Raw genomic sequence first — 115,819 nt, forward strand, 5'->3', positions numbered from 1 at the left:
CGGTCTTTTCTTCTCCAAACTAAATCAGCCCAGTTCCCTCAGCCTCTCCTCACCAGTCCTGTCCCCCAGCCCCACAGCCAGTTTTGTTGGCCTCTGCTGGACTCTCTCCAATGTGTCCACATCCTTTCTGTAGTGGGGGGCCCCACAGCTGGACACAGGACTCCAGATGTGGCCTCCCCTGTGCCAAATACAGGGAAAGAATCACTTCCCATGACTGCTGGCGATGCTCCTACCAATGCAGCCCAGGATGCCATTAGCCTTCTTGCCAACAAGGGCACACGGCTGGCTCATATCCATGTTACTGCCCACTGTCACCCCCAGGTCCTTTTCTGCAGAGCTGCTGCCCAGCCCATCACCCCCAGCCTGTCCTGGTGCAGGGGATTGTTCCCTCCTAAGTGCAGGACTTTGCTTTGTCCTTGTTGAACCTCCTGAGATTTCTTTTGGCCCAATCCTTCAATTGTTTTAGGCCTCTCTGACAGTCATTGCTGAGGGAGCTGTCCTGGTGGTCAGCTGTCCTCCCCCACGCTAGCATCTTACACTTCCATGATCTACCAGTGCAGGGAAATGATTCTGCGTTTTAGACCTTCCTTTGCACGGTTGTGCCCAAACATGACTATGTTTGTAACTGCATCCACTGCTTTGTCTTGTAGCCCTACCCCAGCGAGTGCTGCGGCGAGAGCTCCTGCCCAGCTGCTGTACGTCTCATCGTGCTCGGTCCCTGGCTTCACTATGCCAAAGCAAAGCCACTTCCTAGTTCCGTTTTCTTGTGGTCACTTCTCCCCACAGAGCCTCTGCACTGAAGTTTCCCTTGCTCTAAGACACCATCACATCATGAGAGATGCCCAGCTTGGTGTAGCCTGAAGCGCCCGTCTGCTTAGTGAGAGGCAGGTTTCCAAATTTTGCTGGCTTCATCCACACTCTGAAGCAGCGCGCTGAGTCCTGAGTGTAAATGATTTGAGTCTCGCCTATGAGAAGGAGCCCCCAGCTCTGTTACCCTAAACTCAGGACTGTTTGGTCTTTAGAGAGACAAAACTACACATCCATGATGATTCAGGACCTTTTTTATAAGAGGTAGGACAGCTATCATTACTTGAATCCCCCAAATTCCTGTCCTCCTTGCATGTATTTATATGTGGCTTATTATAATAAATATTTTCTGATTGGGATTATTAAAATTTCTTGGTTGCACCGAGGCTTTGGGAACTTGACTGAACTGGTTTGTCTGTGGACCTAGAAGATGCCAATTAGTTGAGAACGACATCCTTGTATCAATTACAGTTCTGGAAGGGAGGATCTTTGATCTTTTGCTCCCTCCATCTAGGAATATACTACCTGCCACGTCCTGTTTCTTTCCCTTTGCCAGCCAGGCTAATTGTAATGTTTGCAAAGATTCACTCTGGAACAGGTTTTGGTGACTCCTGTCTCTAGCCGGTCTATGAAACACAGAGCGAATCGTGGCTGTTTTGGGAAGGCTTTATTGCAAGCAGCTGCTGCAAGGTTTCAGAAAAATGACACATCCCGGCAGAAGTGAAAGCCCAAGGGATTGTTCCTAGCACAGGAGCAGGCATCTCTTCTCCGCAAGGCTCGGTACCCAGCTCCAGTCGGCAAACCCCATTCTGTTCTACGGCCAGGAGCCCCGAATCGCTGTCCAGGGCGCTGACCGCTGGGCTGTGAACGTGGAGCCCAGGAGTCCTGCTGGAAGCCCTGTGCTTCAACCGGAAGAGCAAGCATATTCATCCCCACTGGCTGCGCAGCTTCCACCGCTGCATACTTGCTGCTATTTCTGCCATGGAGGGATCTGAAAAGGAAGCACGAGAAAAAACCCCACCGTGGGTATGACAGCCAGCGGTGGGCAATATCAGTTTCTAATGATAATGTCCTGTGTGAAAGTATTCCTCAGTCACACGCGTCTCCTTGCTACGTTGGGGTCATGATGTCCTTGTCCTGCTCGGTGCGCTGCTGTGACTCTCCTAGGCCGCGTCCTGCAGTTCTTCCTCACGTGGGCAGGCGCAGATCTCGTAGCTGGGGGGGATGATCCCAAATCCATTCATTTTTGGGGTGAGGTCGATCTCCTGCGGGGGTTTCAGCGATTTCAGGGTGAAGCGCTGCAAGACGGTGGTTAGGATCAGGAAGAGCTCCATGAGGGCCAGGCTCTTGCCCAGACACACCCTCTTGCCTGCGGAGAGAAACAGAGCCAACGGGTTAAAAAAACCCCAAAATGGAATTTGTGGGTTTACCAGTAAGAGCTGCCTGAGCTTTAAATCTGAGAGCTTTTATGGCTGCTGGTGTGAGAGGGGGCTGATTTTTGGTCCTATCTGCCAGCATGGTCTAAATACCTTTTTGTTCCAGATCTACATGGACATCTACAGCCTTATAGTCCCCAGGCAAGCAGCGTCTTGGTGAAGTGGGGTAAACCGAGTCATGGAACTGACTTCCAGCGTCTGATTTCTTGCTGATTTTAATGTTGGGGATAGAGCCCAGGAGGCCTGGGTCTAAACTCCTGCTGTCACCACATCCCAGCTGACGTCAGGGCTTTAAATATATGGTCAGCAGAGATGGCAGGAGAGAGATGAGATATTAACCCTCTGGTTGTAGAGGCTAATCCAAACTTTCCAGCTAAGAGGCTTAAGCCTTGGCTGGGATGCTGTAGTTGGGGCTGGTCCTGCTTGGAGCAGGGGGCTGCACTAGATGTGACCCCCTGAGGTCCCTTCCCACCCGAATTTTCTGTGATTCTTTGAGTACATCGCATGTACCTGCAGAAAATGGCAGGAAAGCATTGTTCTTCTTGAAGCGGCCTTCTTCATCCAGGAAATGCCCGGGGCTGAAGTTTTCTGGATCCTTGAAGTATTTGGGGTCTTGGAGAACAGTGCCTAAGGCAGCGCAAATATCCGTACCCTGGAGAAGAGCGAGGAGAACAAAGCAGAGCTAGACCTTCCCAACTGGAGCGTCTGTCGGCAGATGAAGCATGGGGAAATAGCTCCACCCAGTATTTCCCAGCACCTCTGGCTGAGCAGACATCAATTTTCCTGCTGATTTGCATCAGTGAAACCTTTTTTTTGTGGAGGGAAAAGGTCCCTCACTGCTAGCATCATGGGAGACCCCCAGGTGCTTGTTACTGTATGGAGTGCCTGCACCCATTCAGTCTGATGGGATCCACCAGGCTCTCCAAGAAGTTCCCAGCCCCTGCTTATCCCTGCCGAACAAATCCCCAGAATACACGCTCTGCGGTGGGACACGGTAAGGAGTGACGGGCACGGAGCTGGTGGGCCCTGGAGGCAGCACCTTGGGAAGGAAGTACCCGCGGAAGTGGACGTCGCAGGTCAGGGCGTGTGGAATTCCCACGGGGAGGATGTTGGCGAATCTCGTGACCTCATTGATCACGGCATTGGTGTACGGCATTTGGCCTCGGTGGTGCATGGCTGGGCTGCGGTTCTGGCCGACGACGCGGTCGATCTCCTCTTGCACCTTGCCTGCGGAGGCAGGATTTGAAGGGGTCAGCTTGGCTTGCAGCCCACAGGGCAAAGGCCACCAGCAAAGTAAGTTGTTAAAGGACAAGCTCAGCTTCGGTCATTGGGAGGGACCTCAATAGGTCATCGAGTCCAACCCCCTGCTCCGGACAGGAAAGAGTACTGGGTCAGACGACCCCAGCCAGGTGCTTGTCCGCTCTCCTCTTGAAGACCCCCGAGGTAGGGGAGGGCAACTGCTGATCAAACATGGGCCCGCTTTCTATAAAGAGCATGTCCCCAATAAGCCCGTTAGCTCCTGTTTCACATCCACGTTACCTTGCACCTCCGGGTATTTGACCAAGAGCAGGAATCCGTATCTCAAGGTGGAGGAAGTTGTCTCTGTCCCAGCACCAAATAGTTGCGTCACGCTATCCACCAGGTTTGCGGTGTTGAATTCACTCAGTGGGTTTTGCTTTTCCTTGAATGAAGGGAATGAGAAGAGCCCGTAGCAAAGACCGGCAGCACAGCATCGTAAATGAAATGGGATTTGAGTCGTGCCCGGAGAAAGGCCTCTGTCCACCAAGCCCTGGGTGACGCTCTGGAGGGGAGGGAGAGGCTTTGGGCCTGGTTATGTAGGTGGCTCTAGCTCCGCAGTTCCCCATCCGCGACCTCGTTGTGGCTGAAGAGCCTGCAGACCCTCTGTATAACCCCCGGTAGCAATGACAACCGCCCCCACTTACCTGTTCCATCCTGCTGAGGAAGGAGTCGATGTAGTCCCGAGGGCAGCTGGGGTCCAGGCTCTGCTGGTTCATCCTCACCCTCTCCAGGATAAACTCGTGTAGTGTCTTGTAGATGCGCGGCATCCGCTTGTGCGGCCCAGGTAGGAATTGCAGGATCCTTGGACAGATCTCGTAGAGCTGTGGGCAGATCAGAGGGGGGACGGTTCAGAGGGGCAGGGAGTTCTGCTCCAGCCGGGGCTGGGTCCCATTCTCACTTATTTTAGGGGGAGCAGGACCGGGCAGAGTGTGCACGGGTTGAGAAGGCAAGGGACTGTCCAAGCAGATGCTCTCCTGGCTCCAGGACAGCAGAGAGGAGCATTAAAACCAATGAGAATGATGGGCACTCTTCCTCTTGGAGAGTCTGAGGCCCAGCTGATGTGGGAGGTTTGGGCTTGTTGCAGTGTAGACCGGACTGGACCCCTTTACCCCATGAGCAATGACGGGAGCGTGTTGCAGAGGCCCCCCACCCCCTTCCTGGCCCAGAAACATCTCCTACCAGGCTCCAGTGGGTGCTTATTTCCAGAAACAAGTTGTTGATGATGCCCATCAAGTTCAGAAACTTTTTGTCCTCGTATTCGAAGCGGTTCCCAAAGGCAATGGCACAGATGACGTTGGAGACGGCGTAGTAGATGGGGAGGGTGGGGTCGAAGGGAGAACCTGGTCGGTAGGGGAGAGTTTGGGGTTGATGACCAGCCTCCTCATCATTGCTTGTGGTGTGTCCTGACACTGCGGGGGTTACATGTTATCGAGGGGTAGGGTCTTTAGTGGGGTTGGGTTGCAGCCCCTCATCTCTTGCAGGTGTCACCAGGCTCACTTTTAATTAGGTGGCGTGGGTCCGGCTCACCGTCATCAGTCGGCTTGGACGTGGGGTGTGAAACACCCCCTAGACTCCAGGGTTGTGTGCACACCACAAGCTAGTGCATAGCCCTGTCCTGCCCTTGGCGGTACTGCCTGGTGTACCTGCACTAGCGAGCTGGGCTGAACGTGTCTGCCCGCGCTGCTGGGAGCACTGGGGGAGCGCAGCGATGACGTGTGCTCCTGGAAAATAGTTACCCTACGCGGGAAGTGAGCATGATGCTCAGTGAGGATTCGGGCTCTGCAGTGTTGGCTGCCTGCTCTGGATTTTCAGAAGAATCTGTTACTTAAATGGTGCCTTCCTCGGGCTGGCGGAGAACTCGCCTTTCCTCTCTCTTGCCCTGCTGGTGTAATGGGAGCTGCTGGGCTCTGAGGACTTGTGCCAACTCTTTCCCGAGACCCCGAGATGGGAGTGGAGCCCCTTTGAAAACTGGTGCCTGGGTGATTTGTGTTACCAACGCCCGTTCTCTAGGAACGGACCAGAACCACTTGAGTTCGCGGCAGCTGCAGAGCAGTCTGCAAAACAGCTCATGCGCTAATACAATTGACACCGACCTTTGGTTTTCCTCATCTCCTCCACCAGGTACTGGGCTTCCTCCTGGATCCGCTCCTCAATGCTGCTACCCCCCACCCCAAAATTCCTCAGGATTTCAGAGGAAAATCGACGGAGCTTCTTCCACCGTTCCCCGTTAGCCGTAAAAACACCTAGGTGGACAAAGAACAAATAAAGATGGGTAAAGCCTAGAGAATGCAGTAGGAAGCCGGTGTCGATGTCCGGAGCCATGAGAGACTGTACAGAACTGTGGGTGTAGCGAGCAATGGAGCAGAGCCCTTCACCGATGGTCTGCTCGCTAAGGTCAGGACAAAGTTGTTGATCTCCACACACCCCTTTCGGACTCCCTGGCTGGAGAGGATGCCACAATGCTTTTGGAGTCCTCCAGCTGCAGGGCACGTCACGGGGGCTGTATGGGTGCTTGGACCTGAAACGGCAGTGCATTTGGACCGTTTCAGATGTTGCATCTCTTGGCACCTTGGGAGTTCATTCTAGTTCTACCAGGATACTTAATGACGGTGTCAGAAGCCCCAGACACTCGGCACGTTTGCACTGGTTTAGTGTCTTTGCTGGTGAAAGACTGGAGGGGTCAGAGACCCTCCAGCTCTGTTGATGCAACTCGTTTGCATCAGTACAGGGTGAACATGGGGAAAGACCAGCCTTAAAAAGGCAGAGCAAGGTCCCTTGCTGCAAACTGGAAGCTGAATGGCGACCAGTTCAAGTTAGACCTTGGTGGGGAAACATCAAGGCACAGTGATCAATCTTGGGAAAAAGAGTGAGGAGCTGTATAGGGTTGGGTTCTGCTTCAGGCGGGCTCTAGAAACCATGCGCTTTCTGCGAGCTCTGCTCCAGCTCAGCCAGGACTTGTGGTCCCGACACAGGAGTCTGCGGTGCGGGTCCATGGCTTGTTCTGGCAAGACTGAGACTGGACACTTAAACGCTTTTCATGTACCTCTTTGCTGCCACCACTAAGGAGCTGGTCTGCAGCAACACGGGTTCTTGGCCACGGTGGCTTGAATGAGGGTAAGTGAGTTAAATGACCTTTCCTCTGACATGAGATGCATATGTTGGGGCTTCTGCATTAGTTACGTGGCAAGTCTTTAAGAGGAGGCTAGATGAACACCTTGCTGGGGTCGTTTGACCCCAGTGCTCTTTCCTGCCCATGGCAGGGGGTCGGACTTGATGATCTGTTAAGGTCCCTTCCGACCCTAGAAACTATGAAACTATAAATAGTTTAGGGATTCCTGAGGGCCCAGGTATTTGAACTGCACCGTTGGCTCTGTGCTGGGGAGGGGGTATTCCCTGAGGTTGCTAGGCCGGGTGCCAGTCTGGGATCGTCTTCTGAGTAACAGCGTTGTGGCCCCTAGGTTTGCTCTGAGCTGAGACTATCGTCAAAGCCTCATCCTTGCTCTCACTCACCATAACCAGTGAAGAGTCTGTCCACTATGGCCATTTTAGCTCTGTCGCTGAACTCCTCTGCATGGTCCACCAGGGCTTCCTTCACCACGTCGTAGCCGCAGAGAACCACGACCCGCCGGAAGCCCATATACACCGTGAACACGGGGCCGTACTTCTCTTTGATCTGCGTTGGGTGTGAAGGGGAAAGCAGGGTGAGATGCTGCAGGGAGCAGGAGCCTCCCTCCACCCAGGCAAACGAGGGATGCGTAGCAACGGCCTGAGCGAGGTGAGTTTATAGCAAAGTGCTGACTTTGGTGGGGTGTTGCTACGTATGAGTGACGACAGCTGGCCTGAGTTACCTTACAGCAAACGTGTTTGCCAACACCTGCCTTGAATGTGGTGTTTTCAGTTCTACTGTTGCAAGAAAAGTGGGATGACCAGTGTGCAGGACGGGGCTCACCACTCTTGACTCTCACTCATGGTCCTGTAGACCGGTGAGCTAGCGTTCTCCTTTCGGCCATTTAAGGACCGGCAGGGAAGCAGCAGTTATCTGCTCAAAGCTGCCAGCCTTTAGCTACAGATTGAAACCCCCTTATTCTTGCTTACCGCTTGGGTCTTGTTACTGCTGCCCTGGCCAAGAGACAGGTGGGGCCAGGGATCAAGGCCTGGTTCTGTGATGGGTGCCAGTGAGCAGACCCTAGTTCACAGAGGAGAAAATGAACTGCTTTGCTGTCAGGCCTTGTAATGGCTGTGCTGTCTCGGGTGGGATGGCTGGTGGGGTCACAAATGTGAGAGGCTGACGTGCCCCGCGATGGGTGAGCCCTCCTTGTGTGGGAGTCAGCACTGGGCATAAGTGCTCTTTGGGTACCACATGCAGGCCAAAGAAGCACACCTCAGGGTTGAGTAGTCTTATGTACAGCTTATATTATGGCTATCTGCACTGGTTTGGATAGGGCTCAGGACTAGATGTCCTCTGGAGCTCTCTCCCAGCCTAACTTGGCTGTGACTCTAACTTACTGCATCTGCATGGTTTTTTTTCCCATTGGATCTGTCATTACAACGGATAGCCCCTCTCAGTCGTCTGCCACATCTTGGATGGAAAGTGGATGTTTAGGAGGATGAATGTTCTGTAATTTGGAGTGGGCGCACCCAGGTACCTGTCGTAAAGGTTGTGGGCCGTGCAGTTGGGCTGTTTCAATCTGATCCCTTTCTTGTCTGCCACATCCAAGCAGTTCTGCAAGTCTAGCGGCACCCAACCATTCAGCACCCCCTTCCTCTGCCCCCGTCTCCCAAGGGTGGCCCAGATTGCTAGGGTTAGCAGCGAGGGCCCTCTGAAGCGAGTCAGGGGAGCTGGGTGTTTCCAAAGAGCAATCTGTGCTCTTGGGTGCTGGGCAGGGAGCTCCCTAGAGGGCATGTCAACCTCTCAACAGGGCTCCTTCTCCAGCTGTGGGGCACGCGGTGGGGAGGTCCCCCCAAAACCCCCTGACAGCTCATGGTCTTTGCAGAGAGCAGTGGAGCAGAGCTTGTGATGCCTGAAATTCTTGTGGTCTGGGCACTCACCCAGGAAGAGGAAGACCTGGGTTCTGGGCTTCCCTGAGCCTCGAGGGACTCAAACATGCATCTCTCGCTGCCCAGAGGAATGCCGTATGCCCTTGGCTATAGCTTGGGCTTACGTGGATTTTCTCCAGGGCTCTGGATATGCTTGCCAAGGACAAATGAGCCCCAGGGCAGACAGAGGGCAAGTTATAGGCAGCCTGACTCTAGTCCACTAAGAAGACTGGTTCCTGCTGCCAGGGTTTATATCTTGTTCTAACCCATAGCTGCCAAGCGTGACATGCACAAATAATCCTGGGAGCAATCTTGGAGGTATGTGAATAGTCTCATGGATTTCCACTCGCGGGAGTAGGGTCTGTGGGTTAGAGCCAGCACTGAGCAACATTAGAAGCCATAGACCTTGTTGTGGGCAGTGGGGTGGCTGGGGGTAAAGAATGGGACCCTGGGACTCTAGCCAGAGCAGACAGGCTTCCCATGAAATGCTGCATTTCAGCCAATTTTGGCAAGGGAAGTTGAGGATGGATGTTAGGAAAACTTGCAAGGAAGGTAGTAAAGCACTGGAACAGGCTCCCCAGAGAGTTTATGGCATCTCCATCCTTGGAGTTTTTTAAGACCTGGGTAGACAAAGCCGTGGCTGGGATGATGGAGTTGGGGCTGGTCCTGCTTGGAGCAGGGGGTTGGACGAGATGCGACCTCCTGAGGGCCCTTCAACCTGAATTTTCTATGATTCTAAAATGTTTTGGGGGGTAAAAAGATTTCCTCCTCAGCCCCCATGTTGCAGCCGACTCTGGGAATGCTGGCCATACCAGTAATAGCTGTTGGACTTGTGGCTACCAGCCCCGATTCAGGAGAGCCCTTAAGCCCCTGCCTAACTGAGTATCTCATTTCCACAGCTGTGGAGCTGCCTGCATTGGGATGTTTCGCGAAAGGGGACCCCTCCCAGCTGTAATCGTGGTGTGGGGGTCATAGCTACCACCGAGGGGGCTGAGGAGAGTAATTTGGAGTCTCTTTCAACTTCTCGAGTTTGGAGCCCTGGACCTGTAGGCGGAACGCGTGCACGCACAAGTCCTGTCTGCCATGGCTGGAGGTTAGAGTAAAGGTGGGATTGCAGAGCCGGGAGTCGGGACTCCTGGTTTCTCTTGCTGGCTGAGTAGGGAAGAGGGATGTAGAGGCTGAAGCAAGGGGAAGCACATAGGAGCTTATGGTTTCTAACTCCAGCTGTGGAAGAGGCAGTGGCTGGGTAGTAGGGGCTAGGAGCCTCGACCCTAATGCTCTTCCCAGGTGTACGGCTGAGTCTGCGGAGCCTCACACATGACTGTTCTCCACTCTACACCTACATTTTCTCCTCTGTGAACTAGGGACCAAATTCCTCACCCAGCTTCCCAGGGGACTGTGAGGGATTAGTGAGACATGGATGAGACCCTGGGGTAGGGACTGGAAGATTTCCCGGTAATGCTAACACTAGGACCTAGACCTATGGGAAGAACATGACTCACCTTCATCAGTGGCTTGAGCAGCCCTGTCTTCCACGGATGCAGGAAATAGATCGGGTATTGCAGAGGTGTTGGCCCAGGGGGAAGTTTCCTCCTTTGATGCCACCATTTCCACTCCCAGTGGATAGCCAGGCCTGAGAGACAGACCGCCAGGAGGAGAGTCACGGCTTCTCCAAGCACCATTGCGCCAAAACCACTGGGAAACAGCAGCGCCGGCAGGGAGCTGACCTGATTAGGTTTTTATCCTCTGATGTCCTGTGTGTGCACATATATACTCTATCAAGTAGGCAGCAACCTAGAATTAGGAAGCCAGAAGTTGTTATGCTAGCACGAACACAAGGTGCAGTCATTTCTAACACCTGAAATGTCACTGGCGGTTGCGTCAGATCTCACATCAAAGGTGCTTGGTGATCGTTATCCATGGACCTGCTTTTGGTTGATCTGTGCAAAGGTCTGACTCATGTGAGACTGGGCGCTGCTGCTCAAGAGCAAGCCTTCCTGAGGATGGGCACACTTTGTGGCAGGACCCCACTGCTAGCCCCACAGTTCCCCGGGCCTTGTTGCACCTTTATCAGCTTAGTGTTGATGGGCCTAGTGGAGCACTCACACCTTAAGGTGAAAAATCTGCCTTGACTGCCCCTCACCTGCACAGCTGTGACTTGCCACTCAAGTCTTGGTGAGCCAGGGCAGGACCCGCTCTGCTTCCACTAGGCAGAGCAAGCAGAGCCGGTCTGTGGGATCAGAGTCAGTCCCTGTGGTGGTGGGGGGGGGCACCACATCTGCCAGGCACTCCGGGGCTGCAGTGCTCACTCTGCCTGATGTGCCTAGGGGTTGAAGCACTGTGCTTGGCAATGCTGCCAGCGCCCTGGCTTCCCCGCTTGCCTGAGAAGTCACTTATCCTGGGAGGCCGGAGGACTTCAACTTGGGCGGGAATAGCTGCCTGGAGTGGCCAGGAGCAACATTAGGTGGATTAGAGATAATCCTGCCCTAGAGTAGTGTAACGAAGTAGAAATACAAGTGCTTTATGCTGCTTAAGAGGCATTAACGTGCAGCTCATCAAGGGGTTAAGAGCTCCAGAAGCCACCTAAAATTACCATGCAACTAGACCCTTAGTCTAGAAACCCTTCTCTGACTGTCCCCCACCTGCACAGCTGTGACTTGCTACTAGAGGCCTGGTGGGCAGGGGCAGGACTAGGAGCTGTAGCTTGAGTTGCCACTATATGGCTGGTGAGCTAGGACAGACTTCTATCCCTGCTCTACAGGCAGCAGTGTATCTTGGGATATGGGAGGACTTCAATTTGGATGGCCCATCTTTGGGGAGTGGCCACACCTTAATGGAACAGGAATTGGGTAGCGCAGATCAGAGCTAATCCTGCCCTGCAGTGGTGTAACTTTAAGCCACATAATGAGTGCTTAAAACCATCTTAAGGTGTTAATGTGCACATAGTCCGTCGGGTCAAGAGCTGCAGGAGCTGCCCAAAATTACCATGTAACAAGGCCCCTTGGTTGTTGCCCTGAATTAAATGCGGAGCCTAATCCTGGACTTGGTCTGGGCTTGTTAATGCACGGAGCTGTTCAAGGATAGCAACCTGGAGAACTCCACAGGTGTGGGTGCACTTATCCCAGAGCAAAAGCACCTCATTTGTGTGTAGTCTGGTGTTCCTACACTGGTCTTCTGGGAAGGTGTTCCAGACTAGCCCCGCTGCTGTAGATTCAGGTGGTGTCTCACCCTAGAGTGATGTCCCCAGTAGAGAGGCTCTTTGCTTCAGCTTGGGGAATCAAGATCAAGTCCCTCAACAGGCTCCTTGCAGAGGTTAGGCTGAGGAGGGATTAATGTGGTCATTCCCCCTGGTTGCTGGGCAGAGGACAACCTGGAAATGCTTGTGTGAAGAAATCCCCCTGTCTCTCTAATCCGCCCTGGGACGTTCTGCACACCCCTCCTCTTTCATGTGTGCTTTAGGCCTGTGCGAATAGGGAACTATTCCATTTGGATGCCAGAGATTCGATTCGGAGATCCAAATCGTTTTTCCACTTGGATTTGGCTGAATCGCTTTAGAAGATTGGGAGCCAATTCGGAGATTCGGCCATAGAGTATAATGGGGAATCAATGGAATATCTATAACTTTGTTGTCTTTTGGATGAAGCTTGCAGGGATGGTAACCTCTTCTGAGAGCATGACACTTGCCAAGTTTCAAGGAGATAGGTGCTGGGGTTTCTGGGAAACTGCACCTCAAACTGCTGACAAGCCAAACTCATGACATAGGTGACAGTGTGTGTGTTAAGGCGCAGCAGGGTGAAAGCTGCAGGCCTGCCAGCCCCTGCTGAGGCCACGAAGCCTGCCAGCTGTCAAGGAGATCGGTGCGGGGGGGTCTGGGGCCCTGCACCCCTGGCTGCTGACGGACAAAACTCGTGACATGGGTGCTTGTGCAACTGAGTGTCTCTGTCTTGGAGCAGCAGCAGTTCCTGGCTCTGTATTGATTCTTTCCTCTCCTTAGTCTGTGGTTTGGTAGGTGTTGATCCTTGCTCAAGAACTCGTTGTCTGGTAGCTAGCTACTGTGTATTGAGCTGGTCCCTGAGCGAATCATGATTGAGTGGTAACAGCTTAGCAGCCAGGCCTGCAGTAGTTTTTCACCCCCCACCCCATGTGCCCCAAGACAGACAGCTGCACAAGCACCCACGTCATGAGTTTTGCTTGTCCGCAGCTTGAGGTGCAGTTCCCCCCAAGCCCCCGCACCTATCTCCTTGAAACGTGGCAGGCTTTGTGGCCTCCACAGGGGCTAGCATGCCTGCGGTTTTGACCCCGCTGTGGCTTCACACACGCACGTGACATGAGTTTTGCTTTCAGGACTTTGAGGTGCATTTCTCAGAACCCCCTTCTTGAAGCTTGGCATGCATCATGCTCTCAGCAGAGGCTACCATCCCGGCAAGTTTCATCTGAATCAGCCAAATGACAACAAAGCTATAGATATTTAATTGATTCCCCATTATACCCTACGGCCGAATCTCCAAATCACCGAATCTTTTCCGAATCGATTCGGAAAGCCTAAAGCTTCCAGCAGTTTGATTCAGATTTGTAGATTTGGCATCTGAATCATCTCTGAATCCGAATCGTGATCTGAAGCTTTCCGCAGCCCTAATGTGCTTTTTGGTTTTCACCTGGTTGCCTACGTGACCGGGCTGGAGAAATTCCTTGGGGCGGGGGGGTGAGGCTCTCTCTTCCTTTGTCTGGCAGCAGGCATTTTGGGAAGGAGAGTGCAATCGTTTTGAGACAAGATACTGAAGCCTCCAGCCTCCCGAACACTGTCATTCTCTGGATGCATATGTGAGTAACTTACCTGAAATGCAGCCAGGGTATTAGGGTTATGTATTTTAGACGCGTATTCGAAGGGTCCTCGAGCCCTTCTGGTTTGCTCAAGGTGTTTTCCTCTAAAATCTCGTTGCTCTAAGCCTTTTTGCCCTGTTTGCTTGGCCCAGCTGAAGGGAGTTTGGCTGTGTATTAATTAACACAGTCCTACCCGAATTTATCCTGGGTGGCTCCAGGCTGTAAGAAGTACCCAGAGATATTACTGGGGGCAAAGCATCCCCAAGGTCTGCCGGGTCTGTGTGCCCCGGGCTGCACAGAGCCCTGACTGAGACGAGCCCAGGTGGTGGCAGCGGTTACCCCAGTCTTACGAGTGCGCTTCAGGAAGGGGGTCGGCTGGGCGTAGGCACCCCAGGGGAGACACCTGAAGCGGGGTTTTGTCGGGCACAGCGAGGCGGGGGGCTCAGTGTAGTAGCACCCCCTTATTGTCCCGCCACAGCCTGCACCCAGGGCAGTTCTGGATGCGCAGAGAACTTGACTGGGACCGGGCTGCTGACACTCTCTACTGATTTGCTAAATAAGGTGGAAATATGTGGAAGGGACCGTGGTAATTGCTGTCGGAGGGCTCCTTTTTCTGAAGCCCAGCATGCCTTCATCCCGACGCCACACCTGCTAATGACAGAGATGGACTGAGGAGACCAGGCATTGTGTGCGTCAGGGGAAGGAGGCGAGGCTTGTCATGGCAGGAGATGAGTTAATGCTTTCCTCGACCTCAGTTGGCAGGTGAAATCCTCGAGCTGTTGAAAAGGAAGTCCTAGCTGCCTCCCAACAGGTGTACGAAATGGAGAGAACCAGCATCGCCTTTGGAAAGGTTTTATTGTCAGCAGCTGCTACCAAGTTTAACAGAAGGACAAATCCCAGCAGAAGGGAAAGCCCAAGTGATGGTTCCTGGCAGAGGAGCAGGAATTTCCTCTCGACTACGCTCAGCGCCCTGCTCCAATTACCAAACTGCACTCTCTAGCCAGGGGCCCCCAATCCCCGTCCAGTACCGTGACTGCTAGGCCACGCGTGCAGAGCTGCAGAAGACCCCAGAGTCCTGCCATAGCCCCTCTGCTCCCATCACTACAGCAAGCATTTTCTTCCCCGCAGACTACCTGCCTTCTACTGCTGCAAACTGCCTGCTGTTTGCAGAGTAGAGACATGAACAGTAAGCGCTAAAACACCACGGCTACGATGGCCAGCGACATGCAGTGCCACCTTCCACCGAAGAGGGGTCGCGTGGAACCTCTTCCTCCGTCAGAGTCGTGACTCCTTGCAGGCTGGGCGTCATAATGATCTTTCTCCTGGTGTCTCAGTCTGCTGTGGCCTTCCTAGGCCCTGTCCTGTAGCCCGTCCTCCCGTGGGAGGACATAGAGCTCGTAGCTGGGGGGAACGTTCACAAGTATGTTCACTTTTGGGGTGAGGTTGATTTCCTGCGGGGGTTTCGGCGATGTTAGAGTGAAGCGCTGCAGGATGGTGGTCAGCATCAGGAAGAGCTCCATGAGGGCCAGGCTCTTGCCCAGACACACCCTCTTGCCTGTGGAGAGATACAGAAGGTAAATATAAGGGCCTCACAGGTGTATTTTGGATACCTGTCTGAGCTTTGAACCCAAGAAGACCTGAGGCTGTGGAGGTGAGAGGGTGACGTTGTGCTCATCTGGATCCCGTGAAAGAATCCTTTTCCAGCCACCTGCTTTCAAGGGTTTTTTCCTTCTTTTCCCTTGTCTTGATCGTCTCACCGCTCTGCAGCCCAGTTGCAAGGCAGCCACCTGGTTGTCTAGAGGACCCCCTAGGGAGGAGAAATGTCTCCCTCCCCGCGCCAGGTCTGTTGCTAAACTTCCCACCTTTAGCCTAAGAGGGCAGTCCTAAGGCAGTGGCTTGAGCTCAGGTCAAGCTACGATGCGTTTCAAATTGGTTGGTCAGCCTCAGACAACACCTGCCTTCGCTGGGTCATGAAGGTGATGTCAAAAGGCCTATATGAGCCAGGACTGCCCAGAAGGAGGGGCGGTAGCCATGTTAAGTCTCCTGCAGCATCTGGAACATCTGCACCGCTCTCTCAGGATGCTGAGGATGTGGAAGTGAGTAAACTACCTGGAACTGATCTAGATATATAGCTTACTGTAATGTAGAAGTGTGACTAAAGGCTACCTACTTAGCCATACTGTTTGCCCTGGGTTATACTTCTCTATCTTGTGCCCTTCCCCAAGCCTACCCTCTGTAACCTAAAAAGCTCTCCACTATACAAGCGTGGTGGGCTGGCTGAGGGAGGGATTGGGTAGGCCAGCGTGCCCCCTTGGTTCGGCTGACTAAGGGAGGCTACTTTGTGTGCTGCAGGCTAAAGGAAGCACCCTAAGTCCTCGCAGTGGGTCAAGCACCCTCAAGGGGGAACAGGGCCCGGATATAGTCTAGACTCCTGGGTGGTGGCACAACCACCCTCCAGAAACGGGGTCAGCCTGACGTAAGGCGCCCGTGGGAGGCACTCGGAGCTCGGCAGGTGGTCAGGTGCGGTGAGCTGGGTGACTCGGTGCAGGAGCCCATCACAGATCCTACCGGCTCTCTTGATCGCTCTTTGCTCTTAATTTCTCCAGCCCCTTTGTGCAGTTGGGGAAAACTGGTTTGGGGAAAAGTGACCTGTGTCTTCCAGTGTGCATTTTCATGTTGGTTTTAGAGCTAGAGCTCTTCTGAGCATAAGTCTTTCCATGATTGTCCAGTGTGGGGAGACCCCGAAGTAGGAGGCTGGGGCGGGATCAGATGGACCCCTGGTCTGGCCCACCCACAGCAAGGGTCTTGAGAAGAGTGGAAAAGAATGAAGACCTTGGAGTCTAGATGGGATCTGATATCCAGAGGTGTTACAATTGCCTACCTTGGAAACCTTCAAGAGGAGACTGGATGGTCACCTTGCTGGGGTCACTTGACCCCAATCATCTCTCCTGCTTGTGCAAGGGGCTTCCAGCCTTACTGTCTATGACCTGGACGACTTTGAGGGGTAACGACAGAGTGAATGCTGACCCGTGGGTTCACACTCAGTTTAGGCCAGAAGAGGCTCTCTGCTCCTGTGACCAGGACTGTCGCACGTACCTGCGGAAAACGGCAGGAAGGCGTCATTCTGCTTGAAGCAGCCGTTTTCATCCAGGAAATGCCCAGGGTCGAAGCTTTCTGGGTCCTTGAAGTATTTGGGGTCATGGAGAACTGTACTTAAAGAGGTGCAAACAAGGGTATCCTGGGGAAGAGAGATGGGAATAATGTAGTGGTTTTCCACCACCAAATAAACCCCCTGCAGCTGGGAGTTGTGCCAGAAAAGTCTCACCTAGAGTCGGGGGATCCCCAACATGTGAGGCCAAGGAAATGCATCCAGCAGTGCTTAAAGAGGCTGGACGTGGTTTGAAAGAGAGAAGCCCCTTGTTTCTGGTGTGGTGAGAGACTGGAGCGGGGGCAAGAGGGGAGAAGGGCAGGCTAGTGCTGTGTTGGGATGGTGGGAGCTGAGGTCCGGTCAGCTCCTGAGTAAGCAGCTGAGCTGTGCAAGCTACAGCCCAGAGGAGCATGGAGGGGACCTTGGGGGGATAAAAGCTCAGCCCTGAGCCAGGTCAGGCAGTTGGGCCCTGCTCCCCAGATGGAGAGGTGCAGGGAAGCTGGCAGCATAGACGGGAGTTAGCAGCGTATAGACCCAGGTTGTTGGTGCCAGTTTACGTGGGGGATTACGTTTGCATGTTGTGTTGGGGTCCCCGGCGGCTCAAGTTGTGGAGGCCATGCTGCTGGCATGATGCTGAGCTCCTGCACTTCTCCCATTTACGCAAATCCACCAGGCTGCCAAAGAAGATCCCCAGCATCCCTGCTGAACGTGGGGCAGCCTCCAACCCCAAGCCAAATGCTGTCTGAGGGGGACGTGGGAAATGGCCAGGCACTTTGGGACCATTGCAGGCAGAACCTGGAGACAGCACCTTGGGGAGAAAGTACCCCCGGAAGTGGGTGTCGCAGGCTACTTTGTGCAGAAGCCCCAGGGGGAGGATGTTGGCGAATCTCTGGATCTCGTGGATCACGGCGTTGGTGTACGGCATCCGGCTCCGATGTTGCATGCCTGGGCCGTGGGTCTGCCCGATGACCCTGTCGATTTCCTCGTGCACCTTGTCTGCAGAGACAGGCCCCCGGGGCGCGCGTGGTCCTGAGCACCTGGTCCAGACGCTACCCGCGCGAGCCTTTGCTCAGGAGTCTCAACCTCCGCTGACACCGCCCACTTCCCAGCGCGACGCGGTACCTGAACAGAGCTGGCACGCTCTGCGTCAGGCTGCTGTTGATTTAGTTGTGGTGTCAGCACAGTATTACGCAGCCCCCCGCCAAACCCCTTCTCGGTTATGGACTCAAGGGAGGGATGGTTATTCTTCTCACCTTGAGTCTGGGAGGACTGAGCCCCTAAGAGATTTCCAGTGCCTTGTTTGAAGGGTTTGTGGGGTCTCTTGGGCAGAGCTGGGGGCAAAAGCCACATGCTCTAACCCCAGCTCTCATCTAAACACCATCTTTCCTCTCTGCAGATATAGAGTTTCCTCTGCTGAATTTATGTTCCAGCACCGGTTACAGCTTCACAGAAACAGCTAATTCCTGGTTTATTTGCCATTGCTGATCTAAGTGGGATTATGGACAGGGAAAGAGGATGGTAGGGGCACCTGATCTGCATTTCCAGTCCTTGCCATTGGCTCAACCTTTGCAAACTCCCAGGTGTGACTGGCTGCTTATCAAACTTGGGGCCACTTTCTATAAAAGGGTTTCTGTTGATCTCCCCAGCCCCCTTCTCTGTCGTGTCCCCCATAGGCCTGTTAGCTGCAGTCTCGTGTCCCCGTTACCTTGCACCTCCGGGTATTTGGCCAAGAGCAGGAATCCGTATCTCAAGGTGGAGGAAGTCGTTTCTGTCCCAGCAATAAATAATTGTATCACATTTTCCACCAGGCTTGTGGTGTGGAATTCGCTCAGTGGGTTTTGCTTTTCCTTGGACAAAAGGGGTGAGAAGAGCTTGTAGTGAATAATGGCAGCATAGCACTACAAATGAAATGGGATTTGGGCTCTGCCTGGAGAGGTCCTCTGTTCCCCAAGGCCTGGATGACGTTCTGAAGGGGAGGCTTTGGGCCCGGTTGCATGGTTGGCCCTAGCTTTGCACTTCCCTGTCCACGGCCTCACAGCTCAGTCGTGGCTGAAGAGCCTGTGGCCCCTCTGTATAGCCCATGGCGCCAGTGACGACCGCCCCCGCTTACCTGTTCCATCCTGATGAGGAAGGAGTCGATGTAGTCCCGAGGGCAGCTGGGGTCCAAACTCTGCTGGTTTATCCTCACCCTCTCCAGGATAAACTCGTGTAGTGTCTTGTAGATGCGCGGCATCCGCTTGTGCGGCCCAGGTAGGAATTGCAGGATCCTTGGACAGATCTCGTAGAGCTGTGGGCAGATCAGAGGGGGGACGGTTCAGAGGGGTGGAAAGTCTGTTCCAGCTAGGGCTTTTATCCTATAACCTTTGGCTTTGGAGGGAGCGGGTTGGGACCCCCCTGTGAAGGCACGGTTTAGGAAAGCAGATGCTCTCCTGGCCCCACGATGGTAGGGAGGAGCTTCCAAACCAAGGTGCTCTGCACCTTGGCCCCAGCTGATGAGGGGGTTTGGGGTTTGCTGCATTGCGGCCTTTTTACCCAACGAGCAGAGATGGGAGCACGCTACCAAGGCTCCTGCCTTTCTCCTGACCCAGACAAATCTCCTACCATGCTCCATTGGTTGCTCATTTCTAGAAAAAAGTTGTTCATGCTGCCCATCAAGTTCAGGAAGTTCTCGTCCTCGTAGTCGAAGCGGTTCCCAAAGACGATGGAGCAGGTGATGTTGGATACAGCATGAGTAGTGAGGAGGGCAGGGTTGAAGGGAGAGCCTGGTGGGAGAGAAGAGGTGGGAGATGAGGACCAGTTCTGGGCCCTGCTGCTTGTGGAGGGTCCTGACAGTGTGGGGTGTGGTGTCAACACAGGGCTGGACCTAAGCAGAGGGTTGGGACCCCTTATATGCAGATGCCCCCAGGTTCACTTTGTATTAGCTGGCTTGATTTCTGCTGCAGCCCTAGGCTGCAAAACAGCCAGGGATGCTCGAGGGCAGCGAGCTGGGCTAGAGCCCTGTCCTGCCCATTGGCATGCCCGTGCTGCAGCCAGTGTTGGGGCAGGCAGGCAGAGGTGTGCCCTCTGAGAGGGATGGTGCCTGCTGCTGTTATAAATTAGCTAAAGCATGAGATGGGCATGAAGTCCATGGAGAAAGCGGGCCCAGTAGCACTGGCCACCCAGTCCAGATCTCCCTGCCTTGTAAACAGTGCCCTCCCGAGGCCTGTCCGGCCCTGAGGTGATGGGAGCTGCTGGGTCCCGAGGGTTTATGAGATGTCTTTCTTGAGGCCCTCAGATGGGAGTGGAGCAACTTTGCAAACTGGTGCCTGAGCAGTTATGTTTCTGATGTGCCTTAACCCGAAGTGGAGCAGGCCACTCGAGTCGATCTGCAGAGCGATCTGGAAAGCAGTTTGTGTAGAAGCACTAGATCTGAAAACCTTTTTTTTCCCTGATCGCCTCTACCAGGTGCTGGGCTTCCACCTGGATCTGCTCCTCGATGCTTCTTTTCCCCATGCCGAAATTCTTCAGGGTTGAGCTGGAGAATCGCCGGAGCTGTTTCCACCGTTCACCATTAACCAGGATCACACCTGCATGGGGGGAAGACAGACAATGGAGCAGGAAGCAGGTGATGTGATGTCCAGAACAGTCAACGATGGTGTAAAGAAATGTGCAGGTAGCAAATATTGCAGCAAAACCTCCCTGAAAGTCTGCTCGCTAAGTGTGGGATGGAGCTGTTGTTCTCCACAGCCCCCTTCTCTGTTCCTTGGCTGAATAGGAAGGGCATGTGTTGTGTGACCCCAGCTCAAGCATCTGCATGTGGAAGAGATTGTTAATAGTGTTATGGCCCCTAGATTTGTCTGAGCGAAAACCATGTCAGAACCCAGTCCTTGCTGTCACTCACCATGACCTTTGAACAATCTCTCCAATGAGTACATTGCACCTCGGCTGCCAAACTCTACCGCGTGGTCCACCAGGGCTTCCTTCACGGCATCGTAGCTGCTGAGAACCACAAACCGCTGGAAGCGCATATACAGCATGAACACTGGCCCAAACTTCTCTTTCGCCTGCATTGGGTGTGAATGGGAACGAAGAAGGGTCAGGTGTTGCAGTGACCCGGGAGTCAGGCAACAAGGGGATGTGTGGCGACAGCCTAAGCAAGGTGAGTTCATGGTAGGGTACTGAATTTTGGTGGAGATGCACTGTGTTGTCTGGCCAATAAATCTCATGGCTGGGATACCTGGTTGGGCCACACATGTGAGGTTGAGTCAGAGCTGGCCTTAGGGGTGCGTGGTGTGGGTGCCCACCCAGGTTACACTAGTCAGGGGGGCGTGGGTGGTGTGGGGCAGCTCTGCAGGCAGAGCTGGGAGCTGGGTGGGTGTGTTGGAGCTCAGGCATTAACCGCTGGGGGGTGGGGAAGGGGGCAGTTGGATGGCAGTGAGAGTGGCAGGAGCAGGGCCAGAGCCCAGATGCTCCTTGGAAGGAAACAAAATGTTGTGAGTACCTCAGAGGAGGATGTCAGGGGCTCAGAACAGGAAATGAAAAGCTCAGTTAATGACGGCAATGAAAAAAGCAGGTGATTTAAATGAAAAAAATGCTAGAAATCTGTTAACAAGAACCTGCACACTAGTAACGAGATAGTCGCAGCAGAGACATTGGATGAAAAATGTGTAGATCTGCAATTCAACTTGCAAGATTCATCTCAAGAGAAAGAGAGAGACCCAAGCGACACTGAAATGCTTCATCCAGACCAGAATAGTGGCGATGCCACTAGTGATAGAAGCACAGACAGTGAGGGCGGGAAGGGACCTCAGGAGGTCACATCTAGTCCAGCCCCAACTCCATCATCCCAGCCGACACTTGTCTAGCTGGGTCTTCAAAACCTCCAAGGATGGAAATTCCCCAGCTGCTCTGGGAAGCCTGCTCCAGTGCCTTACTATCCTCCTCCTGAGAGAGATCTTCCTGATATCCCACCTCAACTTCCCTTGCTGCTGCCTGAGCCCATTGCTCCTTGTTCTGTCATCTCCCCCCACTGAGACCAGTCCAGCTCCATCCTTCATGGAGTTGAAGGCTGCTATTCAATCCCCGCTCGGTCTTTTCTTTTCCAAACTAAATAAGCCCAGTTCTCTCAGCCTCTGCTCGCAAGTCGTGTTCCCCAATCCCCCTAACTATTTTCTTGCCCTCTGCTGGACTCTCTCCAGTGAGAGAGATGAAACGATTCCCAGTACAGGTATTTGCAGCGCCATTTCTGATGCTTCTTTAAGGCCCAGTGTAACGCCCAAGATTAGAGATCCACTAGTGACCAACCGTCTGCCAAAAGTAAAGGGCATGGATTGTCCTCTGGATGGAAGATTATATGACCAGAATCGGTTCCTCGGTGCTTTTGTCTCGAACTGAATGTTACTACAAGAGTCTGTCCAGTGAGGGCATTGCACCGTGGCTGCCGGACTCTTCTGTGTGGCCCACCAGGGCTTCCTTCATAGTATCCTAGCTGTGGAGAAGCACAGCCCGCCGGGAGCCCATGTACCCCATGAACGCTGGCCCAAACTTCTCTCTCATCTGCATTGGGTGTGAACAGGAAGGAAGAAGGGTGAGATGTTGCTGGGACCCGAGAAGCAGGCAACAAAGGGACATGTGATGACCGCCTGCACAAGGTGAGTTCATGGCAAGGTACTGAATTCTGTTGGGGATACGTTGTGTTGTCTGGCCAACAAACATCACGACTGGGATAGCTGGTTGGCCCACGCATGCAAGGGGTTGAGTCACCATGGGTGAGCTTGAATGTTCATGGGTAGCGAGTCCTTGTCTGGTGCGGAGATCGTCGCTGGACCGGAGGTTTTTGAGCCCCAATTCTAGATGAGAAAAACACGATCGAGCGAATCTGCCTTGGTTTGTTTCCACCAAGTATGTCATCGCAGCATGTTGGCAATGTCAGTTCCTACTCCACAGTCCTATGAGCCAGTGGACGTTCGAATCTGGTTTTGTGCCCAGTGTAGCTGCTGGGCAAACTGGGTTTGAAGGCAGACGCCTCACTCCTGTCCCAGCTCCAGTGCGAGATGCATGGGTGTAAGCCCATGAGCCCAGGGACTCCAGGAGAGACCCCCAACAAGCCCCCACCCCGGCTCCTACTTGGCCCAGCCCCCCCCCAGGGAGCTGCGCGAACAGGCCACACAAACGCGTGCTCCTGGGCCTGGTGCACGAGTTAGCATGCGAGTTTGCGCAGGAGGGCCCGAGGCCCTGCCTGTGAGCCCCCCAGGGTAGACCGTCCCAGCCGCAACTGGCCTACTAGCGGCATGCCACGGATGGGCACGCGCTGCACCCCGAGGGTCCCCTCGGGGTCTGCCCCCACCCCCGGGGCCCGGGAGCATGGCCACCTCCCCTTGTGGGGTCCGCTCCCTACTGGGGTCTCTGGCACACCAGCTGGAGGAGCTCCAGGCTGCAGTCCAGAGACTGCGTGCCATCAGGGACTGCGAGCAGATCGACTCCTACTGCCAGGCCCTTCTCCCCTGGGAGGCGGAGGGTCGACTATGGTCTCCCTCCAGGACAAGGGAGGACTCGGGGACCTCCCGTACTGTCCAGCCAGGGGTTGGACCAAGGTGGTCAAGGGCCCCAAGGCCCCTGTCCCGCTGAAGCTCTTCAACAGGTATGAACCTCTTGCAGCCCCAGCAGAGCCTGCTAAGCTGCCAGCTCCTGCAGGCAGCACGGGCACTACCGTAGCTACCGCCTCCGCTCTCCCCACGACAAAACGCAAAGTCTGTCATGGGAGACTCCATGCTGAGGGGGACGGAGGGGGCAATCTGCCGCCCCGACCCCTCAGCCCGGGAAGTTTGCTGCTTCCCAGGATCCCGCATCCGAGACATTGCGGAGAAGATCCCTGAGCTCCCACAGACCACTATCCCATGCTCCTCATCCATGTGGGCACCAATGACACGGCTCGGAGCAATCCCAGCCGGGTCATGAGGCGCTACAGGGATTTGGGTGCGGGGCTAACGGATCTGGGACACAGGTGATGTTTTCTTCAATCCTCCCAGTCTCGGGCTACGGGCTGAGGAGGGAGAGGAGGATCCAGGTAGTGAACCAAAGACTGCGGCGCTGGTGTCAGCAGGAAGGCTTTGGCTTCCATGACCACAGTCGAGTCTTTGGTGAGAGAGGCAGCGAGCTGCTGGGAAGGGACAGCCTCCACCTCTCTCTGCTGGGGAGGAGGCTCTTCTCAGCCAGACGGGCTTAGCTGCTCCACTGGGCTTTAAACTAAGCCTGCCGGGGGACGGGGGAACTACCGCCACTGCTGGCCTGCTGAGCAATCCTTGCACAGCCAGCAGGACAAGGCACTTAAGGGAGCCCACCCCTGGTACAATCTGGGCAAGGTGAGAGCCCCCGAGGGGACACTTGTCTGCCTGTACACAAATGCTGGGAGCTTGGGGAATAAGCAGGACAAACTTGTCCTCCTGCTAAACTCAAATAATTACGATGTGATAGGGATAACGGAGACCTGGTGGGACTGCACCCATGACTGGGCCAGGGTATAGAGGGCTGTGCCCTGTACAGGAGGGATCGAGTACGCAAAAGGGGCGGGGGTGTAGCTCTCGTGTCAAGGAGAGCTACACATCCCTGCAAGCCAACACTGGTGCCCAGGGTGGGCGACTGGAGACCCTCTGGGTTACAAACCATGGGGGAAATGCTGGTGGGAGTCTACTACAGACCCCCTACCCAGGGTCAAGACCTTGACCAGGAGTTCGCCAGGGAGTTGGCTGAGGCCACGCGCTCCCGGTGCACGATTGTCATGGGAGACTTCAACTACCCGGACGTCTCGTGGGAGGAGCGCTCGGTCAAATCCGGGCGGTCGCAAAGCTTCCTCTCGCGCGTGGACGAGCTCTGTCTGATGCAAGAAGTCTATGGGCCGCCGAGAGGCAAAGCGCTGCTCGACCTGGTACTGGCAATGGGGGACGAGCTAATCAGTGACCTAACGATCGAAGGGAAGCTGGGTGACAGCAATCATGAGCTGATCACCTTCACTAAAGCTGGAAGTCAGTCAGCAGTACAGAAGTCCTGGACTTCAGGAAAGCCGACTCTGACAAGCTCGGGAGGCTCGTCGGGGAGGCCCTAAAGGGCCACAGCCCCAGGGGAGGGGAGTGCAGGACGGGTGGCTGCTCCTCAAGGGAGCGATCCTGGAAGTCCATCCCGTCTCGGAGGAAAGGCAGCGAGAGGGCACAGCAGCCCCTGGCTCTGCAGGGAACTAGCGGTCCTCCTGTGTCTAACAAGAGAAGCCTACAAAGGATGGAGGACGGGATCCACCTCCCAGGAGGAGTACTCTGCTCTGCACCGGCCCTGCAGGGAGCAAACCAGGACAGGCAAGGCTGCCACCGGACTCCAACTGGCTACAATAAAAAGTCCTTTTTCAGATACGTGGGGAGCCGGAGGAAAAGCAAGGGCAACGTTGGGCCCTGCTGAACCAGATGGGACAACCGACGACTGCCGCCCAGGAAAAAGCCAACCTATTAAATGGGTGCTTTGCGTCGGTCTTTCACCAGTCCCATGGGACGCCCCTGCCCATTGTGGGACAGGGAGGCCCGGGTGAGGGAGATCCCCTGCCCTCCATCGAAGCTGACCTCGTGAAGGAACACCTTGAGAGGCTCGACACCTTCAAGTCAGCTGGCCCGGATGGGTTACACCCCAGGGTGCTCAAGGAGCGGGCGAGCATCATAGCCCAGCCCTGGCACGGGTCTTCGAGAGCTCCTGGTGCTCTGGTGAAGTGCCCCAAGACTGGAAGAAGGGCAATGTGGTGCCTGTCTTCAGGAAAGGGAGGGAAGTGGATCCGGCAAACTGCCGGCCTGTCAGCCTGACCGCTATCCCGGGGAAGGTCTTGGAAAAGATTATCAAAGAGGCCGTTCTTAACAGACTGTCTGACGGCAACACCCTGAGGGATGGCCAGCACGGGCTCGTTGCAGGTAGGTCGTGCCTGACCAATCTCATTTCCTTCTGCGACCAGGCGACCGATCACCTGGACAAGGGGGAAGAGATCGATGTTGTAGATCTTGACTTTAAAAAAGCCTTCGATCTGGTTTCCCACGATTGTCTTATAGAAAAACTGGCCAACTGCGGCCTGGGCTGCATCACAGTGCAATGGCTGGGACCTGGCTCCGTGGTCGGACCGGGGGGGTTGACACAAGTCGCTCATCGTGGCGGGTGGTGACCAGTGGGGGCCCCCGAGGCTCTGTCCTCGGGCCTACACTATTTAACATCTTCATTAACGATGTGGACGTTGGTGTGAGAAGTGGGCTGGCCAAGTTCACCGATGACACCAAGCTTTGGGGCAAAGCGTCCACACATGAGGAGAGGAGGGCGATCCAGGCTGACCTGGACAGGCTCAGCAAGCGGGCGGACAAGAACCCGATGGTGTTTAACACTGAAGAATGCACGGTCCTCCACCTTGGGAGGAAAAACCCACAGCATGTCTATGGGCTGGACAGCGCTGCGCTGGCTAGCACTATGCACAACAGGGACCTGGGGGTCAGGACTGACCACAGGATGGACATGAGCCTGCAGTGCGATGCTGCGGCTAGTAAAGTGAGCAAAATGCTGGCTTGCATCCATAGATGCTTCTCAAGTAAATCCCGGGATGTCATTCTCCCGTTGTACTCAGCCGTGTTGAGGCCGCAGCTGGAGTACTGCGTCCAGTTTTGGGCCCCACAATTCAGGAAGGACGTGGAGAAGCTTGAGAGAGTCCAGAGAAGAGCCACGCGCATGGTCAGAGGTCAGGAAAACAGACCTTACGACGAGAGGCTGAGAGCCAGGGGACTCTTCAGCCTGGAAAAGTGCAGGCTCAGGGGTGATCTGGTGGCTGCCTACCAGTTTATCGGGGTGCTCACCAGGATCTGGGGGAACGTCTGTTCACCAGAGCGCCCCAAGGGATGACAAGGTCGAACGGTCACGAGCTCCTCCACGACCATTTCAGGCTGGACATAAGGAACAACTTCTTTACTGTCCGAGCCCCCAAGGCCTGGAACAGACTGCTGGTGGAGGTGGTTCAAGTGCCTACCTTGAATGCCTTCAAGACACATTTGGGTATTTATCTGGCTGGGATCCTATGACCCCTGCTGACTTCCTGCCCTGGGGCGGGGGGCTGGACTCTGATCTTCCGAGGTCTCTTCCAGCCCTAGCGTCCATGAATCTATGAGAATCCAGCCTCATTCAAAGGTATGAATCCTTGGTGTTACAGCAGCACCTAGGAATGGCAGCTAAGCTGGGTCCCTATTGTGCCAGCCCCTGTTCGGAGCAGAGGTAGCCCTGTGCCCAGGCTCTGACCATTGGAAGGGGTAGAGGAAAGGGAGGAAGACCCGTGCCCACTGTTGTCCTTGTGTAGAGCTAGGGAGCTAAAGTCAAGGCCCTGTCATCATAGCCCTGGATAAATAAGCCAAGCCCATGAGCAGTCTGGTTTCTGGGCAGGGAGCAAAGGGACCACACCTGATGGATGCTAGTCGTGTGTACCAGGAAAGTATGCGACTGGCAGCCTCCCTCTTCCTGGAATCTTTCCAGGAGCAGGTTATTCGTGCGCCCTGCAAAGATACGCATCTGGGCATGGTCGGAAGAGCCCGATCAGCCGGAGAACGTAACATTGCGTATAGGCTTGGCTGCCACTTGGGGCCGATGCTCCCAGACAGCTGCAAATAGTGAGCTGCTTTCATCCGCTCCCTTCCTTTTCTGCCAGATCAAAACAGTTCTTCAAGGGCAGAAGCCATTTGCTCTGGGACCACTGCGGTCATCTCCGAGGGCCCTGCAGCGAATATAATTTCTTGTAAAATTGCTATAATCTGTGATTCATCAAAAATAAGCAGTCAATTGACTGGTCCATTGAATATAGTTAACTGGTCAATTGACTGACTTTGGCCCTAGCTGGAGCACGGTCAGTTGAACGTGGCTAGCACCACTGGATGGCCTTCCCAGTGCTTGCGTGGGGGGGTGGTTGTTGAGCTGAAAGAGGGGCAGGCTGAGATGACAGTGTAGAACCACCTGCTCCTCCAGCAACTTGGGATTTCTGCCCACTTTAGGAAAATATTTGTCAGGGGGAGGAAATATGGTGGTGTCCCCCCCCCCCGCCCCCATGTTGCAGCCTGCTCTGGGAGTGCTGACCACGCGGAGTATATGACCGTGGCTCTTCTGGCTATTGGTCCCCATTCAGGTGAGCCCTTGAGCACGTACATCACTTGATGTCTGTCTTGCGCTGCCCGATTTCAGCAGTGCTGCCTGCATTGCGAGCTGTGCTCGGGCTGGGGCCTTTCTCAGCTGTAATCTCAGTGTAGGGCAGGGCAGGGCAGGGCTCATAAAGAGTAACTCAGTGCGGTTGAGGAGAGGGCATTTTGGAGAGAGTCTCAACTCTAGAAATTTTGGCGGAGCTCCCTTCTACAAAAGTTCCTTTTGCCTCTGCTGCAGGTTTAGAGTAAAATGGCAGACTTGTGGGCAGGGAGTCTGGACTCCTGGCTGCAGGGGAGGAAAGGGGCGTAGTGGTAAAAGCAAGGGGAAATGAGCTGTATTTGCAATGCAGGAATCCGGCCTGAGGAAGGGCAGTGGCAAGGGCTAGGAGCCCAGACCCCCAGGACCCTTCCCAGTTGTCCCAGTGACCCGCGTGGGGCTTCAGGCACAACAGTTCTCTTCTCTGCACCTCAGTTTTCTCCCCCATGACATAGGGGCCAAGTTCCTGACCCAGCTGCCCCGGGGAACAGACATGTCCAAGAGGCAAGAAGCGGAAGATTTCCCAGTTAGGCCAACATGAGCACCTGGGTCCATGGGAGGAACGTTACTCACCTCCATCAGTGGCTTGAGCATCCCTGACCTCCAAAACCGCCAGAAAAGGACCACATGTTGCAGAAGATTCACCACTGGGGGCAGTTTCCTCCTTCGGTGCCACCGTTCCCACTCCCGCTGGAAAGCCAGGGCTGAGACGCAGACTGCCAGGAAGAGAGTCACGGCTGCTTCAAGAACCATTGTGCTGAAACCACTGGGAGATGGAGCAAGGCTGGCAGATCGCTGACCTGCTTGACTGCATGCATCAGACACTGAAGGATGAAATTATATAGCCTACCTGGTAGGCAGCAACCTAGGATTAGAAAATCACATGCCATTCATCCACCAAGAACACGTGGTGCATGAGCTTGTCACCCGGGTTGCTTCTGGTGATTTCATCAGACCTTGAATCGAAGGTGCTCTGCCATCACTGTCCCCTTACCTGTTTTAGGTTGATCTGCCCAAACCCCTGACTCACGTGGGATGGGGTGCTGCTGCTGAGGCATAAGCCTTCGTGAAGACGGGCACGCTTTGCAGCAGGACCCAATGGCCAGCGCCACAGATCTATGTCATTGCCTTGCATGAAATGTGGAGCCTAGCTCTGGATCCTCTCCAGGCTTGTGTAGATGCTCCACCTGGCTAGATAATCTGGCCCCGAAATCTGGATCGAAAGCATCTCTTTTGGGTGTGGTCGGGAATTCCCCAGCTGGCCTGTATCCAGACCAACCCTGGCGCTGCAGATCGTCGTGGCATCTTACCCAGGAATGACGTCTCCTGAAGAGGAGCTCTTGGATTCGACCCTGGGCATTTAGATCAAGCCCCTGCAATGGCTCATTCATGGAGGGTTCACGTATGGAGAGACTGATTTGGTCGTCTCCTCTAGCTCCTGATGCCCCCTCGAAGGACTCAGAAGATTGAAGCAGGACTTCCCTTTACAAAAACCAGAAAAATGTGATTCGGCACGTCTCTGCGTGCCTTCGTTCCCCCTGAATTGCTGTTGAACCTCGAGGCCACGTTTGTTCCTACCCTCCCAACACTGTCCGTGCCAGCAGAACCATGCCACGTTTGTGTCTTGAATGGAGCTGCTGAGCAAATCGGGTGGCCTGGAGACTCTTCTGTTGTTCGTGGTGCTTATCCCCAGGTTGACGGCAGTGCCTAGACGTGACGGCTGAGTGGGAGCTCCATTGCACCAGCCCCTGTACTGAGCTGAGAGGCTGCACTGGCTGCAGGATCTGACCATCGAAAGGCATAGGGCAGTGGATGGAGCATGCCTTCTCGGTATCAGCTCCATTTACTGCTGTGGGACCCAGGAGCGCTCTAAGCCTCTGGCTGGCAAAGCCCTGACACACATGTTTAACCAGGTAAATGAGCCAAACCCATGGACGCCCACACCTGACTCATGTTAGGCTTGTGTGCCAGGAAAACATGCTACTGGCTTCCTCAGTGTCAGCCTCCCTCCTGATGGAGCCTTTCCAGGAGCGGGTTATTGGTGTGCCCTGCAAAGATACCCACCGGGGCACGGTCGGAAAATCCCAAGCAGCTCGAAAACACAGCGTGATGTATGAACCTGGCTGCCACGTGGGGCGGGTGTGCCCAGGCAGCTGTAACACAGATTGCGGGCTCTGCTGCTTCCCGTGGTCCTGTCGCAATTCCTCTTTTTGCAGAGCCAAGTGGTTTTCACAAGCGTTGCCACATCTAGATGTTTGGGTCCTTGCCCTGAGAGTGAGGTTCAGAGGCACCGAGGGTTCCCTGCAGTGAATGAGAGGAGCTGGGTGCCTCCAAAGAGCACCCCAGGGTGCTGGGGGCTGCCTGGAGCCAGTGGGAAAAGGCAGAGGGAGTCTGAATTTTCCCCATCTGGAAGGCTTAGGTGTTCTTCCTTTTGGATCCAGAGCACCCAGAGGAACGACCCCAAGTCCCCTTGAGAACGCGGGTACCCTACGGAGCACAGCTTTGGAGCTCGGCTCTCAGCGGCAGTGTCCAAAAGCCGTGGAGTTAGGGCACTTGTCCAGGGTTCGGGTAGGAGACCTCTTTCCGAGTCTCGAGATGTACTCAAATGTACATCTCCCGCTCCCCGGGCTATTGGCTGGGCCATGTGGGTTCTCCCCCACTGCCAGGAGAAGTGGCCACGGGCAGAGCGCCACGGGCTAGAAGGAGAGCAAGTTGAAGGGCTCCTGATTCTGCAGTCCAGCAAGGAGGGTGCCCCTGTGGAAGGGGCAGGGGGGAGACTCCTGCAGGGTTATACCCATGACTGCCCAGCGTAAGACGCAGAAACCATCCTAGGAGCTGATCTTGGGGGTATGTGAACAGCCCCAATGCTTTCCATCCAAGGTGCAGCTCTGTGGCTAGCTGAGCATCCTTAGGGCTTCTGGATGCTGTTCCCAGCTCTCGCAGGGAGGAGGCTGGTTGTCATTAAGAACACAGGAACTGCCGTCTACTGGGTCAGACCCTAGGTCCATCTTGCCTAGGCTCCCGTGTCACCGCAGCAGAGAGCAGAGGGTGGACCTGAGCAGGGTGTCATCCTCCCCCCGTTCCTCTCTCCTTTGCAGTCTCCAGAGTCAAGGACTTTCCAACTCGAAGGCTGTGCCCCTCACTCCCCTGCTCAATAGCTCCTGCTGTATCAATTTTTAATCAGTTTGTGGCAGTGACTCCCTTTGCCTCTGTGGGGTATGGCTGTTCTCCTGGCAATTCAGTTTTCTCCTCCATAAAATAGGGGCCAAGTTCTCTTGCAGGCCCTTGGGGAGCTGGGTCAGGTTGATTCAGGAATGGATGAGATCCTGGGGCAGGATCAGGTCAGACCAGGATTTGGATAGGGAATATGACTTGCTTTCACCACTAGCTTGAGCTGTCCTCAGCTGCAGCAAGCAGCCCAGTGTTTGCAGAGGTATTGGCCCTGGGGGAAGTTTGCTCCTTTGCTGCCTTTTCCATGCCTGGAGAATATTTGGGCATGAAAAGCAGGTTGCAAGGAAGAGAGTCGCTGCTTCTCCAAGCTCTATTTCCGAAACCACAGGGCAGCAGAGGGCAAAGCTAACAGGTGGCTGATCCGAGTCAGATACTGCTTGCTCGTGTATGTGTGTACGTACGTAAGTGCATCCATCCATCCGTACGTGTTTGTGTTTTCATGTGTGTATGTGTAAGTGTGTACATATGTACGTGCGTGCGTGTGTTTGTGTGTGTATTTACACATACACGCGCTCTGCTAGGTAGGCAGCAACTCGAAATTAAAGTGTCGGGGAACTCAGCTGGTACAGCCAGGAGGCAATGTTATTTCTAGCTCCTGGGTTGCTCTGGGTAATCTTATCTCAGGTCACTCACTTTGGCATCACCATTTGCATATATTTTCTCTTTATTTGTGCAACCATCCGACTTGTATTAGACTCTGTGCTCCCGCTCAGGGACAGGTCTGCCTAAAAACTGGCATGCTTCCTAGCAGGTCCCTAGCACTAACCCCCTAGATCTACATCGCTGTTACTTTGGAATAAACATGGACCTAATCCTAAACTCTGTTCTGGTCTGGTCAAGTCAAATCGGTCCTGAGGTTGCTGCAACCATTGGGGCACCTTTAGATGCTGTAACAATCCTCCTTATGAGGTTAGTTGGGTTGCTTTGCATCATTGATGGTTCTTCAGGCAAAGTTACTTGGTGGCACCCATCTCCTCTCCAAGTATGGATGGCTGTTGGCTGACAGGAAGCTCATCCTTCCTTTGACAGGTCTTGCTTTTAGTGCTGCTGGGTTTCCACACACCCTGCTCACCCAGGCTAGCCCATGTGGGGGTTTAGTCGCTGACAACCTGACCCTGGAACAGGCTGTACTGGTTTACATGGTACCAGACAGCAAACCAAGAAAGACCTGGCCTGACAGGATGACATATGGAGCTATTCAGTAATATGTATTTAGGGGATGCCATGTGTGTGGATGCTCCGAAAACAGATTGAAAGTGTCTTATTTGGGTGTAATTTGGAATTCATAGGCAGGGACATGCAGGGAATTACTCCAGAAAGCCCTAATGCAGCAAATTTGCATGGCGTCTTATCCCGGGATAACTTCTCCCTGCAGGCACGCTCTGTGATTCAACTCGGGGATTTTGGAGCAGGTCACTGAACGGGCTCATTTAGAGGTCAAGATCAGGAGAGGCCTTCGTGGTCATCTCCTCCGTTTGCAGCTACAGCACAAGGCAGAGAACGGCCAGGACTTCCCGCACCCGGCTCTGCAGAGAGCCGCACTGTGACCGCCTTAACTCTGCCCGTGGCTTGGAGAAACACTGAGGGAACTGCAGGCTCATTGTGCTTTTCAGGCACGCTGCTAGACTGGGAAGAACTGAAACTGGACAAGGGTTAAGGTATCTCTGCTCAGACCAGGCCTCCTGTACCGAATAAGGATGCTTTGGTCTTCAGGAGGGCTTGGGTACTTCTTGCTGCTGAAAACTGCAAGCACAGGTGTCTTCCCATAACCGTGCTGGCTCCAAGCCCCAAGGGGAGGGTTGGAATCTCCATTTCTTGGTATCTCCAATTCCAGACTGGAATTTTTTCTGGAAATCCTTTTAATCGGACCTCAATTTTCTGGGCTAGCTGGGTGAAATGATCTGGCTTCTGGTCTACGAGAGGTGAAACGAGAAGGTCTGCTGGTTCCTTCTGGCCTTGAACTGTGACACAGTCTTTCCAGCACAAGAAACAGAGCCCAGGAGTTGTAACCTCCAACCCTCCAGCTGAGCTATCACTCTCTCCGCCAGTGCTCTCCAGCCTTTGTGGGCCCGGGACAGCAAAGCTGGGCAAGGAGCATTTTGAAAGAAGAAACCAAGCTGTTCATCGCGTGGCATCCCATTGTTTGCCTTGTGAGTAGGCCTGTGTCCTGTTTCAGGGTCAAGGTTTCATCGCCTGGAAGAATGTGGATCCTTCACAAGTCCAGCATCCCTGGCCTCACCTGCTAATGACGGAGAGTTGGACTGGTGTTTAGGGTTGAAAGGATGAGAGAGATGAGGCCAATAATGCCAGAAGACCTAGTGCTTCCATGGTCTCAGGTCAGCAAGTGAAATCTCTGAGCTGGGGCTCAATCTAATACCTGTAAAGATTTAAGCCCCAGCTGCCTCCAGCCTATCTCCCAAACACAGAGAGAGAATCCATTGCTGTTCAGTGAAGGTTTTATTGCCAGCAGCATCTGTGGAATTTAGGAAAAGACAAATCCCAGAGGAGATAAAAGCCCAAGGGCAGGTGCAGGGATTTCTTGGTGATTCCCAGCCCTCTGCTCCAGCCAGGACGCCACAGTCCCTCCTGCAGCCAGAAAGCAACCCAGGAGTCCTGCTGCAGGCCCGGTGCTTCAGTCACAAAACCAAGCGTAGTCGTGGCCGCAAGCTTACCTGCCTTCTGCGCCGGACGCGGCTTGCTGCTATTTTCACTATGCAAAGATATTCAGAAGAAGCTTGGAAAACACCATGGGTACAATGGCCGGAGAGTGGTAGAATCGGCTCCTGAAGACGAGGTTGCATGTGACGGGCCTTCTTCAGTCACCCGTGCCTCGCTGCCTTGGGTTCATCATTTCCTCCATCTTGTTCCACGGTCTGCCATGGCTCTCCTATAGTGCTCTCCAGCCCTCCTTCCCTTGGGATGGCATAGAGCTTGTAGTCGGGAGGTGCGTTTAAAAACCCACTTGCTTTTGGGGTGAGGTCGATCTCTTGCGGAAGTTTTGGCGATTTCAGGGTGAAGCGCTGCAGGATGGTGGTTAGGATCAGGAAGAGCTCCATGAGGGCCAGGCTCTTTCCCAGACACACCCTCTTGCCTACAGAAAGAAAGAGAGCTGATGACATAAATAGAAAGAACATGTAGTGTCTTAGGATTAACAAGTAATACCTGTTTGGGCTTTAAATCTGCAAAGTCCTGTGGTTACTTATGTGTGGAAGGGTGGATTCTAGGCACGCCTGGGTCCCACGTTGCCTTGTAAACTTTTAAACCTTCTAGCTACAGAGCTCACTGCAGTCCAATCAGTAGCAGAATAGGCAAGTGGCCAAGTTTGGTGACTACACAAAATCATTTGTGGTGGTGGAAAGCAAAGCAGACTGCAAAGAACTACAAACCGTCTCGGAAAATTGAGCAAACGGCCAGCAAATAGCAGATGAATTTCATGGTTGGCAAGTGCAAATTGGTGCACGCAGGTGAGGGGAGGGAAACGACTCGAAACAACATCTAGGTAATGATGAGCTGCCCGGTAGCTGTTGCCGTGCAAGAGCGAGCTCTTAGTGAACTGTTTGCAGTGACCCCAAAATCGTCAGCACAGTGTTCAGCAGCACTGGGGAAAAGCAAGTAAAATGTTGGGAAGAGCTAAGAAAGGAGTTGTCAACGAAGCAGAAATCAGCCTTGTGCATGCAGTACTCCAGGTGCGGTCTCCCCACCTCAAAGGGATCCCGACAAACCCGACGAGGTACAGAGACAAGCAGTGAGGATGATGTGTGTGGAGGGGTGTCCATACAAGGACACAATAACTAGGCTAGATCTTCTCCGATTGGACTGAAGAATGTTTTTCCTGAGATTCATCTAATTTCCTACTTCACTTTGGTATTTAGATTTGGGACCCCAGGTGTCCAGATTCGAAATGTGTGCTGTAACCATATCTTGGGGTTACATTGGTAAGGGCCAAGATGAAACATATTTGCGAAGGAGAGGGGAAGATGGGATATAACTCCCTAGTTTTACGAATTCAGACAAACTAGCTAAGGAGACCCAAATGAGGCTTCCCCTGGGAGTAAATCACTCCATGATTGGCTGGAAGGGGCTCCCCGTTGAACCCCTCTGGGGCAGCGACCGGAGGAGGATCCCTAGGAGATCCCTGGCCCTTCTACAGCAAGAGCCTGGAAGTGAGGAGCTAGGATGTGATGTGACCTGGACCGCTTTGAAGTGTAATGAGAATTAATGCAGACCCACTGACGGTGCAGGAAAGGGAGAGCTTCTGGTCTCTTGAGTCGGGACCATTTTCCCTACCTGAGGAAAATGGTAGGAAGGCATCGTTCTTCTTGAAGCGGCCTTCCTCATCCAAGAAATGCCCGGGATGGAAGCTTTCTGGATCCTTGAAGTATTTGGGGTCCCAGAGAGCTGCGCCCAATACAGGGAAGACATCTGTACCCTGAAGAAGAAGGATGGGAACAAAGCATCATGGGGAGTTAGATCCTTCCTTGTTGGAGCTCCCAGCCGCAGATAAAACCCGTCTCAGCTGGGACTTGTAGGGGAGTAGCTCCACCTAGAGTCAAGGACTTTCCACCAACCTCTGGCTGAGCAGATGTTAATTCTCCTCCTTCCCGCAACTGTTAAAAGAGCCGTGAAAGCTTTTGAGAGGAGGAGGAGAGGGAGAGAGGCAGGCGGTGCCAGGCCTTGCCAGTGTTCTGGCAGGCTCGGTGATGCCAACGAGCATGTTACAATATTGGACGCCTGCATATGTTCAGTCTAATCCAGTCTACCAGATTTCCTAGTCCCTGCTGCTCCCTGCTGAAGGCAGACCAGGCTCCAACCCCAGAGCGCCAGGCCCTGTGGGGTGAAATTGTAAGGCACGAATGGAAAGTTCCAGGTAACCTCGAGGCAGCACCTTGGGGAGAAGGTACCCCTGGAAGTGGGTGTCGCAGGTCACTTTGTGTGGCACCCCCAAGGGGACGATGTTAGCGAATCTCTGGATCTCGTGGATCACGGCGTTGGTGTACGGCATCCGGCCTCGGTCGTTCATGGCTGGGCTGTGGTTCTGCCCGATGACGCGGTCGACTTCCTCCTGCACCTTCTCTGCAAAGACGAGATCCAAAGGGGGTGGGCTTGGGTCAGAGCCCCTTGCACAAATGCCACCAGCATCCTCAGCTGCCCTTGTTGCACGTTAATTTTAGGCGGCTCCTGGAGCTCTTAACCCCTGCATCTTTAAGTGGCTTAAAGGGCTCATTATGCAACTCAAAGTTACACCGCTCCAGGGCAGGATTGTCTTTTGATGTGTGTAACCTAGCTCCCGGTCCACATAAGCCTGCCACTCCCCACAGATGTGCTGCTCCAGTTGAAGATGTGACTGCAGGCTAGCACTAAGCTGATCAAGATTTGCAGCTCAGTGTAATGTGCAGCAAGACAGTTAAAGCTCTCCCTCCGCTTACCTGGGGCTTCTGCCCCCAGAGGTGCCCGCTTCCGTTCCCCCTTCCCTATCTCTGTCTGTCTCCTCTAGGCCTTCCAGCTCTTCGCCCAGTTCCCAGCTGGGTGATGCCACTGGTCTCTGAGCCCAGGCCACCATTGTGTTAATTATGGTATAGGCACACAATAACAGATTGTCCCCACCCACACCCCGCCTCATCTACAGGCACAAGGCGGGGAAGGATGATTATTCCTGCTCTCTCTGGAAAAGGTGCACTGAGGGTCCGAGAGGTTTCTGTGCTTTGTCCAAGGGTGCAAGAGGACTCTTCACCATAGCTGGGAATGAGATCCAGATCCTCCGAGTCCCAGCCCCCTTCTTAACATAATCTTCCCTGCTCTTCAGGGTTTATATTCCAGCCCTGGCTCCAAGCTCACTGGTGGAGATGGCTGACCGCCGTCCCGTTAAGCATTGTGCGAACAAATGGAAATATGGGCAGGGAAAGAGAATGGAAGGGGGCCTTGATGTAGACCTGTGGTCCATGTACCTGATTTGACCTGTGCAAGTCCCCGGTTCCCAGGTGACCATGTGATGACCCAACCGGTGATTGGTTTCTCAAGACCACTCTGCCCATTTCTAGACTAGTTTCAGTTTCACATTCACATTACCTTGTATTTCTGGGTATTTCACCAAGAGCAGGAATCCGTATCTCAAGGTGGAGCTCGTTGTCTCCGTCCCAGCAAAAAATAACTGTATTGTCGTCTCCACCAGGTTCCTGGTGCTGAATTCATTCTGCGGGTTTTGCTTTTCCTTGAAAGGAGGAAATAAGGAAAAAGACTTTGTGGCGAAGAGCAGCAGCATGGCATCACGCATGAAATTGGATTTGGCCTCTGACCAGAGAAGTCCTTTGCCCTCTCAGCTGTGATGGACTGTGGAAGAAAGATTTTGTTGGATCTGCTTGTGCCGTATCTCTAGCACTGCAATTCCCAGCTTGCTGCCTTGCAGCTCAGAGTTGTGGGCGAAGTGCCCTTGGAAAGCTTTGTGGACCTCTCAGACACGTTGCATTATGACAGCCCCTTCTTACCTCCTCCATTTTGATGAGGAAGGAGTCAATGAAGTCCCGAGGGCAGCTGGGGTCCAGTGTCTGCTGGTTTATCCTCAACCTCTCGGTGATGAAATCATGCAGCGCCTTGTAGTGGCCAAAGATCCGGTGATGTGGGCCGGGGATGTACCGCACGATGCTTGGAAATGTCTCGTAGAGCTGGGGATGGGCAGGAGGGGAAATGGCTCAGAGGACTGAGGACCGTGAATGTCACCATTTCCTAAGCATGACCTGCGGTGTCACAAACCAGGTTGGCCTGGTTTATAAAATCATAGAAAAGTAGGGTTGGAAGGGACTCGGGAGGTCACATTTAGTCCAACCTCCTGCCCAAAGCAGGACCAGCCCCAGCTAGATCATTCCAGGCAAATTTTGTCAAGCCAGGCCTTAAAAACCTCCAAGGATGGAGACTCTTCCACCTCTCTAGGTAACCCTTTCCAGTACTTTACTACCTTGTAGTGAGAGGGTTTGTCCTAATATCCAACCTCAACTTCCCTTGCTGCAACTGCAGCCCATTGCTCCTTGTCCTGTCGTGTGCCCCCACTGAGGACAGTCCAGCTCCATCCTTTGTCGACCCACCCTGCAAGGAGTTGAAGGCTGCTATTCAATCTCCCTCAGTCTTCTCCAGACTAAATAATCCCAGTTCTCTCAGCTTCTCCTTTGTTTGCGACTTGTGCCTTGAGCTCAAAGTTCCCAGCCCTCTCCATCCTCCTCTGTCTCAGATCCCATCCTAAGGCATGGTCTCTGCCTTGGATGCTTCAACTCTGGACCCTTGGAGGAGTTTCTCACCCCAGTCTTGGCTGCTGCCCTGACTTGCTCTAGTCATTACCTAAAACCCGGCTGTTACAAGCGTGCTATTCACTCCTGGAAGATGGGTGCTCAGCTCTCTGATGCTGCCCTAATGACATGTGCATAGGTAGGAAAAGAGTCCCAAACTCACTGACTTTGTTGGGAGGGGGTAGAGCCTCCCTGAGATGGCAGAACACGGGAAGTTTAAGGACCCAGGGGGTGTCTAGGCAGACTTCCTCCTGGCCCTGACGGTGGAGAGAAGCACTCGAGTCGCCTTGCACCTTGAAGACCTGAGCTTAAGTTTTGGGTTATCCACAATGTGGACAGGATCCTAGAAATGGGGCCCGTTTACCCCACTTGCACACAGAGGAGCATGTCTTAGAGCCCCTGCCCTCCTCCTGCCCCAGAGCTGTCTCCTACCATGGTCCAAACGCTGCTTAATTCCAGGAATGTGTCATTAATGATGCCCATCAAGTGCAGGAATTTCTGGTCCGTGTAGTCGAAGCGGCTCCCGAAGACAACGGAGCAGATGACGTTAGAGATTGCGTGGCTTATCACGAGCGTGGGGTCAAAGGGAGATCCTGCTTTGTGGAGACAGCGGAGTCGATGATCAGACGGTGACCAGCTTCCTTACAATCTTGGGAACTGCAGCTGCTTGTGCTACAGCGTGGGCAGGGAGTGGAAATTCGTGGCCGCGCTGGGTGAAATTTAATTACGGGGAGGACCAGGACCCAAAGCACGGGGCAGGGTTGTGACTCAAAGCACCAAATGAGCAAGAAGCTCATCAAGGAATACGGCCCTGGAGCGTAGGCTAGTTGGTCTAGTTTCGGGAAAAACCTGTCCCTTAAAGGAGAACTCCCCTCTTCTCTTACACCATTGGTGACGGGAGCTGCTGGGTTGTGAGGATCTGAGAGACCTTTCTTGAGACCCTGAGCTGGGAGTGGAGCTCCTTCAAAAACTGACCGACTTCTCTTGCTGATGTCCATTAACCACCCAGAAATGGACCAGAACTGCCTAAGTTCCCACCTTACACAGAGCAGTGTGGAAGGTGTTTCGTATAGCAGTACACTACACGCCAACCTTTAGTTTTCCTGATCTCCTCCACCAGGTACTGGGCCTCGTCCTGGATCCGCTCCTCAATGCTTCTTTTCCCCGTCCCAAAATTCCTCAGGGTTGAGGTGCAGAATCGCCGGAGCTGCTGCCACCGGTCCCCGTTGGCCATGACAACACCTGGTACAGAGAAACGTATGGAGAATGAAGCAGGGAATGGGTGATGTGATGCCCAGAACGGTTAAGCAGAATTTAAAGATGAGTCGATGCCTTCCTGAAGTGGATCTGAGAGATTAGGAAACAACTTCTTGCTCTGCAGCTGGGAATCTGTTATATAAACTATCAGCTGGTGACTGTTTGAGCAGGTAAGAACAGTCATTCACCTACATCACTGTCTGCAAATGGAAGGCAATGAAAATGCTTTGGGGGCTGGGTCATGTGGGTGATGAGGAGAGGCTGAGGCAACTGGGCTTACTTAGCCTGCAGAAGAGAAGACCGAGAGGGATTGAATAGCAGCCTCCACCTCCCTGCAGGGGGTTGAACAAGGATGGAGCTGGACTGTTCTCGGTGGGAGCAGATGACAGGACAAGGAGCAATGGGCTCAGGCTGCAGTGGGGAAGTTGAGGTTAGATATTCGGAAGAACTTTTTTTACTAGGAGAGTGGTGAAGCACTGGACCAGGTTACCCAGAGAGGTGGTGGAGTCTCCATCCTTGGCGGTTTTTAAGGCAAAACCTTGGCTGGGGTGATCTAGTTGAGGCTGGTCCTGCTTTGAGCAGGGGTTGGACTAGATGTGATCTCCTGAAGTCCCTTCAACCCTCATTTTCTATGATTTTATAGGCCCAACCCCGCTATGTTCTGTAGTTATTGAAACCCACTTAATATTTCCTTGGAAGTGCAAGAACTGTTTTCTTGCTTATTCACCCTGTTGCACAAGTTGCAGTGAATTGGCTGGGTCCTCCCATTGCCTGCCTCTTCTTGTTCTAGCCTCTCCCAAAGTGAGCAAAGGGAAGCCCTCTGTCCCCAGACTGGGACAAAGGGAGCTTTCTTTGTCAGCTGGGGCCGTGGCATGAAGAGAGGGTGTGCCTGTCTCTCCTCAAGGGCATCATGTTTTTGGAAAGCCAAACACAAGTGTAACTAGCATTCAGATCAGGCGATGGAAATCCAAAGGCATACTCAATACTCATGCCTGGGAGACGGGCGTAGGCCAGGCCTCGGGAACCCTGAGCTCCCGTTTAGGTCTTCTGACAGCTCAGGTCCACGATTCTCTACTTCCCACAGTTTTACAACCTTATTATGCAATTAATAATGACATGCTTCTATCTACAACCTAGTTGGGTATATATTAATGAAAGGGATTGTTCATGAAGACCTCCTCCTTGGCTAAGTGACACACTTATGATTTAATACCTAATGAGTGTTTTACTAGGATGGCCTCAGATGTTATCAGTTGGATCCGTCTCGGCAATGAGTGCAATTCGGTGTGGTAATGGGTTTCTATTGCTTTGTTTGTGTGAATCTGGAGTCTGGCTTTACAAGCCTGTTGCTCTGCAAGGTTACCCAAAGTTTGTTGTAACCTGGATGGACGATGTATACAGATGGGGGCAGTTGTGCCAGCGTGTCTCATGTGTTCCTTGCAGTGAATGGTGGAAGCTGTCTCTCTGGCACTGGAGTTTGGATGGGAATTGAGGAGGCTCTTCCAGCTTTGACTTCTACAGCTGCTTCCTGGGGGTGTGCGTGCGTGTGGGGGGCATGGCTTTACAAAACCTAGCTCGACACATCTTGGGCCTAGATTTTTTCGGAGGTGCTGAGCGCCCACCGTTGTTGTTGAAGGCCTGGCTGCTCAGCACTTGTGTGCGTCAGGCCCAGGATGTCTCATTTCGAAGACCCCGAAGCCAGTTGCCACTTGGGACATCGTGGGTCACTGATTCCAAGCTGCCTTGATTCCAGGGCTGGCTGAGCGGCTGGGATCCTGGTGTGATTTACTAGTGACTGCAGTCGGAGCCGAGTCCTTGCTTGCACTCACCATAACCATCGAAGAGCTTGTTCAGTGAGGTCACTACTCCTCGGCCACTGAACTCCTTGGCTTGATCTACCAGGGCTTCCTTCAAGGCCTCACAGCTGCAGATGAACACGACCTGTCGTGGGCCCAGGTGCAGTGTGAACACAGGGCCGTACCGCGCTCTCATCTGCGTTCAGAGTCAGTGAAAATGGAAAGAGAGAAGGGTCAGAAGCTGGAGTCATCAGCAAGGTGCAATTAGCCCCTGGCCTCAAGGTAAATGTCATGATAAGCAAGTCAAAGGGCGCGGATAGCGCCCGGCTGAGCAAGACGAGTTTCTTGCGCGCTGCTGACTATCAGCAGGTGTATGCTGTGTAGAAGCACTGGACATTGGCCTCGGTTCCCAACAGCAAGTTGTTTTGCCAGCCGATGCGCTGGAAATGTTTCAGTCTCTTGCAAGAGTGTAAAGGACAGGTGCTGACTAAGATGCGAGAGAGCGAGTCTGCAGCGGTGAGCTCCCTGGCATGCCTGCCGGCTGACTTGACTCTAAGGTCCTTCACTTCCATTGCTCCAGGCCACCTGTGAACCCAGTCCACTTCTTACAGGATTGGCAAGGAAGTGGCAGGGATTGCAGCCCCTGAGTTTGCCTTGGTCTTGGCACTTTGTCATGACCAAGAATCACCCAGAGCCTTGGGCAGAAGTGGCTGACATGAAGCACAGCTGCTGCCTTCCTACCAGGCTTTCAAATGGCTGAGCAGTTTCCTGGGTGGCCTTGCCAGTAGGGATCAAGTAGGGGCTAGCTGTTCTGTCCGTGAAGACGAGTTACCCCACTGCGTGAGAGGCCAGGTTCTCATGGGTATGTTGTCACTGGTGCAGTGACATGTAAGGGGCGTTGCGTGCTAGAGAAACTGGATCCAGTGGGTCTGTGTTGATTTATCTTCACTGAATTTACTGTCACCATAAACCGCATTCATTCCTAACCCAATTTCACCATTCATACCAGTGGGCTCAAGGGTCAGCTTATGTCCTGAATGTAGTTAGCAGGCAACCGTTGATCCTTCTGGGTCATGGTGTACACACGTGAGGTCACCCAGACCTTCGATGTGTATGCCTAGGCAGGATTTTTTGGAGGAGTGGAGGCTGCCCAGATTTCTGTTCCCCGAACCAAAACAGCAGGTGACCCTGAATGTAGCTGCTGAGCAAATTCGGCTTTACAGAGAGCAGCGCTGTTCGGAGATGCGTATCCTCATCGCGATGGCAGTGCCCAGAAATAACAGGGGACTTGGGGCTCTGTTGCACCAGACCCTGAACACAGCTGAGATGCAGCTCTGTCCCAGAGACCTGGGAATCGAAAGGGATGAGACGGAAGGGAAGGTGCCTGCCCCGTATCGGCTTCGTTTGCAGCTGAGACGGAGAGGGTTGGAGCCCTCGTTCAGCACAGCTCTGCTGTGTGGGTTTAATTTGGTAAGGAAGCCAAACACGCATGCAGGTTTGCTTCTGGGCAGACACAGCCGTGTCTCAAACTCTATGTGATGGATGCTAGTGTTGTCAATCTGACTGTGACTCATGTAAGCAGGGGATTGGCTAATTACAGAACCTTTTGAAAAACAGGTTATTCATTTGAAGGTGGGAAGATCCCAGTTGGAGCATATTATACAGATGGAGAGCAGCTAAAAACATTACCCTACGAGCACAGTACAGTAACACTCGGTAATTTGCAGCATACGTACCATGCGGCAGGAAGTCCAACCCAAAATACTGTGCAATGTGCAGCTGGGATGGGGCCTGTCGGTATCTAGTTATACTTTTTCTGCTCTCACAAGTGGCTCCAGTGAAGTACAGCAACACCCAGCTACATGGCCCTTTTGCTTGGAGTGGGCAGTCCAGATTGCCAGGGTCTCCCAACAGTGAATGAGAGCAGCTGGATGCCTCCCAAGAGTGATCTGTGGTCCTCTATGCTGACCAGGAAGCTGCCTAGATCTAGCACCTGAACTCCCATCACTCCAGGATCTGGCACCTCTCCTACAGATCTCAAGCACCCAGAGGGGAGGCTCCAGACACCCCCTGCCAATGCAAAACACAGCCCCCATACCTCGAGATCAGGATTGGTACCCAAAAGGTCCTGGGGGACCGAGAGGGCTGGGTTAGCCCTGGCAGCAGAAATTGGGAGGATGGCAGAAGAGCACAACTCACCTTCATCAGTGGCTTCAGCATCCCACTTGCCCTCAGCTGCAGCAGGTTGCCCAACAGTGGCAAAGGGATTGGCCCCGGGGGGAGCTTGCTCCTTGGCCGCCTTTGTTTCCTCTCCCAGAGGAGGATCAGGCACAAAATACAGGCTGTTAGGAAGAGAGTCGCTGCATCTCTGAGCTCCATCGCAGCACACAATGAGAGCAATGCCAAGAGGCAGCTGCTCTGATATATCCGACACTTGGGGGTGTGGGTATATGTACTGGCCTAGTTAGGCAGCAACTTGGTATTAGGAAGTCGCAGGACATGCAGCACCACATGTTAATTCTTGATTTGTGAATGATGAGTGCATGCAGCAGAGCATAGGGTGTGCTCTGTTACTAAGGTGGGTGTGAGCAGCAGCAAGACAGCCTATAGCTGGCTACAATCCCAATGAGGCACAACTGCCTGATTGGGGAACAGGCCCCAGCTGTCCCCTACAAGCAAGGCCAGCAGTCTGCTGCCAGCATGGAGGTACACGGGCAGGAGGAGGCTCCAGGTGCCAGCTTTTTGGAAAAAAAGCCCCGGCTCACGGGGTGCTGTGGGTGGCGGCGATCCCTGCTGCCCCCCATGCCCCACACCACGTGGTCCCCTCCCCTGCCCCCTACTTACCAGCTCCAAGTCCAGCTCCAGCTCTCTGCTGCAGCAGGTGGGGACTCCTGGAATCACCGAACCTCTGTGAATCTTTTCCGAAGATTTGGAGAACTTTGAATGGATTCAGACCTTTTTATTGGTCCCCTGATTCGATTTAGAGTTGGAGATTCGGCCACTGAATCGGGCCGAATCTCCTCCAAATCGAATCGGCACCCAAAGCTTCACACAACCCTACTTCGCAGCTGGATGGTGTCACTAACCCCTGGTCTGAGGATCCATTGTGTTAAATGCAGGACAGACCCACAGTAAGAGACATTCAGTGTCCTAAGCGCATCCCCATCGACAGGCACAAGGCAGAGAATGATATCCCTGCCGCCTTGAACTGGGACATTTCCAAAACCTGGTCCCAGGCTGCACAGGGCATTTTGGGCAGAGCTGGGAGTGAGATGCAGACCCTTGACATCCCACCCCCATCTAACCACCACCCTTGCTCTCCATGGATAACTGGTCTCTGTGCAGGTTTGGCAATTCAGCACCAGCTCCAGCCTCCCTGAAATATAAAGCTAATCACTGTCTTGTTAGCAATTGGCATCCTTAATGGGACGCTGGAGACAGAAAGCAGGAGCAGGGCTCTGTACCTCTGGTCTGTGTAGTTGGACTTTTGTGTGTAGATCTCCAATTGCCTGGTGATCAGCTGCTGACTGAGCAGGTGACCAGTCTCTGTTGAAATCAGGGCGTGCATAGGCATAATATTTTTATTTCATGTCCACCTTACCTTGGACCTCTGGGTATTTCACCAAGAGGAGGAATCCGAATCTCAAGGTGGAGCTCGTTGTCTCTGTCCCAGCAAAGAATAACTGGATTGTCGTCTCCACCAGGTTTCTGGTGTTGATGTCACTCTGTGGGTTTTGCTTCTCCTGGAAAGGAGGGAACGAAAGGACTCCCTGTGCAAAACGCCCGCCTGCCATATGGTATGCACCTGGATTTGACCCCTCAACAAAGAACGGCTTTGTTGCCCAGGCTTTGGGTGACTGTCCATACGGGAGGTTTTGTTGCATCTGCTTAAGTTGGTGATTCTAGCCCAGGGATGGGCAATTATTTTGGGCGGAGGACCGCTTACTGAGTTTTGGCAAGCCATCGAGGCCCACATGACAGGCAGCCAGGGGCAGATAAATATTAATTTTCTACATTTTGTAGGGGCCCCGCATCCGGTCCATGGGCCACATTTTGCCCACCCCTGTTCTAGCCCTGAGTTCCCTGCCTGCTGCTTCATAGATCAGCCATAGGTGAGCATGCATCGAAAAAATCACAGGCCACCCTAACATGTAGTGTCAGCAGAGGCGCGCTCTCTACCTCCTCCATCCTGATGAGGAAGGAGTTGAAAGTCCCGAGGGCATCTGGGGTCCAGGCTCTGCTGGTTTATCCTCACCTTCTCCAGGATGAAATTGTGTAAGGCCTTGTAGTGGCTATAAACCCAGTTGTGTGGGCCGGGTATGTATTTCATGATCCTTGGAAACATCTCATGGAACTGGATACGAGGAGAAGGGAGATAGTTCAGTGGACTGGAAACCTCTGCTCTCATTGGAGAATTAGGGGAGACCCTGTTGCGTGTCTGCTGCCTTTGCCCACAAGATATTGGCTTCATCCCCTGATGTGCTCTACTGGCACGGTGCAGGTACGAAGGTAACAGTGCAAGGTCCTCCATCCCTTATTCACTGACTTTTTTGTGGAGGAAGATGGGGCCTCTCTGAGAAGGCAGAATACACAAGGGTTGAGAAACCAGGGGCTTTTGTGACAGTCTCTTCCTGGATAAGGGGAGCATCCAGAGCAATGGGAGAGAGGCTCTCAGCCTGTTGGAGGCCCTGAATCCACACTCAGGATAGGGGTTTGGGATGGCTGCAATGTGGACAGGATTTAGGTCCCATTTTTCCATTGGCAGAGATGGGAGAGTCTTGCATATGCCCGATTCTCCTTCTGCCCCAGAAACATCACCTACCATAGTCGAGAACTTGCTCATATCCAAGAATGTGTTGTTGATGCTGCTCAGGAAGTTCTGGTCCTTGTAGTCGAAGCGGTTCCCAAAGACAATGGAGCAGATGACGTTGGCAATCGAGTGTGTGATGGCGAGGCTGGGGTCGAAGGGAGAACCTGGTGGTGGGGAGACAACAGGGTCAATGACCACCTTCCTTCCAATTTTAGGCCTGTCAAGCTATGCAGACTCTTGATACTGGGGGGTAAAGTTTTAATTATGAGTCTCCCAAACCTTGGAGGGAGGGAGTGACCTGGAAACTTCCGCAGATGTATGTAAGCTTGGGTTTAGCTGGCTCAGATCCAGCTCGCAGTCATGGGTGTTGTGATGGGGACCTTGGCACTGACTGCAAACATTTCAGAGGGTAACATGAGGGGCGAGGTGGCACGGAGCCCTGTCCTATGCACGGCTGTGCTGTTTGGCACACCTGAGAGAGGGAGCTGGGACTGGGGTGTGTCTTCCCATGCTGTCATTAGTGCTGGGTATGCGCTCAGAAAGGGAGATGTGAGCTGCTGGAAGAAGTTCCCCAGGGTCTGAAGGTCCTCAAGGACCAGGGCCCAGCAGTGCTGGGTGCCTGGTCTGGATTTTGAGAAGAACCTGGCATGTCCAGGGTGTCCTCTTGGAGAACTCCCCTGGCAGTGACGGGAGCTGCTGGGCTCTGAGGACTTGGACAAACCTAGACTCCTCCTTGAGACCTGGAGTCTCTGAAAGTGGTCTCTGAGGCATTTCGTTATCCATGTCCATTAACCAGAACCAGACAAGAAGCATTTGAGTTCACACCCCCAGAGCAGTGTAGAAAGCACCGACCTTTGTTTTTCCCCATCTCCTCTACCAGGTACTGAGATTCTTCCTGGATCCGCTCCTCAATGCTTTTTTTCCCCATCCCCAAATTCCTCAGGGTTGAAGCGGAGAATCGCCGGAGCTGCTTCCACCGTTCCCCGTTAGCCATGGCGACACCTGGATGGAGGGAAGTGTGTGGGTAACTGTGTGCGCCGGGTCTGACCCCGGGTCGCTTTCGTCGCTCTGCACGCGGGCTGTGGCCGGCAGCCCGGGCAGACCGGGTCGGAGAGGGCAGGCGCCAAGCTAGAATTAGGCACAGACACGTAACGGTTGATTTTAAGATTATTTTACTTACACCGAGATGGCCGTGGTGTAGGCTGAGAACTTGCTTGAGTTGCGGTCACAACAGAAAACACGAACACACGTGGAGGTTGCTAGGCTCCACGCAGACAAACTCCGGATGTCCAGGACAAGCGCGCATTAAACTCGTCGTTACGTCTTATAGTAGGCTTCGTTCGAAGACGGGAAGAGGTGGGCGGTGGATCAGGCCGCCAAACCCCTCTGAGCGACACACAGGGTTTCTATTACCCTGCCGCGTACACCCAGAGTCCCCACAAGATGGATGCGGAGTCCTCTTCGGCTTGGGCGGAAACTGCTCAAGCCTCTTATACGGCTAGCAGGCCAATCGCTAGCAGCCACGTGTGAATAATTTAGAACTAGCCAATTGCGGGGCACGAATTTGCATACAATGAGCGGGAACTCTGCACCGTGCATTTCTGTGTTGCAAAGGAAATGCACCCTGCAAAGACCGCTGCAAAGTGGTGGGAACACTCCCCTGCACGCGGGTTCTCTGCGCAGCCGAACTCCACCACGCAACGAAGCTGTATACCCGCGGGGATAATTCTTAGTGCCGAAGCGCACACAAAAAAAATCAGACCTTTGGGTCATGACACAAGTCATGTGATGTCCAGTACAAGGAACCATCTTTTAAAGAACAAAGTGCATATTAAATGATGCCCTTCTGAACTGGAGATGAAGATGCTTCTTCAAATCCACTTGCTTTTCAGCTGGGAATCCCTCTCCTAGGATGCCAACTGCCGTTTCTTCAAGAAAATAGGAAAAGTTCTTCACTCACATCACCGTCTCCAAACCTGGCCTCAATTTAATCATTTAAGTGGGTGTTGAAACCAACCTAAAGTGTTATGGTAAGTCCAATGACAGTTTTCTTGCATATTTATTTATGTTACCATGAAAGGGCTGGATTGAGCCTGAGCCCCACAGATCCCATCAACCTCTGTTTGCAGGTCTGGGTCCTTTGCACTTCTGTATATCAGGTTCAAATACAGGAAAGCCTCACTGTTGGCGGGTTTGGCATTCGTGGTTTCAAATATTCCCAGATGTCAAACCCGCCTTGTAATACATTTAAAAGATTTCCTCGGGAGCTCTGCGCTTGCTGCCACTGGGCTCCTGCCACTGCCGCTGGGGTCCTGCTGCCCCAGTGCAACTGTGCCCCCCTCTCCCTCCCGCCCCCCTTCCCCCCAGCTGCCGGGGGCACTGCATTCATGAACACAGAGCCTTATTCATGGATTTCCCCATTCGCGGGGGATACGTTCTCGTTGTCGGTAGTTGCTGTCCAGGTAAATTCTGACATGAAGGCTCTCGCTTGCTTCCACCCATGCCAACCAGTGAGGCTTGGGAAACTACACAGCAGTCTAGAAGTCCCCGTCATAAACCTGTACTAAGTGGATACCATTTTCTTTTTCTAATGCCTACTATTTTTGGTGACCATTACATTTGGAGCGGTCAAAAACAAGAGCGGTCTGGAAAGCAAAATACCCTGGGGGTTATTCCTAGAGTGTATGGTAATGCTTTCAAAGGATGTGTGATGACATCAAGCAATGATAGAAGTCAGTTAGATGAGAAATAAGATCTGTCATGGAGCCTTCATATAAGTAAAAGCGATGTGACATGTAGTCAACTTTGAACTGGGACTGCCATCAGAGCCCAGCCCTTGCTCTCGTGCACCGTGACCTTGGAATAATGTGTCCACTAACTCTGCTCTCGCTCTCCCACTGAACTCTTCTGCTTGGTCCACCAGGGCTTCCCTCACGGAGTCGGAGTCGCAGAGACACATTAACTGCCACATGCCCAAATTCACAGTGAACACGGGGCCGTACTTCTCTCTCACCTGTGCTGGGAGTTGGTACAAATGAGAAGCCAGGAGGGTCAGATGCTGCCATGACCACCAAGGTGCACTCAACCCAGGCACATGAGTGATACGTGGCCATAGCCAGAGCGATGGATGTTGGCCCGTGAAATCCCGGATCAATTTACATCCCACATGGAACTGCTGGGCCAGTTGGGCTCTACGGAGATCCCAGTGCGTCAGGGGGATTTCTCCTCACTCTGTTCCAGTAGTGCTCAGACGTGAAACGGGACGTGGGAGCCCCTGGTAGTAAGCTTTCAATGTACTGAGGTAGACCTGTCCCAAGGATTTGATGAGGCACAATATTCTGGCCCCATTGACCACTGAGGAGCTGAGCTGGAGGGGTGTGGGCCCTTGGTCACCAGAGCCTTCACACGCATGTTTAACTGGATGTATAAGCCAAAAAGACGTGTCAAAGAGGGAATGCAAGGAATGAAAACCCATGTGACAGCAGCCAGACCATGTCATTTAGGTGGTGACTCAAGAAAGGACGACGCTGGCTGCTTAATAAGCCTTCTCAATATGGGTTGTTACTATGCATTTCAACACATAGTTACGTGGCATTTAATAAGGATCTGGATTGGCTGGAGAATGTTATATCGTGCAGGAGCCTGGCTGTAATTGGTCACATACCCATCCAGGCATGTGTCGAGAAAAAGAGAGTGGCTTGTGTTGTGGGGTGCAGCCTTTGGCCATCTGGTTGCTTCCATTTCTTCCCGATTCAAATGACTCTCACAAGAACTTCTGGTCAAGCCTTGGACCTCTCAAGCGTCCTGTTCTTTTCCCTAGCATGTGATCCAGATTGCCAAGCTGAGCCCTGAGGATGCTGGTGGGTGCTGCATGCCACCAAAGAGCTGCCCGTGGTGCTGGGTGACAATCAGGGAGCTTCCTGGAGCATGGCACGAAGCATAGTGCAGAGCAGGGAGTCTGCCCGTCGCCAGCCCTCCACAGAGCTCAGCAGACCCGTCTCAGGATCTAGAGCACCCTGAGGGGAGGCCCTTGCCCCCCTCTGATAATGCAGTTACTTGCAGAGCATCCTGACTCCAGAGCAGAGCTGGTGCTGGCGGTAATGAAAAGCCTTGTGGGCACCCATGCAAGTAGATGACCAGGGCATGGGGCTCCTTTGAGCCTCGAGGAACCAAAATGTCTATCACTAGGGACATACCTAACTCGTGATGAGTGGAAGCAATTTTTGTGGCTTGGTCATGGCCTGAGAAGCCATTTTGTGGTCACTTCACTGTTGCCCAGCCCCTTGGTGCTGATTGATGGAGAAGCCCAGCCCTTTGCTCTGATTGGCAGGGAGGCCTCAGGAGGAGGAGGGGCAAGAGGGTGGCTGCCATGTTGACTGCTGCCCTTCGTGCCGCCCCACCAGCCAGCACCTTCCCGTCTCAGGAGGGCTGCAATTTCCTGGTTGATTTCCTGGGACATTATCCCTACTGCCATTTTTCAGAGAGATGGCTGGTTTTCCTGAAACCACGGTTTAAGTAGGTCCCTACCCATCACCCACAACCCCAGTGCCCAGCCTGGGGGCTGCATGACGGGGCTCTTTCCACACCTCCTGCTGAAGCCAACTCCCGGGCAACCAGGAATGGTCTAGTTGGGGTTGGCAAGCTAGAAGGAGCTTAACTGTAGCCCAGTGAAGATCATTCTTCAGTAGAAGGTGGGGTGGGTGTAGTCTGGGTCCAAGTCCCAGGCATCAGGACTGTATCTATTTCCAAGTGAGTGCACAGTGAGTCCTGGGAGCTGACCCTGCAGGTATGCACACAGTCCTGAGATAGTGGGGTCTGCGCTAGTGCAGGTGCTGAGCTTTGCTAGCACTCCTGGGTGCCATTGCCAGCCCTCTCTGGGGAGCAGGTGGTTGGGGGAAATGGCTCCCCAGGTAGACCAGGATGAAGGTGAGGGCTCTGGGGTGGAGATGACTTGCCTTCCACAGTATTTCAAGCATCCCCTTGTTCCTAGCCTGCAGCAGGTAGCCAGAGGGTTCGAGAAGTGTTGGCCCTGGGGGGAGTTTGCTTGTTCGTTGCTGCCGTTTCCACTCCCAGAAGATCATCAGGCAGGCAGCACAGGCTGCCAGGAGGAGAGTCGCCGCGTCTCCAAGCTCCATTTTGCCAAGAAGTTGGCAGACCGAGAGCAGTACCAAGAGCTGTCTGATGTGATGTACTTCATGCTCACCTGCCTGCGGGGGTGTGTGTGTGTGTGTGTGTGTGTGTGTGTGTGTGTGTGTGTGTGTGTGTATGTGTGTGTGTATATATATATATATGTGTATGTGTATATACACCATACCAGACGAGCAGGAACCCCTAATTAGACAGTCATGTGGGACTTGGCAGGCATGCCCATGAGGCATTGTTGTATCTTGCTCTTGAGTTGTCAGAGTTAAGTACGTCACGTCTAAGAGGCACTCTGGGATGGCTGCACATGCGTCTGCTTCCTGTTTGTCCAATCATGCGACTCTCATTAGACTCTGCTCTCCTGATCAGGAACAAGTCGAGACTGCAGTCGGAGCCCAATCCTCAATCACCACTTCCACGGAAGATCCTGTCTCCTGAGTCTACTCTGAACTTCTCCGCGTGGCCCTCCAGGCCTTCCTTCAAGGCTGCATAGCCATGGCTACAGTGCATATGGCTGGTTCTTCAGCTGCTAATGACCGAGTCTTTTCTGTTGCCTGTTTCCTCTAGACCTTCGAGCACTTCCTAGCGAAGCGGACACCTTCCCAGCTGGATTTGCTACCTGAAGGAGGCTGCCTGGCCCTGGTACCTCGGTGACTGTTTTGTTCATTTGCAAGGCAGACACAGTAATAGTCGGTCATTGCTTCAAAGCCCTTCCAATCTGCAGATGTACAGCGGGAAATGATGGGATACTCCTTCCATCATGGAAATGGATGCATTGAGGCTCTATTTCAAGTGACCTGCCCACTGACGGTCAAAAGGGCCCACTGCTGCCATGCTCTGGCTTGGCAAGTGAAACCCCTGAGCTGGGACTCAGCCCAACACTTTGGTGAATTAGCTCCTGCTGTCCCTAGTCCTCCTCCAGACATGAGAATCCATGCCTGCTTTGTGGAAGTTGTATTTGCAGCACCTGCCAGGACTCTTAAGGAAGAGACAAATCCCGAAGGAGGTGAAAGCCCAAGCAGTTGTTCCTATAGACATAAGAACAAGGAAAATGCCATGAGTACTTCAGCCAGAAAGGGGCAGAAGCAACTCCTAAAGGTAAAGTCGTGTGTGAAGGCTTCCTTCTTGACGTGCGTCCATGTGCTGCCTTAGTACAAGAGACATCCTGCCTGTGTACACGCTCTCCGAGGCTGTGTGCTGCAGCCCTTCCTCCTGCAGGAAGGTGCAGAGCTCATAGCTGGGAGAAACGATTCCAAGTCCGCTCTTTCTAGGAGCGAGATCAATTTCCTACGAGGGTCTTGGTGATTTCAGTGTGAACTGCTGCAGGATGGAGGTTAGAACGAGGAAGATCTCTGTGAGGGCCAGGCTCTTGCCCAGACATTCCCTCTTGGCTGCGGAGATGAGCAGAGCCAAGGGTGAATGAAGGCGCTCTGGTCAGCAAAGATTTAAGAATAAGGCCTGGCTGAGCTATACTCCTGGGAATTTGTCTGGCTACCAATAGACGGGGGGGCGGATACAGTTCTCATCTGCCTCTGATTTGGCCTCTTGACCTACAACCTCGTACCTATGGACTCCCTGGACCAACCCTGCCAATTTGGGATGAATTCAGGAGGGCTCTTCCAACCCTACTTTCCTATGAACCTCTGAACTCTGAAGAAGGTGCCTGAGATGGACCCCTGGTCTGGTCCTCCTATAGGAAGAGCCAGGTGCTGAGAAGCAGAGGAGGACCTCTGGGTCTGAACGTGCTGTGACCTGGATGGTTTTCAGTGTGATGACAGAGTATTGCAGGCCCATCGGTGCTCGCTGTGTTTAGGCCCGAAGAGGTTTTTGTGGTTGTTGATGGGAAAAGCTGGGCTGTCGCTCTGTGGAGCCAGGACACTCACCCATATCTGTGGAAAATGGCAGGAAGTCATTATTCTTCTTGAAGAAGCCTTCCTCATCCAGGAAATGCACTGGGTGGAAGTGTTCTGGATCCTTGAAGTATCTGGGATCTTGGAGAACCACGCTCAAACAGTGCAAATGTCTGTGTCCTGGAGCAGACAGATGGAAATATTAAACACTCTCCAATTGGAGCTTCTACCAGCAAAGAAACCCTCCTGCAGCTGGGAACTGTGGGGAAGTAGCTCTACCTAGAGTCAAGGGTTTCCCGACGTCTCGGGCCGAGCACATAAAATCTAACACTGGTTACAGAGCTGAGAAATCTCTTGGGCAAGGTAGAGAGAGGCCCCTCAGTGTCACTTAGGATTGCAGGGGACCCAGTCATGACAAAAGAGTGGCCTGCAGGTGTTCAGTCTACTTCATATGCTTGGCTGTCTAAGTTCCCACCAGTCTGGACTCATCTCCTTTTGAATGTAGAGCAGTGTCCTCTCCAGACCCCAGTGCTTCGTTGGGGGGGGGGGGAGGGTGTAATGTATGTATGGAAGGTGGTTGGTGGACCCCGGAGGTAGCACCTTGGGGAGAAGGTAACCCTGGAAGTGGGTGTCGCAGGTCACTGTGCGGAACCCCCATGGGGCGATGTTAGCGAATCTCTGGATCTTGTGGATCACGGCATTGGTGTACGGCATCCAGGCTCAGTCGTTCGTGGCTGGGCTGTGGGTCCGCCTTATGACAATTTTCTCGTGCACTTTCTCTGCAGAGACGGGGTGAGAAGGGGTGGGATTGGTGTTTGTGCCATGGGCTCTGATCCACCAGCAATGTCAGTTGTCTAAGGTCAGGCCTAGCCTTAGCCCACCTTGGGTGGCTACTGCTACCTCCAGAAGTGCCCCTTTCCCTGTTTCTTCTAAGCCTTCCAGCTCTTGCTAGGAAAGGAGACCCCTTCCCAGCGGGATGGTCTCGCTGGCCCTGGTCTGAGGACCCATTGTGTTAAATGCAGCACAGACCCACAGTAAAAGACTCTCTCTGTCCCAAGCCCCTTCTCATCTGCAGGCTTAAGGCAAAGCCGTCTCAATCGTGGGTGATTTTTTTTTTTGTTTTTTTTCCAGTGCCCAGTCCAGGCCTGCCCAGGGCATCTCAGGCAGAGCTGGGGGTGAAATCCAGCGCCTCTGAGTCCCACCCCCATCTAACCACCACCATTGCTCTCCATGGATAACTGTTCTCTGTGCAGGTTTTGCAATGCAGCACCAGCTCCACCCTCCCTGAAATATAAAGCATAATCCTTCCTAATGATGGAACCTCCCCATTATCAGATGGCTCGAAAGCTATCTCTGTGGCATGTGATAAAGACCTAGTTTAGCTGCAGGGCACGTCACGAATGAGCCTGGCTGCAACTGGCCACGTACCCACCTAAGCCTGTGCTAAAACAAAGGATTGTGGACTTTGCCATTGTGGTGCAGCCCACCATCATCGGGTCACTTCCTTCCCTGTCTGATCCGAACGGCTTTCACAGGAGGCTCCAGGGTCAGGAACTGGGAGGCTCAAACATCTGGCTCTTTGCCCCACAGCGTGATCTGGACTGCCAGGTTTAGCCCTGAGAGAGAAGGAGGGGAGCTGGGTGCCACCAAAGAGCAACCCATGGGATTGGGCACTGAGCTGGGGGCTGCCTAGAGCTAGCCAGTAGGCAGTGCAAGGAGCAGGGAGAGTCTAGGTTGCCACCTCTCCATGGGGCTCCAGCACCCTCCCTCTGGACCTACAGCTCTCAAGGAGATGAGGTCTCTGACCCGGCCATGTCACAGAGCTGGTTCCTTGCACATCTCTGTAGCCCAGGTCACAGCTGTGGCTCTTATTACTGGCCCTGATTTAGGCAGGGCCACCCTCAAAGCTTCCACAGCACCATCTTGGTGTCATTGGCTTTCAGTCCAAAGAGCTAACATTGGGGGAAGTTTCAGGGTTAAGCAACTTGAAGAGCTCTTGAAAGTTGTGGAGTGCCATACAGGTCTAGTAAGGGCTTGGAACTAGGCCTAGTTCTAGGTCCCTTCTAGGTGGGGCAGGAAATCCCTTTTGCCCTGGTGAAGGGTGGGTGTCCCAGGCTGGGAGTTCGGACTCCCGGGCTCTGTTGCTGGCTGCAGGGGGAGAAGAGTCTAGTAGTTAAAGCAAAGGCAAATGAGTCAGGACTCCTGGGTTCCAGATCCAGCTGGGAAAGAGGCAATGGCCCAGTGGTAAGGCCTTGGGGCTCAGACTGTGTGGTGACCCGAGCATGAGAGTGCCCCCTCACTCTTGACTCCCACTTTTTCCTCCTTGAAGTTGAGACCAAATACTTGACCCAGCTGCCTAGTGAGCTGTGTGGGCTAATTCAGGAATGGGCAAGAGCCCAGGGCAGGAACTGGAAGGACTTCTGGTGAAACCAGGACCCAGGCAAGGCAACCTGACTCACAACTTGTTCAGCCCATGCTGCTTCAACCGCAGCCCATAGCCTAGGAGGGGAACTTGCCTGGTCACTGCCAGCACTTCCCCTCTCAGATCATGAGGCAGGCAGGTCAGGCTGCCAGCAGGAGAGTCCCTGCATCTCCAAGCTCCACTGTGCCTAACCACTGGGAGACTGAGAGCAGTGCCAAGAGGCGTCTGATCTGATCCACTTGGTGCTTGTATGTGCCTATCTGTGCTGCACCAGGCAGGCAGCAGGGGAGTCGGCTGGTATGGCACTGAGGCGTGGGCAGATCTGGTTCCTGGGTTCTCCGCTGTGAGTGAATGCATCATATCTGAGATCAAAGGAACCGAAGCTGGTTTTGCGTGCTTCTGCTTTCTGTTTATCCAAACACCTACCTTGTCAGGCTCTGCGCTCTGGCTTAGGGCCAAAAAATCCCTGGCCTGTAGCAAGACCTCTGCTATCTCTGTAGACCTATGTTGCCATTACTTTGAACCTGAAGCCAAATCCTGAACCTTTCCTGGGTTTGTTAGCTGGGAAGTCAAGAGGTGGCTTGAGTGCGTATATGTATGGCAGCTGGGTTGTGACCCAAAAGTGGGGCACAAGAATATATGAAAGGGTCATAAACAAACTTTCAAAATGGATTCCCTTTTAAAGGAGGAAAACATGAGAAACAGTGGGTTTCCCCTTGCAAGCTGGCAGAGTTGCAGCCTGCAAGGCACTGCTTGGTACTGGGGGCAGTGCGAGGAGGACGATTAGGCGGGGGTGCCACATGCATGAGTGCAGGCACACGTGCACGTGGCCTCCAGGCAGCGTGGGGAGAAGCCCCCACAGCTCTGCACAGGTGTTTGTGTGGTCGGGGGGGAGTGAGTGGGGAGAATGGATGATGCGTCAGGGGGATGGGGGGGCACAGGTGGCACTGCCCACCCCGCACCACCTCTCTGGGGAAGAGCTATGGCCTGAGGGGAGTGGCAGGCAGGTTATGGTTGTGGGGTAGAGGTTTGGCCCAGCACGCTGGTGGCTGGCAGTGGGAGAAAGTGAGGGCAGCATGGCCCCCTCCCTGTCCATGACTCCTCGCGCTGGTGGCATTGCGGCTGTCATGGGGTTCTGGCTGCAGTGGCAGCAATGACTCTCACACCCCTGATCTGCCTTCTCACTCCGAGTCCTGCTCTCTGGACACATAGGTGGCTCCTGCCTATGCTGACCCAGGCACGCAGCAGCCCCATGCACAAATCTGGGGGGGCACAAGGCCCACGTGCCCCACACCCCACTTCCCTACGCATCCACCCCCAGCTCTGCACGCTGGGAGGCTGAGACCTGGGGGTGGGGGCAGCAGGTCAAGAGTCAGGGGAACCAGCAAGGCTGGGGGTGGGGGGCTGTGGGTTGGGAGTGAGAGCCACTGGCAGGGCCAGAGGGCTGTTTTCTACTTAAACTATTTACAGGGTCAGGACTGGCCATCTGTTTACGAGTGGGTCCTGGTACAAAAAAAGGTTGGAATCACTGATCTGTGGGGCGTGAAGCCACCCGGGAGGGTGGCTACAGCATCTAAGGTGCTCCAGTGGTCACTGGCCTGGGGACTGACTTGACTTAACTATTGTCAGCTGCTGCTGTGAAGTTTAAGGAAAAGACCGATTCCTCAGCCTATCTTGGGTGGCCACTACTGCCTCCAGAAGTGCCCACCTATTGCTCCCCCTTCTCGGTCTCTTCTAAGCCTTCCAGGTCTTCCTAGGAGAGAAGGCACCTTCCCAGCTGGACGGTGTCACTAGCCCCTGGTCCGAGGATCCATTGTGTCAAATGCAGCACGGACCCACAGCAAGAGACATTCAACGCCCCCAGCCCATTCTTATCTACAGGCACAAAGCAGAGAATGATATTCCTTCCATCTTCAGCCAGGGAAATGTCCAGTGCCTGGTCCAGGGCTGCACAAGGCATCTTGGGCAGAGCTGGGAGTGAGATGCAGACCCTTGACATCCCACCCCATCTAACCATCACCAATGCTTTCCATGGATAACTGTTCTCTGTGCTGGGTTAGCAATGCAGCACCAGCTCCAGCCTCACTGAAATATAAAGCTAATCACTGCCTCGTTAGCAATTGACATCCTTAATGGGACTCTGGAGACAGAAAGCTGAGCAACAGTGACCATGAGATGATCACTTTCTCCATCCAGCAGAAGTCAGGGAAATTGGCAAGTAAAGTAGAAATTCTTGATTTTTAGGAAAGCTGAATTCCACAAGCTTAGGGGATTGGTTGGCAAGGCTCTGCAGGACCATGGTCCAATGAGGAAGGTGTACAAGAAGAGTGGTTGTTCCTCAAGGAAATGATCCTAAAAGCTCAAAGGAAGTCCATTCCCTTTCATAAAGAGGCAGCAAAAGGGCTGGGAGGCCCCCTTGGCTCAACAGAGAACTCATGGACCTCCTGAAGTTAAAACGAGAAGCCTACAAAAGATGGAAGTCAGGAATAACTACCAAAAATGGAGTACTTGGCAACAGCCTGCACCTGTAGAGAGTAGATCAGGACAGCAAAGGCACAAACCAAATACAGATTGGCAACTGGAATGAAGGACCACAAAAAGTCCTTCTTTAGATATGTAGGGAGTCAGAGGGTAAATAAGAGAAGCGTAATAAATGAAATGGGCGGACCTCAACCTGATGTCATTTAATACAGTGAAATGTAAAGTGCTCCATCTGGGGAGAAATAATCCACAACACACTTACAGGCTCGGCAGCACTATGCTTGCTAGCACCACAACAGACTGAGACCTGGGTGTCGTGATAGATGACAAAATGAACATGAGCCACCAGTGCAATGCCGTAGCTGACAGAGCTAATCGAACACTGGCATGCATCTGCTGAGGCATCTCAAGCAAGCCTAAGGATGTCATCCTCAAGGCTCCCTCTAAGGTGCACGTGTGTGCGGCCGCACACGAATAAAAGTCTGGCCACACACCAACTTCTTCAGGCTGTGCACCCACCAGGAATGGAGCTGGGCTGTAGCGTGGGACACTTACTAAAGGTAAGCTCCTCCCTGCGGTGAGGTGGGGGTTGGGTCCTGGTGTGGGCTTCGCCGGCTCTGGGGACCTGCTCCACTCTCCCACATCGCCTCGGGGAGTGAGGAGGCACGTGGTGTCAGGGCCCGGGAGTGGAGCCGGCAAAGCCTCACTCGGGGCAGTCAGCGGCTCCTTCCCGAGGTGAGGCAAGGCAGGGATGGAGGCTGGGGCGGGGGTGTGGCGCGGCCTCCGCTGGCTCTGGTGAAATGCTGTATGGGCTCTGTCGGCTCCGGGAAAGTGCTCCACTCCCCGGCCCTGATGCCACGTGCCTCCTCGCTCCCCGAAGTGATGCGGAGGAGTAGAGTAATTTCCCGGAGCCTGCGCCAGGCACCAGGCCCTAGCCCCCACTGCCTGCCCTGGGTGAGGAGTGAGGAGCTTACCTTTGGTAAGTGTCCAAAGCTGCACCAAAAGGGGGAGGCAGGACTGAAGTGGCGCGCTCACAGGCCACTACTCCTTAGAGGGAACATTGGTCATCCTCCCTTTCTACTTGGCTTTGGTGTGACTGCAGCTGGATTTGTGCATCCAGCTCTGGGTGCCACACTGCAGGAAGGATGTGGAGAAGCTTGAGAGAGCCCAAAAGAGAGCCACATGCATGATTAGAGGCCTAGAGACCAAGTCATACCAGGGGAGGCTGAAAGACTTGGGACTGTTCAGCCTGGAGAAGAGAGGACTCAGAGGAGACTTGGTGGCAGCCTATATGTATATCAGGGGAGTACATCAGGGCCTGGGGGAGCATCTGTTCACCAAGGCCCCCCAGGAAAGGACAAAGAATAATGGGTACAAGCTGATTGAGGAGCTCTTCTGGCTAGATCTAAAGAAATAATTCTTTACAAGTCAAGTGCCCAGGGTCTGGAACAGGCTCTGCTGAGAGGTGGTAAAGTCCTCCACCATGGCGATCTTCAGAAAGCGTCTTGACGCTCATCTTGCTGGGGTCATCTGAATGCAGCAGTCTTTCCTGCTCAAGTGCAGGGGGGCTGCACCCGATGATCTGTAAGGTTCCTTCCAGCATCTAATAACCATGAAACTATAATCCTCTTCCTGCCCCAGAAACCTCACGTACCACAGTTGAGATATTGCTCATATCCAAGAATAAGTTGTTGATGCTGCCCATCAAGTTCAGGAATTTCTGGTCCTTGTAGTCGAAGCGGTTCCCAAAGACAATGGAGCAGATGACGTTGGCAATCGAGTGCGTGACAGCGAAGGTGGGGTCAAAGGGAGAACCTGGTGGTGGGGAGACAACAAGGTCAATGGCTACTTTCCATTCAATTTTAGGAGTATGAAGCAGGGGAGACTCCTGACACCAAAGGGGTAAAGTTTTAATGATGAGAGTCCCCCAAAGCCTGGGGTGAGGGCGTGACCTGGAAACTTCTGCAGTTGTATGCAGGTTGGGTTTAATTAGCTGGCCCAGATACAGCTTGCAGACATGGGTGGTGCAATAGAGACCTTGGCACCAGCTGCAGACATTCCAGAGTGTAATATGTGAGTGCTGAGGTTGCAGGGAGCCCTGTCCTATGCACTGCTGTGTTATTGGCACACCTGAGATAAGGAGCTGAGACTGGGATGGGTCTTCCCATGCTGTGATTGATGCTGGGAGTGCAGCAGACGTGTGCCTTTAGAAAGGGAGATGTGAGCTGCTGGAAGAAGTTCCCCAGAGTATGAAGGGCCTCAAGGACCAGGGCCCAGCAGTGCTGGGTGCCTGGTCTGGATTTTGAGAAGAACCTGGCATGTCCAGGGTGTCCTCTTGGAGAACTCCCCTGGCAGTGACGGGAGCTGGCTGGGCTCTGAGGACTTGGATAAAGCTAGATTCTTCCCTGAGCCGTGGAGTCTCTGAAAGCAGTTTTTGAGGTATTTTATTATCCATGTCCATTAACCAGAAGCAGACGAGATCTATTTGAGTTCACACCACCTGCAGAATGGTTTAGAAAGCACCAACCTTTGGTTTTCCCCATCTCCTCTACCAGGTACTGAGATTCTTCCTGGATCCGCTCCTCAATGCTTTTTTTTCCCCATCCCCAAATTCCTCAGGGCCATGTCATTTAGGTGGTGACTTAAGAAAGGAATGGACTGGCTGCTTAAGAAGGCTTCCCAATACACATTATTCCCATGCACCTCAGCATATAGTTACATGGCATTTAATAAGGATCTATGTAGGCTGGAGGATATTGCATCATGCAAGAGCCTTGCTGTAATTGGTCACATATCCATCCAGGCATCTGCCAAGAAAGAGCATGGACTGTGCTATTGGGTGCAGCCTTTGGCCATCTGGTTGCTTCCTTTTCTGCCTAATTCAAACAGGTCTCACAAGAGGCTCTCTTCATGCCTTGGACCTCTCAGGCGTTTTGTTCTTTGCCCCTGAATGTGATGCCAACTGCCAAGGTGAGCCCCGAGTATGCTGGTGGGAGCTGGGTACCACCCAAGAGCTACTCATGGTTCTGGGTACGAATCGAGGAGCTTTCTGGAGCGTGGCAGGAAGCAGTGTGAGGAGAAGGGAGTCTGCACATCGCCAGCCCTCCACAGGGCTCAGCAGACCCTTCCCTGGGTCTAGAGCACCCTGAGGGGAGGCCCCTGCTCCCCTCTGATAATGCAGTTATCTGCAGACCACCCCGACTACAGAGCAGAGCTAGTGCTGGTGCTGGTGAAAAGCCTTGTGGTTTTGGCCACTTGTGCAAGAAGTCGGTGACCCAGGCACTGAGCTCCTTTTGAGACTTGAGGTACTTTGATACCTATCACTACGAGCCTACTGAACTCTTGGCAAGAGGAAGGAATTCTTGTGGCTTGGTCGTGGCCAGAGAAGCCAATTTTGCGGTAATTTTGCAGCGACCCAGACAGGTTTATTAGGAATAATGGCCACAAATTGTTAGAGAGAAGGATCAGGCTGGACATCAGGAGACATTTCTTTACAGTTAGGGCTGCCAGGCTCTGGAATGGGCTCCCAAGAGAGGTGGTACTCTCTCCTACTTTGGGGGTCTTCAAGAGGAGGCTGGACAGATATTTGACTGGGGTGATATGACCCTGGCATCTGTTCCTGTCTGGGGCAGGGGTAAGCCAAGGCTGCAACCAAACTCCACCTGGCTACACATATCAAGGACAATAAAAAGTCCTTTTTCACATATTTGGGGAGTCAGAAGAAAAGCAAGGGTAACATTGGACCCTTGCTAAACCAAATGGGACATCTGACAACTGACACCCAGGAAAAAGCCAACCTGCTTAATGCATACTTCGCGTCCGTTTTTCATCAGCCCAAAGGGACCACCCTGCTTAGCATGATGCGGGACAGCCAGGATGAGGGTGAATGTATACCCAGCATCGGTGTTGACCTTGTAAAGGATCACCTTGAGAGGCCGGACACCTTCAAGTCAGCGGGTCCTGACAGATTGCACCCCAGAGTACTTAAGGAGCTGGCAGGCGTCATAGCCCAACCACTGGCAAAGATATTTGAAAACTTGTGGCGCTCAGGTGAAGTACCCAAAGATTGGAAGAAGGCAGATGTGGTACCCATCTTCAGGAAAGGGAGGAAAGTAGATCTGGGGAACTACAGGCCAATCAGCTTGACCTCAATCCCTGGAAAGATTGTAGAAAACTATCAAAGAGACCGTTCTTGGCAAGCTGGCTGATGGCAGCATCCTGAGGGACAGCCAGCACAGGTTTGTTGTGGGTGAGTCTTGCCTGACCAATCTCATCTCCTTCTATGACCAGGTGACCTATCACCTGGAGAAGGGAGAAGAGATTGACATCATATACTGGACTTGAAAAAAGCCTTTGATCTAGTGTCTCATGATCTCCTCGTGGAAAAACTGGCTAATTGCAGCCTCAGCTACATCACAGTCTGGTGGCTGGGGAATGGACTGCAAGGCCGGACACAGACAGTGGCGGTCGACGGAAGTGAATCATCATGGCACTCCGTGTCCAGTGGGATCTCCCAGAGCTCCGTCCTTGGACCAGTTCTCTTCAATATCTTTATTAATGATGTGGACACTGGTGTCAGAAGTGGACTGGCCAAGTTCTCCGATGACACTAAACTTTGGGGAAGAGCGTCCATGCCCGAGGATAGGCCGGTGATCCAGGCTGACCAGGATAGGCTTAGAAAGTGGGCAGATAAAAACCTGATGTCCTTTGTGAGTGGTGTCGTCTTGTTCTTCTAGGGCACAAAAATAAGATGTTATAGCGTTGCCTTCCCTTGCCTTGGTGTCAGTCTCGCCTGCCACGACTTGATAGGAGAAATTAAAGGGAAATGCCACACGAAAGGGATGCTCACTTAGTTTTAATTATGAGCGTAAGTAATGCCCGCTCACAAGGAGTGTACCTTAGCTGGCCACCAGTTGTCAGTCCCTCAGCCGGCTCTCCCCACAAGTTCCCGGTCAGTCCTGCAGTGAATACTCACCAGGGTGGGCGTTTGCAAACCTGCCCCGCTTATCACCTCACAGCAACAAAGTCCTTGACACAAATGCGGACAGGGCTGCAATTGTCCAGTAGAATCAGCTATCCACCTTCAAATGGGCTGGGTACGCCAAATGCTTGCCACTTCAATAATAAATTCTCCGGTGACTCTCTCTCATCCTCTGTGCCTCCATGCAGGGCTGTTTGCAGTCTCTGGCATCTAGATCCTTGGCTTCTCTTCCCATTTCTGGGGGATCATCTGGTCGAACTGCCAGTCCTGTATACAATGTTTCCACCCCACTGTTAACAATCCCCAGTTATGAGCCGCCATCCAGGAAGACTTAATTGGCAATTAAGCCTTTTGGTATCCCAATCTCACTGAACCCCCCAGCGCCACTGCCAGCAAGTAATTAATACTTCACCACAGTCCACAGCGGGCATTTAGCATCCTGAGTGGGCTAACAATCAATAGATAGCCCGGTTCCACGGGTCGAACCGCAAGTTCTCAACAAGTGGGGACTTTGCCCAGACGGTCCCGTAACAGGAACAATGTCTCCCTGTTACAACTTTCAATACAGAAAAATGCAAGATACTCCACCTCAGCATGCAGGGAACCCTGCAGCACACTTATAGGCTCAGCAGTGCTTCGCTCACTAGCACCATGCCCAAAAGATTTGGGGGTCATAACTGACCACAAGATGAACATGAGCCACCAGGGTGATGTCATAGCTGGTAAAACAAACAAAACTCTGGCTTGCATCCATAGATGCTTCTCAAGCAAATCTTTAAAAACTTCTTTACTGTCCCAGCCCCCAAGGCCTGGAACAGACTCCCCCTAGAGATGAAAATTTTGAACTCTTTCTAATTCCAGCTTCTGCCAGCAGAGAAATCCTTCTGCAGCTGAGAATTTTGGGGAAATAGGTTCACTCAGAGTCAAGGGTTTCCCCATGTCTCAGACTACCACTGGGTACAGACCTGTGAAATCTCTTGGGCAAAGTAGAGAAGAGGCCCTAGTGTCCCTCAGTATTGCCAGGGACCAAGTCATGGCAATGGAGTGGCCTGCATCTATTCGGTGTACTCCAGTAGATCTGACTGCCTCAGAAGTTCCTGGGCTGCGCTTGTCCCTTCTTGAATGTACAGCAGCCTCCACCCCAGCCTGTAGTGCTCTGTAAGGGGCAGAGTATAATGTGTGGGTGGTGTGCGGGCCGGGAGCAGTCCGAGGCCCTTGGGGGTGCGCGGCGGGCTGTGGCCAGCAGCCCTGGCATGCGGGTCGGGGAATGCAGGCCGGCAGACTAGAATTAGGCACGGACGCGTAGCGGTTGATTAAAGATGATTTTACTTACACTGCAGATGGTCGCGGTGCAGGCAGGAAAACTTGCTTGAGTTGCAGTTACAGATAGGAAAGAAGAGCGGACAAGAGTTCTAATCTCGCGAACTCTAGCCCAATCTGGCTGAAGGCTCTAAAACCGCGAGCCCGTTGTGTCAAGCAAAGAAAACAACTCGGAGAAGAGCTCTGGATACACTCACACGAAGTTTGCTAGGCTCCGTGGAACTTGCGCACAGGGAAGGGGTTCGTCGAGCGATCGTGCTCGGTGACGGGGAGAGGCCAGAGGTTGATCAGACCCCTATAGCCTTCTTAAGGCACACGCTGGGTCTGTTAGGCTCCTCAGCGCTTAGAGTTCTTCACGAGACGTGAAGTCCTCCTCCTCCATGAGATGGTTGTGAAGTCCTCCAACTTGGGCGGAAACCGCTCAAGCCTCTTATACGGCTAGCAAGCCAATCGCTAGCCGCCACGTGGGAATAATTTAGAACTGGCCAATAGTGGGACACATATTTGCATGCGGGTGGCGGGAACTTCTTTGCACCGGGGTTTTCTCTTTGCAACTGAGAAATGCACCTTGCAAAGAAAGCTCCTCGTGGCGGGAAATAACTTAGCAGTGCTGAAGCGTGCACACACAAAATCACACCCTTGGGTTGTGACAGGTGGAAGGTTGTTGGTGGACCCTAGAGGCAGCACCTTGGGGCGAAGGTACCCCTGGAAGTGGGTGTTGCAGGTCACTTTGTGCAGAACCCCAATGGGAAGGATGTTAGCAAATCTCTGGAGCTTGGCATTGGTGTACGGCATCTGGCCTCGGTCGTTCATGGCTGGGCTGTGTTTCAGCCCTATGATGCAGTCGACTTCCTCCCGCACCTTGTTTGCAGAGACAGGATCAGAAAGTGTGGGTTTGGTGTTTGTGCTGTGGGCTCTGATCCCCCAGCAATGTCAGCTGTCTAAGGACAGGCCCAGCCTCAGTGAAAACCCTTCCTCAGCCTATCTTGGGCAGCTAGTGCTTCCCCCAGAAGTGCCCACTTTTTGCTCCTCCTTCTCGGTCTCTTCAAAGCCTTCCTGGGAAAGGAGACGCCTTCCCGGCTGGACAGTGCACTGGCCCCTGGTCTGTGGACCCATTGTGTTAAATGCCGCACAGACCCACAATAATAGACAGTTTGTGCCTCAATCGCCTTGTCATTTCCAGGCACACGGCAGAGACTGATATTCCTGCCATCTTGAGCATGGGTGATTTTTTTTTCCATGGCCTGGTCCAGGGCTTCACCGGGTATTTTGGGCAGAGCTGCGAGTCCCACCCCCATCTAAGCACCACCGTTACTCTCTGTGGGTAACTATTGTCTGTGCAGCTTTGTCAATGTAGCACCAGCTCCAGCCTCCCTCCACGGCCTCCTTGGTGATTGGCAACCTGAATGGGACTCTGGAGAGGGGAGACAGGAGCAGGGCTCTGTCCTATACCTCTGGTCTGTTCAGTTGGACTTGTGTGTACAAATTGCCTGTTCCCTGGTGACCGACTGATAACCAAACTGGCGACAAGTCTCTGTCAAAATCACAGTGCCCATAGGCACGGTTGCTTTATTTTATGTGCACATTACCTTGGACTTCTGGGTATTTCACCAAGAGCAGGAATCCATATCTCAAGGTGGAGCTCGTTGTCTCTGTCCCAGAGAAGAATAACTGGATTGCTGTCTTCACCAGGTTTCTGGTGCTCAATTCATTTTGAGGGTTTTGCTTTTCTTGGAAAGGAGGGAATGGAAAGGACTCATAGCACATAACACCCTCCTGGCATCTGGCATGCACCTGGATTTGGGCCCTGAACAAAGGACGCCTCTGTTGCCCTGGCTTTTGGTGACTGTCCAAAAGGGAGGTGTTATTGGGTCTGCTCAAGTTGGTGACTCTATTCTTGAGTTCCCAGCCTGCTGCTGCACTGCTCAGTCACGGGTAAGCACCCATAGAAAGCCTCACAGGCCTGCCCCAACATGTAGTGGCAGCACTGACAACTTCCCTCCTGCTTACCTCTTCCATCCTGATGAGGAAGGAGTCAATGAAGTCCCGAGGACATCTGGGGTCCAGGCTCTTGGTTTATCCTCACCCTATGCAGGATGAAATCATGTAGGGCCTTGTAGTGGTTACAAGCCCAATTGCGTGGGCCAGGTACATATTGCAAGATCCTTGGAAACATCTCAAAGAACTGGGGGTGAGGAATCATAGAAAATGAGGTTTGGAAGGGACCTCAGGAGGTCACATCTAATCCAACCCTCTGCTTAAAGCAGGACCACCCCAACTACATCTTCCCAGCCAAGGCTTTGCCTTGCCAGGTCTTCAAAACCTCCAAGGATGGAGAGTCCACCATCTCCCCGGGTGCCTGTTTCAGTGTTTTACCACCCTCCTAGTGAGAACATAGTTCCTAATATCTAACCTAAACCTCCATTGCTACAACTTGAGAACGTTTTTCCTTCTTATGTCATCTGCCACCTCTATAAGCTTCATAGTTTCATAGTAGGTAGAGTCGGTAGGGACGTGAGCAGATCATCAAGTCTGACTCCCTGCCTTTGGCAGAAATGAATTCTGGGATCAGCATTCATGAATGAATGCTTCAGCCAGCAAACCACACTCTTTCTTCCACTGGGAACCCCAGATCCCTTCCTCTGTCTCATTTTCGCATTGGGTTGGAAACTGTACCGCGGAGTCCTGCTCAATGGTTTGTTTTTCATTTGCAAAAATATATTCACAACCTATTTGCCTTCCATCCCATTCACGCGTTGCCCAAGTACCTGCTAGGTGTACTGCCACATGGTTTAAATAAGTGCAGGGCAGCTATTTGGTGAGCACAAACTCAGTGTAGGCTTTATTCGTCACATCAGCCAGGCGATCAGACTGAGCGACAGCAGGGATAGTGCAGGGTTAAACAAATGCAGAGTACATTTCTGTTGCATGAAGCTGACGCTGTTGCTCACACTTGCTTGGTCACGATTGGTGCTGTGTGCCTTTACAATTTGCTGATTAATGAAGTTATCCAACTACATGTCTTCCCAGATATGTACCTTATGTTTCTTATCTACTAGAGGAGGCTGCTACTGATCCTTACATCCCAGGATATTCTTGATGTAATCCCACATGCTCTGATGCACCCTGGGGCTTTCCACAGATGTGTAGACTTGCAGATTTTAACACTTCAGCTCTTGGCCTGTCTTATGGCCTACAACACTACCATTTCTGCAATATGGAGACAAACGGAAGTATGAAAAACACTGGGTATGACGACCAGCTGTGGACAGAGTCAATGCCTAAAGGTGAGATCTTGCTTGGGAGGTCTCCTCAACGACACGTGTGTATCGGCCATTTTGGGGTCAAAAGGTCCTTTGCAAGTTGCTCTGAAATCACGGGGCCTCTACACAACCAAGCAATGTTTGTCAGGCGACACAAACCTGGATCATGTCCTGAGATGCCCTGTAGCACTCCAATGCACCCCACAAGATTTGGGAACACCAACACCTGTGCAGCATATTGGGAGCAGCCCATCTAACATTTTGGAGTGGAGACATGAAGGAGAAGGAGGTGCTTTACCCTGTTGCATGCCTGTTCCATGTCCTAGGCGCTGTCGTGCAGCCCTTCCTCCCGCAGCAGGGCATAGAGCTCGTAACTGGGAGGAACAATTCCAGATCCATTTGCTTTTGGGGTGAGATCAATTTCCTGCGGCTCTTTTGGTGATTTCAGGGTGAAGCGCTGCAGGATGGTGGTCAGCATCAGGAAGAGCTCCATGAGGGCCAGGCTCTTGCCCAGACACACCCTCTTTCCTGCAGGGATAAGCAGAGTGACGGGCAAATAAATGAACTCTAGTCTGCAAGGGTCTAACAGGAGACCTGCCTGAGCTATAGGTCCTGGAAGGTCTCTGGCTAAGGAGAGATGGGAGGAAGGATTCTGTGCTCACCTGCCTCCCATCTCACGTCTCAATCTATAAATGCCGCACCCTCTACAGACCTACAAGCTTTTTGTCTCTGGGCAAACAGCCCTTTCGGGATGGTGAGGCAACTGAGTCACAGAGGAGTGAACTGGTTCTTCCAGTATCCTATTTCATGGGAGTCTTTGAGTGGGGAGTCGAACCTAGTAGGGTTGGGAATGGAGCCGTCACTCGTACCTGTGCCGAATGGCAGAAAGCTATCATTCTTTTTGAAGTGGCCTTCCTCGTCCAGGAAATGCTCCGGGTGAAAGCTTTTTCGATCTTTGAAGTATTTGGGGTCCTGGAGAAGTATGCCCAAGGCAATGCAGACATCTGTATCCTGGGAATTGGAGATGGGAACACAACAGCAATGGGAGAATTAAACCATTTCTACCTGGAGCTTCTGCAAGCAGATAAATTCTTGTGCAGCTGGGAACTGTGGGGAAATAGATCCCCCCAGAAAGCAGTGTTTCCCAACATCTCAGGCTGAGAGGATGTTAAATTTACCACTGGTGACAACTCTGAAATCTCCTGGGCAAGGTAGAGATAGGCCCTGCAATGCCGGTATGGTGGTGAACACACTCATGGCAATGTGCCTGGGATCACTCTTATAGATTCATAGATATTAGGGTCAGAAGGGACCTCAATAGATCATCAAGTCCGACCCCCTGCATAGGCAGGAAAGAGTGCTGGGTCTAGATGACCCTAGCTAGATGCTTATCTAACCTCTTCCTTATAGGACTGGCCTCCATCTAATAGAATCATAGAAAAGTCAGGTTGGAAGGGACCTCAGGTTCCATCTAGTCCAACCCCTGCTTAAAGCAGGATCATTCTAAACGACATCATCCCAGCCAAGGCTTAGTCTAGCCAGGCCTTAAAAACTTCCAAGGATGGAGACTCCACCACCATTCTGGGTGGCCTGTTCCAGGGCTTTACTATCCTCCTTGTGAGAGTTTTTCCTAATATCCAACCTCAAGTTCCCTTGCTGCAGACAGAGCCCATTGCTCCTTGTTCTGTCATCTGCCCCCACTGAGACCTGTTCAGCTCCAGTCTTTGGAATTCCCTTCAAGCCCCTCTGCATGTGGGCAGGAAATAAACGCAGTTCCCTCGGCCTCTCCTCACAAGTCATGTGCCTCCAGCCCCCAAAACATTGCTGTTACCCTCCACTGGACTCCCTTCAACTCATCCACATCCTTTCCATGGTGCGCGTTCCAAAACTGGACACAGGACTCCAGTTGTGGTCTCACCAGTGCCAATTTGGCCTCATTCAGCGGTGGCAGGTTGTGTCTTCCTCGATCCTCCTGGTTTCAGGTCATGGGCTGAGGAGGATTGAGGTAGTCAACTGAAGACTGTGGTGCTGGTGTCATCATGAAGGCTTTGGTTTTCTCGATCTCAGTCCACTCTTTGGTGAGAGAGGCAGTGGTCTGCTGGTTAGAGACGGCCTCTACCTCACTTCACTGAGAAGGAGGGTCTTCTCTGCCAGAATGGCTGACCTGCTCGACTGGGCTTTAAACTAAGCCCACCGGGGGGTGGGGGGATTACTGCCAGAGCAAGCCTACTGGGCAGCTTCTACAAAACCAGCAGGCTAAGGCACACAAGGGAATCCACCCCTACCGCAGCTCTGGAATGATGTCTTCCTGGGAGCGTAGGGATGACTAGGGCCTCCAGTGGGACACTTACATGCCTGTACACCAATGCCAGGAGCTTGGGGTACTGTCTAAAGGGGATGATCTAGTCAGTGACCTAATAATCGAAGGGAAGCTGGGAGACGGCGACCATGAGCTGATCACTTTCACTATCCACCGCAAAGCTGGCAAGTCAGTCAGCAATGCAGAAGTCCTCGACATCAGGAAAGCTCTGTCCTTGGGCATATATTCTTAACATCTTTAGTAACGGTGTAGACATTGGTATCAGAAGTGGACTGGCCAAGTTTGCCAACGACACTGAACTTTAGGATAAAGCGTCCACACCCGAAGATAGGCTGGTAATCCAGGGCGACCTCGACAGGCTGGGAAAATGGTTGGAAGAAAACCCGCCAACATTCAATACTGAATAATGTAAGGTACTCCACCTTGGGGTGGAGTACAAACCTGCAGCATGCTTATAGGCTCGGCAGTGCTATACTTGCTAGCACCACGGCTGAAAGGGACTGGGGGTCATGACTGACCACACGATGAACGTGAGCCACCAATTTCATGTCGCAGCTGGTAAAGTGAGCAAAACTCTGGCTTGCATCCATAGATGCTTCTCAAGCAAATATCAGGATGTCATCCTCCCACTGTACTCGGCCTTGGTGAGGCCACAGCTGGAGTACTGTGTCCAATTCTGGGCTCCACAATTCGGGAAGGATGTGGAGAAGCTTGAGAGAGTGGAGAGGAGAGCCCCGCACGTGATGAGAGGGCAGAAAAACGGGCCTAATGATGAGAGAGGCTGAGAGTCATGGGACTTTTCAGCCTGGAAAAGCACAGGCGCAGGGGGGACCTGGTGGCAGCCTATAAGTATATAAGGGGTGCTCACCAGGATCGGGGGGGGGGGGTGTCTCTTCTCGAGAGCGCCCCAAGGGATGACAAGGTCAAATTGTCACAAACCTCCAAGATCGTTTCAGGCTGGACATAAGGAAAAACTTCTTCACTGTCCAAGGCCCCAAGGCCTGGAATAGACTCCCTCCAGACGTGGTGCAAGCACCTACTCTGGATTCTTTTAAGAAACATTTGGACGCCTATCTTGCTGGGATCCTTTAACTCTTACTGACTTCCTGGAACTGGTGCAGGGGACTGGACTCAATCATCTTCCGAGGTCCCTTCCAGCCCTATCGTCTATGAACAAGGAGCAACGGTTCGCAGTTGCAGCAAGGGAAGTTGAGGTTAGATATTAGGAAGAATTTTCTGACTAAGAGAGTAGTAAAACACTGGAACAGGTTATCCAGAGAAGCGGTGGAAGCTCCATCCCTGGAGGTTTTCAAAACCCAGCTAGACAAAGATTTGCCTTGGATTATCTAGCTGGGGATGGTCCTGCTTTGAGCAGGACATCGCACTTGTCCTTGTTGAACCTCATGATATTTCTTTTGGTCCAACCCCCCCGATTTGTCTACTTCTCTTGTCTAGCACCTTGGGGAGAAGGTACCCCCGGAAGTGGGTGTCGCAGGTCACTTTGCGCGGAACCCCAAATGGGAGGATGTTAGCCAGTCTCTGGATCTCGTGGATCACGGCGTTGGTGTACGGCATCCGGCCTCGGTCGTTCATGGCTGGGCTGTGGGTCCTCCCTATGACGCAGTCGATTTCCTCATGCACCTTGTCTGCAGAGACAGGATTGGAAGGGGTGGGCTTGGTGTTTGTGCTGCAGGCTCTGATCCCCCAGCAATGTCAGTTGTGTAAGGACAGGCCCAGCCTCAGTGAAAACCCTTCCTCAGCCTATCTTGGGTGGCCACTACTGCCTCCAGAAGTGCCCACCTTTTGCTCCCTCTTCTCAGTCTCTCCTAAGCCTTCCAGGTCTTCCTAGGAGACAAGACACCTTCCCAGCTGGACGGTGTCACTAGCCCCTGGTCCGAGGATCCATTGTGTCAAATGCAGCATGGACCCACAGTAAGAGACATTCAACGCCCCCAGCCCATTCTTATCTACAGGCACAAGGCAGAGAATGATATTCTTTCCATTTTGAGCCAGGGAACTATCCAGTGCCTGGTCCAGGGCTGCTCAAGGCATCTTGGGCAGAGCTGGGAGTGAGTTGCAGACCTTTGACATCCCACCCCATCTAACCTCTTTAACAGATTCTTTGCTTCCATTTTTTTCTGAGCAGGGACAGGGACATCCCCTTAACTGGGATTCTGGATGAACCTAGGGGAGGCGCAGCCAGGCCCAGGGTCAGCGAGGACCTAGTCAGGGAACTTCTGGTGGGAATAGACGTGGTCATATCAGCAGGTCCTGATGATCTTCACCCCAGAGTGCTGATGGAATTGGCAGAGGTCATTGCAGGACCCCTGGCACAGCTTTGAGCACTCATGGTGCTCCGGTGAGGTGCCAGAGGACTTGAAAAGTTCCAATTTGGTCCCCATTTTCAAAAAAGGGAGGAAACTATAGGCCCGTTTAGTCTTACCTCAGTCCTGGGGAAGCTCTTTGAGAAAATTATCCAGGAGCACCTATGCAAGGGACCAGCAGGGGAGGTTATGCTTAGGGGCAACCAAGATAGGTTCATTCGAGGCAGGTCCTGTCAGACCAACCTGATTGCCTTCTATGAACAGGTCACAAAAGGCTTGGATGCAGGTGTCGCGGTGGACGTAGTCTTTCTGGACTTTAGGAAGGCCTTCGACACTGTCTTTTACCCCATCCTCATTTAAAAAATTAGGCGACTGGTGTCGACACCTACACAGTCAGATGGGTCGCAAATTGGCTGTGGGGCCGCACCCAGGGAGTGGTCGTGGACAGGTCATTTTTGACCTGGAGGGATGTGAGCAGTGGGGTCCCCCAGGGCTCGGTCCTTGGGCCCGCACTGTTCAACATCTTCATCAGTGACTTGGACGAGGGGGTAAAAAGCACCCTGCTCAAATTCACAGATGACACTAAGATGTGGGGAGAGGTGGGCACACTAGAGGAGAGGGACAGGCTACAACTAGATTTGGACAGGTTACAGGGGTGGGTGGATGAGAGCAGGATGGGTTTCAACACTGACAAGTGCAAGGTGCTGCACCTAGGGAGAGAGAACCAGCAGCAGACCTACAGGCTGGGGAAGTCCCTTCTTGTCAGCACAGAGGCAGAAAAGGATCTTGGGTCACTACTGATTCCAAGATGAACATGGGCCGCCAGTGTGGGGACGCGGTCAGGAAGGCTAACCGCACCTTGTCATGCATCCACAGATGCATCTCAAGCAGGTCCAAGGCAGTGATCCTCCCCCTCTATGCAGCACTGGCCAGGCCGTAGCTGGAGTACTGCATCCAGTTCTGGGCACCGCACTTCAGGAGGGATGAGGCCAGCATGGAGAGGGTCCAGAGGAGGGACACTCACATGGTCAGGGGGCAGCAGGGCAGGCCCTACGAGGAGAGACTATGGAACTTGAACCTGTTCAGCCTCCACAAGAGAAGGCTGAGAGGGGATCTTGTGGCTGCCTATAAACATGCCAAGGGGGACCAGCAGGCAATGTGAGAGTTCCTGTTCCCCTGAGCACTACCAGGAGTAACAAGGAATAATGGCCATAAGTTGAGGGAGAGTAGATTCAGACTAGACATCAGGAGGGGCTACTTCACTGTCAGGGCAGCTAGGAGCTGGAACCAACTTGCAAGGGAAGTGGTGCTGGCTCCTACCCTGGGGGTCTTCAAAGGAGGCTAGACAATCACCTTGTTGGGGTCATTTGACCCCAGTATCCTTTCCTGCCTGGGGCAGAGGGTCGGGCTTGATGACCTGCTCAGGTCTCTTCCGACCGTACCAACTATGAAACCACCACTGTTGCTCTCCAAGGATAACTGTTCTCTGTGCAGGGTTAGCAATGCAGCACCAGCTCCAGCCTCCCTGAAATACAAAGCTAATCATCACAGCCTCATTAGCTACTGGCAACCTGAAAAGGACTCTGGAGAGGGGAGGCAGGAGCAGGGCTCTTACCTGTGCATCTGGTCTGTGCGGCTGGACTTGTGTGTGTGTGGATCTCCAGTGACCAGCTGATGACTGAACTGGTGACCAGACAGTCTGTGTCAAATTCAGGGTGCACATAGGTACAATAACTTTATTTCCTGTCCACGTTACCTTGGACCTCTGGGTATTTCACCAAGAACAGGAGTCCGAATCTCAAGGTGGAGCTTGTTGTCTCTGTCCCAGCAAAGAATAACTGGATTGCTGTGTCCACCAGGTTCCTGGTGCTGAATTCACTCTGTGGGTTTTGCTTTTCCTGGAAAGGAGGGAATAGAAAGGACTCCTAGCACATAATGCCCACCTGGCATCTAGTTTGCACCTGGATTTGCCCCTCAACCAAGAATGCCTCTCTTGCCCAGGCTTCACATGACTCTCTAAAGGGGAGGTGTTATTGGGTCTGCTCAAGTTGGTGAGTCTAGATCTGAGTTCCCAGGTCAATTATGGGTAAGCTCCCATGGAAAGCATCACAGGCCTGTCCTAACACGTAGTGGCAGTAGTAACCCTCCTCTGCTTACCTCTTCCATCCTGATGAGGAAGGAGTCAATGAAGTCCCGAGGGCAGCTGGGGTCCAGGCTCTGCTGGTTTATCCTCACCCTCTCCAGGATGAAATCGTGTAGGGCCTTGTAGTGTTTATAAGCCCGATTGTGTGGGCCGGGTATGTATTGCATGATCCTCGGAAACATCTCATAGAACTGGGGATGAGGAAGAGGGGAGTCAGGTCAACGGACTGGAAAGCTGTGTTCTCATTGGAGGATCAGGGGGCACCGTGAGTGAAGACCTGCAGTGGCATCATCCATGTTTATCTGGTTTTATGGCACTCACCTCAATTTTAGAAATGTCTCCCAGAATCCCCAGTCCCCTCCTTCCTACCCCATCTCCACTTGCTGACCCATGGGGGGATCTCTTCCTTGGACCCATCTGTTCTTGACCCCCCTGTTGAGTTAGACTCCAGCCTTGGCTGCTGGCCTGGCTTAGGTACTTGCTCAAAGTGTTCCTTATGCCCTACCTGTTGCATGTGTGCGATGTTGGCCCACAAGACATTGGCTTTGTCCTCTGAGGTGCTCCACTGGCACTGTGCCGGTTGGGAGGTAAGAGCAGGGGCCGTAATCCCATACTAATTATCTTTGTTGATGGGAGATGGGGCCTTCCTGAGAAGGCACAACCCCCAAAGGCTGAGAAAGCAGAGGCTATCAAGAAAGCCTCTTCCTGGTCGAGGATAACGTCCTGAACAATGAGAGGGACAGGCTGTCGGCCTGTTGGAGGCCCTGAGTCTGCACTGAGGATGGGGCTTTGGGATGGCTACAACATGGACAGAATGGGGTCCTTTACCCCATTGGCAGAGACAGGAGAATCTTGCATGCAACCAATCCTCCTTGTGCCCCAGAAACATCACCTACCATACTTGAGGTCTTGCTCATATCCAAGAATGCGTTGTTGATGCTGCCCATCAAGTTCAGGAAGTTCTGGTCCTTGTAGTCGAAGCGGTTCCCAAAGACAATGGAGCAGATGACGTTGGCAATCGAGTGTGTGATGGCGAGGGTGGGGTCAAAGGGAGAACCTGGTGGTGGGGAGATCAGAGGGTCAATGAGCACCAATCTTAGGAGTATCAAGCTCTGGAGACCCCTGACACCAGGGGGGTGAAGTTTTAATTATGAGTTTCCCCCAAAGCCTGGGGTGAGGGTGTGACCTGGAAACTTCCGCAGATGTATGTAGGTTCAGGTTTAGCTGGCTCAGATCCAGCTCGCCGTCATGGGTGTTGTGATGGGGACCTTGGCACCAACTGCAAACATTTGAGAGGGTAATAGGAGGGGCGAGGTGGCAGGGAGCCCTGTCCTATGCAGTGCTGTGCTGTTTGGCACACCTGAGAGAGGGAGCTGGGACTGGGATGTGTCTTCCCATGCTGTCATTGGTGCTGGGAGTGCAGCAGACGTGTGCCTTCAGAAAGGGAGATGTGAGCTGCTGGAAGAAGTTCCCCAGGGTCTGAAGGTCCTCAAGGACCAGGGCCCAGCAGTGCTGGGTGCCTGGTCTGGATTTTGAGAAGAACCTGGCATGTCCAGGGTGTCCTCTTGGAGAACTCCCCTGGCAGTGACGGGAGCTGCTGGGCTCTGAGGGCTTGGATAACGCTAAACTCTTACTTGAGACCTGGAGTCTCTGAAAGTGGTCTCTGAGGCATTTCGTTATCCATGTCCATTAACCAGAACCAGACCAGATGCGTTTGAGTTCACACCCCCAGAGCAGTGTAGAAAGCACCGACCTTTGTTTTTCCCCATCTCCTCTACCAGGTACTGAGATTCTTCCTGGATCCGCTCCTCAATGCTTTTTTTCCCCATCCCAAAATTCCTCAGGGTTGAAGCGGAGAATCGCCGGAGCTGCTTCCACCGTTCCCCGTTAGCCAAGAGAAGACCTGGATGGAGGGAAGTGTGTAGGGAACCAAGTCATGATGTCCAGTACAAGGAACCATTTTTTAAAGAACAAAGTGCATCTAGCATGACACTCTTCTGAAGTGGAGATCAAGTGCATTGAGGAAGCATCTTCCTTTTCAGCTGGGGATTCCTCAGCTTAAGTTGAAACCCACTTAAATTGTCATGGTAAATCCACCGACCACTTTCCTGCTTATTTATTCCGTTACTGTGAAGGAGCTGGGTTTTTCTTTTGCCGGGTCTTGTTCCAGCCTTCCCTGAAGTATGTAAGGGCCAGGCATTGGGGTGGCTTGGCTTTATTTGAGCTTGTGTCCCACAGCTCCCAGCTACCTCTGTTTTAAGGCCTGGGCCCTCTTCACTTCTGTATGTCAGGTTGAAAGATTCTTGACATCCTCCCCCTTTCGCCCTCCTCCTCCCTGAAAAGCCAGTGGCCCCTTTGGTCCCTGATTCCAAACTGCCTCTGTCCTTTCAGTACCTGCTGTCAGGTGAATTCTGACACAAAGGATCTTGCTCGTTTCCACCCCTGCCGACCACTGAGGACGCACACACTTCTGAGCAGCCTAGAAGTCCCAGTAAGAAGCCTACACTAAGTGGATTCCATTTTCTTTTTCTGAACATCCATCATTTTTGGACAGCATCACATTTGGAACGGTCAAAAACAATAAGAGGAATCTGGAAGGCTATATACCCTGGGGGTTGTTCCTAGAGTGCATGGTAATGCTTTCAAAGGACATGTGATGCCATCAGAGGCCAGCCCTTGCTTTTGCTCACCGTGACCATGGAAGAATCTGTCCACTGACTCCATTCTCGCTCTCCCACTGAACTCTTCTCCTTGGTCCACCAGGGCTTCCCTCACGGAGTCGGAGTCGCAGAAAAATATGAACTGCCGCGGGCCAATATTCACCATGAACACGGGGCCGTACTTCTCTCTCACCTGTGTTGGGAATTGGGAGGAATGAGAAGCCAGAATGGTCAGATGCTGCCATGACCAGCAAGGTGCACTCAACCCAGGCAGACGAGCGATATGTGGCCATAGCCTGAGCTGGGTGAGACTCTTGGTGAAACTACACTGTGTAGAAGCGATGGACGTTGGCCCATGAAATCCTGGATCAGTTCATATCCCACATGGAACTGCTGGGCCAGTTGGGCTATACGGAGACTGCAGCACTGCTAGAGGGATTTCTCCCCGCTCTGTTTCAGTAGTGCCCAGACATGAAAGAGGACACGGGAACCCCTGGTAGTAAGCTGTGACCGTACTGAGGAGGTAGACCTGTCCCAAGGATCTGATGAGGCATGATATTCTGGCCCCATTGACCACTGAGGAGCTGAGCTGGAAGGGTGTGGGCCCTTGGTCACCAGAGCCTTCACACGCATGTTTAAGTGGCTATATAAGCCAAAAAGATGTCTGAAGGAGGGAATGCAAGGAACGAAAAGCAGCATGGGACATAAGCCAGGCCATGTCGTTTAGGTGGTGACTTAAGAAAGGAATGGACTGGCTGTTTAAGAAGCCTTCCCAGTACAGGTTATTCCCATGCACCTCCGCATGTAGTTACATGGCATTTAATAAGGATCTACATAGTTTGGAGAATGTTATGTCATGCAAGAGCCTGGCTGCAATTGGTCACGTATCCATCCAGTCCCGTGCCAAGGAAAAGAGCTTGGACTGTGCTATCGGGTGCAGCCTTTGGCCATCTGGTTGCTTCCTTTTCTGCCCAATTCAAATGGGTCTCACAAGAGGCTCTCTTCATGCCTTGGGCCTCTCAGGCATTTTGTTCTTTGCCCCTGAATGTGATGCCAACTGCCAAGGTGAGCCCCGAGTATGCTGGTGGGAGCTGGGTGCCACCCAAGAGCTACCCGTGGTTCTGGGTGTGAATTGAGGAGCTTCCTGGAGCGTGGCAGGAAGCAGTGTGAGGAGCAGGGAGTGTGCACATCACCTGCCCTCCACAGGGCTCAGCAGACCCTTCCCTGGGTCTAGAGCACCCTGAGGGGAGGCCCCTGCTCCCCTCTGATAATGCAGTTATCTGCAGACCACCCCGACTCCAGAGCAGAGCTAGTGCTGGCACTGATGAAAAGCCTTGTGGTTTTGGCGACTTGTGCAAGAAGTCGGTGACCCAGGCACTGAGCTCCTTTTGAGCCTTGAGGTACTCTAATATCTATCACTAACTCTTGGCAAGAGGAAGGAATTCTTTTGGTCTGGTCGTTGCCAGGGAAGCCGATTTTTGCGGTTATCTTGCAGCGACCCAGACCCTTTGTACTGATTGGTGAAATGGCCTGGCCCCTTGGTGCTGATTGGTACAGAGGCCCCAGGGGGAGGAGGGACAAGAGGGTGGCTGTCATCTCGATTGCTGCCTGCCCTTTGTGCAGCCCCACCCTTTGTCCAGTCCCACCTTTTGTTGCTAATTGTCAGAGATGCTCCAGGGGCAGCTTCCATCTTGGCTGCTGCCCTTTATGCCACCCCACCAGCCATCACCTTCCTCTCTTACTTGGGCTGCAATCTCCTGGTTGATTGCCTGAGAAATCATGGCCAATGCTATTTTTCCGAGATGGCTGGTTTTCCTGAAACCACGATTTAAGTAGATCCCTACCCAGCCCCTACAACCCCAGTACCCTTCCTGTGGGCTGAGTGATGGGGCTCTCTCCACACCTCCTGCTGGAGCCACCCCCTAGACAACCAGGAATGGTCTAGTTGGGGACAGCAAGCTAGAAGGAGATGAACTGTAGCCCAGTGAAGATTGTTCTTCCATAGAAGGTTGTGGGGCAGGGGTTTGGGGAGTCTGGGTCCTTGTCTCAGGCATCAGGACTGTATCTATTTCTAAGCAAGTGCATGATCAGTCCTGGGAGCTGATCCTGCAGGTATGCACGTAGTCCGGAGGTAATGGGGTCTGCGCTAGCGCAGGTGCTGAGCTTTGCTATAGCTCCTGGGTGCGGCTGCTTGGGTGAGGTTGGGAGAAATGGCTCCCCAGGTAGACCAGTACGAAGATGATAGTTCTGGGGAGGAGATGACTCACCTTCCTCAGAGGTTCAAACATTCCCTTGTTCCAGACCTGCAGCACGTAGTGACAGACTTCCAGCAAAGTTGGCCCTGGGGGGAGTTTGCTTGTCTGTTGCTGCCGTTTCCACTTCCAGAAGATCATCAGGCCGGCAGCACAGGCTGCCAGGGGGAGCACAGCTGCATTTCCAAACTCCATCATGCCAAACCACCAGGAGACTGAGAGCAGTGCCAAGAGGCGTCTGATCTGATGTACTTAATGCACGCCTGCCTGCAGGTGTGTGTGTGTATACCATACTGGGAAGCAGCAACCCCAGATTAGGAAATCATGAGGGACTTGGCTGGCACGCCCATGAAGCATTGTTATATCTTGCTCTTGAATTGTCCCAGGTAAGTGTGACATCTGAGCGCACAAATGTTTCTTTGGATAAATCCAATATCCTTCATTAGACCTACTAAAATAGCTGGGATAAGTCTTTGCAAGCTTTTAGGTGGAAACACCCTTCTTTAAGGCATAGGAGGCATCTGCAGTTGTTGTGTGCTCTTCCTGGATGGGATAGAAGTTAGTATGCAAGAACGCAGGTCAATGAAAATGCAAATGTGTGGCAGACAATGGGTGAGAAACAGGTCGGGGGGGGGGGAAGGGGAATCATGTCCTGGTGATAAGATGTAGTTGGTAAATTGTAGAGAAGTTACTTGTTTTATCAGATTTTGGGCAGTTTATAATGTGTCATAAATCTAATGTCTAAATTAATCCATGATTTTTTGTATCCAGTAGGCTGATGAAGTGAAGTTCATAGGCTCACCTGTAAAAAGTGTTCTGCAAGTTCCCTTTAAGGATTAGAGCTGAGGGATTGCAGAGGGAGTGGTTGGCTTGTGAGAAATGTGCCCCAGAGGCCATTGGGATTCTTTTTCTGTTCCTTAGATTTTTGGTGTGCGTTCATTCTGGTATGCAGTTGTGTGGTTTCTCCTACATGTATTCCCTCGGGGATTTAGTGCACTGGATGAGAGAGATTACACTTCTGGAGGTGCAGCTGTGAGATGTAGGAATGTTGATGCTTCCATTGTGGGGTGTAGTTACCGTGGGAGTTTTGGAAATAGGGTGACAGGTTTGACATTTCATGGCAAGGTCTGGGTCCTTTCAGTGTGTTTTGGCCCATAAGACGTTTGCTTCTGGTCATGAGGTTGGCAAGGTTCAGTGCTTATTTAAAGGCTAGGATGGGTGGTTCTGGGAAGATCTCTTTCAGAATTGGGTGTCTTCTACTGTGGGTTGCGATTCCGGATTTTCTGTTTAGGTTCCAGGGGGGGATGGTATGTCATAATGGTATGGCTCAGCAGGGAACTCGTGAACCACCTACACCTAAAAAGAAAGGCTTATAAAGGATTGAAGACTGGAATCACCACTAAGGAGGAGTATTCAGCACTGGTCCATGTCTGTAGGGAGCGACGCAGGAAAGCCAAGGCTGTAACCAAACTCCACCTGGCTACACATATCAAGGACAATAAAAAGTCCTTTTTCACATATTTGGGGAGTCAGAAGAAAAGCAAGGGTAACATTGGACCCTTGCTAAACCAAATGGGACATCTGACAACTGACACCCAGGAAAAAGCCAACCTGCTTAATGCATACTTCGCGTCGGTTTTTCATCAGCCCAAAGGGACCACCCTGCTTAGCATGATGCGGGACAGCCAGGATGAGGGTGAATGTATACCCAGCATCGGTGTTGACCTTGTAAAGGATCACCTTGAGAGGCCGGACACCTTCAAGTCAGCGGGTCCTGACAGATTGCACCCCAGAGTACTTAAGGAGCTGGCAGGCGTCATAGCCCAACCACTGGCAAAGATATTTGAAAACTTGTGGCGCTCAGGTGAAGTACCCAAAGATTGGAAGAAGGCAGATGTGGTACCCATCTTCAGGAAAGGGAGGAAAGTAGATCTGGGGAACTACAGGCCAATCAGCTTGACCTCAATCCCTGGAAAGATTGTAGAAAACTATCAAAGAGACCGTTCTTGGCAAGCTGGCTGATGGCAGCATCCTGAGGGACAGCCAGCACAGGTTTGTTGTGGGTGGGTCTTGCCTGACCAATCTCATCTCCTTCTATGACCCGGAGACCTATCATCTGGAGAAGGGAGAAGAGATTGACATCATATACTGGACTTGAAAAAAGCTTTTGATCTAGTGTCCCATGATCTCCTCGTGGAAAAACTGGCTAACTGCGGCCTCAGCTACATCAGTCTGGTGGCTGGGGAATGGACTGCAAGGCCGGACACAGACAGTGGCGGTCGACGGAAGTGAATCATCATGGCACTCCGTGTCCAGTGGGATCTCCCAGAGCTCCGTCCTTGGACCAGTTCTCTTCAATATCTTTATTAATGATGTGGACACTGGTGTCAGAAGTGGACTGGCCAAGTTCTCCGATGACACTAAACTTTGGGGAAGAGCGTCCATGCCCGAGGATAGGCCGGTGATCCAGGCTGACCAGGATAGGCTTAGAAAGTGGGCAGATAAAAACCTGATGTCCTTTGTGAGTGGTGTCGTCTTGTTCTTCTAGGGCACAAAAATAAGATGTTATAGCGTTGCCTTCCCTTGCCTTGGTGTCAGTCTCGCCTGCCACGACTTGATAGGAGAAATTAAAGGGAAATGCCACATGAAAGGGATGCTCACTTAGTTTTAATTATGAGCGTAAGTAATGCCCGCTCACAAGGAGTGTACCTTAGCTGGCCACCAGTTGTCAGTCCCTCAGCCGGCTCTCCCCACAAGTTCCCGGTCAGTCCTGCAGTGAATACTCAAACCTGCCCCGCTTATCACCTCACAGCAACAAAGTCCTTGACACAAATGCGGACAGAGCTGCAATTGTCCAGTAGAATCAGCTATCCGCCTTCAAATGGGTTGGGTACGCCAAATGCTTGCCACTTCAATAATAAATTCTCCGGTGACTCTCTCTCATCCTCTGTGCCTCCACGCAGGGCTGTTTGCAGTCTCTGGAATCTAGAGCCTTGGCTTCTCTTCCCATTTCTGGGGGATCATCTGGTCGAACTGCCAGTCCAGTATACAATGTTTCCACCCCACTGTTAACAATCCCCAGTTCATAGATTCATAGATGCTAGGGTTGGAAGGGACCTCAATAGATCATCAAGTCCGACCCCCTGCATAAGCAGGAAAGAGTGCTGGGTCTAGATGACCCCAGCTAGATACTCGTCTAACCTCCTCTTGAAGACCCCCAGGGTAGGGGAGAGCACCACCTCCCTTGGGAGCCCGTTCCACACCTTGGTCCCTCGAACTGTGAAGTTCTTCCTTATGTCCAGTTATGAGCCGCCATCCAGGAAGACTTAATTGGCAATTAAGCCTTTTGGTATCCCAATCTCATTGAACCCCCCAGCGCCACTGCCAGCAAGTAATTAATACTTCACCACAGTCCACAGCGGGCATTTAGCATCCTGAGTGGGCTAACAATCAATAGATAGCCCGGTTCCACGGGTCGAACCGCAAGTTCTCAACAAGTGGGGACTTTGCCCAGACAGTCCCGTAACAGGAACAATGTCTCCCTGTTACAACTTTCAATACAGAAAAATGCAAGATACTCCACCTCAGCATGCAGGGAACCCTGCAGCACACTTATAGGCTCAGCAGTGCTTCGCTCACTAGCACCATGCCCAAAAGATTTGGGGGTCATAACTGACCACAAGATGAACATGAGCCACCAGGGTGATGTCATAGCTGGTAAAACAAACAAAACTCTGGCTTGCATCCATAGATGCTTCTCAAGCAAATCTTTAAAAACTTCTTTACTGTCCCAGCCCCCAAGGCCTGTCTCCACCAGGTTTCTGGTGCTAAATTCATTTTGAGGGTTTTGCTTGTCTTGGAAAGGAGGGCATGGAAAGGACTCATAGCACATAACACCCGCCTGGCATCTGGCATGCACCTGGATTTGGGCCCTGAACAAAGGACGCCTCTGTTGCCCTGGCTTTTGGTGACTGTCCAAAAGGGAGGTGTTATTGGGTCTGCTCAAGTTGGTGACTCTCTCCTTGTTCCCAGCCTGCTGCTGCACTGCTCAGTCATGGGTAAGTACCCATAGAAAGCCTCACAGGCCTGCCCTAACATGTAGTGGCAGTAGTGACCCTCCTCATCTTACCTCTTCCATCGTGATGAGGAAGGAGAAGTCAATGAAGTCCCGAGGGCAGCTGGGATCCAGGCTGTGTTGGTTTATCCTCACCCTATGCAGGATGAAATCATGTAGGGCCTTGTAGTGGTTACAAGCCCAAATGTGTGGGCCAGATAAGTATTGCAGGATACTTGGAAACATCTCAAGGAGCTGGCGATGAGGAATCATTTCTGCCAGAGCCCAGCCCTTGCTTTCACTCACCATGACCTTGGAAGAGGCTAAGAGCCGTGGGACTCTTCAGCCTGGAAAAGTGCAGGCTCAGGGGGCACCTGGTGGCTGCGTATAAGTATATGTGGGGTGTACATCAGGATCTGGGGGAACACCTGTTCATTGGAGTGCCCCAAGAGAAGACAAGGTCAAGTGGTCACAAACTCCTCCAAGACCATTTTAGGCTGGACACAAGGATGAACTTCTTTACTGTCCGAGCCCCCAAGGCCTGGAATAGACTGCCGCCAGAGGTGGTGCAAGTGCCTACTCTGGACTCCTTTAGGAGACATTTGGACATTTTTCTTGCTGGGATCCTTTGACCCCAGCTGACTTCCTGCACCTGGGGCAGGGGGATGGACTTGATGATCTTCCAAAGTCCCTTCCAGTCGTAATGTCTATGAAATCTATGTTCCCTGAGTTTGTTTTTGCTCTCCCATTGAAGTTCTCCCCTTTATCCATGAGGGCTTCCCTTGTGGAGTCTAAGTCGCGCAGAACCACGACCCGCCTCAAGCCCGCTTTCAACGTGAACACAAGGCCATGCTTTTCTCTTCTCTGTTTTGGGAGTCAACGTGAATAGGAAGGAAGAAGAGTCAGATGCTGCAGTGACCGGTGAGATGCACTTAATGCAGGCAGGCAAGGTAAGCATGGCTACAGCCTGAGCTGGGTGAGTTCATCATATAAGATGCTGACTTTTGGTGAGGCTACACCGTGCAGAAGCAATGGACATTGGCCTCCAGAATCACTAGTCCCTTCATATCCCAGTAGTGAAGTGGGGTCTAACAGCACCATGCCCTGAGCCTCCAGCAGAGGCGGCTGTGTTGCAAAGATCTGACCCTTGAAATGGATAAATCAAAGCATGGAAGACGCCTGCTTCATGTGACCCGATTGACTGTTGGGGAGCTACATCGGAGGGGGCTGAGCCAGGGTCAGCAGAACTCCAATGCACGTGTTGAAATCAGCTGAATGTATGCAAGGAAAGGAAGGCACAGAGCCAGAGAGCCCCGCATGCCAGGGGCCTGTCCTGTTGTTTGGCCAGGGGCTTGGGAAAGGACAGAATTAGCTGCTTAAGCATAATCCTTCCTAATGATGGAACCTCCTCCCCATTATCAGATAATTAATGTGCACCTCGAAAGCTATCTCTGTGGCATGTGATAAAGACCTAGAGCAAAACTAGGAATTCAGAAGAGCTCAGAGCTTACGGTAAGATTTCAGACCAAGTTAAGTAATTTTTTCTCAAGAAAAAATAATGGGCTTGGCTCCCCACCTACCCCAGCCCCCAGCCTGCTCTGGGAATGATGAAAGGCTGAATGAAATAGCTGTGGCTCTTTTTACTGGCCTCGATTCAGACAGGGCCACACTTGCAGCTTCCACAGCCATTGTCTCGGTGTCAGTGGCATGGGGTCCATGGTGCTAACGTTCGGAGAAGTTGCAGGGCGGAGAAACTAAACAAGCTCTTGTAACATGTTGAGTGCCCTAGGGGCTTAGGGAGGGCTTATAGATTCATAGATGTTAGGGTCAGAAGGGACCTCAATAGATCATCAAGTCCGACCCCCTGCATAAGCAGGAAAGAGTGCTGGGTCTAAATGACCCCAGCTAGATACTTGTCTAACCTCCTCTTGAAGACCCCCAGGGTAGGGGACAGCACCACCTCCCTTGGGAGCCCGTTCCAGACCGTGGCCACTCGAACTGTGAAGAAGTTCTTCCTAATGTCCAGTCTAAATCTGCTCTCTGCTAGCTTGTGGCCATTGTTTCTTGTAACCCCCGGGGGCGCCTTGGTGAATAAATCCTCACCAATTCCCTTCTGTGCCCCCGTGATGAACTTATAGGCAGCCACAAGGTCGCCTCTCAACCTTCTCTTGCGGAGGCTGAAAAGGTCCAGTTTCTCTAGTCTCTCCTCGTAGGGCTTGGTCTGCAGGCCCTTGACCATACGAGTGGCCCTTCTCTGGACCCTCTCCAGGTTATCCGCATCCCTCTTGAAGTGCGGCGCCCAGAATTGCACGCAGTACTCCAACTGCGGTCTGACCAGCGCCCGATAGAGGGGAAGTGTCACCTCCTTGGACCTATTCGTCATGCATCTGCTGATGCACGATAAAGTGCCATTGGCTTTTCTGATGGCTTCGTCACACTGCCGGCTCATGTTCATCTTGGAGTCCACTAGGACTCCAAGGTCCCTTTCCACCTCTGTGCCACCCAGCAGGTCATTCCCTAGGCTGTAGGTGTGCCGGACATTTTTCCTCCCTAGGTGCAGCACTTTGCATTTCTCCTTGTTGAACTGCATCCTGTTGTTTTCTGCCCACTTGTCCAACCTATCCAGGTCTGCCTGCAGCTGTTCCCTGCCCTCCGGCGTGTCCACTTCTCCCCATAGCTTTGTGTCATCTGCAAACTTGAACAGAGTACATTTCACTCCCTCGTCCAAGTCGCTGATGAAGACATTAAAGAGTATCGGTCCAAGGACCGAGCCCTGCGGGACCCCACTGCCCACACCCTTCCAGGTCGAGACCGACCCATCTACCACGACTCTTTGGGTGCGACCCTCTAGCCAATTCGCCACCCACCGGACCGTGCAGTCATCCACATCACAGCCTCTTAACTTGTTCACCAGTATGGGGTGGGATACCGTATCGAAGGCCTTCCTGAAGTCCAAGTATACGACATCCGCCCCTCCTCCTGTGTCCAGGCGTTTCGTAACCTGGTCATAGAAAGAGACTAGGTTGGTCAGGCACGATCTGCCCGCCACAAACCCATGCTGGTTTCTCCTCAGCATAATTTGTCCTGCCGGGCTCTCACAAATGTGAGCCTTGGTAATTTTTTCAAATACTTTACCAAGGATGGAGGTGAGACTGACCGGCCTATAGTTGCCCGGGTCCTCCTTCCTCCCGTTTTTGAAAATGGGGACCACGTTAGCCCTTTTCCAGTCCTCCGGGACTTGGCCCGTGCGCCACAAGCATTCGAATATTCCCGCCAGTGGCTCTGCAATGACGTCGGCCAGTGCCTTCAGCACCCTGGGATGGAGCCCATCCGGGCCTGCCGACTTAAAGGCATCCAGTTCTTCCAAGTGACTCTGCACCACCTCAGGATCTACGCATGGAAGTCTGGCTCCTTGCTGCTGCCTCTCTACAACCCCAGTGAGAGACTTGTCGTGCCCCTCGCTTAGGAAGACTGAGGCAAAGAACTCGTTGAGGAGTTCAGCCTTGTCCCCCCCTGTCCGTCACCAGTTGCTTCTGTCTATTTAGCAGGGGTCCTATTCCTCCCTGGGCCTTCCTTTTACTCCCTATATATCTAGAAAACAATTTCTTGTTGTCTTTTACTTGGGTTGCCATCCTCAGCTCCATGGTAGCTTTGGCCCGCCTAACTGCCTCCCTACAAGCACGAGCAGAGGAGGTATATTCATCTTTAGTGATCTCACCCTGTTTCCACTTTTTATGTGCTCCCCTTTTGGCCCTTAGGCTGCCCTGGATTTCTCTGGTCAGCCATGGAAGCCTCCTGGCCCCTTTCCCTCTTTTGCCTCGCTCGGGAATCGTCTTGCTTTGTGCCCAAAGGATCGTTTCCTTAAGGCACAGCCACCCTTCTTGGGCACCCATCCCATCAAAACTCCTACTCTGCAGTGCGTCCTCGACTAATCGCCTGAGTGCAATGAGATCAGCTTTCCTAAAGTCTAGCACTTTCACCCTACTAGTTACCTTACCCACTCGCCATCTTATGTTGAATTCTATCATAAGGTGGTCACTGTCTCCCAGATAGCTACCGATCTGGAGGTCCCCTATCATATCATCTCCCGTTGCCAATACCAGATCCAGTATGGCATTCCCCCTAGTGGGACCATGCTCCTCCTGTGTCAGGTGGAGGTCCTGTACACAAGTTAGAAACCTGCGTGAGCGATGGGACCTTGCTGTCTGCGTCTCCCAGCAGATGTCCGGGTAGTTTAGGTCCCCCATGACTACCGCCTCTTTAGCTTTTATGGTCTCCGAGAGTTGCCTCAGGAGCCCCGCATCTATTTCTTCCCCTTGGTGTGGGGGTCTGTAGCAGACCCCTACCACCGAATCCCTTTCTCCTTGCCCCCCATGTAGTCTAACCCACAATCCTTCTACTTCCTCAACCTCGGATTCTGTCTTGATGAGGGTTGATGTATATTGCTCACTGACATAAAGTGCAACCCCCCCCCCCCCTTTCTTCCCCGACCTGTCCTTTCTGTACAATCTATAGCCCTCAATATGTACCGCCCAGTCGTGGGATGAATCCCACCAGGTCTCTGTTAGCCCCACTAAGTCATAGGTGTTTAGTGCAAGCAGGAGCGCTAGTTCATCCTGCTTGTTCCTCATGCTCCTAGCATTAGTATATAGGCACTTGAGCCCTGCGACTGGCGCCTTTGCTGCCCCCCCGCTCCGAGTCCCAAGGGGCCCATTGTTTCTTACCTTCTTGTTTCTTACCTGTTCTGTTGTGCTGGCCTCCCCATGGCTTTCAGGTTCCCAATGTTCTCCTTCTTCAGGCTGGGCTGTCCTCGTGGGTGCCACATGGTTTGGTGGTCCACAGCTTCCCCTGCCCTCGTACTCCCCTCCCCCCGACGAGCCTAGTTTAAAGCCTGCCGGAGGAGATCCGCCAACCTAGAAGAAAACACATGCTTACCTTTGGGGGACAGGTGAAGCCCATCCCAGCTGAGCATGTCCCTCGTCGTGATGTGCGGGTCATGGTCCAGGAAGCCGAAGCCTGCCTCGAGACACCACTGCCGAAGCCGCCAGTTGGTCTCTCTGATGCAGTTCTCCTGCCGTCTTCCTCGTCCGGTCACTGGTAGGATGGAAGAGAAAACCACCTGGGCACCGAACTCCTTCAGCACGCCGCCCAGAGCACAGTAGTCCGCCATCAAGTGATCGGGGGTTCTCCTGGCCGCATCATTAGTACCCACATGGACTAGGACCATGGGTTAATAATCGGTGGGCTTGATCCTGGCCTGGATTACCTCCGTCACATCCCGAATCTTTGCTCCAGGGAGGCAGCATACCTCTCGTGCCGAGGGGTCCTGGTGACAGATGGGTCCTTCCGTACCTCTCAGGATGGAGTCGCCTATAACGAGCACTCGTCGCCTCCTCCTCTGGGTCATCGTGGATCTCTTGATCTGTTCGGAGTGTGAAGAATGTGGCATTTCTTCTTGCCCAAGGGTTTCCTCCTCCCCTTCCATCTCCTGCAGGGTCGCCAGGGCCTCGTACCTGTTCTCCAGTCGGACTGGAGAAGCTGGTACCGGTTCTCTGCGTGCCGCTCCGGTCCTGGCTGTGACCGTCTGCCACTCTGCTGTGGAGGGTATTCCCCGGGCTGCTTCTTCCTTTGGTGCCTGGGCCTGCAGGGAAAGGAAATAACTGTCAATTTCATCCTCCGCCTCCCTGATCCCCCTCAGCCTGCTAACCTCCTCCCGGAGCTCCCTCACCTGCGCCTCCAGAGCCCCAAGACGGGCACCTGCCGGACAGGTGTGGGGGCCCCCAATCTCTGCTCCCCCCGGCCCTGCTGGGGATACCCCACAGGCCAGGAGGTAGGGGGACACCGGCTCCCCCATGGGCTCGGTCTGGGTGGAGGCCTCAGACCAGCCCTGGTTAGCCTTGTCCCCCTGGGCAGAGGCCCTAGCAGCACTCCTCGTAGACACCATTCTACAAGCTGCTGTTTGTAGACCTGCGCGGTGTCTACGCCCTACCCCTACAGGAGTCCCACTCCTGGCCCTCCTGGCCCGCCCTCCGGCGCGAACGCCCGCGCAAACGCCGGCGTGCTCTTACAGAGCGCGCCTGTTTGCGCGCTCTGTTCGCGCTGCGCGGCTCCCTACCGGCTCAGCTATATGGGACCCGGGGGGCTTCCCCTCCGGATCCGGCTCAGCTGCGCCGGGTCCCTCCGCCCCACTTACCTTCGGGGGATCAGCTGCTGCTGCCCCCGCTGCTGATTCCTCTGTTGTTGCTGCTGCCGCCGCCGCGTCCGGTCAGTTGGTTGGTAAGAAGGGCACACGTGCGTGCGGGACACACGTGTGCTGCCTCCTCTCCTTCCCGCTGCTGGTTCCCGAGACTTAGAGCTGGTCTAGTTCTTGGTCCCTTGTAGGTGGGGCAGAAGGCATTTCTACAGCAAAGCCCCTTCTGCCCCTGGTGATGAGCTTTGCTTTTTTTCGGGATCCTTGAAGTATTTGGGAAGTATTTGGGATCTTGGAGAACTATGCCCAAGACAGTGCAAACATGTGTCCTGGTCAAGAGAGATGGAAATATTAAACTCTTTCCAAATGGGGCTTCAGCCAGCAGAAAAAAAAACCTCCTGCAGCTGAGAATTGTGGGGAAATAGCTTCACTTCGAGTTAAGGGTTTTCCCATGACTTGCCGGGCTGGGAGTTTGGACTCATGGGTTCTGTAGCTGGCTGCAGGGGGGAGAAGAGTCTAGTAGTTGGAGCAAAGGCAACTCTTGAGCCAGATCCTCAGAGAGCTGTGTGGGTTGATTCAGGAATGGGCAAGAGCCCAGGGCAGGAGCTGGCAGGACTCCTGGCTAAACCAGTACCCGGGCGAGGTAACCTGACTCGCCTTCAGCAGCAGCTTGTTGAATGCACGCTGCTTCAGCTGCAGTACGTGGCTTAGGAACTGCAGCAGCATTGGCCCAGGGGGGAGCTTCCCTGGGCATTGCCACCATTTCCGCTCCCAGAAGATCAGGTAGGTAGTGCCGGCTGCCGGGAGGAGAGTTGCTCCATCTCCAAGCTCCATTGTGCCAAACCACTGGGAGACCAAGGGCAGTGCCAAGAGGTGTCTGATCTGATCCACTTTGTACTTGTGTACGCGCATCTGTGCTGCACCAGGCAGGCAGCAGGGGAGTTGGCTGTATGGCACTGAGGCGTGGGCAGATCTAGATCCTGGGCTGTCCAGTGAGTAAATACATGACATCTGAAATGAAAGGCACCCTGGGATGGTTTCGCCTGCCTCTGCTTTTTGTTTACCCAAACGCTTCGCTTGTCAGGTTCTACGCTCTGGCTTAGGACAAGAAATGCCTGGCCTCTGGCAAGACCCGCGTGCTTACTCCGTAGACCTGCATTGCCATTACTTGGAACCTGGAGCCAAATCCTGAACCTTCCTTGGTTTGTTTGTTTTTAGCTGGGAAGCCAAGAGGTGGCTGATCTGATTCACTTACTGCTTGAGTGTGTATGTATATAGAGAAATTCATAGACATTTAGATTCATAGATTCATAGATGTTAGGGTTGGAAGGGACCTCAACAGATCATCGAGTCCGACCCCCTGCATAGGCAGGAAAGAGTGCTGGGTCTAGATGACCCCAGCTAGATGCATATCTAACCTCCTCTTGAAGACCCCCAGGGTAGGGGAGAGCACCACCTCCCTTGGGAGCCCGGTCCAGACCTTGGCCACTCAAACTGTGAAGAAGTTCTTCCTAATGTCCAATCTAAATCTGCTCTCTGCTAGCTTGTGGCCATTGTTTCTTGTAACCCCCGGGGGCGCCTTGGTGAATAAAACCTCACCAATTCCCTTCTGTGCCCCCGTGATGAACTTATAGGCAGCCACAAGGTCGCCTCTCAGCCTTCTCTTGCGGAGGCTGAAGAGGTCCAGGTGCCCCAGTCTCTCCTCGTAGGGCTTGGTCTGCAGGCCCTTGACCATACGAGTGGCCCTTCTCTGGACCCTCTCCAGGTTATCCGCATCCTTCTTGAAGTGTGGCGCCCAGAATTGCACGCAGTACTCCAACTGCGGTCTGACCAGCGCCCGATAGAGGGGAAGTATCACCTCCTTGGACCTATTTGTCATGCATCTGCTGATGCACGATAAAGTGCCGTTGGCTTTTCTGATGGCTTCGTCACACTGCCGACTCATGTTCAACTTGGAGTCCACTAGAACTCCAAGATCCCTTTCCGCTTCCGTGCCACCCAGCAGGTCATTCCCTAGGCACTAGGTATGCTGGACATTTTTCCTCCCTAGGTGCAGCACTTTGCATTTCTCCTTGTTGAACTGCATCCTGTTGTTTTCTGCCCACTTGTCCAACCTGTCCAGGTCTGCCTGCAGCTGTTCCCTGCCCTCCGGCGTGTCCACTTCTCCCCATAGCTTTGTGTCATCCGCAAACTTGGACAGAGTACACTTCACTCCCTCGTCCAAGTCGCTGATGAAGACATTAAAGAGTATCGGTCCAAGGACCGAGCCCTGCGGGACCCCACTGCCCACACCCTTCCAGGTCGAAACCGACCCATCCACCACGACTCTGGGTGCGACCCTCCAGCCAATTCACCACCCACCGGACTGTGTAGTCATCCAAGTCACAGCTTCTTAACTTGTTCACCAGTATGGGGTGGGATACCGTATCGAAGGCCTTCCTGAAGTCTAAGTACACGACATCCACCCCTCCTCCTGTGTCCAGGCGTTTTGTAACCTGGCTGGATTTTTGTGCTGGAAGGAACCTTGGAAGATCATTGAGTCTGGCCCCCTGCCCCAGGGGCAGGAAGTCAGCTGGGGTCATAGGATCCCAACAAGGTAAACATCCAAATATTTCCTGAAGGCGTTCAAAGCGGGTGCTTGAACCACCTCCGGCGGCAGGCTATTCCAAACCTTGGGGGCTCGGACAGTAAAGAAGTTTTTCCTTATGTCCAGCCTGAAATGGTCTTGCACTAGTTTATAACCGTTCGACCTTGTCGTCCCCTGGGGCGCTCTGGTGAACAGATGTTCCCCCAGATCCTGGTGAGCACCCTGATGTACTTATAGGTGGCCACCAGGTCCCCCCTGAGCCTGCGCTTCTCCAGGCTGAAGAGTCGCGTGGCTCTCGGCCTCTCTTCATCAGGTCTGTTTTCCTGCCCTCTCATCATGCGTGTGGCTCTCCTCTGCACCCATATATGCTGTCTGGCAGCATTTCTCAGCCCATGGGTTGTGACCCAAAAGTGGGGCACAAGAATATATGAAAGGGTCCCGAACAAACTTTCAAAATGGATTCCCTTTTAAAGGAGAAAAACGTGAAAAGTGGTAGGTTTCCCCTTGCAGGCTGGCAAAGTTCCAGCCTGCAAGGGGCTGCTGGGTACTGGGGGCAGTGGGAGGAGGGCGATCAGGCAGGGGTGCCACGTGCATGTGTGCATGCACAGATGCATGTGGCAGCCAGGCAGTGTGGACAGCAGCCCCCACAGGTAAGTCTGTGGGGGGAGAGGAGACCGAGTGGGGAGAATGGATAATTTATTAGGGGGGAGGTGGGGGGGCACAGACGACACTGCCCCCCTCCTCTCTGGGGAAGAGCTGTGCCCTGAGGCGAGTGGCAGCTGGGTCACGGTTGCAGGGTAGAGCTCTGGCCCAGCACGCTGGTGGCTGGCGGTGGGAGAATGCGAGGGCAGCATGGCCCCCTCCCTGTCCGTGACTCCTCGCGTTGCTGGCATCATGCTGTCATGGGGTTCTGGTCGCAGTGGCGGCGGTGATACCCACTGCCCCAATCTGCCTTCTCGCATTGAGTCCTGCCCTTGCCTGCCCAGGCAGGCTGCAGCTGTGTGCATGCGGGGGGTGCACAAATCTGGGGGGGCACAAGGCCCCTAGGCCCCACATCCTCCCACCCCGCACACCTACCCCCTGCTCCACACCTCCAGGACCCAGCCCTCCATTGTGTGGGACAGGGAATAAGTGTGCTGCCACATGGTTTAGATAAGTGCAGGGCAGCTATTTGGTGAGCACAAACTCAGTGTAGGCTTTATTCATCGTATCAGCCAGGCGATCAGACTGAGCGACAGCAGGGATAGTGCAGGGTTAAACAAATGCAGAGTACATTTCTGTTGCATGAAGCTGACGCTGTTGCTCACACTTGCTTGGTCACGATTGGTGCTGTGTGCCTTTACAATTTGCTGATTAATGAAGTTATCCAACTACATGTCTTCCCAGATATGTACCATGCTTATGTTTCTTATCTACTAGAGGAGGCTGCTACTGATCCTTACATCCCAGGATATTCTTGATGTAATTCCACATGCTCTGATGCACCCTGGGGCTTTCCACAGATGTGTAGACTTGCAGATTTTAACACTTCAGCTCTTGGCCTGTCTTATGGCCTACAACACTGCCATTTCTGCAATATGGAGACAAATGGAAGTATGAAAAACACTGGGTATGACGACCAGCTGTGGGCAGAGTCAATGACTAAAGGTGAGATCTTGCTTGGGAGGTCTCCTCAACGTTGCACGTGTATTGGCCATTGTAGGGTCAAAGGTCCTTTGCAAGTTGCTCATGAAATCACGGGGCCTCTACACAACCAAGCAATGTTTGTCAGGCGACACAAACCTGGATCATGTCCTGAGATGCCCTGTAGCACCACAATGCACCCCACAAGATTTGGCAACACCAACACCTGTGCAGCATATTGGGAGCAGCCCATCTAACATTTTGGAGTGGAGACATGAAGGAGAAGGAGGTGCTTTGCCCTGTTGCATGCCTGTTCCATGTCCTAGGCACTGTCGTGCAGCCCTTCCTCCCGCGGGAGGGCATAGAGCTCGTAGTTTGGAGGAACAATCCCAAGTTCGTTCACTTTTGGGGTGAGATCGATTTCCTGTGGCTCTTTTGGTGATTTCAGGGTGAAGCGCTGCAGGATGGTGGTCAGCATCAGGAAGAGCTCCATGAGGGCCAGGCTTTTGCCCAGACACACCCTCTTTCCTGCAGGGATAAGCAGAGCGATGGGCAAATAAATGAACTCTAGTCTGCAAGGGTCTAACAGGAGACCTGCCTGAGCTATAGGTCCTGGAAAGTCTCTGGCTAAGGAGAGATGGGAGGAAGGATCCTGTGCTCACCTGCCTCCCATCTCACTTCTCAATCTATAAATGCCACACCCTCTACAGACCTACATGCTTTTTGTTCCAGGACAAACATAGCATTTTGGGGTGGTGAGGCAACTGAGTCACAGAGGAGTGAACTGGTTCTTCCAGTGTCCTATTTCATGGGAGTCTTTGAGTGGGGAGTCGAACCCAGTACGGTTGGGAATGGAGCCATCACTTGTACCTGTGCCGAACGGCAGAAAGCTATCATTCCTTTTGAAGTGGCCTTCCTCGTCCAGGAAATGCTCCGGGTGAAAGCTTTTTGGATCCTTGAAGTATTTGGGGTCCTGGAGAAGTATGCCCAAGATCATGTAGACATCTGTATCCTGGAAAAGAGAGGTGGGAACAAAGCAGGAATGGGAGAGTTGAACCCTTCCTCCACTTGATATAATCATGGAAAATTCGGGCTGGGAGGGACCTCAGGAGGTCACAAAACCTGGCTAGGCAGAGCCTTGGCTGGGATGATGTAGTTGGGGCTAGATCTGCTTTGAGCAGAGGGTTGGACTAGATGTGACCTCCTGAGGTCCCTTCGAACCCTCATTTTTCCATAATTCTATGAATAGAGGGGAGGAATCATGTCCCTCGATCTGCTGCTGCAGGCTCTAATCCTACTAATGCGCCCAGTGTGCTGTTAGCCTTCTTGGCAACACGGGCGCACTGGTGGATCATATTCAGCTTCTTCTCTACTATCACCCCCAGGTCTTTCCTGCAGAGCTGCTGCCCAGCCAGTCACCCCCAGGCTGTACTGGGGCATGGGTCTGCTCTATCCTAAGTGCAGGACTTTGCACTTGTCCTTGTTGAACCTCATGAGATTTCTTTTGGTCCAACCCCCTCAATTTCTTTAGCTGTCCCTGAATTTCCCTCCTTCAGGTGTTCAATCATATAAAAAAGACCAGGCTGTCCAAGAAGATCACAGTCTGTGCTCATCTTTCTTGAATATCAGGCAGCCTCCAACCCCAGACCAGAGTGCTCTCTTGGAGGAGATTATGAGGCACGAATGGAACATTCCCGGTAACCCACGAGGCAGCACCTTGGGGAGAAGGTACCCCCGGAAGTGGGTGTCACAGGTCACTTTGTGCGGGACCCCGATGGGGAGGATATTAGCCAGTCTCTGGATCTCGTGGATCACGGCGTTGGTGTATGGCATCCGGCCTCGGTCGTTCATGGCTGGGCTGTGGGTCCGCCCTATGACATGGTCGATTTCCTCATGCACCTTGTCTGCGGAGACAGGATTGGAAGGGGTGGGCTTGGTGTTTGTGCCACAGGCTCTGATCCCCCAGCAATGTCAGTTGTGTAAGGACAGGCCCAGCCTCAGTGAAAACCCTTCCTCAGCCTATCTTGGGTGGCCACTACTGCCTCCAGAAGTGCCCACCTATTGCTCCCCCTTCTCGGTCTCTTCTACGCCTTCCAGGTCTTCCTAGCAGAGAAGGCACCTTCCCAGCTGGACGGTGTCACTAGCCCCGGTCCGAGGATCCATTGTGTCAAATGCAGCACGGACCCACAGCAAGAGACATTCAACGCCCCCAGCACATTCTTATAGATTTCATAGACATTAGGGCTGGAAGGGACCTTCGAAGATCATCGAGTCCAGCCCCCCGCCCAAAGGGCAGGAAGTCAACTGGGGTCATAGGATCCCAGCAAGATAAGCATCCAGTTTGCTCTTGAAGGTGTTCAATGAAGGCGCTTGAACCACCTCCGGTGGCAGGCTGTTCCAGACCTTGGGGGCTCGGACAGTAAAGAAATTCTTCCTTATGTCCAGCCTGAAACGGTCTTGTACTAGTTTATGACCATTCGACCTAGTCGTCATCCCTTGGGGCGCTCTGGTGAACAAACATTCCCCCAGATCCTGGTGGTCACCCCTGATAAACTTGTAGGTGGCCATCAGATCACCCCTGAGCCTGCGCTTTTCCAGGCTAAAGAGCCCCAGGGCTCTCAGCCTGTCATCGTAGGGTCTGCTTCCCTGACCTCTGATCATGCGCGTGGCTCTTCTCTGGACTCTCTCAAGCTTCTCCACATCCTTTTTGACCCATCCTAATCTACAGGCACAAAGCAGAGAATGATATTCTTTCCATCTTGAGCCAGGGAAATGTCCAGTGTCTGGTCCAGGGCTGCGCAAGGCATCTTGGGCAGAGCTGGGAGTGACCCTTGACATCCCACCCCATCTAACCACCGCCATTGTTCTCCAAGGATAACTGTTCTCTGTGCAGGGTTGGTAATGCAGCACCAGCTCCAGCCTCCCTGAAATACAAAGCTAAGCATCACAGCCTCGTTAGCCATTGGCATCCTAAAAAGGACTCTGGAGAGGGGAGGCAGGAGCAGGGCTCTTACCTGTGCATCTGGTCTGCGGCTGGACTTGTGTGTGTGTGGATCTCCAGTTCCCTGGTGACCAGCTGATGACTGAACTGGTGACCAGACAGTCTGTGTCAAATTCAGGGTGCACATAGGTACAATAACTTTATTTCCTGTCCACGTTACCTTGGACCTCTGGGTATTTCATCAAGAGCAGGAGTCCGAATCTTAGGGTGGAGCTCGTCGTCTCTGTCCCTCCAAAGAATAACTGGATTGCTGTGTCCACCAGGTTCCTGGTGCTGAATTCACTCTGTGGGTTTTGCTTTTCCTGGAAAGGAGGGAATAGAAAGGACTCCTAGCACATAATGCCCACCTGGCATCTAGTTTGCACCTGGATTTGCCCCTCAACCAAGAATGCCTCTCTTGCCCAGGCTTCGCATGATTCTCTAAAGGGGAGGTGTTATTGGGTCTGCTCAAGTTGGTGAGTCTAGATCTGAGTTCCCAGGTCAATTATGGGTAAGCTCCCATGGAAAGCATCACAGGCCTGTCCTAACACGTAGTGGCAGTAGTAACCCTCCTCTGCTTACCTCTTCCATCCTGACGAGGAAGGAGTCAATGAAGTCCCGAGGGCAGCTGGGGTCCAGGCTCTGCTGGTTTATCCTCATCCTTTCCAGGATGAAATCGTGTAGGGCCTTGTAGTGTTTATGAGCCTGATTGTGCGGGCCGGGTATGTATGGCATGATCCTCGGAAACATCTCGTAGAACTGGGGATGAGGAAGAAGGGAGTCAGGTCAATAGACTGGAAAGCTGTGTTCTCATTGGTGGATCAGGAGACACCGTGAGTGAAGATCTGCAGTGGCATCATCCATGTTTATCTGGTTTATGGCGCTCACCTCAATTTTAGAAATGTCTCCCAGAATCCCCAGTCCCCTCCTTCCTACCCCATCTCCACTTGCTGACCCATGGGGGGATCTCTTCCTTGGACCCATCTGTTCTTGACCCCCCTGTTGAGTTAGACTCCAGCCTTGGCTGCTGGCCTGGCTTAGGTACTTGCTCGAAGTGTTCCTTATGCCCTACCTGTTGCATGTGTGCGATGTTGGCCCACAAGACATTGGCTTTGTCCTCTGTTGTGCTCTACTGGCACTGTGCCGGTTGGGAGGTAAGAGCAGGGGCCTCAATTATTAATCGTCTTTGTTGGGGGAGATGGGGACTTTGTGAGAAGACACAACACACAGCAGTTGAGAAACCAGAGGCTATCAAGAGAGTCCCTTCTTGGTCAAGGACAACGTGCAGAACAGTGGGAGAGGCAGGCTGTCAGCCTGTTGGAGGCCCTGAGTCCCAGGTGAGGACGGAGGTTTGGGATGGCTGCAATGTGGACAGTATAGGGTTGCTTTACCCCATTGGCAGAGGCAGAAGAGTCTTGCACATGCCCGATCCTCCTCCTGCCCCAGAAACATCACCTACCAGAGTTGAGATCTTGCTCATATCCAAGAATAAGTTGTTGATGCTGCCCATCAAGTTCAGGAAGTTCTGGTCCTTGTAGTCGAAGCGGTTCCCAAAGACAATGGAGCAGATGATGTTGGCAATCGAGTGTGTGATGGCGAGGCTGGGGTCGAAGGGAGAACCTGGTGATGGGGAGACAACCGGGTCAATGACCACCTTCCTTCCAATCTTATGAGTGTCAAGTTGTGGAGACTCCTGACACCAGGGCGGGTAAAGTTTTAATTATGAGTGACCTGGAAACTTCCGCAGATGTATGTAGGTTCAGGTTTAGCTGGCTCAGATCCAGCTCGCCGTCATGGGTGTTGTGATGGGGACCGTGGCACCAACTGCAAACATTTGAGAGGGTAATAGGAGGGGCGAGGTGGCAGGGAGCCCTGTCCTATGCAGTGCTGTGCTGTTTGGCACACCTGAGAGAGGGAGCTGGGACTGGGATGTGTCTTCCCATGCTGTCATTGGTGCTGGGAGTGCAGCAGACGTGTGCCTTCAGAAAGGGAGATGTGAGCTGCTGGAAGAAGTTCCCCAGGGTCTGAAGGTCCTCAAGGACCAGGGCCCAGCAGTGCTGGGTGCCTGGTCTGGATTTTGAGAAGAACCTGGCATGTCCAGGGTGTCCTCTTGGAGAACTCCCCTGGCAGTGACGGGAGCTGCTGGGCTCTGAGGGCTTGGATAAAGCTAAACTCTTACTTGAGACCTGGAGTCTCTGAAAGTGGTCTCTGAGGCATTTCGTTATCCATGTCCATTAACCAGAAACAGACCAGATGCGTTTGAGTTCACACCCCCAGAGCAGTGTAGAAAGCACCGACCTTTGTTTTTCCCCATCTCCTCTACCAGGTACTGAGATTCTTCCTGGATCCGCTCCTCAATGCTTTTTTTCCCCATCCCAAAATTCCTCAGGGTTGAAGCGGAGAATCGCCGGAGCTGCTTCCACCGTTCCCCGTTAGCCATGACGACACCTGGATGGAGGGAAGCGTGTTCAGAACCAGGTCATGTGATGTCCGGTATCTTTTAAAGAACAAAGTGCATATTGAATGATGCCCTTCTGAAGTGGAGATCAAGTGGATTTGAGGAAGCATCTTCCTTTTCAGCTGGGGATCCCTATCCTTGGTTACCAAGTGCCATTTCTTCAAGAAACTAAGAACAGTTATTCACCTACATCACTGTCTCCAAACATGGCCCCAATATAGCCATTTCAGTGGGGGTTGAAACCCACTTAGGTTTTATGCTAAGTCCACTGCCCACTTCCTTGCTTATTTATCCCGTTACTGTAGAGGGACTGGCTTCTCCCTTTGCTGGGTGTTGTTCCGGCCTCTGCCAAAGTATGTGAGGGCCAGGCATTGGGGTGGCTTGGCTTTATGTTGAGCTTGTGTCCCACAGCTCCCAGCAACCTCTGTTTCTTAGGCCTGGGCCCTCTTCACTTGTGTACATCAGGTTCAAATATTCCTGACACCCTCCCCCTTTCGCCCTCCTCCCCCCTGCAAAGCCAGTGGCCCCTTCGGTCCCTGATTCCAAGCTGCTTCCGACCTTTCCATAGTTGATTCCGACACAAAGGATCTTGCTCGTTTCCACCCCTGCCGACCACTGAGGACGCACACACTTCTGAGCAGCCTAGAAGTCCCAGTAAGAAGCCTACACTAAGTGGATTCCATTTTCTTTATCTGAACATCCATCATTTTTGGACAGCATCACATTTGGAACGGTCAAAAACAATAAGAGGAATCTGGAAGGCTATATACCCTGGGGGTTGTTCCTAGAGTGCATGGTAGTGCTTTCAAAGGACATGTGATGACATCAAGCAATGAAGGAAGTGAGTTGGATGGGAAATAACGTCTGTGCCATGGTGGATCGTGCACCAAGTGCAGTGCTGTGGTGTAGAGGTGCAGAGCTGTGAGGTGAGGGGTCTTCCTACGAGTAAAAGTGACCTGACCTATAGTCAACCTTGAACTGGGTCTGCCATCAGAGCCCAGCCCTTGCTTTTGCTCACCATGACCATGGAAGAACCTGTCCACTGAATCCATTCTCGCTCTCCCACTGAACTCTTCTCCTTGGTCCACCAGGGCTTCCCTCACGGAGTCGGAGTCGCAGAAAAACACGACCTGCCGCATGCCGAAATTCGCCATGAACACGGGGCCGTACTTCTCTCTCACCTGTGTTGGGAATTGGGAGGAATGAGAAGCCAGAATGGTCAGATGCTGCCATGACCAGCAAGGTGCACTCAACCCAGGCAGACGAGCGATATGTGGCCATAGCCTGAGCTGGGTGAGACTCTTGGTGAAACTACACTGTGTAGAAGCGATGGACGTTGGCCCATGAAATCCTGGATCAGTTCATATCCCACATGGAACTGCTGGGCCAGTTGGGCTATACGGAGACTGCAGCACTGCTAGAGGGATTTCTCCCCGCTCTGTTTCAGTAGTGCCCAGACATGAAAGAGGACACGGGAACCCCTGGTAGTAAGCTGTGACCGTACTGAGGAGGTAGACCTGTCCCAAGGATCTGATGAGGCATGATATTCTGGCCCCATTGACCACTGAGGAGCTGAGCTGGAAGGGTGTGGGCCCTTGGTCACCAGAGCCTTCACACGCATGTTTAAGTGGCTATATAAGCCAAAAAGATGTCTGAAGGAGGGAATGCAAGGAACGAAAAGCAGCATGGGACATAAGCCAGGCCATGTCGTTTAGGTGGTGACTTAAGAAAGGAATGGACTGGCTGCTTAAGAAGCCTTCCCAGTACAGGTTATTCCCATGCACCTCCGCATGTAGTTACATGGCATTTAATAAGGATCTATGTAGGTTGGAGCATGTTATGTCATGCAAGGGCCTGGCTGCAATTGGTCACGTATCCATCCAGTCTTGTGCTGAGAAAAAGAGCATGGACTGTGCTATTGGGTGCAGCTGTCCCACCAACCAGCACCTTCCTCTCTACGGTGGGCTGCAATCTCCTGGGTGATTTCTGGGAAATCATGACCAATGCTGTTTTTCACAGAGATGGCTGGTTTTCCTGAAGCCATGCTTTAAGTGGGTCACCCACGACCCCAGTGCCATGCCTGTGGGCTGGGCGGGTGACGGGGCTTTCTCCACACCTCCTGCTGCAGCCATGCCCTGGGCAACCAGCAATGATCTAGATGGGGACAGCAAGCTAGGGGGAGCTCAGTGAAGATTGCTCTTTCCTACAAAGTGGAGGGGAGGTGGGAGGGGGAGGGAATCTGGGTCCAAGTCCCAGGCATCAGCACGGTATCTGTTTTTAAGCCAGTGCATGATCAGTCCTGGGAGCCGACCCTGCAGGTATGCACGTAGTCCCGAGCTAGCGGGGTCTGCACGACCGCAGGTGCTGAGCTCTGCTGGAGGTCCTGGGTGCCATTGCCTGCCCTTTCTGAGGAGCAGGTGGTGGGGGAAATGGCTCCCCAGGTAGAGCAGTATGACGACGAGGGCTCTGGGGCGGAAATGACTCACCTTCCACAGTATTTGAAGCACCCCCTTGTTCCAGGCCTGCAGCAGGTAGCCAAGGAGTTCAAGAAATGTTGGCCCTGGGGGGAGTTTGCTCGTTCGTTGCCGCCGTTTCCACTCCCAGAAGACCATGAGGCAGGCAGCGCAGGCTGCCAGGAGGAGAGCCGCTGCGTCTCCAAGCTCCATCATGCCAAAACTCTTGCAGAGCGAGAGCAGTGCCAACAGGCGTCTGATTTGATCTACTTCATGCTCACCTGCCTGTGCTGTATGTGTATATATACCGTACCGGGCGAGCAACAGCCCCACATTAGGGAGTCACGAGGAATTGGCCAGCATGGCCATGAGGCATTATCATATCTAGCTCCTGAGTTGTCAGAGGTGAATGTGCGACATCTGAGAGGCTCTGGGATGGCTGCACGTGCGTCTGCTTCCTGTTTGTCCAAACGTGTGACTCACATTAGACCCTACTCTCCTGCTGAGGAGCGAGTCAAGACTGCAGTCAGAGCCCAGTCCTGAATCACCGCCTCCGTGGTAGATCCTGTCTCCTGAGTCTACTCTGAACTCTTCCGCGTGGCCCTCCAGGCCTTCCTTCAGGGCCGCGTGGCCACAGTTACCATTGGGCACGGATAGATCCAGCATCTCTAGGTGCTAGTGACCGAGTCTTTTCTGTTGCCCGTCTCCTCTAGACCTTCGAGCACTTCCTAGAGAAGCCGACACCTTCCCAGCTGGATTTGCTACCTGAAGGGGGCTGCCTGGCCCTGGTACCTCGGTGACCGTTGTGTTCACATGCAGTGCAGACCCAGTAATAGACAGTCCCTGCCCCAAAGCCCTTTGGATCTGCAGACATAAGGCAGGAAAGGATGGGATACTCCTTCCGTCTTGGAAGCGGATGCGTTGAGGCTCTATTTCAAGTGACCTGCCCACAGGTGCCGAGTGGGGGATGAAATCCAGATCTTTGAGTGCCAGCCCTCATCTAAATGCCATCTTCTCCACACAAGGCCTATTTACTTGGCACATTTGCATTCTAGCACTGGCTTCCAGCCTTGCTGAAGATCCAGATGACCCAGTGCTGCCATGCTCTAGATTGGCAAGAGAAACCCCTGAGCTGGGGCTAAACCCAGCACTTTGGAGAATTAGCCCCTGCTGTCCCCAGCCATTCTCCAAACACAAAGAGAATGCTTGGCTGCTTTGGAAAAGTTTTATTGTCAGCAGCTGCTGGAAATGTTCAGGAAGAGACAAATCCCCGCAGAAGTGAAAGCCCAAGCGGTTGTTCCTAGCCCGGCAGCAGGAATCCCCCCTAGCAATTCCTGTGCCCTGCTCCAGCCAGCAAAGCACACTGCCTCCTGCAGCCATGGACCCTGGATCCCAGGTCCTCTTCTCCAGCCACTAGGACATGCATGCAGGGCGGGAAACAGAACCTGGCAGTCCTGCCGCAAGCCCTGTGTTGAAATTGGCAGGAAAGCATCCTTCTGGAAGCGGCCTTCCTTAACCCGGAAATGCTCTGGGTGGAAGTTTTCGGGATCCTTGAAGTATTTGGGATCTTGGAGAACTATGCCCAAGACAGTGCAAACATGTGTCCTGGTCAAGAGAGATGGAAATATTAAACTCTTTCCAAATGGGGCTTCAGCCAGCAGAAAAAAAAACCTCCTGCAGCTGAGAATTGTGGGGAAATAGCTTCACTTCGAGTTAAGGGTTTTCCCATGACTTGCCAGGCTGGGAGTTTGGACTCCTGGGTTCTGTAGCTGGCTGCAGGGGGGAGAAGAGTCTAGTAGTTGGAGCAAAGGCAACTCTTGAGCCAGATCCTCAGAGAGCTGTGTGGGTTGATTCAGGAATGGGCAAGAGCCCAGGGCAGGAGCTGGCAGGACTCCTGGCTAAACCAGTACCCGGGCGAGGTAACCTGACTCGCCTTCAGCAGCAGCTTGTTGAATGCACACTGCTTCAGCTGCAGTACGTGGCTTAGGAACTGCAGCAGCATTGGCCCAGGGGGGAGCTTCCCTGGGCATTGCCACCATTTCCGCTCCCAGAAGATCAGGTAGGTAGTGCCGGCTGCCGGGAGAAGAGTTGCTCCATCTCCAAGCTCCATTGCGCCAAACCACTGGGAGACCAAGGGCAGTGCCAAGAGGTGTCTGATCTGATCCACTTTGTACTTGTGTACGCGCATCTGTGCTGCACCAGGCAGGCAGCAGGGGAGTTGGCTGTATGGCACTGAGGCGTGGGCAGATCTAGATCCTGGGCTGTCCAGTGAGTGAATGCATGACATCTGAAATGAAAGGCACCCTGGGATGGTTTCGCCTGCCTCTGCTTTTTGTTTACCCAAACGCTTCGCTTGTCAGGTTCTACGCTCTGGCTTAGGACAAGAAATGCCTGGCCTCTGGCAAGACCCGCGTGCTTGCTCCGTAGACCTGCATTGCCATTACTTGGAACCTGGAGCCAAATCCTGAACCTTCCTTGGTTTGTTTGTTTTTAGCTGGGAAGCCAAGAGGTGGCTGATCTGATTCACTTACTGCTTGAGTGTGTATGTATATAGAGAAATTCACAGACATTTGTGCTGGAACGGACCTCGGAAGATCATCGAGTCCAGCCCCCTGCCCCAGGAGCAGGAAGTCAGCTGGGGTCATAGGATCCCAAGGCCTTTGACACTGTCTCCCACCCCATCCTCACTAAAAAACTAGGCGACTGTGGCATCGATGCCCACACGGTCAGATGGATTGCAAATTGGCTGAAGGGTCATACTCAGAGGGTGGTGGTGGATGGGTAATATTGGACCTGGGGGGAAGTGGGCAGCGGAGTCCCCCAGGGCTCGGTCCTTCGGCCCGTGCTGTTCAATTTCTTTATCAGCAGTTTGGACAATGTGGTGAAAAGCAACCTGTTTAAATTTGCTGATGATACCAAAATTTGGGGTGAAGTGAGCACACTAGTAGGGAGGGAAAGACTGCAGCAAGATCTGGATAGGTTGCAAGGGTGGGCTAACAAAAACAGTTTGCGTTTCAATACGGACAAGTGCAGGGTGCTGCACTTGGGCAGTAGTAACCGGCAGCACACTTATAAGATGGGAATCTCCCTTGAGAGCATGGAGGCAGAAAGGGATCTTGGAGTCATTATTGACTCCAAGATGAACATGGGCTGACATTGCGACACTGGTCAGGCCGCAGTTGGAGTACTGCGTCCAGTTCTGGGCGCCGCACTTGAAGAGGGATGTGGACAACATTGAGAGGGTCCAGAGGAGGCCACCTGCATGATCCGGGGACAGCAGGGCAGACCCTACAATGAGAGGCTACGGGACCTGAACCTGTTCAGCCTTCACAAGAGAAGGCTGAGGGGGGACCTGGTGACAGTCTATAAACTCACTAGGGGGGACCAGAAGGGTTTGGGGAGACCTTGTTTCCCCCAGCGCCCCCCGGGATAACAAGGAATAACGGCCACAAGTTGTTGGAGGGCAGGTTTAGATTAGACATCCATAGGAACTACTTCACAGTCAGGGCGGCTAGGATCTGGGACCAACTTCCAAGGGAAGTGGTGCTGGCTCCTACCCTGGGGGTCTTTAAGAAGTGGCTCGATACCTACCTGGCTGGGGTCAATTGAGCCCAGTTGTCCTCCTGCCCAGGCAGGGGGTCAGACTTGAAGATCTACAAGGTCCCTTCTGACCCAGCTTCTATGATTCTATGATCCCAGCAAGGTAAACATCCAAATGTCTCCTGAAGGCATTCAGAGTCGGTGCTTGAACCACCTCCGGCGGCAGGCTATTCCAAACCTTGGGGGCTCGGACAGTAAAGAAGTTCTTCCTTACGTCCAGCCTGAAACGGTCTTGGACGAGTTTGTGGCCATTCGACCTTGTCATCCCCTGGGGCGCTCTGGTGAACAGATGTTCCCCCAGATCCTGGTGAGCACCCTGATGTACTTATAGGTGGCCACCAGGTCCCCCCTGAGCCTGCGCTTCTCCAGGCTGAAGAGTTGCGTGGCTCTCGGCCTCTCTTCATCAGGTCTGTTTTCCTGCCCTCTCATCATGCGTGTGGCTCTCCTCTGCACCCATATATGCTGTCTGGCAGCATTTCTCAGCCCATGGGTTGTGACCCAAAAGTGGGGCACAAGAATATATGAAAGGGTCCCGAACAAACTTTCAAAATGGATTCCCTTTTAAAGGAGAAAAACGTGAAAAGTGGTAGGTTTCCCCTTGCAGGCTGGCAAAGTTCCAGCCTGCAAGGGGCTGCTGGGTACTGGGGGCAGTGGGAGGAGGGCGATCAGGCAGGGGTGCCACGTGCATGTGTGCATGTACGTACAGATGCATGTGGCAGCCAGGCAGTGTGGACACCAGTCCCCACAGGTAAGTCTGTGGGGGGAGAGGAGACTGAGTGGGGAGAATGGATAATTTATTAGGGGAGAGGTGGGGGGGCACAGACGACACTGCCCCCCTCCTCTCTGGGGAAGAGCTGTGCCCTGAGGCGAGTGGCAGCCGGGTCACGGTTGCGGGGTAGAGCTCTGGCCCAGCACGCTGGTGGCTGGCGGTGGGAGAATGCGAGGGCAGCATGGCCCCCTCCCTGTCCGTGACTCCTCGCGTTGCTGGCATCGTGCTGTCATGGGGTTCTGGTCGCAGTGGTGGCGGTGATACCCACTGCCCCAATCTGCCTTCTCGCATTGAGTCCTGCCCTTGCCTGCCCAGGCAGGCTGCAGCTGTGTGCATGCGGGGGGTGCACAAATCTGGGGGGGCACAAGGCCCCTAGGCCCCACATCCTCCCACCCCGCACACCTACCCCCTGCCCCACACACTGGAGGGCTGGGATGTGGAGGTGTGGGGCAGCAGGACAGGATGGAGGGGCCCCAGCAAGGCCGGCGTGTGGAGGCTGTGCGTTGGGAGTGATGGGTGCCACCAGGTCATTTCATCCATAGAATCACCAATGATGCAAAGCAATTCAAGTAACCCAGGAGGGTAGTTACAGCATCCAAGGTGCTCCCATGGTTGCAGTGACTTGACTTGCCTCTTGCCAGCAGCTGCTGTGAAGTTTAAGGAAAAGACCGATTTCAGCAGAGGTGAAAGCCCAGGGGATCATCCCTAGCACCAGTAAGTCCCAGGCCCCTTCTTCAGCCAGCAAACCACACTCTTCCCTCCAGCCGGGAACCCCAAATCCCTCCTCCGTCTCCTTTTCAGACTGGTTTGGAAACTACCGAGGAGTCCTGCTCAAGGGTTTGTGTTTCACTTGCAAAAATATATTCACCTCACAACCGATCTGCCTTCCATCCCATGCACATGTTGCCCAAGTACCTGCTAGGTGTACTGCCACATGGTTTAGATAAGTGCAGGGCAGCTATTTGGTGAGCACAAACTCAGTGTAGGCTTTATTCATCATATCAGCCAGGCGATCAGACTGAGCGACAGCAGGGATAGTGCAGGGTTAAACAAATGCAGAGTACATTTCTGTTGCATGAAGCTGACGCTGTTGCTCACACTTGCTTGGTCACGATTGGTGCTGTGTGCCTTTACAATTTGCTGATTAATGAAGTTATCTAACGACATGTCTTCCCAGATATGTACCATGTATGGCTTATGCTTCTTATCTACTAGAGGAGGCTGCTACTGATCCTTACATCCCAGGATATTCTTGATGTAATTGCACGTGCTCCGATGCACCCTGGGGCTTTCCACAGACATGTAGACTTGCAGATTTTAATTCTTACTGCTCTTATGGCCTACAACACTGCCATTTCTCCAGTGTGGAGACAAACGCAAGTGTGAAAAACACTGTGGGTATGATGGCGAGCTGTGGGCAGAGTGTATGGCTGAAGGGGCTTGCTTGAGAGGTCTCCTCAGTGACACACGTGTATCGGCCATTGTAGGGTCAAAGGTCCTTTGCAAGTTTTTCAAGAAATTATGGGGCCGCTACGCAACCAAGCAATGTTTGTCAGGAGCCACAAACCATGGATCATGTCCTGAGATGCCCTGTCGAATTCCTCAGGGCGGGGGATCTGCCTCCCTGTCTACATAACAAAAGCCTGGTGCCTGGGAGGCGGATGCTCTGGTCACCTGGGGAGGGGGAGGGAAAAGCCCCGCTCACCGGCCCAGGTAGCCAGTGATGCTTTTTTAGACTGGTTGGCTTGTGGCCAGCACTGGCAGCTTCGATTGGACCGGGCTGCTGAGGTCAGAGAGGTTATAAAAAGGCCCAGGCCAGGAAGAAGGAAGCCATTAGCCATGCGGTCACCCAGGTAAATCTGAAACAGGCTCCCTCCTCATAACCGCATGCTCAGCGTGCCCTGCCTCCAGAGGAAACTCCAACCACCTCTGGATGATGCGAGTGAGTAAGCTACTCGAGATCCCACTAGATATTTAGCTTACAGTAACTCAGATGCGAGATCAAAAGGCTACCTCAGCCATGCTGGTTTGCTCTATGGGATTCCTCTGATATTTCCATGATACTGCTCTACCTTTTACCCTGTTTTCGCCCTACCCCCTGTAATCAATAAAGTTCTTCTTGTGACCGGGGTGGGAGACTTATTGAGGGGTGGGTCTAAATTATGCCGAGGAGGCCCCTTAGGTCTGTGGACTAGGGGAGACTTTCCTAATAAGCCCCTGACTTGGGGAGGTGCCCCAGGTGCCTGCACTGGGGCTAGTACCAAGTGGATGATCAGGCCTGTGTTCTCCAAGGTGCGCAGAGCCAGAATTGAGTCCAGAGCCTTGGATGGTGGCAGTGGGAACCCCAGGCTAGCGGGTGTGCTCCAGGGAAGGGGTCGCCGGATGTGAGGCACCCCGGGGAGGGCACTCGGAGCCTGGAAGGTGGTCGGGCGCAGGGAGGTGGGCGGCTCGACGCAGGAGCGCCCCCTACTGGCCCGCCACACTTACAACATCTAAGGTGCTCCAATGGGCTCAGTGGCTTTGGAACTGACTTGACTTGATTTGACTTGCCAGCAGCTGCTGAGAAGTTTAAGGAAAAGCCCGATTTCAGCGGAGGTGAAAGCCCAGGGGATCATCCCTAGCACCGGAGCAGGAATTTCTTCTCAGTAAGTCCCAGTCCCCTTCTTCAGCCAGCAAACTACACTCTTTTCTCCAGCTGGGAACCCCCGATCCCTTCCTCCGTCTCCTTTTCAGACAGGGTAGGAAACTGTACCGTGGAGTCCTGCTCAAGGGTTTGTGTTTCACTTGCAAAAATATATTCACCTCACAACCGATCTGCCTTCCACCCCCATCCACTTGTTGGCCCCAAGTACCCGCTAGGTGTACTGCCACACGCTTTAAATAAGTGCATGACAGCTATGTGGTGAGCATAAACTCAGTGTAGACTTTATTCAGCCTAGCAGCCGAGTGATCAGACTGGCTGACAGCAGGGATAGCGCAGGGTTGAACACAAATCCAGAGTGTATTTCTGTTGCGTCGGCTCGCATCATTGCTCACACGTGATTGCTCACATTTGGTGTGATGTGTCTTTGCAATTTGCTGATTAGTGAAGTTAGTAACATCTTCTCAGGTATGTACCATGTATGACATATATTTTTTATCTACTAGAGGAGGCTGGTACTGATCCTTACATCCCAGGATAGACTTGATGTAACTCTACATGCTGTGATGCACCCTGGGGCTTTCCACAGACCTCTAGACTTGCAGATTTAAACTCTTACAGCTCTTGGCCTGTCTTAGGGCCTACAGGAGTGCTGTTTCTGCAATATGGGGACAAAAGGAAATATGAAAAACACTGTGGGTATGATGGCCTTCTGTAGGCAGAGTGGATGCCTGAAGGGGCTTGCTTGGGAGGTCTCCTCAACGACACGCATGTATTGGCCATTTTGGGGTCAAAAGGTCCTTTGCAAGTTGCTCTGAAATCACGGGGCCTCTACACAACCAAGCAATGTTTGTCAGGTGACACAAACCTGGATCATGTCCTGAGATGCCCTGTAGCACCACAATGCACCCCACAAGATTTGGGAACACCAACACCTGTGCAGCATATTGGGAGCAGCCCATCTAACATTTTGGAGTGGAGACATGAAGGAGAAGGAGGTGCTTTGCCCTGTTGCATGCCTGTTCCATGTCCTAAGCGCTGTCGTGCAGCCCTTCCTCCCGCGGGCGGGCATAGAGCTCGTAGTTTGGAGGAACAATCCCAATTCCGCTCACTTTTGGGGTGAGATCGATTTCCTGTGGCTCTTTTGGTGATTTCAGGGTGAAGCGCTGCAGGATGGTGGTCAGCATCAGGAAGAGCTCCATGAGGGCCAGGCTCTTGCCCAGACACACCCTCTTTCCTGCAGGGATAAGCACAGCAACGGGCAAATAAATGAACTCCAGTCTGCAAGGGTCTAACAGGAGACCTGCCTGAGCTATATGTCCTGGAAAGTCTCTGGCTAAGGAGAGATGGGAGGAAGGATTCTGTGCTCACCTGCCTCCCATCTCACGTCTCAATCTATAAATGCCACACTCTCTACAGACCTACACGCTTTGTGTGTCAGGACAAACATAGCATTTTGGGATGGTGAGGCAACTGAGTCACAGAGGAGTGAACTGGTTCTTCCAGTGTCCTATTTCATGGGAGTCTTTGAGTGGGGAGTCGAACCTAGTAGGGTTGGGAATGGAGCCGTCACTCGTACCTGTGCCGAATGGCAGAAAGCTATCATTCCTTTTGAAGTGGCCTTCCTCGTCCAGGAAATGCTCCGGGTGAAAGCTTTCTGGATCCTTGAAGTATTTGGGGTCCTGGAGAAGTATGCCCAAGGCAGTGCAGACATCTGTATCCTGGAAAAGAGGGATGGGAACACAGCAGGAATGGGAGAGTTAAAACCTTTGCAACTGGAGCTTCTGCCAGCAGACAGTCTCCTGCAGCTGGGAACTGTGGGGAAATGTCTCAACCTAGAATCAAGTGTTTCCCAAGCTCTCAGGCTGAGAGGATGTTAAATCTACCACTGGTGACAGCTCTGAAATCTCCTGGGCAAGGTAGAGATAGGCCCTGCAATGCCAGTATGGTGGGGAACCCACTCAGTGGAGTCCCCCAGGACTCGGTCCTTGGGCCAGTAGGGGGACCTCCTGTGTTGAGCCTCTCACCTCACTACTCCCATCCACCTTCCGGACTCCATGTGTCTCTCTAGGGATGCCTAAGCCCTGGCAACCCCCCTTTCGAGCCCCACCACAGAGTTCAGGGGTAATGTGTGCTGCCACCACCCCGAGAAGGGACTGTCTGTGTCCTGTGTCCTCAGGGAAACACAGGCCTAATAGTCCTACAGGTACTCGACCCAGTACAAGAACTTGGGGCACTTTCCCACGTCAGGGGCCAAAAGGAGAACTTTTTTGGTTACAGAGGGTAGGGTTAGAATAGGGTACAGGGTAGAGCAATAGCAGAGAAATCCCATCGAGCAACCTCCTGTGGCTGGGTAGCCTTTGATGTCGCATCTGAGTTACTGCAAGCTATAGATCTAGTTGGATCTCAGGTAGCTTACTCACAAGTATCATCCAGAGGATGGTAGAGATCTGGCGCAGAGATTTCCAGAGAGAGAGCGTTTCAGATGGATCAGACTCTCTCCCTTTGTCCTGATGCTTGTGCCATGCTGAAAAAAATGGCTTCTCTTCCTTCTTGGACCAGGTCCTTATATAGCCTTTCTGACCTCAGCAGCCCAGTCCGATAGAAACCAGCAGTGTTGGCAACTAGCCAACCAATTTAAAAAGCATCACTGGTTGCCTGGGCAGATAAGCAGGGGCTTTTCCCTCCCCCCACTCAGGTGACCAGAGGGACCACACCCTCGGCACCAGGCTTTTGTCATGTAGGCAGGGAGGAAAATCCCCCCTCCCTTAGGAATTCTACCCCAGTGTCCCAAGCTGACTGGGACAGATTTCTGAAGAGACACAGACGGTGGCATTTCTGCCACAGGGCCCGCACTGTTGAATTTCTTTGTTAGCGACTTGGACGACGTGGTGAAAAGCAGCCTGTTCAAATTTGCAGATGACACCAAGATTTGGGGTGAGGTGGGCACGCTAGAAGGGAAGGACAGATTACAGCGGGACAGGTTACAGGGGTGGGCAAATGAAAATAGGATGGGATTCAATACTGACAAGTGCAGGGTGCTGCACTTGGGCAGTAAGAACCAGCAGCAGACCTACAGGCTGGGGAACTCCCTTCTCAAAAGCATGGTGGCAGAAAGAGATCTTGGAGTCATTACTGACTCCAAGATGAACATGGGCCAACAATGTGAGAACACGGTCAGTAGGGCCAACTGAACCTTGTCATGCATCCACAGATGCATCTTGAGCAGGGCCAAGGAAGTGATCCTCCCCCTTTACGCAGCACTGGTCAGGCCGCAGTTGGAGTACTGTGTCCAGTTCTGGGCACCGCACTTCAGGAGGGATGTGGACAGCATGGAGAGGGGCCAGAGGAGGCCACCCGCATGGTCAGGGGCAGCAGGGCAGGCCCTACGAGGAGAGGCTACGGGACCTGAACCTGTTCATCCTCCACAAGAGAAGGCTGAGAGGGGACCTGGTGGCCGTCTATAAACTTACTAGCGGGGGACCAGCAGGGATTGGGAGAGACCTTGTTCACCCGAGCGCCTCCTGGAGTAACAAGGAATAATGGCCATAAGTTGAGGGAGAGTAGATTCAGGCTAGACATCAGGAGGTGCTACTTCACAGTCAGGGTGGCTAGGAGCTAGAACCAGCTTCCAAGGGAAGTGGTGCTGGCTCCTACCCTGGGGGTCTTTAAGAGGAGGCTTGACGTTTACCTGGCTGGGGTCATTTGAGGCCAGTTTTCTGTCCTGCCCAGGGCAGGGGGTCGGACTAGAAGATCTACAACATCCCTTCCAACCCTACATCTATGAATCTATACCAATGCGCCTGGGATCACTCTTGTAGGACTGGCCTCCTCCGTTTAATAGAATCATAGAAAATTCAGGTTGGAAGGGACCTCAGGAGGTCACATCTAGTCCAACCCCTGCTCAAAGTAGGATCATCCTAAACGACATCATCCCCGTCAAGGGTTAGTCTAGCCAGGCCTTAAAAAGTTCCAAGGATGGAGACTCCACCACCATTCTGGGTGGCCTGTTCCAGGGCTTTACTATACTCCTTGTGAAAGTTTTTCCTAAAGACTCCTATATCCAACCTCAATTTCCCTTGCTGCAACTTGAGCCCATTGCTCCTTGTTCTGCCATCAGCCCCCACTGAGAACAGTCCAGCTCCATCCTCTTTGGAATTCCCTTCAAGCCCCTCTGCATGTGGGCAGGAAATGAACGTAATTCCCTTAGCCTCTCCTCACAAGTCATGTGCCCCCAGCCCCCAAAACTTTGCTGTTGCCCTCCACTGGACTCCCTTCAACTCATCCACATCCTTTCCCTAGTACACGTTCCGAAACTGGACACAGGACTCCAGTTGTGGCCTCACCAGTGCCAATTTGGCCTTATTCAGTGATGGCAGATGACAGGTGGTATTTTCCTCAATCCTCCTGGTTTCAGGTCATGGGCTGAGGAGGATTGAGGTGTGGCACTGGTGTCATCATGAAGGCTTTGGTTTTCTCAATCACAGTCCACTCTTTGGTGAGAGAGGCAGTGGTCTGCTGGTTAGAGGCGGCCTCTACCTCACTTCACTGAGGAGGAGGGTCTTCTCCACCAGAATGGCTGACCCGCTCAACTGGGCTTTAAACTAAGCCCACCGGGGGATGGGGGGATAACCACCAGAGGAAGCCCATTGGGCAACTTCTACAAAACCAGCAGGCTCAGGCACACAAGGGAATCCACCCCTACCGCAGCTCTGAAACGACGTCTTCCTGGGAGTGTAGGGATGACTAGGGCCTCCAGTGGGACACTTACATGCCTGTACACCAATGCCAGGAGCTTGGGGGACAAATAGGAGGAACTGGTCCTCCTGCTAAACAAGAAGGGATAATGGAGAGCTGGTGGGACTCCACCTATGACAGGCCCACAGGTATAGATGGCTATACCCTGCATTGGAGAGATTGTGTGGAAAAACGGGACAGGGGTGTGGTACTCTATGTTAAGGAAAGCTACGTGTCCCTGCAAGCTGACATTGGCACCCAGGGAGGAAGACTGATCCTTTGACTCTATCTGACTTCCTGCTCCTGGGGCAGGGGGCTGGACTCAATGATCTTCCGAGGTCCCTTCCAGCCCGAACGTCTATGAAATCTATGAAGAACAAGGAGCAACAGTTTGCCGTTGCAGCAAGGGAAGTTGAGGTTAGATAATAGGAAGAGATTTCTGACTAAGAGAGTAGTAAAACACTGGAACAGGTTACCCAGAGAAGTGGTGGAAGCTCCATCCCTGGAGGTTTTCAAAACCTAGCTAGACAAAGCTTTGCCTCGGATTATCTAGCTGGGGATGGTCCTGCTTTGAGCAGGACATCGCACTTGTTGAACCATGATATTTCTTTTGGTCCAACCCCCCGATTTGTCTACTTCTCTTGTCCAGCACCTTGGGGAGAAGGTACCCCCGGAAGCGGGTGTCGCAGGTCACTTTGTGGGGGACCCCAATGGGGAGGATGTTAGCCAGTCTCTGGATCTCGTGGATCACGGCGTTGGTGTACGGCATCCGGCCTCGGTCGTTCATGGCTGGGCTGTGGGTCCGCCCTATGACGCGGTCGATTTCCTCATGCACCTTGTCTGCAGAGACAGGATTGGAAGGGGTGGACTTGGTGTTTGTGCCACAGGCTCTGATCCCCCAGCAATGTAAGTTGTGTAAGGACAGGCCCAGCCTCAGTGAAAACCCTTCCTCAGCCTATCTTGGGTGGCCACTACTGCCTCCAGAAGTGCCCACCTTTTGCTCCCCCTTCTCGGTCTCTTCTACGCCTTCCAGGTCTTCCTAGCAGAGAAGGCACCTTCCCAGCTGGACGGTGTCACTAGCCCCTGGTCCGAGGATCCATTGTGTCAAATGCAGCACGGACCCACAGCAAGAGACATTCAACGCCCCCAGCCCATTCTGATCTACAGGCACAAGGCAGAGAGTGATATTCTTTCCATCTTGAGCCAGGGAAATGTCCAGTGTCTGGTCCAGGGCTGCGCAAGGCATCTTGGGCAGAGCTGGGAGTGACCCTTGACATCCCACCCCATCTAACCACCGCCATTGTTCTCCAAGGATAACTGTTCTCTGTGCAGGGTTGGTAATGCAGCACCAGCTCCAGCCTCCCTGAAATACAAAGCTAAGCATCACAGCCTCGTTAGCCATTGGCATCCTAAAAAGGACTCTGGAGAGGGGAGGCAGGAGCAGGGCTCTTACCTGTGCATCTGGTCTGCGGCTGGACTTGTGTGTGTGTGGATCTCCAGTTCCCTGGTGACCAGCTGATGACTGAACTGGTGACCAGACAGTCTGTGTCAAATTCAGGGTGCACATAGGTACAATAACTTTATTTCCTGTCCACGTTACCTTGGACCTCTGGGTATTTCATCAAGAGCAGGAGTCCGAATCTTAGGGTGGAGCTCGTCGTCTCTGTCCCTCCAAAGAATAACTGGATTGCTGTGTCCACCAGGTTCCTGGTGCTGAATTCACTCTGTGGGTTTTGCTTTTCCTGGAAAGGAGGGAATAGAAAGGACTCCTAGCACATAATGCCCACCTGGCATCTAGTTTGCACCTGGATTTGCCCCTCAACCAAGAATGCCTCTCTTGCCCAGGCTTCGCATGATTCTCTAAAGGGGAGGTGTTATTGGATCTGCTCAAGTTGGTGAGTCTAGATCTGAGTTCCCAGGTCAATTATGGGTAAGCTCCCATGGAAAGCATCACAGGCCTGTCCTAACACGTAGTGGCAGTAGTAACCCTCCTCTGCTTACCTCTTCCATCCTGACGAGGAAGGAGTCAATGAAGTCCCGAGGGCAGCTGGGGTCCAGGCTCTGCTGGTTTATCCTCACCCTTTCCACAATGAAATCGTGTAGGGCCTTGTAGTGTTTATGAGCCTGATTGTGTGGGCCAGGTATGTATGGCATGATCCTTGGAAACATCTCGTAGAACTGGGGATGAGGAAGAAGGGAGTCAGGTCAATAGACTGGAAAGCTGTGTTCTCATTGGTGGATCAGGAGACACCGTGAGTGAAGATCTGCAGTGGCATCATCCATGTTTATCTGGTTTATGGCGCTCGCCTCAATTTTAGAAATGTCTCCCAGAATCCCCAGTCCCCTCCTTCCTACCCCATCTCCACTTGCTGACCCATGGGGGGATCTCTTCCTTGGACCCATCTGTTCTTGACCCCCCTGTTGAGTTAGACTCCAGCCTTGGCTGCTGGC

The 115,819-nt window shown here is 53.0% G+C and overlaps 6 protein-coding genes and 1 pseudogene across 6 annotated transcripts in view; all 7 read right to left on the reverse strand.

The window, feature by feature from the left end:
* Positions 1–1,958: 1,958 nt before the first annotated feature.
* On the reverse strand, positions 1,959–10,261 carry LOC132243174 (cytochrome P450 2G1-like). The gene is made up of 9 exons (XM_059719016.1): positions 10,082–10,261; positions 7,053–7,215; positions 5,636–5,785; positions 4,722–4,882; positions 4,187–4,363; positions 3,783–3,924; positions 3,283–3,470; positions 2,754–2,895; positions 1,959–2,176 (listed from the first exon to the last, which is right to left on the reverse strand). The coding sequence occupies exons 1-9, from the start codon at positions 10,259–10,261 to the stop codon at positions 1,971–1,973; spliced, it is 1,509 nt and encodes a 502-aa protein (XP_059574999.1). The 3' UTR covers positions 1,959–1,970.
* Positions 10,262–14,236: 3,975 nt separating this feature from the next.
* On the reverse strand, positions 14,237–33,341 carry LOC109281874 (cytochrome P450 2G1). The gene is made up of 9 exons (XM_019482098.2): positions 28,324–33,341; positions 20,429–20,591; positions 19,965–20,114; positions 19,150–19,310; positions 18,659–18,835; positions 18,254–18,395; positions 17,357–17,544; positions 16,497–16,638; positions 14,237–14,955 (listed from the first exon to the last, which is right to left on the reverse strand). The coding sequence occupies exons 1-9, from the start codon at positions 28,501–28,503 to the stop codon at positions 14,750–14,752; spliced, it is 1,509 nt and encodes a 502-aa protein (XP_019337643.1). The 5' UTR covers positions 28,504–33,341; the 3' UTR covers positions 14,237–14,749.
* Positions 33,342–33,419: 78 nt separating this feature from the next.
* On the reverse strand, positions 33,420–43,707 carry LOC102573640 (cytochrome P450 2G1). The gene is made up of 9 exons (XM_006264936.3): positions 43,508–43,707; positions 41,342–41,504; positions 39,348–39,497; positions 38,688–38,848; positions 37,464–37,640; positions 37,048–37,189; positions 35,867–36,054; positions 35,269–35,410; positions 33,420–34,072 (listed from the first exon to the last, which is right to left on the reverse strand). Exons 1-9 carry the CDS (start codon positions 43,685–43,687, stop codon positions 33,801–33,803), a joined length of 1,575 nt encoding a protein of 524 aa, XP_006264998.1. The 5' UTR covers positions 43,688–43,707; the 3' UTR covers positions 33,420–33,800.
* Positions 43,708–44,889: 1,182 nt separating this feature from the next.
* On the reverse strand, positions 44,890–51,253 carry LOC132245856 (cytochrome P450 2G1-like; annotated as a pseudogene).
* A 15,804-nt stretch (positions 51,254–67,057) lies between these two features.
* Positions 67,058–79,752, reverse strand: LOC102573174 (cytochrome P450 2G1). The gene is made up of 9 exons (XM_059719017.1): positions 79,292–79,752; positions 77,055–77,217; positions 76,118–76,267; positions 75,261–75,421; positions 74,379–74,555; positions 73,978–74,119; positions 71,356–71,543; positions 68,447–68,588; positions 67,058–68,105 (listed from the first exon to the last, which is right to left on the reverse strand). The coding sequence occupies exons 1-9, from the start codon at positions 79,472–79,474 to the stop codon at positions 67,900–67,902; spliced, it is 1,512 nt and encodes a 503-aa protein (XP_059575000.1). The 5' UTR covers positions 79,475–79,752; the 3' UTR covers positions 67,058–67,899.
* A 14,096-nt stretch (positions 79,753–93,848) lies between these two features.
* LOC102571196 (cytochrome P450 2G1) lies at positions 93,849–101,834 on the reverse strand. The gene is made up of 9 exons (XM_059718332.1): positions 101,655–101,834; positions 100,187–100,349; positions 99,009–99,158; positions 98,170–98,330; positions 97,293–97,469; positions 96,892–97,033; positions 95,447–95,634; positions 94,601–94,742; positions 93,849–94,258 (listed from the first exon to the last, which is right to left on the reverse strand). The coding sequence occupies exons 1-9, from the start codon at positions 101,832–101,834 to the stop codon at positions 94,053–94,055; spliced, it is 1,509 nt and encodes a 502-aa protein (XP_059574315.1). The 3' UTR covers positions 93,849–94,052.
* Positions 101,835–108,559: 6,725 nt separating this feature from the next.
* The window catches only part of LOC132245630 (cytochrome P450 2G1-like), an 11,353-nt gene continuing 4,093 nt past the window's right edge, over positions 108,560–115,819 (reverse strand). The window contains exons 5-9 of the mRNA XM_059718295.1: positions 115,370–115,546; positions 114,969–115,110; positions 114,021–114,208; positions 110,211–110,352; positions 108,560–109,868 (exon numbers count right to left, since the gene is read on the reverse strand). Coding sequence (XP_059574278.1) covers positions 109,663–109,868; positions 110,211–110,352; positions 114,021–114,208; positions 114,969–115,110; positions 115,370–115,546 — 855 coding nt within the window. The 3' untranslated portion in view covers positions 108,560–109,662. The remainder of the gene's footprint in view (positions 109,869–110,210; positions 110,353–114,020; positions 114,209–114,968; positions 115,111–115,369; positions 115,547–115,819) is intronic.

This window comes from Alligator mississippiensis, chromosome 15 (genome assembly GCF_030867095.1).
Source record: "Alligator mississippiensis isolate rAllMis1 chromosome 15, rAllMis1, whole genome shotgun sequence".
NCBI classification, from domain to species: Eukaryota; Metazoa; Chordata; order Crocodylia; family Alligatoridae; genus Alligator; species Alligator mississippiensis.

Bases quoted from the DNA above. Each gene is read 5' to 3' on its own strand.
- LOC102571196 (XM_059718332.1), bottom strand. From the start codon at position 101,834: ATGGAGCTTGGAGACGCAGCGGCTCTCCTCCTGGCAGCCTGCGCTGCC. The intron at 100,350-101,654 runs GTGAGTCATTTC...TTCCCAACACAG, and splicing joins TGCTTCAAATACTGTGGAAG to GTGAGAGAGAAGTACGGCCC. The intron at 98,331-99,008 runs GTCGGTGCTTTC...CCCCATCACCAG, and splicing joins GGAGATGGGGAAAAACAAAG to GTTCTCCCTTCGACCCCAGC.
- LOC109281874 (XM_019482098.2), bottom strand. From the start codon at position 28,503: ATGGTTCTTGAAGCAGCCGTGACTCTCTTCCTGGCAGTCTGCGTCTCA. The intron at 16,639-17,356 runs GTGCTGTCTCCA...TCTCTTCCCCAG, and splicing joins GGGGGTACTTTCTCCCCAAG to GATACCCTTGTTTGCACCTC. The intron at 14,956-16,496 runs GTACGTGCGACA...ATCTCTCCACAG, and splicing joins CTTCCTGCCGTTTTCCGCAG to GCAAGAGGGTGTGTCTGGGC.
- LOC132243174 (XM_059719016.1), bottom strand. From the start codon at position 10,261: ATGGTGCTTGGAGAAGCCGTGACTCTCCTCCTGGCGGTCTGTCTCTCA. The intron at 4,364-4,721 runs GTAGGAGATGTT...ATCTGCCCACAG, and splicing joins TAAGCACCCACTGGAGCCTG to CTCTACGAGATCTGTCCAAG. The intron at 3,925-4,186 runs GTAAGTGGGGGC...CCTTCATTCAAG, and splicing joins TCCTCAGCAGGATGGAACAG to GAAAAGCAAAACCCACTGAG.
- LOC102573640 (XM_006264936.3), bottom strand. From the start codon at position 43,687: ATGGAGCTCAGAGATGCAGCGACTCTCTTCCTAACAGCCTGTATTTTG. The intron at 38,849-39,347 runs GTTGGCGTGTAG...TCCACAAAGCAG, and splicing joins GGAGATCAGGAAAACTAAAG to GATCTCCCTTTGACCCCACG. The intron at 37,190-37,463 runs GTAAGAAGGGGC...CCTCCTTTCAAG, and splicing joins TCCTCATCAAAATGGAGGAG to GAAAAGCAAAACCCGCAGAA.
- LOC102573174 (XM_059719017.1), bottom strand. From the start codon at position 79,474: ATGATGGAGTTTGGAAATGCAGCTGTGCTCCCCCTGGCAGCCTGTGCT. The intron at 74,556-75,260 runs GTAGGTGATGTT...CCTCATCCCCAG, and splicing joins TGAGCAAGACCTCAAGTATG to TTCTATGAGATGTTTCCGAG. The intron at 71,544-73,977 runs GTAACGTGGACA...CTGTCTCTGCAG, and splicing joins GAAATACCCAGAGGTCCAAG to ACAAGGTGCATGAGGAAATC.